This window comes from Papio anubis, chromosome 7 (assembly GCF_008728515.1).
Source record: "Papio anubis isolate 15944 chromosome 7, Panubis1.0, whole genome shotgun sequence".
In the NCBI taxonomy this organism is placed as follows: Eukaryota; Metazoa; Chordata; class Mammalia; order Primates; family Cercopithecidae; genus Papio; species Papio anubis.
Window position 1 is genome coordinate 11367922 of NC_044982.1, and position 144179 is coordinate 11512100.

The 144179-nt window shown below is 41.9% G+C and overlaps 1 protein-coding gene across 7 annotated transcripts; it reads left to right on the forward strand.

Annotated features, from left to right (window-relative positions):
• The first annotated feature begins 35281 nt into the window (after nt 1-35281).
• On the forward strand, nt 35282-106775 carry DICER1 (dicer 1, ribonuclease III). 7 transcript variants are annotated; one of them, XM_017961506.3, is made up of 31 exons: nt 35360-35497; nt 48760-48932; nt 51105-51170; nt 52076-52176; nt 58518-58659; nt 59515-59703; nt 60344-60506; nt 61393-61523; nt 62853-62987; nt 63412-63572; nt 66300-66468; nt 68372-68844; nt 75300-75432; nt 76342-76584; nt 77208-77362; nt 79757-79889; nt 80719-80794; nt 81513-81652; nt 84457-84636; nt 84866-85079; nt 85203-85356; nt 86725-86907; nt 87181-87286; nt 87717-87892; nt 88851-89625; nt 93031-93186; nt 96240-97128; nt 98810-99078; nt 101607-101769; nt 101863-101938; nt 102305-106274. In XM_017961506.3, the coding sequence occupies exons 6-31, from the start codon at nt 59560-59562 to the stop codon at nt 102468-102470; spliced, it is 5763 nt and encodes a 1920-aa protein (XP_017816995.1). In that variant the 5' UTR covers nt 35360-35497; nt 48760-48932; nt 51105-51170; nt 52076-52176; nt 58518-58659; nt 59515-59559; the 3' UTR covers nt 102471-106274. The 7 variants fall into 7 exon arrangements, with proteins under 7 accessions (XP_017816994.1, XP_003902281.1, XP_021797221.1 ...); XM_017961503.3 differs by lacking the exon at nt 58518-58659; XM_017961504.3 differs by lacking the exons at nt 35360-35497; nt 58518-58659 and adding an exon at nt 45672-46840.
• The last annotated feature ends 37404 nt before the right edge of the window (nt 106776-144179 follow it).

Here is a 144179-nt window from a genome sequence, read left to right on the forward strand (position 1 = left end):
CCTCGTCAAAGTTTGTATCTTGCCATAGTTGATGATTGGGCTGTCGGGGCTTCCTGGTCAGACCGGACCTTTGTGGGGAGATGTTCTCCCACCAAGGCTGGGAAGCAGGACACTCTTGCTGCCCCTTGGGCAGCCACCCAGAACATGGGCTTCTCCGTTTCTGTGGTTCAGCATAGTACCCCCCACCCTCTTCCCATGCAGTGCATGCCTGCTCTTTGTCAGGATGGAACAGAGGGAAGGCAGAGGCACTGGGGGCAGCCTGTGTAGTTGATCTCTGTAAGTCATAGGCTGTTCAGAAACCTCAGGAATTATGTAAGCGTTCAGTGCCTCATTTAAGAGATGAAAAACTGAAGATTAGAAAGAGGAAACGACTGGTCGCCCTGCTAGTTGATGACCTCCAGATAGCCATCTTCATTCCCAGTTAAGCCTCAGCTGCTGCAGCTAACCTCCCCAACCCCCATCGCTAGGGACTCAGAACACCATGGAGGCTCTCCAACAAAAGTCAGAATTAGCAAGTACCGATGTGTCTTACGACAATGTCAGAATCCATCATGGCTGCTTTGGCGAGGAGCTGTTCTTCCGTGGTCATGCCATTGGAAGGCAGTTGTATGACAAGAATGCTTTCACATGAGCTCCAATTTTCTTAACTCTCCAAAAGAACTTCAGAAGCCTCTGGAGTTTTGAGACATGGCCTCTCTCTCCCTTCTGCTTGGAGACACCTTCCTGGGGGATCTCCACTGCATTCCCCACCTGTATTGCTCTGTGGAGCCTTGTACCCTCAGGTCCCAGAAATGGGCTGCATGGGAGCTTCCAGTCAGCCTGGTATCTCGGGACCTTCTCAACTGGGAAATGAGACTGCACAAAACTCTGCGAGGCCCAGGTGTGTTATTTCTCTTTCCCTGACATTGCATAATCACTGCTGACACAGCATTTGGGGAAGATTTAACATCTTGGGCCAGCAATTGCCATCTGGAACTGTCCCCAAATAGGTTGTTCTGTCCCATCCAACTGGGGAGGGGGCCACCCTAATGACAAGGTCCAGGATCTGGGTTCAGTGGTGGAAGGCTGGGAGCTGGCGTGGGCGTTATCGTTCTTCTTCGCTGAAAATTGCTATGGCTCTTTTCCCCTAACAGCCAGTGTGGGAGAGCCAAACATGAGATACAAGCATCCCCTTGAGCTCCACAGATCTTGTGCCTTGCTCTCATCAGGCATTTCCTTGGAGAACAGCAGTCAGCAGCTCATGAAAGTGAGCCCGGTGCACAGACTTTGCATGGACTCTGCACAGGTTCCATTTCCATCGTGTGCAGACACCTGTATCTTTGGGCTCCACGTGAGCATCTGCCCTCTTCACTCTGATTTTTTTTTAAGAGACGGCATCTTACTCTGTCACTGAGGCTGGAGTGCAGTGGTGTGATCACAGCTCACTGCAGCCTGAAACTCCTGGGCTCAAGCAATCCTTCTGCCTCAGCCTCCCAAGTAGCTGGTACTACAGGTGCATGCCACCATGCCCACCTAATTTTTTATCTTTTATAGATACAAGTCTCTGTTGCGCAGGCTGGTCTCAAACTCCTGGCCTCAAGTGATCCTCCTGCCTTGGCCTCCCAAAATGCTGAGATTATAGGTATGAGCCACTGTGCCTGGCCTTCACGCTGATTTTTTTAAGAGCCCTACAGTCACCTTCAGATCTTGTCATTTCTCTACCATTGTGTGTGAGACGGGGCATGGAGTGAGCTTGGTCAGGTGTGGGTCAACAGCCTGGAGACTCAGAGCTGCTGGTTTCCCGAGAGCCCCCAAAAGTTATCAGAGTTTCTGAGCTGAGTGTCTGCAGTTGCCAGCCCCCACAATGCTGGGAATACTGGCTTCTTTGTGTTTAGAACTTATTCTGAGAACCTTGATGAGAACACATCAAGCAAGCAGTTCCTCCCAGCCAGGGCTGGAGCAACATGCCAAAAAACATTCTTGTCTATGAGAAAAAGACAACCAGTATTTTGTGCTGTTTGACCAAGATGTTTTTAAATATACACATGCTTCAACAATCCCTGGCCTCAGTCGCACTGCTAATTTGTTTAAATCCCTGACACTCAGATGTCAAGACTAGCTTCATCTAGCAGCGTTCTCTTTAAAGGAACCCTGTTTTTTTTTGTTTTCATTTTAATCACTGCCTTCTTCTCTGGGAGGTATTGTGGGCTGGAGAAAGAAGTCAGGTTTGGGAGTCAGACAGATTTAGATTGGAGTCCCAGCTGTCACCAGATCTCTGGGTGATCTTGGCGAAATAACTTCTGAGCTTCTGTGCATTATAGGCATTCAGCATATATTTGTTGAATCAAAAATACTTTTCTTGAAAGTTTATGAAGTTGTACAACGCCCAGCAGCCCCCTTTTCTCTATTTCCTTCCTCTCGAAGCAAGCATTGACTATACCTCTTTCCCTAACCCTCAGTTTACCATAGCTTCTTCCAACCTCTCTCTAATCCATTACCTTTTTCTGACCTACCCTGTCTCAAATCTAACTCAGGCCTTTTTGCAAGAGGAAGTTTAAGCCATTGTTTACTCATTAACTCACTTGACCCTTAGAACAATTGTGGGAGGTGTTTATTTCAGAAAGAAAGCTAAAGCACAGGACAGAAAAATAACAAGGTCATAGTGCGAACTAGTAAGTAGCAGAACCGAGAGCATAGGACTCTTATTTTCAAACATTGGTTTGCACTCTAAAATTCACTGCAGTTGCAAATTCGCAACCAAAATGGCTGCCTGGAAAGGGTCTTTTGCAATAAAATCTCAGTGTCCAACATCAAAGACAGTTCTTCAGGGTTTTCAATTAACTATACATCCTGCCCCCAGCTGCTCATCTCTGCACCTCTAACAGGTACTTCTCAGAGTAGGAAATTGGGCTTTCTCCTTCAAAAAGAAAAGTAGAGAAGGCCTGAGGACAGTGTAATTAAAATGGAGAGGTAGAGACCACGAATTGCTTGGATGAATTCATAACTGATTGGTCTCTGAGGCAGGGATTATTATTGTATTTTAAGCTTAAAAGTAGTGATTTTTGCATTGTTACAAAAACCAAAATAGCAAAATATCATTTGATACTTGTATTCTGTTTGCAACAGCTACCACTTCCTTTAGCCCCAACAAAAATCAATAGGTGCGCATTCTCTACAAGTCCATGCTGTGAGAAAGAACAGTCCCAGAATGCCAGTATCGCTAAATGTCATGCAAGGATTTAGACACTTTTTAAAAGGAAACTCTGGGAGTGCCTGTTGTCTGGAGAGTTGACATTGTCCAAAGCAGGCCAACACTGGTGTGGGTATGGAGAACCCACGTCCCAGCTCTGGCTCACCTGCAGATGCCTTGAATTTACCTCTCTGGGTTGCAAGTGGGAAGACTTCTTTTAAAAGTCCTTTCTAGGTTTCAAAATCCAAAGGTTACCAAGGTAGTTTTTATTTGTCTCAATAAGTGGCCTATTTGCTTAAAGCAAGTGTACCTCTGTATATAACCCCAAAGCTTAGGGCAGTGCTTCTTGGCTTTAGTATCTGAGAAAGGTGCCTTTGGGAAGAGTTTGGTCAAACAGAAAGTAGTCTGAATCTTAAAGGTTTGGGATGAATGTTTGAAGTAGAATCTGGGAAATCTGCTTCCTAGGGCTGTTAGAACTACATTGGTCTCCTTAAATTACGTCAGCATCTGAGGCAGTTTCCTAAGGGGATTTCTTTTCAATTCAAAAGTTCAGCTGCAGGAATAGACAGCTGTACAGGACTAGATCTTCCCATCTCTCATCTTTTCCCCTTCCCCGAGTAACGACTCAGAAAGGCTCCCGAAATTCTACTCAGAATCGGAGCCGTTCGCATTCCAACAAGGATCCCTTAAGCCAAAGGCTGGCGTGTTTGTGTAGAATGTCCCTGGGGTAGGGGCGGTAGCTGGGGGGAGGGAATGTGGTGCAAGGGACACCTGCCCTCTGCCCTTGAAATTGCACCGTAAGATGCTGCCTGTGTCACTCACAGCGGTGCTGATACTACCCGCCAAAGACAAATTGTGAACACGGAAAAATGGTCGTTCCCTGCTGTACATCCTCAGGACAAACTACTAAACTTGGAGACAGGAGATTGTTCAGACCATATTGTACTGGGTGGTGATCGGTGTTTCATTTTGGGGGAGTCTGGTCTACTGAGCAGATTTAATGTTTCCGTATTGTCATGGCAGGGCTTAATTGACTATGTCTGAAAGCTTTTACTGAGAGTTCTAAGAAAACTATTGAGGAAAATGAAATGTTATTTTGTAGTAAAAGGATTATTTTTGTCTATTTAGTATATACATAGCTGTAGCTTTGTAAAAAAAAATCTTTGAAAAAATATATGAATGTGCCGTCTTATTTATTGATTACTGTAAATTAAGATACAAATGGCTATTTGCATAATTTATACCTGTGGGAAATTAACTGGAGTATTTGTTTTTTGACTGTTTTCTATTAAGGAATATTAGGCTTGGTGCTATGATGAATGATCTTGTAAAATTATATGTATTCTTAAGAAAATTTTTGAATATAATTTCTTGAACTGACCATTTCATTGATAATACTTAATTCCGTGTGTGTTTGTGCTTTTGACAACCAGAAATTACACTATTTTTTTCAACAAATAGTCGCAACAAATAACACTTTTGCCAGGGCTGAAGCGAAGCCAGTTGGCTTTAGAGTGGTAGAGATTGTAGAGAAGGTGCCCTTTTTAAACTGCATTAATTGCCTTGAGCCTTTGTAATGCTCTGAGAAGTAGTAGTAATAGTAGTAGTAGTTGCTCTGCAGCTCTGGAGTGGGACTGCCTCGGTCTGAATCCTAGATCTGTCTTTTACTAGTTCTGGGACCTCTAGGAAGTTACCATAGTAGCCAGGGGTCCTCAGAAGACAGAGCCTGAGCCAAAGCTGATACGATGATTGCGTCATTTGAGGGCAGAGGGGATGCAACCAAGGGCAGCAGGAGTGAGATGAGGACAGAGGGAGAGCAAATAAAAAGTGGTGCCACAAATATTTGTGACACACTTACTTGGCATCAGCACTGTTCTGGTTGCTGCAAATATAATAGGAAACCAAAACAAGGTTCTTATCCCCCCCGAGCTGACCGTCTAGTGAGAAAAGGCAGACAGAAGCAAAATGGTAAAATGCATAGTATGTTGTCCGTGCTATAAGAAAAAGCAGGGAGGGAAGGTAGATTGGGGATGGACAGTGAGGTGCTGCCAGGCTCATACAGCAGCCAGGAAAGACCTCTTTGAGCAACAGACATTTGACTAAAGACCTAAAAGAGCCTCAGGGACAGATCCTTCGAATGCCTGGGGAAAGAGTTTTCTAAGCAAAGGGAGCAGCCAGTGCAAAGGCACTGAGGCAGGATCATGGCTGGAGTTTTTAAGGGACAGCAAAGAGCCTGGTTTGGTGAATGCACGGTGAGTGAGAGGAGAGAGGCCAGGTAGGGCCTTGTAGGATGTGGTAAGGACTTTGGCCTTTACCAGGAGTGAGCTGGGATCCACTGGAGAGTTTTGAGCACGTGTCAGCTTACACTTGAGCAGGCTAACCCCGGCTGCCATAATGAGAATAAACTCTAGGGAACAAGGGCGGAACACAGAGGCCAGCCGGAAGTCCATTTCAACAGTCTGGGAGAGATGACAATGGCACAGGTGGGTGCAGCGGAAGTGGGGCACAGTGATTTCATTCTGGATGTATTTTGAAAGTGGACCCTCTGGATTTGCAAATGGATTGGCTGTAGAGTGGAAGAGAAAAAGGACTGAGAAATGCTCCAAGGTTTTGGCCTGAGCATCTGGAAGAATAAAGATGCCATAGGCTGATGGGGAAATGGGGAGAAGCAGATTGTGGGGAAGACCCGGAATTCCTGAATCTGAGCATGTTAAGTTTGAGTTGCCCGTTCCTCATCTCCTTTCCTTCTCCCTGTCCAAGGGTACTCGGGCTGTGGCATTGAAGTGCCCTGAGGTGACTGTGCCTTTGTCCTCACTGGTAGGGCCCAGCCCCCATGGCCCCTTAGCTGCTCTGCTGCTATGCCATGATTGCCTGGGCTTGGGCATCTCTGACCGGTTTTGGAATCTCAGGTCCAGTGTACCATGAGGCCATTCCCATGGCATCTGTGGAGCCCCCAGACTTATCTCTCCCCGACCAGTCCCACTCTGACATGCCACCCCGAAGTGGGTCTCCCGACCATTCTCCCTGCCGTATTTGCATTTTAAATCTTTTGAATACAGATACCAGGAGGCCCTTCACAAATCTTCCTGGATGTACAGAGCCTTCACCCTGCTTGAATGGAGAAAAAGAGAAAATACGGGGAGAAAATACATCGGACGATCTGGCCACATTAAAAAGGGAATGGCAGGCTGCATGACAGGAAGATAAATCCTGCACTGAAATTGCCAAAGCCTGTAAACAGCTGAGCATAATCATATTTCAACTTGGTGGTATATTACTTTGGAGGGAGTGGTTATGCCATAAAAAGCTCAAAGTGTGAAGATGGGGTGCTATTTTGTTTCCACTAATTGCTTCCACGTTTCAGATTAATTTCAGTGACATGTGACAGCCCAAAAAAGCAATGGTTTAAATACCAATAAATTTTATTTTTATCTTAAGAGACAGACAGTCCTGCTTGGCACAGCAGCTCCCCTGTCCTCGCCACTCCCAGTGCTCTGGCTGTGCCATCCTTAGACAATCGTCCTTGTCTTTATGGTCCAAAATGGTGTCTGTACATCCAGACCACACATCCATATTCCCTGCTGCAGAATGGAAGAGAGGCAGCAGTGGGCGGCCCCTGCCTTCTCAGAGTTCCCAGAAGAACCCTCACAACACATGGGCTCTCATCTCCTTGTCCGAGCTAAGCCACTGACCACAGTTGCTATGGAGTAAGGAAATGTGTCCTTGGTCCAAACACATAGATCTTGCTTCTCTCCCATCTTCACCTTCTCCCGAGCACGTCCTTCCTCCGTTCCCAGCCTGGGCACTCCTTCAGCTCCAACCTCTGCTAAATGAAGTAGTGAGAAGGGCTGTTGGTTGGGAGCAGGCATCCAGCAGCCTTGGTGACATTTGCCTAAGTCCTGGTTGTCAGGGGTTGGGCCAGATGTGGGCAGCTTGTTCCTTATACATACCTGTATGGAAGGCCTGCAGGGGGTCCGGGGCTTAGAAATGGGAATGAGATCAAATCCATCCTCTGAGGGAGTTCACCCTGAGCAACTACCATTTCTTTTTCTTTTTTCTTTCTTTTTTTTTTTTTTTTGAGACAATGTCTCACCCTATTGCTCAGGCTGGAGTGTAATGGCATGATCATAGCTCATTGCAGCCTTCAACTCCTTAGCTCAAGGGAACCTCCTGCCTCAGCCTCCTGAGTAGCTGGGGCTACAGGTGTGCACTACCTGCCAGGCTCACAGCTACCCATTCCTGAGCACTCTCCCAGGCGCTAGGCTATGAACATACTACACTATCACAAGACTCCCACAGTGAGTTTTGTGGTGGGTGGTTGCATCCTATCCATGAGAAGATTGAGACTGGAAGGAAGGAATGAATGAAGACAGTGCAGACAGAGTTGGAATAGGAACTTGGGGCCACTGGAATCTTTCTGGCACACCATTCTCCCTTCTGTGTCCCCAGAAGTGGCCCCCAAGAGAATGTGACCTGGGCCATGGGATCTGCAGCTGCTTCTGGTGGGCAGGGCTCAGAGAGACCCACAGGGCAAAAATGACTGCCAGGGTTCCAGTCTGAGGCCCGTGTCCTGCCATGTGGAAGAAAGCTGGACAGGGGAGCTTCCTTTGCCACCCTGACTCAGGGGTTCATTCTTTTAGGACCTCTGAAAAGTCTCAACATTCCCAGCCCTCAGTTCCCTCAACACTGAATACAAATCATAACAGTCCCCCTAGGCAAAAGAACTCCATAGACATTTCTGGGAAAAAAAAAAAAATGGCAAACAGGCATATGAAAAGGTCCTCAATGTCAGTGATCATCAGAAAAATGCAAATGAAAACTACAATGAGATAACATCTCACCCCAGTTAAAATGGCTTTAATCCAAAAGACAGGCAATAAGGAACATGGGTGAGAATGCAGAGAAGAGGGAACCCTTGTATGCTGTTGGTGAGAATGTAAATTAGTATAACCACTATGGAGAATGGTTTGGAGGTTCCTCAAAAAACTAACAATAGGACCGGGCATGGTGGCTCACGCCTGTAATCCCAGCACTTTGAGAGGCCGAGGCGGGTGGATCACTTGATCCAGCCTGGCCAACGAAGACAGACAATGAAAACCTGTCTCTACTAAAAATACAAAAGTTAGCCAAGTGTGGTGGCACACACCTGTAATCCCAGCCACTCAGGAGGCTAAGGTAGGAGAATCACTTGAACCTGGGAGGCGGAGGTTACAGTGAGCCAAGATTGCGCCATTGCACTCCAGCCTAGGCAACAGAGTGAGACTGTCTCAAAAAAATTTAAAAAAATAAAAAATAAACCTAACAATAGAGCTACCATATGATCCAGCAATCCCACTCCCAAGTATATACCTAAAAGAATATAAATCAGTATACTGAAGAGATCTCTGCACTCCCATGTTTATTACAGCACTGTTCACAACAGCCAAGATTTGGAGGCAGCCTAAGTGTCCATCAACAGATGAATGGATAAAGGAAATGTGGTACATATGCACAATGTAAAACTATTCCACCATAAAAAAAGAATGAGATCCTATCATTTGCAACAACATGGATGGAATTGGAGGACATTATGTGAAATAATCCAGGCACAGAAAGACAAACTTCTCATGTTCTCACTTATTTGTGGCGGCTAAAAATCAAAACAATTGAACTCATGGAGATAAAGACCAGAAAGATGGCTACCAGAGGCTGGGAAGGGTAATAGTGGAGGGCTTGGGGATGGTTAATGGGTACAAATATATAGTTAGATAGAATGAATAAGATCTAGTATTTGATAGCACAACAGGATGACTACAATAATTTATTGTATATTTAAAAATAACTGAAAGAGTATAATTGGAAGGTTCATAACATTAAAAAAAATGCTTGAGGGGATGGATACCCCATTTACCCTGAGGTGATTATTATACATTATATGCCTGTGTCAAAATATCTCATGTACCCCATAAATATATACACTTACTAGTACCCATACACATTTTAAAAATTTAAGTAACCAAATTAAACATCTAGAGATTAAAGCTTAAAAGAAATAGTCCCCCTGCGAGGACTGAAACAAGCTACTGTCTATAAAAATACCCAATACATAGCGTAAGCACTAATGTTCATGGAATTAGAACAGCATCATCCTTTCATTCCCTCTTAAGTCCTAAAGCTCCAATTACCTTTTCTTAGAATTCCATCCCCTCCCCAATCCAATTTTCATCATTTGCAGACTTTTTTGGTGCCAGGGCCATAACCCTGGAAACGCCTGTGTAGCCTTGAATTTTCCAGACAGACAACATGTATCCACAGTGCAATCCTCCCTGGCCCAACTGCCGTAATGGGACATGAAGCCTTGGTGCAATGCATGCAGAGGGGCTGCCTGCACCCACAGAGTAAGAACCTTATGTGAAGTCATGTATCCTGCCTGGGCTAAAGATTGGCCCATTTGTGGTGACCACAGAAAAAACTAGAGGCTGAGTATAGTTGTTTGCCCAATCCTTATAGGTAAGTTGTATATTTTGGGGTGGGAGTATGGGATGGGGAAGGTTGGCTTTCAAATCACTTTGGTGCCATTTTGTGTGGAATTCTTTGCTAAAAAGTATTAGCTCAGTCCTTGGAGACTCTGGGAGGATCCCAGGTGATGCTTGCAAAGGACTCTCCATCCGAAGACAGAACTTGGCTAGGACTCTATTGGAACCATGACCATCTGGGGACAGTTTCTTAAAATAAAAAACAATTGAACTTACGGAGATAGAGAGTAGAATGATGGTTACTAGAGGTTGGGGAGATGAATGGAGGAGGGGAGGAAGTGAGGATGGTTAATGGGTACGAAAGTATAGTTAGATAGAATGGGGAAAAGTCTGATTTGGTTCAGTCCTGTCTAGCGCCTTGCCAATGCCGGATGATGCCAGCTCACTGAAGCCAGGCATTCACTGTCTGTCTAGAAAAGCTAGACTTGGTACTGTTTGTCTAGAAAATTCAAAGCCCACAAGGAGAAACTCTAAAACAGGACTCCCTAAACTATGCAATGAAGGGCTTAAAAAAAAAAAAAGTGTTTCCAATCTGTCACAGACCAACACTTGGTAAAATACAACAAAATTTACCTGAAAATTTTGAAATTAAAAAATGACATAAAAATATGAGTCCCAAATCTTTATTTTTAGGTTCAGTGTACATGAAATGATACCCTTAACGTCCCCCAAAAGGGTCTAAATGCTTGATTTCCTTTCCTTTCCATTTTTTTTTTCTTTTTTGTGACAGTCTCGCTCTGTTGCCCAGGCTGGATTGCAATGGTGCAATTACGGCTCACTGCAGGCTTGACCTCCTGGGCTCACGCCATTCTCCTGCCTCAGCCTCCCGAGTAACTGGGACTACAGGTGCTCGCCACCACGCCTGGCTAGTTTTTTGTATTTTTAGTAGAGACAGGGTTTCACCGTGTTAGCCAAGATGGTCTCAATCTCTTGCCCTAGTGATCTGCCTGCCTCAGCTTCCCAAAGTGCTGGGATTACAGGCGTGAGCCACTGCGTCCAGCCACGCCTGGCTATTTTTAAATTTTTTTTTGTAGAGACAGGGTCTCACTATGTTTGGTCTTGATCTTGTGGACTCAAGCAATCCTCCCACCTCAGCCTCCCAAAGTGCTGGGATTACAGGAGTGAGCCACCATGCCTGGCTCAGTGCCACTGCACCAATCTCAATTTTTGAACTTATCTTGTAGAAGCCCAAGGACCCACAGCAGCCCAGAGACCACACTTTAAGTGGCATTGCCTTGAACCACCTGTACTTTCTTCCTTCTAAAGGGAAAGACTAATCTTTGTTTTTTGTTTTAAGACAATCAGAATAATTGTTAATTATGTATTATGGACAAGTCACTACTTATCTAAACTTCTATCTCAGCTTATTGGTCTATTTTCTGATAATTCCCAGTTTTCTATCAAAGGATATGAGACACTTGCAAATATGTGGTCTAATTTTGTTTTGATAATATCCCTTTAAGGTTATAGAGGCATGTGATATTCCTGATTTTACTGATGGTACAACTGGACCAAGAAAGGTCATTTGACAATGATGATGGTAATGACAGTGATGACCATGGTGATGATAGTGATGATGATAGGGATGATGGCAATGATAGTGATGAAGATGGTAATGATGGAATGATGGCAGTGATGATATGATGATAATGATGGGGATGATGATAGTGATGATGGTGATGATAGTGATGACGATGGTGATGATAGTGATGATGATAGGGATGATGGCAATGATAGTGATGAAGATGGTAATGATGGAAATGATGGCAGTGATGATATGATGATAATGATGGGGATGATGATAAAGTGATGATGGTGATGATAGTGATGAGGATGGTAATGGTGTTAATGGTGATGATAGGAATGATGGTGGTGATAGTGATGATGATGGTGATGATAGTGATGATGGTGATGATGGTGGTGATGATAGTGATGATGATGGACAGAAGGAAAACATGGACATGTGTGGATGGTGGACAGGGATGATGATGGTGATGATAGTAATATGGTAATGGATGGTGGATAAAGATGGATGGACAGGGATAGTGGGGGAGGATGGACACAGGATGGTGGTGGATAGTGGATGGATAGTGGATGGTGGATGGATGGTGGTGGATAGTGGATGATGGATGGTGGATGGTGGATGGAATAGTGATGATGATGATGATGGGATAGTGATATGGTAATGATGGTGATGATGTTGGTGATGGTGATGATAGTGATAGTGATGATTGTGATCATTGTGATGGTGGTGGTGATGATAGCGATGATGATGGTGATAGTGATAGTGATGATGATTGTGATAATTGTGATGGTGGTGATGATGATAGTGATGATGATGGTGATGGTGATGATGGTGGTATTGAATATGGGGAGGAGGATGCAAAGGAAGAGGCATTCTCACTACAGCCACTCTTGAGTTGGCTAGCAACAGGCCCCTTCCCACCTCATTTGACTTACCAAATGCCCTTGAAAGTGGCTAATGATTCACAGGAACTTTATCCCAAATAGCCTTAACCAGTTCAGCTGTGAGCCTCCTTCACTGACCACAGCTCTGGCAAGCAGGCCAGTCTACCACTAGAGAAATTACTCCTGCTAGGCAAAGACACTGCCTAGGGTCTGTGGCTTCTTGGAATACAGGATATTCTTCCCAATGCCACTGTGGATGCAGGTGAATGCCTGGCTTCAGTCAGCTGGCATCTTCCAGCATCATCAAGGCACCAGACAGTACTGAACCAAATTAGGCTTCTCCCTACATTTCAAACACTTGGGAGCCCTGGACACAAATTGGTGAGGGAGGGAATCCCTAAATGTCCTCCTGTGTGCAGCATGTGGAATGAGAACCGGCACTGCACTCCAAGGACCAATGAGACAGGTGCTTTGTACCTCACACCAGGGATGGACACCCCATCACACAGATGCTATGGGAAAATAGTTGGTTTTTCTAAATCCATCAAGAAATAAATGCTCACTTTTGCTGTCTGTGTGGTACATGGGATAAAAGTCCAGGCTGCCCTCCCACTCCTGCACATTATATTATTTGTATTTTAAAGTTATTATTAACAGCCAGGTCATCCCTGGATCTGTGGGCCTGGGAGACATAGTCTCTACCTCAGTCAGGGGTGACATGCAACTGCAAGTTACAGAAACCTGACTACACTGGCTTCTCCACATAGGGCTTAATTTTCTTATTTATTTATTTGGAGACAAGGTCTCTGTTGCCAAGGCTGGAGTGAAATTGCATGATCATGGCTCACTGCAGCGTCAAGCTCCCAGGCTTAAGTGATCTTCCCACCTCAGCCTCATAAGTAGCTGGGACCACAGGCTTGGACCACCACACCCAGCTAATTTTTTTCTTTATAATTTGTAGATACAGGGTCTCACTATGTTGCCCAGGCTGGTGTTGAACTTCTGGGCTCAAGCAATCCTCCCGCCATGGCCTCCCAAAGTAATGAAAACCTCCTCCTGGCTGGGCACTGTGGCTCACACCTATAATCCCATCAGTTTAGGAGGCCAAGGAGGTAGGATCAGGGGAATGTGGGCCCCTGCCAACTTTAATTTCCTCCAACAGGTGATTGAAGGTCCTGGGGACTCGTGTCACCAGTGTCTCAAGTTCTTCTGACTTCTGTCTTCTGCTTTCCTCCTCACGTTCTCTTCTGATCCAAAGACAGCTTCCGCACCCCAGCCCCACATTCCTGTGGCAGGGAAGCTACAAGAAGAATATAAAATAGAAAGTTGGTAGATCTTCATATGAGTCCCATTGGCCAGCGCTAGAGAACAGGGTCACCCCTTGGGCCGTGAGGGACGTAGGGAAATGCAGTTCTTTAAGTTCTCCCACTAAGAAACAAAAAGGCTCTCTGTTAATAAAATGGAAGGAGAGAATGAATAGTGGAGAAGCAGATAGTAGCTCCGGTCTCTCATTCATCTTGGGAAATGGAATTACCTCATTATTTTCCTGATAGAATGACCATTTATTAAGTGTTAGAAACCAGAACATTCATCAGATCTGTGATGTTCATTTTATTCTTCAATCTTTGCGATAACCCTGAAGACAGATTACCACCCCAATTTTACAGATGAAGAAATGGAGGCTGATGAACGTCTTGTCCAAGGCTACCCGTAGGCAATAGGTTACAAGGTCTAAATTTTAACCCTGATCTCTCTGTCCCTAAAAATCTAACTTTCCACTATAACTCAACAGACATCTTGATTATCACCTCAGAGGAAGGTATCAACAAAACCAGTCAAACTTTGTAAAATATTTAAAGAGATTTATTCTAAGCCAAATAGAAATGACCTTGGCCCATGACACAGCACTTAGGAGATCCTGAGAACATGTGCCCAAGGCGGTCAGGGTGCAGCTTGGTTTTATAGACTTTAGGGAGACATGAGACTTCAATCAAATACATTTAAGTTAGCTGGGCATGGTGGCGGGCGCCTGTAATCCCAGCTACTTGGGAGGCTGAGGCAGGAGAATTGCTTGAACCCAGGAGGCAGAGGTTGCAGTGAGCTGAGATGGCGCCACTGTACTCCTGCCCGGGCAATAGAGCAATACTCCATCTCGAAAAATAAAAAATTAAACTAAACTAAAATAAACAAATATATTTAAAAAACACTTTAGTTTGATCAAGAAAGGTGGGACAACTTGAAGGTGAGGGGCTTCCAGGTTATAGGTAAATTTAAAGTTTTCCTAATTGGGAATTGGTTGAGAGAGTTATCAATAGAGACCAAAGTTTTATCATGCAGATGAAGCCTTCACGTTAGCAGGCTTCCTGGAGAATGGTTGTAAATGTTTGTTGGAGAATAGATTGAACACGTTTCCAATCAGATTTAAGGTCTGTGTTGATGTTAATGCTGGAGAAGTATAATGAGGCATGTCGGACCCCAACTTCCCCTCATGAACCAGTATTTCGGGTAAAATGTTAAGAGTGCCCTGGCCTAGGAGGAAGTCCATTCAGAGGGCAGAACTACAGAACTGTATTTCCCCACCTGCCTTGCAGCCCCAGGGTGGCCCTGTTTTCTGGCATTAACCAACAGGGCTTACATGAAAGTCTACCAGACTTTCTAATTCCTAAAGAATTTGTGTAAACCTTGGTTTACAAAGGGCTGATGCTGAGAGGTTTTCATGCTGAAAATTCTTCTTCCAAATCCAGCATCCTTTGTAATTGGATTGTGTTTCTCTGCTTTGTCTCGCGGGTGAACTCATGGATATAAACCATCTGGTATTCACACTCAGATGGCTGTCTGCTTTACTTTGGATTCTGCAGTTTTGTAGCAAAAGTTCTACAAACACAAGTGCTGGAAAGCTCACCTTTCTGTCTTTCTCGGGGTCCAGAGGGCTTGGCAGGGCTGAACGCTGCAGGCATTTTCTCATCAGATTTGGGTATTGTTCTTGAAGCGTTAGAATCTCAAATCTGGTCCTCCACCTCTTCCTGCCATTTTACAAGCAGCCCCATATCCTTTCATTTATTTAATTTTGGGGGAGGGGGAATTTATAGCATTTAATTATATAAATGGAATAAACAAACCAACCCCTGGCATTGTGATGATGGAAATGTTCTCCATTTTTATTGCATCAATGTCAATTGTGATACTGCATTGCGATACTGCACGATAGTTTTATAAAATGTTACCTTTGGGGAAAAGTGAGTAAAGGGTACACAGAGTGTCTCTGTATTATTACTTACAACTACATGTAAATTTACAATTATCTCAAAATAAAAAGTTTAACTGTGAAAGACACTGTTAAGAGATCGATGAAAAGACAGGCCACAGACTAGGAGAAGGTATTTGAGAAAAACCGGATAAAGGACTTATATCCAAAATATACAAAGAGCTCTCAAACTCAGTAGGAAAACAACAACCCAATAAAAAGCAGGAAAAAGATCTGAAGAGACACTAACAAAGATCTGCAAATGAACAATAAGGACATGAAAAGATGCCCAACATTATATATCCACAGTGACTTGTCAATTCAAAACAACAATGAGATACCACTATGCACCTAGTGGAATGGCTAAAATCCAAAACGCTGACATCACCAAATCTTGTTGGGGATGTGGAGCAACAGAAACTCTGATTTACTGCTGGTAGGAATGCAAAATAGTACAACCACTTGGAAACCAGTTTGGTAATTTCTTACAAAACTAAACATACTCACCATATGATCTCACAATCATGCTCCTGGCATTTTCCCAAATGAATTGAAAACTGATGTCCACACAAAAATGTGTACTTGAATGTTTTTAGCAGCTTTATTTAATTGCCAAATTTGAAAGCAACCAAGATGTCCTTTGATAGTTGAATAGATAAGCAAACTATGGTACACTCATGCAATAAAATATTATCAGCAATAGAAATAAATGAACTATCAGGCCATGAAAACACAGGAAGGAACCTTAAATGCATACTGCTAAATGTAAAAAGCCAGTCTGAAAAGGCTACATATTGTCTCATTCCAACTATATGATATTCTGGAAAAGGCAAAACCATGGCCAGGCGCAGTGGCTGTCACCTATAATCCCAGTGCTTTGGGAGGCCAAGGTGGGAGGATCATTTGAGCCCAGGAGTTTGAGGCTGCACGGAACTGTGATACTGCCACTGCACTCTAGCCTGGGTAACAGAGCGACACCCTATCTCTTAAAAAAATTGTTTTTAAAAAAGGAAAAGGCAATACTAAAAAAAAGGCAAGACTGAAAAAAAGGCAAGACTAAAAAAATCAGTGGTTGCCAAGGTTCACCAGGGAAGAATGAATAGGCAGAGCGTAGAGAATTTTTAGGGCAGTAAAAACTATTCTGTATGAAACTGTCATGGCAGATACATGTCATTATGCATTGTCACAACCCCTAGAACCATGCAACACCAAGATTGAATCCTAATAAAAATTACGGACTTTAGTTAATAATATCTATGGACTTTAGTTAATAACATATCAATACTGATTCATCAATTGTAACAAATGTTCCACACTAATGCTAGATGTTAGTAACAGGCGAACTGTGAGTGGGGTCGGGAAGCATATTGGAACTCTCTGTACTTTGTGCTCAATTTTTTGTAAACTGAAACTGTTCTAAAAAATGAAGTCAGGCCGGGTGCGGTGGCTCATGCCTATAATCCCAGCACTTTGGGAGGCCAAGGTGGGCAGATCACCTGAGGTCAGGAGTTCGAGACCAGCCTGGCCAACATGGTGAAACCCCATCTCTACTAAAACTACAAAACTTAGCCAGGCATGGTGGCAGGCACCTGTAATCCCAGCTACTTGGGAGGCTGAGGTAGGAGAATCGCTTGAACCTGGGAGGCGGAAGGTTGCAGTGAGCCGAGATCGCACCACTGCACTCCAGCCTGGGCTACAGAGCAAGACCTCATCTCAAAAAAAAAAAAAGTCTATTTTTTTTTCTAAGTTTAATTTCAAAGGAGAGAGACAGAGAGAGTCATGACTATAATAGGAAGTTACTACAGAGTTATCTAAAGGGTTAGAGGGGTCCAGCTTTGCCTAGTGCGAGGATATGAACAGTCAAGTTACCTAAGAGAAATTATAAATCATAAATAAATACAAGGGCTACAATGGCAACTAAAGAAATGTAAGTTACTTTACACATTTTTAAATTGACAAATTATAAAGTGAGGTACAACTTACACATGCAAAATTAGCATACAATTTCAGACACCAGCCACCTGGTGTTCACCAAGCTGTGAAGGACGCAATATGAAAATACCAACTGGTGGCATTCTACTTGATAAACTTGTCCACTTGTCAGTGCGGTGAGCAGGCGCCATGGAGGTGTTGATGCCTTTTGACCAGATCATTCTAGAAATCTAAAGATGTTTCCTGAAGACCTAATTCAATCAAAGTTTAAAATTTACTGTGGAACATTGTTCCCAAAATACGGTCTGCTGTCTCTAATACATTGATAATATTCTTTAAAGTGGATGGGAGGAGATGTTACAAAGCAAAAGAGACTTCGAAGACATAATAACCAGCCAAGTGTGGTGGCAGGCACTTGTGATCCCAGCTACTCAGGAGATTGAGATGGAAAGTTTGAGACCAGCCTGGGCAAAATAGTGAAGACCCCATTTCTAAAAAATAAAAAATAAACAACTTTAAAAGACAGAACCAAATGTAATTTATGGACTTTGGCCCCTGATTTGAATAACTATAAAAAGACATTTATTTAGACATATGGATAAATTTTAATATAGACTAGAAATTAGATGATATTAATGAATTATTAACTTTATGTGTGAAAATGGCAGATGATAAAGGAAAAAAGGGATTATCAGAGATGCATTTTGACGTATTCATGGGTAAGCTGGCATGCTAAAAATAATCCAAATTTTATGTTATGTATATTTCACAACAACTAAAGAAACCCAGGAAAAAAATATAGTGGGTGGGAAAGTGAAGATGGGGGAGAGAGGAAACAGGATTGGCAAATGTTGGTAATGGTTGAAGACTTGTGATGGATAAACTAAAGTTCATTATACCTTTTTTTTGTATACTTGAAATTTTCCATAATAAAAAGTTTAAAAATATCCTGTGATGGCAGATTACTAGTTGTATCTTGTGAACTATGCTAGATATTTAGCTCAGCCCTAGTCTCCTGCAAAGACTATTTCCCAGTGTTTCTTGCAGCTCAGTGTGGCCATGTGACTAGGTTCTGACCAATAAGATGTTGAGTGAAAATGATGTGTCCTACTCATGAATCTTGCTGTTGAAATGACTGTACACATATTCCTTTGGTCTTTGCCATTTTCCCACATCTAATCTCCCAAGGTCAGAAACACTGGGAAAGGAACTATCGAACCCTGACCTTTTTGCTGCCCCGTAATCTCAGAAACTTATTCTTTACTACATATAAATTAGACTGAGAGATATTTCATCTCTCCTGTCCTACATTAGAACCAATTTCTATGACTACATCAAGTGGTCATTCATTCAAAAGACACTCACTGAATGCCCCATGCACATGGAGACTCTCAATAGCTTATTTTATGTCTGGTAAATCAGCATGAAATCCATGAACTTCACAGCCACAAGGTGAGAGCTTCTTTAGGAATTTATTTAGCCACTTGGTCACTTAATATAGATTATGGAGAAGTGGTATTCAGTGTCTACTATGTGCCAAGCACTGTGTTGGATCTGGGGGAAACATATGAATAAGATATTGTTTCCCTCTTTTTAAAGATCTTGTAGTCTGGTGTTTAATTTATACCAAATTGAGGACAGAAATATATGTATTACTGATGGAAAAATAGCAGAGCAATACAAAACCAATGACAATTCTATTATTTCTGATTAGATGCAAAATTCTGAATCTCAACAAATTTTTACCTGCTTCCATCTAGCAAGGAAACTGAAAAGGATGAAGTAAATATTCTAAATTTTTTAACTGCCAAAACATTATAACAACAAAAATATTTTAAAGAAAAAAAATTCACTAGTAATCACTTAACATATATATATATATATACACACAATTTTAATTTTTCCATTTAATTCAATCCTTGTTTTATCTATGTATAATTTTTAGAAAGTCTAACAGAGAATAGATACAAGATTATATTCTGAGTTCGGTCCAACTGAACTGAGGGAGTCTGACTGAAGGGTCCGACTGAGGGAGCTCAGTCATAAGCATTTTTCCATATCTCTAAATAGATTGCATACATATTCTAATGGCTACAGGATGTCAAATGATTCTAATATTATATTTTACTTAGTCACTTAATATTTATTATTTCAGTTGTTTGAATATTTTACAATAAAAAAGGCTGTAACAAATGACCTCATGAATTTGACTTTTTCCTTTTACATTATTTCTTAAAAAAACAGAGCAGTTCAAAAGAAGGATTATCTTTATTTTTCCTACCAAGTTGATTTCCAAAAGACTAGCAATTATCATTACTATGAATGTTAACAGTTTCAACAGAACTTTATCAGATTTGGGCACTTACATTTTTGGTTAATTTAGAAAATATATTTTAGAAATACATTTGCAAAATAATAACCTTTTTTTTTTTTTTTTTGCCTTTTTAAAGATGACAAGTGGGAGGGTTGACCTCTCTATTTATAAGTTGGCTGCCCTTACAGGAAATATAAATGTCCTTTGCACGGTTCATCTATTGAGGTCTTGAAGATTTCATTGTATCTCTGGCTTCTAATGTCTTCAATTACTTATATCAATTGCTTTTAATAACAATACAATATTTAGGGAAACACTTTAATAACATTTTCTAGCAACTTATAGCTTACAGGAAAAAACAGGGCAAGTCTCATAGTTTTTAATATGCTTCTTCAAAAAGCATGACCTGATTAATTGCCAGAATGTTAATAATTTTGCATGATACATGAAATACAAGAGTGGACCACAGTGAAAAAGATAGCTCCATCTACTGTAAATACTTTGAATTGGATAGCTCCAGCTTTTGTCTTTACGGACTTTCATAATGAATTCAGAAGTTTTGTAAGTGATGTCATGCTCAGAGCCTTTTGCTAGACTCTGAGGGATATACATATAATTAACATGAGGATGCTGCCCTCAACAGCTCCTAGGTGAGCAGTCTGAGGGCAGCCCCTAGTCCAGGCTGACGTTTGGTGATCTGCTGACTTTATGCTGACTCAGAAAAGCCAAGGTTTTAGAGTGTAAAAGAGTTACTCTGCTTTACCTAAAACCATAATCATTGGAGTGGGATACAATTAAGCGATGAGTGGGGGAAGGACATTTGGAAAGTGTTAGAGAGATGGGCAGGAAAATGGAAACGCAGGAGAAAGGGCAAGGAGAGGCCAGTGGTGCTCCCATTTATCCCAGGCTGACCACCATTGGAAGGCAAGGAAAGGGCCTTCCGTTTCCTTGAAGGACCAGGTCATTTGTTTACAGCAGTTGTGCCTAGCACAGGCCAGATTTCATTTTCTGAACTAAGAGAACGTTCAAGGAACTTTTGTCTGGTAGATGAAATGGATACTCAAGAAAAACTATACCCTGTGATAAGTGTTAGAATAAAAGTATATGTAGTGTGCCTTGGAAGCAGAGAGAAGGAAGAAATTCTTTCTGCTGCAGGGAGTGGGGTCTGGAGCAAGTACGGTATCAGGTCACAGAAAGGGGCAACCTCCCAAAGGAGGAGACCAGTTGAGATAAACACTGAAGAATGGCAGGATTTCTAGGGCACAGAAAGAGGAAGGGCATTGTGGGCAAGGGGGAAAGCATGAACAACTGCATGGAGGTGCAAAATTTCGTCGTGTGTAGGAAATAGTACAGCCCGATGCGGCTAAATCTTAGTAAGGTGTTAGAAGGCTAACGTCTTAGCAATGCAAGAAGTTACATAAGCAGGAACCAGCATCTGAAAACTTTGAACTCGAGAGTAAAAAGTCTGCAGACACTGGGGAGCCATTGAGAGGTTTGATACAGGGCAGGGACGGGAGAGCAGTCACCTGGGGCAATAGCCTTTGCTTGCAACAAAGGAGAGGGTGGATGGTAGCAGGTTAGGACTGCAGGTTCGAGAGATGGAAAATGGAGAAACAGAGGACCAGAACCAGGCAATAACAGTACAAAGAGGAGGAAACAGAATCACAAGAGAGAGTTCAAATTCACCCATGGGATGCACCATACTGAGCCACGAACTGGACTTGGACAGCACTTTTAACCAAGATAAGAGATTCAGGAGAAGAAATGATCAAGTGATTGCGATCCATCTGTTGATACAATATATGGCACATAAAAAGTGCCCTATCTGCTGGGTGTGGTGGCATGCACCTATAGTCCCAGCTACTCAGGAGGCTGAAGCAGGAGGATTGCTTGAGTCCAGGAGTTTGAGGCTATAGTACACGATTATCATGCCTGTGAATAAGCACTGCACTCCAGCCCGGGCCACACAGTGAGACCCCATCTCTAAAGGAAAAAAAATGCTCTCTCCATGTTATTTATCATTACTGTATCACTACTATTATTTATCTCAAAAACTAAGTCATTTTTGCTGATTTTTTAAAATAGATAACCTTTAGGAAAGTTATATAACTAGATTTCTTTATATTAAGCAAACTACCAGAGATCACGAAAAAAAACTGGTTTACTGATTTTAAGATCATTAACCCTTAGAAAAAAAGCCTTTGTAACTTGTGCCTAAGATTCTCTGAGAGACTGGAGTCACAATGGAGAATAAGTCCAAATGTGTGACCCTGGGAAGCTCACAGTCCAGTGGGAGGGCAGGGGACAGAGGTAAACTAGGGGTCATAACATCCTACCCTCCCACTGGACACACCAGGGCTTATGCTCCATTATGTTCCCAGTCTCCTGGGCAGTCGTAGAGCATGACCAGTGCTCCAAAGATGTTTGTTAAAGAATGAAGGAATGAATTACTGGAACAATAATAATTAAATATTCAAAAAGAATCTTTCTTTTGAATTAAACATAATGTGTTTAATGTGACTCAGAAAGTGGCCAAATGATCCAGCCATGGGATGAGCAGAATGACTCTGACAGACACTTAGATACTAGAATCTACAATGAACAAGGGTGAGTCAGTATCCCACCCAGAGGCAGCTGAAGTGAAGCCACCGCACTCTCCCTTTCCTGAGTAGTTTTCTCAACTGTAGACTCATCAAAGAGATTTTGGTTGAAGGACAGTTTGGCTGAGTAGATGCTATAGGAAGTGTCAAAATTGAAGTTAACCTTAAAATGGTAAACATAGGTTCAAATGTTCATTCTGAAAGGTGAGCGTGAAAAGGTTATATAGGGACTGTGGGTTGAGTTTCATATTTTGCAAACCAGGAAGGCAGGCAGCCTTTCAGAAAGGGTATGAGACAATGCAAAGTCCAGGTTAGCCCGTGACCAGGTAAGGTGGAAGCTTGGTAATTACCTGCTTGCCTTGGCCAATCTTGAAAGATTAATGATAATTTACAAAGATAAAATATATCTTATAATGAACTCTTTTTCCTTATGGTTAATAGAAATAACAGGGTATCTCCTAATGTTTCGGATCATTTTGTACCTGCAGATAATCAAAGAGCAACCAAACTGATGATAAAATGTGTCCTTTACTGCATACACACAAGTTTCAAACTTTTGTGAACAACCCTCTAGTAAAAGATGTGTAAGGCAGAGATGCACAGGAAGGTTAAGTTGCAGGTAAGGTAGCACAAAAAACAAGCATTTTTAGTAGATTCGGGGTATCACCATGTTGGCCAGGCTGGTCTCGAACTCCTGACCTCAAGTGATCTGCCCACTTCGGCCTCCCAAAGTACTGGGATTGCAGGCATGAGCCACAGTGCCCGGGCAAGACTGTTAATCTTAATTATGATGAAGAAGGCCCTTGGTGAGATTTCCAAGCTCTAATGTTGTACCCTAGTTGCATCTTCTACTTTCTAGAAGATAAAGTCTTGGGGGCCTTGCAACCACAACTGTAAAAAAGGAGAGTAGGTCAGGTGCCCTGGCTCATGCCTATAATCCCAGCACTTTGGGAGGCTGAGGCAGGTGGATCACGAGGTCAGGAGATTGAGACCATCCTGGCTAACACGGTGAAACCCCATCTCTACTAAAAATACAAAAAATTAGCCGGGCGTGGTGGCAGGCACCTGTAGTCCCAGCTACTTGGGAGGCTGAGGCAGGAGAATCACTTGAACTCGGGAGGCGGAGCTTGCAGTGAGCCGAGATCGCACCACTGCACTCCAGCCTGGGCGACAGAGTGAGACTCCATCTCAGAAAAACAAAAGAGAGTAAACCATTCACACTTTTACTGCCCAAATGTCTCTGATTCAGATATTTCTCTCTCCCATTAAGACTATACTCAAAGCTGCTACTACATCTTTTGCACCAGGAGTCCCCCACTTCTAGGTCATTGACCTGTACCAGTCCATGGTCCGTTCAAAACTGAGTACAGCAGGAGCTGAGTGGCAAATGAGCAAACATTAATACCTGTATTAGTCAGGGTTCTTTAGAGGGACAGAACTAATAGGATATATATATATATATATATATACACACACTAGTATTAACACATGATTAGAAGGTCCCACAATAGGCTATCTGCAAGCTGAGGAGCAAGGAAGCCAGTCTGAGTCCCAAAGCTCAAGAACTTGGAGTCCGATGTTTGAGGGCAGGAAGCATCCTTCATGGGAGAAAGATATAAGCGGGGAGGCAAAGCCAGTCTAGCCTTCTCACGTTTTTCTGCCTGCTTTTATATTCTGGCCATGCTGGCAGCTGATTAGATGGTGCCCACCCAGATTAAGGGTGGGTCTGCCTTTCCCAGCCCACTGACTCAAATGTTAATCTCATTTGGCAACACCCTCACAGACACAACCAGGATCAATACTTTGCCTCCTTCAATCCAATCAAGTTGACATTCAGTATCAATAACATCACTCTACCTGAGCTCCACTTCCTGTCAGATCAGCAGCGGCATTAGTTCTCATAGGAGTGTGAACCCTATGGTGAACTGCACACGTGACAGATCGAGGTTGCACGCCCCTTATGAGTAATACTTCATGATCTGAGGTGGAACAGTTTCATCTGGAAACCACACTCCCCTCCCCTGTGAAAAAACTGTCTTCCACAAAGTGGTCCCTGGTGCCAAAAAGGTTGGGGATCGCTGTTTTACACTATTGCAAACACACACCTCAATTTTGTTCTCTTCTATTTTCTACAGTGGATGGAATTAACTTGCAAAAATGTAAATCTGATCATTCTACCTTTTGCTTGAACACCTTTCAATGGCTTTTCTTTTAGATGAAACAGCAAATCCTTACCATGATACGAGTTCCTTTGTGTTTTGGTGACGTTTTCCTGTCTCTCTCTTATCTCTTGCGCTGTGTTGGGTAAATACTGGACTTCTTTTTCAGTTCTTTGAATAAGTCAGACTTCCTTGCTTTTGGACTTTGGGCATGCTGTTCCTTCTACCTGGAACACTCTGTGCCCTTTACCTGGCTACTAGTACTTTAGGTCTCAGTGCTACAGGTAGATTCTTTACTTAGGAAGATCTTCCTTGACCCTATGGACTACGTTAGAGTCCCCTAATTTTGTGGCCCCATATCCATCCATGTGCATTTGCTATCATAGCAATCATCAAACTTTATTGATACTGTCATTTTGTTCCTGCTGTACTGTGAATTCTATGAACATATGGACCACATCTTATTTTTTCAACTTTGAAGCTCTAGCTCCTAAAATAATTTCTCACACAAAGGAAGTGCTCAATGAATATATATTGAACAAATCAGAAAAAATATTTTAACAGGTGACCCTCAGAATTCCCCCAGGAAAGGAACTCTCTTGGGGGAAGTATTCCCTTAAAGCTGATCAGGGTGGGTGAGGCCTTGCTAGTTTGGGATGTTAGCAGGCACTGACAACTGTCCAAGGAAGACGGCACCCCTTAGTATTTGAATGAAAAGGCTGAATTTATTGTTTGCTTAAGAAGAAGATCTGTACTTATAAGGCACAGTATGTTAGTCCATTTTGCATCGTTATAAAGAAATACCCGAGGCTGGGCAATACATAAAGGAAAGAGGTTTAATTGGCTCACAGATCTGGAGGCTGTACAAACATGGCATCAGCATCTGCTTGGCTCTGGTGAGGCCTCAGGGAGCTTTCAGCCATGGTGGGAGATGACGAGGGAGCCAGTGTATCACACAGTGACAGCAGAATAAAGAGAGGGAGAAGAGGGATGTCTTCAATTCTTTTACACAACCAGATCTCATGTGAACTAAGAACTCAGTCATCACCAAAGGGATGGTGCTAAACCGTTTGTGAAGGATCCACCTCCATGATCCAATCACCTCCTACCAGGCCCCACCTCCAACATGCAGATTACATTTCAGCATGAGATTTGGAGAGGACATACATCCAAACTATATCATTCCACCCCTGAACCCCATAGTCTCATGTCCTTCTTACATTTAAAAATACAATCATGCATTTGCAATAGCTCCCCAAAGTCTTACTTGTTCCAGCATTAACTCAAAAGTCCCTAGACCCAAGTCTCATCTGGAGAGCCATTCTTTCACCTATGAGTCTGTGAAATAAAAACCAAGTTATTTACTTCTAAGATACAATGGTGGTACCCAGATGCTGGGTAAATACTCCCATTCCAGAAAAGAGAACTCCGCTAAAAGAAAGGGGCTACAGGCCCCATGCAAGTCTAAAACCCAGCAGGGAAGTCATTAAATCTTAAAGCTTCAAAATAATCTCCTTTGACTCTGTGTCCCACATTCAGGGCACACCAGCACAAGGAGTGAGCTCCCAAGGCTTTGGGCAGTTCTACCCTGTGGCTTTGCAGGGTGCAGCCCCCATGGCTGCTCTCATGGATTGGAGTTGAGTGCCTGCAGCTTTTCCACACTGAGTTTGCAAGCTGCTGGTGGCTCTACCACTCTGGGGTCTGGAGGGCAACAGCCTACTTCCCACAGTTCCACTAGGCAGTTCCCTGGGGGGGACTCTATGTTCAGGCTCCAACCCCACATTTCCCTTTGGTGCTTCCTTATTAGAGGCTTTCCATGAGGGCTCTGGCCCTGCAGCAGGCTTTTGCCTGGGCACACCCAAGCTTTCTCATACATCTTCTGGCATCTAGGTGGAAGTTGCCAAGCCTCCTTCACTCCTGCATTCTGTCCACCTGCTGGTTTAACACCACGTGGAAGCCATCAAGGCTTATGGTGGCTTCTGCTCTCCAAAGCAATAACCCAAGCTATACCTGGAGCCCCTTGAGCTACAGCTGTAGCTTGAGTGGCCAGGATACCAGGAGTAGCGTCCTGAGGCTGTGCTGGCAGAAGTGTCTTGGGCCTGGCCCCTGAAACCATTCCTTCCTCCTAGGTCTCTGGGCATTTGAAAGGGCTGCCTCGAAGATTTTTGGAAGGCTGCCGAGGCCTTTTCCCCATTGTCTTGGATATTAGCACTTGGCTCCCTTTTATTCATGCAAATCTCTCTAGCAAGTGGTTAGATTCATCTGCTAAAAACACTTTTTCCTTCTTTACCACATGACCAGGTTGCACATTTTCCAAACTTTTACACGCTGGTTTCCTTTTAAATCTAAGTTCCAACTTAAGTCATTTCTTTGCTCCCATATCTGATAGTAGGTTGTCAGAAGCAGTCACACCACTTCTTGGATGCTTTGCTGCTTAGAAATTTCTTCTGCCAAATAACCTAAGTCACCACTCTTAATTTCCACCTTCCACAGATTCCTAGGATGTGGACACAATGCAACCAAGCTCTTTGCTAGGATGTAACATAGAACACCTTCACTCCAATTCCCAATAACTTCCTCATTTCCATCTGAGACCTCCTCAGCCTGGCCTTCACTGTCCGTATCTCTATCAGCATTTTGGTCATAACCACTTTATCAGTCTCTACGAAGTTCCAAACTTTCCCTCATCTTTCTGTCTTCTTCTGAGCCTTCCAAACTCTTCCAACCTCTGCCTGTTACCCAGCTCCAAAGGTACTTCTACAATTTCAACTGTCTTTATAGTAATGCCCACTCCTTAGTACTGATCTTTTGTATTAGTCCATTTTTGCCTTGCTAAAAAGAAATACTTGAGGCTGGGTAATTTATAAAGAAAAAGGTTGGGAGCGGGGAGGGATGGCATTGGGAGTTATACCTGATGTAAATGATGAGCTGATGGGTGCTGACGAGTTGATGGGTGCAGCACACCAACATGGCACAAGTATACATATGTAACAAACCTGCACGTTGTGCACATGTACCCTAGAACTTAAAGTATAATAAAAAAGAAGAAAAAAAAAGAAAAAGGTTTAACTGGATCACAGTTCTGCAGGGTGTACAAGCATGATGCCGGCATCTAGTGGGCTTCTGGTGAGGCCTCAGAGAGCTTTCGATCAGTGCAGAAGGTGAAGGGAAGCCAGTGTGTCACATGGTGAGAGTGGGAACAAGAGAGGGAGAAGGGGGAGGTCCCAAACTCTTTTAAACAACCAGATTTCACATGAACCAACTGAGAACTCACTCATCACCCAGGGAATGGGTAAACCATTCATGAGGAACCCACCCCCACGATCCAATCACCTCCCACCAAGCCCCACCTCCAACACTGGGAATCACATTTCAACATGAGATTGGGAGGGGACAAACATCCAAACTATATCATACAGTCTTTCTAATTAAAGCTGCTGCATAGTGTCCCATTACATGGATGCACCACAAGTTGTTTTCCATTTGCCAACTGATAGATACTGGGGTTGTTTCCAGTTTTTGGCTTCATTTCTTTTAGGTAAATGTCTAGGAGGAGGAATGCTAGGTGTGTGGTTAATATTAGTCATCAACTTGACTGGATTGGGAATGCCTAGGTGACTGGTGACACACTGTTTCTGGGTGTGTCCACAACTCATGGTGTGTCCATGAGTTGTTTCCAGAGGAGACTGGCATGTCAGTCAGTGGACTGAAAGAGAAAGACCAGCCCTCAATGTGGGTGGGCACCATCCAATCACATTAGGATGTGCCTAGAATAAAGCAGGTGGGAGAAAAGGGACATTCAGCTTGCTTGGCTTTCCTTTTGTGCTCTCTCACGCTTCTGGAGCAAGAAGACTTTTCTTCCTCTCATCCTTGGATATCAGACTCCAGGTTCTTCCACCTTTGGGCTCTGGGACTTACACTAGCAGCCTCCCAGGGGCTCTCGGACCTTCAGCCTCAGAATGGGGGCTGTAAGTGTTGGCTTCCCTGGTTCTGAGGCTTTCACACTTGGACTGAGTTACACGATTGAGGGCTTCTCTCATTTTCCAGCTTGCCTGTGGGACTTCATCTTTGTGAACATGGAACCAATTCTCCCTAATAAATTCACTTTCATACACATACAAACACACTCATATATCTATATACACATACGTATATGTATATACACAAATATTGTATATCTATGTAGACATGTATATATGTATATCCACACACGTTCATGTGTATATCCACACATACACATGTATGTGTATATCACACACGTGTCTATGTGTACATCCACGCACACATGTATATATGTATATCTACATATATACATGTACATCTACATATATGTATATACATGTAGCTCTACATCTACGTATACGTGTATACATGTAGATCTACATCTACATGCATGTGTATACATATATGTATATACATAGATGTAGATCTACGTATATGTGTGTATATATATGAGTATCAGGGTTCTCCAGAGAGACAATATACTAGGTTATATGGAAAGTATATCTTAACTTGATAAGAAACCGCCAAACTGTTTTCCACAGTGGTTATAGCATCTGCATTCCCATCAGCAACGTATGTGAGTTCCAGCTGTACTATACCCTTGTCAGCACTTGATAAGGTTGTAACCATAATTGGTCCAGTGCCCAGTGCATTCGGCAAGTCAACATGTGGAGACACCAGGCTGCAGCAGAGAGGTTTAATCATTGGGTCACAGAACAAGGAGACAGGAGGGAACCTCAAATCCATCTCCCTAAGGAGTTTGGGGTAGGGTTTTTTAGGGTTTTGGAGTGGGCCGCAGGGCAGAGATCGTTCCCTGGTTGAACAGTACAGGTTGAAGTCATAGGGCAGGAGATGAGGAAGCTGTCTTCTCATGCTGATCCTGCACTTCAAACTGCTTGTGGAATTCAGGGTCTGAAAAACATCTTAACTGATCCTTAAACAAACACCTTATGATTTTAATGTCAGAGATTCTGTCTATAGGAACAATTGGGATGAAAATCAACTGTTAAATAGTCATGATCCTAAAGCTGAAAATCCTATCGGTAGGAACAACTGGGGAGGCAACTGGTCAGTAACTAGAGTGCTGTGTGGCTTTCAGCAACTGATAAATGGGTCAAAGGGCAGCCTGATTAATGCTAATTTTTTTTTTTTTTGGTCATATGAATAAGATGATATCTACTAGATTCCTTTTTTGTAAAGTTCTTGTTTTTTAAATAAGAATTTCATGGGGAGACGCTTTGAACCTATGTAAGTATCTCATTCCTCATTCAACTTTTCCCCACTAGATTTAGCAAACATTGATTTCTTGTCTGATGATTGCCAAATGGTGATTTTCCAATTCTGTAACTAAGTACCCCCATTTTTCTAAGAGAAAGATAATTGTGTTTAAAAAAATTTTTTTTCTTGTCTCTTTTTCCCCTTTTCTCCACTTTCTACTTAGTTCCTTAGAAATGCAATTATAATCTTTACCTTCCCTTCACCAGACACTCCCTACAGGGCAAGCTTACTAACCATGTGCTTACTTAGAAGCTTCTGAGCCAGAAATCTCTCCTACCAGGACACTGCCTAGAGAGACAACAGTCAATTTACAACCTAAAGTATGCCCGCTAGGAAACTCTGTCCCACTTGGAAAGCATCTCAGACAATGGCCACTTTACAGTCTAGTTCTGCCTACAATGGTGCCAGCTCAAACACCCAGCAGATAAAGCTCCAAGGAGAGTCATATAGACCCTCACCTGCTTGCCCCCTCCCCTGCATGCCATTCATGCCAAGTCCCATCTTCAAAGCCCCTGCTTTCTGCCCCAAAAGCAAATCAGTACCCTCAAGGCAGGAACCTGCATGTTTCCCCCTATGTTAAGCTTTGGAATAAAAAGTCACTTTCTTTATAGCAGACCTCACTCTTGTTAATGGTGCTCTGCAAGCAGTGGGCTACTGAACCTATGACTGGGTTACAATTCCATTCTTTTTTCAAAATGTATTATTGAATTATATTCTAAAGAGGAGCTCTTTATTGCCATTTATTTTTTAAAGAAGTGTGGACTCATGGATTCCATTTGAACCCATGGGATATAATCTCCTGCTATTATGATTTTGATGTTCAAATTGTCCTAGATTTGGCCAACAGGAGCCTCTTCAAGCTGATTGCTTTGTCCTTTTGAACTGTCTCCACCATTTCTTGAGCATTTTCACACTTTCTAGCACAAGATGTTCCAGTCTCATACTGTACTTTGTCTGGCCCAATCCTAAAATCAGTCATTTCTCTAAAGAGCCCTGTTTCCTTTTCATGGAGAATGGTGTTTAGAGCTAGGTGTTAGGTGTTCTTTTGGCTAATGTGGTGTTGCTGCACCAAGGCCTTCCCACTGGTTAGGCCTAGGAAATATATGTACATACACTGATAGACGTGTGTGTGTGTATGTGTGTGTGTGTATATATTTGACTGTGGAAAAATTACACACCCTATTCCCTCACCCTCAACAATTAACAAGACTTCAGTGACCAAATGTCGGGGGGTGTTTCCCCACACACCAAGCAAGCAATCGATTCTGTAGCAGACACCAACTGGGTGTCCTCCAATTCCCTTCTAACCTGGAGATAGCACCAGATCCTACAGGTTGAGGCTCACTCCCCAAGACACCCCCAACAACTGCCCCACTCTGTCTCTGGATACTGACCAGTCCCAAGTCTGGGCCTCCAGAACTTCTGACAGGCTTCAAGTTGTTGTTCCCATGACCCCCTCTTGGGTTAGATTAATTTGCTAGAGCAGCTTACTGAACTCAGCGAGACAGTTATGTTTACAAAGGGTATTACAGACAATATAGAAGAAAAGATAAATAGGATGAGGTATGGGAGAAGGGGCTCAAACCTTTCATGCCTTCCCTGGGTGCACCACCCTCCCAGGAACCTCCTGGTGTTCAGCTATCTAGAAGCTCTCCAACCCTGTCCTTATGAGTTTTTATACAGGCTTCATTAGATAAGGCATGACTGATTAAACTGTTGGCCACTGGTGATAACTTAACCTTCAACCCTTCTCCTCTCCAAGAAGTTGGGGATAGGCTGAAGGTCCAACCCTCTGAGTCTGCCTTGGTCTTTCTGATGACCAACCCCATCCTAAAACTACCTAGGGGCTCCCAGCCACCAGCCAACTCACCAGCATACAAAAGACATCACTTTGGTGTTTGTAAGGAATTTAGGAGTTGTACACCAGAAAATGAGGTCAAAGACCAAATATATATTTCAGAATCTCACACACACAAAATGTATACATACACACTTTTACATTTATATTTATTTTTATATCTACATGTATTAAGAACCATGATTTTACACGAATAGCTCCAATTCCAATCCAATCACACAAACTTCTTGCTTTTCTTATCTCTGTACTTGTAACTCCCTTCTCCAACAGGGAGAAATCTGGCTCCCATGACCCTCAATATAGTTTTTCTTTGTGTAGTTCTCCTGTATGTAATCAGCTGTCTGGCCTTGCAGGGTTGCTGCCCCACCTTCCTTGTTTGGGCTTGGACTCCCCACTGAGCTGACAGCCCAGTCCAATATGGGAGTGGCTATATTCTCCCATGTAGATGGAAAAGCAGACAGAACAAGTTAGTAGAGATACATAGAAAACAATCACAGAGGAGGGGCACAGAGGAGGGCACCTTTTGGGTTCCTGGAAGCTTTCCAATGACTGGTTCTAGTTTTTGCTAAGATGTGGCTATATTCCTATTCTCGGCTTTTGTGGGAAGCACCTACATCATTATGATAAATTCTCTCTTTTTGGTTGCACTAGTTCAGGTTGGTTTCTGTTACTTGCAAACAGAGAGTCTTAAAGGTATATTTAAATCCTGGCTTGTTCTACAAAAAATAAACCAAATTGTGGAAATAATCAGGGCTAAGGGAAAATAAAAATTAGCCCATAGAAAATGCATACCACATGGTACTATACTGTTGCTTAACATGGGCTGAAATATTGGCTCTAAGATTTCTAGTGATCCAAACAAAGTGTGAAACAATATCCCTTACAAGATTTTATGTCTCTGGGTTTAAAACAAACCAGCAAGTGAAGCATGAATAGACCATTAGAACGGACACAGAGTCCAGAAGTGAACTGCTCAATAAATGACTGTGCAGCCACCTGGACAAAAAAATTAATTTGGATCCATACCTCACCCTATATATTAAATCGATTCCAAATGGATCAACATTTAATTCCAAAAGACTTAAAGTCTAAATGTCCATCAATAGAGAATTGGTAAATTATGGTATGGATATACCTGCAATAATATATTAAGGAGGTTGAAAAAAAACAGCAAGGAGCTCTGTATGTATTACTATAAACATGTCCTCTGGATACATTAAGTGAAAAACACAAGGTGGAGTAAATATGTACGGCATGCTGGCATTTTTCTAAACAAGGAACACAGAGAGTATGTCTTGGCTTGTATACACATAAACATTTTGAAGAATGAGAAGGAAACAGTGGTCACCTATTTGTGACACTAGGACAGGTGTGAGGGAGGTCTTTTTCCACTGTGTATCTTTTATAGGCTTTCTGATAAATGAACAATATGGATGTACTACTTATTTTAAAAATAAAAACTGAAATTGATAAAAATCAGATAAACCGGCCGGGCACGGTGGCTCATGCCTGTAATCCCAGCACTCTGGGAGGCCGAGGCAGGTTAGGAGTTTGGGACCAGCCTAGCCAATATGGTGAAACCCCATCTCTACTGAAAATACAAAAATTATCTGGGTGTGGGGGCATACGCCTGTAACCCAGCTACTCGGGAGGCGGAGGCAGAAGAATCGCTTAAACCCAGGAGGCAGAGGTGGCAGTGAGCCGAGATTGCGCCATTGCCCTCCAGCCTGGGCGACAAGAGCGAAACTCTGCCTCAAAAAAAAAAATAAAAATAAAAAGTCAAAAGTCAGGTAAACCTGCTGATGCAGCAAGCAGCCTGGCTAGTCTTGAGAGATTGCAAGAGGACAACCAGAGGGGCTGAAGTTGTACTAGCCCACAAATTTCCACTGCCAGTAGAGGCCAGTGCCTACCCCCACACTGAGATGCTGTCCTTCTCATAAAGAATTATCTCCAGAAAGCCTTATATGTATGACTGGGGACTTAAAGGTATGACATGCTCACAGTGCTTGACATTTAAGAAACTATTTTTTTAATACATAGGTCTGCCAGGAGTATCCTACTTCCTAATTTTGCCCATGAATATGCTATCTTCAGGTGAAACTTTAAGCCAATTCATAGTAAATATATTATCAAAATTTTAGCACAGTAATGATTGAGCACACCAGCCTCAAAGCCAGACTACCTGGGTTCAAATCTCAGTTGTTCACTTACTGGCTACTTACTTGCTGGAAGTCATTCCACTACTTCATCTGTTAAAATAGGAAGCAGGCCGGGTATGGTGGCTCACGCCCCTAATCCCAGTACTTTGGGAGGCCAAGGCACACCGATCACGAGGTCAAGAGATCCAGACCATCCTGGCTAACATGGTGAAACCCCGTCTCTACTAAAAATAACAAAAATTAGCTGGGTGTGGTGACAGGCCCCTGTAATACTAGCTACTCAGGAGCCTTACGCAGGAGAATCACTTGAACCTGGGGGGCGGAGATTGCAGTGAGCCCATTGCAGTGAGCCCAGGTCCTGCCACTGCACTCCAGCCTGGCGACAGAGCGAGACTCCGTCTCAAAAGAAAAAAAAAAAAAAAAAAAGGAAGCAGTTTCAGCACCTGTCTCACAATGTGCACACAGTTAAAGCACCTACCTTACAGGGTGCACGTGAGGATCACAGGCATGCAAGCCCTAGATCAGCCTGCCCAATGGCAATATAATGCAGGCCACAGATGACATTTAAAATTCTGTAGGACCCACACTAAAAAATAAATAAAACTGATATTTTAATATATTTTGATATATTGATCTCAATATATCAAAAAACGTTTATCACTTCAACATGTAACAATTTTTTGAACATTATTTGGTAAAGAACGCATACACCTCGATTCAGACTAGCCATACTTTAAGTGCTCAGGAGCCATGCGGGGCTGGTGGCCCCAAACTGAACAGCACAGCCCAGGCAGCACCGGCGCAGAGTAGGTTCTGCTCACGCCCATGGGCTGAAAGAAACACGGTTGCAGTTGCTGTGAGCACACCTCACCTGGAGCAAACCGGCCTATCAGGGAGTCCACTGAACAGATGTCTACATTTGGGGATAAATTAAGACAATGTTCTTTAAGCCAGTCACTTATGTAACTCCCACCGATATTTTAATTCCTAGCTACGAGATGTGGTGGGTGGTTCCGACCTATGCAAATGATCAGTGTACATACAGAGGGCCACCGTCTATTTCTCATTATCTGGGGATCCCAGTTAGGGTGGGGGGCGGAAGTGGGTGTTTGTTATTTCCCCAAATGCGAAGGCCCCTGCACCACTAACGCGGGGAAACGCAGGCGAGTGGGAAGATACTTTAAAAAGGGGAGGGAGGTGCTCAGAGAGAAGCTAGGCTCTCTGGGGAACAATTACGGCCACGTTACGGTCTGTGGGTGCCAGAAGGGGCAACAATGGAGGCAGTCGAATTCCGAGAGCTGAGATAGCCAAACTTAGCAGGCCTAGGCCCGCGGGTTTCCGAGGGCCCCAAAGACTCCCAGCCACTAGGGTCCAGTATCGGCACTGGGCCGCAAACACCGCCTCGGCCTCGGCGCGCACACCCGCTGTCTCCCTGCTCCTGAGTGGCTGGGGGGCCGGGATTAACCTTTCACCGCAGGGCCCTGTCCAATCACAGGCTCGCTCTCATGCCGCCACGGGGCGAGCGGAGCGTGGGGGCGCGGAGGGGCGGCGCGGGGCCAGTGGGATTCTCCAAGCGGCTGTGCGCCGTTGCCGCGGGCCGTGCGCAGGCTGCGGGCCAGCCGGGCGCTGCGCAGTCTCCGCAGGGGCCGGCGGGAGGGGTCGAGGCGGAGGCGCGGCGCAGGCTGCTGCAGGCCCAGGTGAATGGAGTAACCTGACAGCGGGGACGAGGCAACGGCGAGCGCGAGGAAATGGCGGCGGGGGCGGCGGCGCCGGGCGGCTCCGGGAGGCCTGGGCTGTGACGCGCGCGCCGGAGCGGGGTCCGATGGTTCTCGAAGGCCCGCGGCGCCCCGTGCTGCAGGTGAGGCGGGCTCCCGCGGAGCAGCTTTGTGTCCGGGGCCGGGAGCGGCAAGCCCAGCCGCGCTCCCGCCTCCGCGCTGAGGCCCGCGTGCCGGCCATGGGCCCGGGCCGCGCGTCCGGGCCTGGCGGGTGCTGGTGGAGGGCGCGGCCTCGCTTGCCTCGTCGTCCCGCGCAGCGCGGCCTGTGGACCCGGTGTCTGCCCACCCCGGCGCCTCACCGCGAGGCAGCCCTGGGAGACTCTCCGGACCTCCGTGGCGTGGTGGGGGACCCCGGCGCCTGCCCACTCCCCGGCCTGGCGAGGCCAGGGGGTTCTTGACAGGTCCCGTCACGCGCGCGAAAGTGGCGCAGGAACAGCGGAGGTGGAGACGCGCGCCCTGCCAGCCGGAGCACCCTGGGGCCCTCCTGTGATGGGGCCGCTGCGCCGCGCTCGGAGGGGACGAAGTCGGGCTCTAGGTCCCTCCCGGGAGGGTCCTGTGTGATTACTGTCAGGGGACCAGATCGGAGCCCGGAGGGGGGGCGGGGGCGGGCGGGGCCGAGGCCATTCTTTTTCCTCTGCCCTCATATGTTTTTGTGCCAAAATGCCCAGACCCTGCGGAGGAGCCTTTCTTCAGGGATTTTGATTTTGGGGAAATCAGAGTATGTTTTAAGTTAGCACATCAGATTTATGTAGATTGTCCAGAAAAGCTGAGTCGCCCTGATGGCTCTGCCTGGGGGTCAGAGCTAGCAAACCACTGAGTGTGTCCTTAGAATCCTGAAGATCTGTGGAAACGTGGAGATGAGTGGAGGGTCCTTGGTGTGTAGTGTTCACTCAGTGCTTTTGTGGAGAGAGTTGTGGTTAAAGGGACACGTTACTGGTCTACACGATAAGTAAGTGTTCTTAGGGCTTTCAGATTTTAAAAACATTCATCTGATGAACGAGGATCACTTGGACGTCTATGCTTCTGTCTTCGAATATTCTGAATCTTTACAATCCTGATTGTCAGGTGTCTTCTTGGTGCTTGTTTTGAGTCAGTGGAAAAGGACTCAGGTTACGAGTTAAGTAACTCGGAAAATATTGTTAAAAATGTGCTTTTAAAACAGGTTAGCTATATTGAAAATGTATTGGTGTAAGCGTTAAGTTTTCTAAATAAAAATATACATCCTCACCAAAAAACTCAGTTTACTAAAAGATGGGTTCGGGATAAGCCAGGTCCTAAAGAATAGTAATTTTCGATATTATTGATATCTTTGGGAATTAGGTTCTGGAATAGCCAGTTTATTTTGCAAAGTCTACTTTAAAGCTACCTGTGGCACCTGTGTATTATATGTAATATGTGCTATATACATTCAAAACTTCATTTTAGGGCATATTCCATAAAACTCAATAGATTAAAAAAACAAAAAACTAAAGATTGCTTTTAACATGGTCACTGTAAACATTGATCATGGTAACATATGTTTATAGATTTACTCATGGCACCAAAATGCTGTTTTAAGAAAAGAACAGTTAGTCCATTTTTATGTGGGGAGAAAAGACATTTTCCTACAATCCTTTTTAGTGAGGGCCTGCTTTACTTTTTGTGCTTCCATCTCATGTTTGAAGGGTGAGCCCTGACTGCTGTATTTTGCCGGTGGCTCAGTGTGTGAGTTGGGTAACAGGGTGGTTTTGCTATTATTGAGCTTTATTGTCTTGGTTTTAGAAGACATTTTCTTTTGATGTGGCTCATGATTCTTATTTGACAGTGATTTGGTGGTGTCACATAGTGGGTTGTACAGTACTTGTAGTGCTACCTTCTATAGAGGGTGACTTGTGGCGTTGCGATGTTTTATTCTCTACCACTATCTGACATGTGAGGAGCTTGTTTCATTTGAGAAGGTAGGTATTTCGTAGACATTCTCTCACTTGCGACCCTACCATGTCGTGGTCACATTTCCACTTGCTCATGGCAAAGGAGATAAGGGAAACATGTTATTGAGTGCTTCCTTGTTATGTGCCAAGATGTTTCAGGTTCTACATACATTCTCTTCTAATCCTTACTGTGACCCTGCGATCAACTCAATATTGCCCTTGTTTTACAGGCAAGGAAACTAAAAGTCCCTGATTATTACTCCAAGTTAGGAATTTCGAAGTGGCAGAGCCGAGATCGAATCCTGGTTTGGTTTCAGAATCTTTGCAGGCACGCTCTTTGTATTGCATTACTGTTCCGAGTGGATTTCAGGGCTGCATCGCGTGTAGTGACTCCTCAGTTAAGACTTGTAAAATGAAGCTGTGTCTAGCCTTAAATGTTCAGGTGAATGAATGGTTATTTGAATATTTCAGATAGTTGTTCTTTTTTTTATTTGGCATGGTAAAATATACATAACGTTGAACCATTTTAAGTGTACAGCTAGCTGGCATACAGTACATTCACATTATTTTTAGTCATTACCAGCATCCATCTCCATACTTTTTCGTCTTTCCCAACTCAAACTGTTCTCATTAGCACTAACTCCTCTTTCCATCCTACCTTCAATGCCAGGGAACTACCATTCTATGTCCTGTCTCTGACTACTCGAGAAACCTCAAATAAGTGGAATCATACAGTATTTGTTCTTTTGTGTCTGGCTTTTTTCACCCAGCATAGTGTCTCCCCGGCTCATCTGTGATGATTTAGATGTCAGAATTCCCTTCCTTGGAAAAGCTGAATGGTATTTCATTTTATGAATATACTGCATCTTGTTTATCCATTCATCTGTCCTTGGCCACCTGGGTGGCTTCCATCTTTTGGCTACTGTGAGTAATGGTGCTGTGAACATAGGTATACAAATAACTCATTGGAGTCCATGCTTTCCCTTCTTTTAGACATAACCTCAAAGTGGTCACATTGTTTCTTGATCATCAAAACACTAGACTAGACTCAGAATTTATTGCAGTATTAGTTTTCTCAGGGTTCCTTCAAACTGATAATTTCCTACAAAAAACGTCTCTCTGTCAGTAAAATCTAATCTCTCTGAAGCCCAAGATTTACTCCTTTTTATGATCTTAGTTCCTATCATAGTGTCTGGCAAGTAGGTATTCAAAAAACTGATCAAACGTGGAATGATGTGCTTTATTGAATGCCAGAGGAAGATATTGGTGAGATCTTTGTTTAATTTGTATAAAGAGAAAGTTGGAGCCAAGTGACTTGTTTTGTTTACCTTTTGCTGTGCTTTTTGGACATTCAAGAGCTTTGTTCATCCCAAAAGCCCAATGTATGTATTATACTAGCTCTTATTCACAGGTTTCTTTGCAATTTACCACTTGCCAAATGACTGTAGTCTTCTGAGGCAGCATTATTTTCTTGGTATTCCACCTCCTTACCCTGTGGGGATTGGGTCTTTTGATTTTTTGATGGCTAGTTTTCAGTTCTTCCAAATTTCTGCTAAGACTCTAGTATTAGTACATTTATTTAATAGTTTATGATGTCTATTTTGAGAAAGGATTTGAAATGGTCTTATAATAGGAAAGTATTAGAGTACTATGAAAATGGTAAAGGTTAGTAGTATAGGATATAGAGCAGAGAATCAGATGAATGATTGGGGCAAGGAAAGGTGAGTGCCTGCATGTAACTCACGTTGATTAATGAAAGGAAGCATACCAATTAGGAGAAGCAGATTTTTCTCTTGTATGAAGAGTAATCAATCTTTTGAATTATTACATTAAATAGCATTAGCAATATATGGAGAAAATGTTTTACATTTTACAAATGATAGAGAAACATTTTTTCACATGCCATTTTAGAGAAACTGGATAAAAGCCTCAGGCATAATAGAAAAGCTTTAATAATACAGGTGTTCACTGTTCCAATGGTTTGATTCATTAATTTCTTTCAGGTGGTGTCCCTCAGCTATCAGTTGTCTCATTCAGGCTGTTGACAGATGCTGAATAACAATCCATTCAGGAATAAGCTCTCTGGACAACAAAACACCCAGTCTTTTTTTTTTTTTTTTTTTTTTGAGACGGGGTCTCGCTGCATTGCCTAGGCTGGAGTGCAGTGGTGTGATCTCAGCTCACTGCAAGCTCCGCCTTCTGGGTTCATGCCATTCTCCTGCCTCAGCCTCCGGAGTAGCTGGGACTACAGGTGCCCACCACCATGCCTGGCTAATTTTTTGTGTTTTTGGTAGAGATGGGGTTTCACCGTGTTTAGCCAGGGTGGTCTTCATCTCCTGACCTCGTGATCTGCCCATCTTGGTCCCCCAAAGTGCTGGGATTATAGGCGTGAGCCACCGCACCTGGCCCTTTCACCCAGTTTTTAGGAACATGTGTTGATCTAAAAAGTAAGACTGCTTGTATTGTGGTGTATACTTGATGAACTCACACAGAAAGAAAAACATTTCTGAGATGTAGCTGGTGAAATTGACATTTTCAGTTACGTAATAAAGCCTTTGTTAAAATAATTCTGAGTACAAAATGGCTTTCTCATCTAAAATTGTCAGTGAATTGTTGGTACTCCTTTAACACGCAGTGACCGCAATATACACTTTAAATAAGTGACTGAGAAGATGCCACAAAACATTGTCTGAGGATGTCAGCAAGACTGTTACTAGAAGTAAGACGTGACAGGCTTAAGTTTGGCCTTAGAGTTTTTTTTTTTTTTTTTTGAGGCTTATAATAGCATTACATGTTCTTGACTGTGTTAAGGTTTATAGAATAGTAAGGATTAGATTCTTCATGCATATTCATTACCAGACATGGTGCTTGGCATATAGGAGACACTCAGATTTGTTAAGTGAATAAGTGAATTTATAATACTTTTTGAAATATTTAGAAGCTAACACAGTTTTGTGGAGAATATTGCTTGCATATTAAGGCTTTTAAAAAGATTATTACTGTTATGTTTTTGGACAAATCATGCTGCTTGGTCCTTTTTGCTTTGTGAGGTACGTATGATTGTGTGCACAGAAACGTTGCAGACTGAGGGAAGTGTTAAGAATCATAGGAGAAAATAGCTGTCAAAATTGGGAGTTTTACTGTATTGCAGACTTTCTCGTTGTTGGCACAGACTACCTCTGTTGTGCTTGTTCTTTCTTTGACAGCTCAATGTATGCAATAAAGCAGGGATTTTAACAACACATTTGAACAATTCTTGAGGATTAGAAAATGAGGTCAGTTAACCAGTTCAGAATTAAAAAAAAAAAACAAACCGTACTTAGAGAACTTGAATAATGAGAGAAGACTTTTAGTTTAAAAACTGATCTATGACATGATGTAGGAAGGTTCTTTGATTAAGCAGTTAGATAAATGACCCGTTTGAAGGGAAAAAGAGAGGTAGTAGTCGTATTTAGTCCTCTGAGATATTTCGAGATTGCAGGATTTCTGTCTTTCCTCTTTTGGTAACATCCTGGGAGGTGAGATTAACATGATGAACGCACAGCCTGTCCTCCTCTTATGCATCCTGCTGCCCAGCCATCGCTGTCAGTTGCTCTGATTCATGGTATTTTAAGCTCTTTCCACTTTGCAAAGTTTAATATTAGTGTTTTATCATAACTTTGTAGGGATACTTAAGAGCAAGTGTTTGGTGTCAGAGAGACCAGGGTTCAAATCCTGATTCTTCAACTTTATAATCAAGGAGCACTGGGCATATGGCACGTCTCTTTATTTATTTATTTTTTTTTTGAGAGGGAGTCTCGCGCTGTCGCCCAGGCTGGAGTGCAGTGGCCAGATCTCAGCTCACTGCAAGCTCCGCCTCCCGGGTTTGCGCCATTCTCTTGCCTCAGCCTCCCGAGTAGCTGGGACTACAGGCGCCCGCCACCTCGCCTGGCTATTTTTTTTTGTATTTTTTTAGTAGAGACGGGGTTTCACTGTGTTAGCCAGGATGTTCTCGATCTCCTGACCTCGTGATCCGCCCGTCTCGGCCTCCCGAAGTGCTGGGATTACAGGCTTGAGCCACCGTGCCCGGCAGTGTTTGCCTCTTGAGGTTTTGAGGAAAAAAAAGGAGTTTCTTAAACTCTCATGATACACGACTAGCATTTGATAAAATTTAGGTGATATTTTTCTTTTAAGTGTGTGTATTAGAGAAAATTTTAACATGCAATAGTCTTAATGTGATTAGATTATATTGTGAGCCCCCAAATTATTAATATTGAAATGTGTGGTCTAGTAATACAATGGAGGATGAAGGAAAAGAGGGCCTGAGAACAATATTTTACAGACAAGTTTTCAAGGAGGATTATCTATACTGGTTCAGCTATCTTAGTTGGTCTCTGTAGTAGTGATACCAAATGTAATAGTGCCTTAAATGTCTCTAACTTTCCATAAATAACACATTCTTCGTCTGCTATGCATGAATTAACACATCATCTTTGAAACCATACTTCAATTCAGCATATAAAGCCAAGTGTTTTGTAAAAGAAACCTCAGGTTAGGTTTTATGTTTCCTTATGATTAGATTCAGGTTTTGGCACTGGGCACAGTGACTCACTCCTGTAGTCTCAGCACTTTGGGAGGCCAAGGCAGGAGGATCTCTAGAACCTAGGAGTTTGAGGTAGCAGTGAGCTATGATCGTGCCACTGCACTCCAGTCTGGGCAACAGAGTGAGACTCTGTTTCCCTCTTTCCCTCAGCAAAAATAGATTCAAGTTTTGTACTTTTAGTAGGAAAACTACATGAGGTAGGTGTTGTCAGTTTGTCCCAGTATTGGTGATCTTAGCTTTGTCACTTGGATTAAAGGGGTATCTATCAGGTTTTTCCACTGATAAAAATACCAGTTTTCATTTGTAATTAGTAGGTAATCTGCAGAAAAGCTTTCAGACTATGTAAATATTCTTTAGCAACTTTCACCCAGTGGTTTTAGCATCCATTAATGATTATTGCTTCAGTTACTAATGCGATGGTTAAAAATGGACTTTTCTGTCATTCCTTCTACATTTATTAGTTGACATTCAATAGAGTTTCACCTGAATTTTAAACCTAACAAAATACAGTTTCTTTTTGTGTTGTTGTTGAGGCTGAGTCTTGCTCTGTCTCTCAGGCTGGAGGGCAGTGGCGTGATTGCACCTTACTGCAACCTCTGGCTCCTGGGTTCGAGCGATTCTCCTGCATCAGCCTCCTGAGTAGCTGGGACTACAGGTGCAAGCCACTACACCGGCTAATTTTTGTATATTTTTTAGTAGAGACGGGGTTTCATCATGTTGGCTAGGCTGATCTCGAACTCCTGACCTCAAGTGATTCAGCTGTCTCGGCCTCCCAAAGTGCTGGGATTACAGGCATGAGCCACTGTGCCCAGCCTACAAAATACAGTTTCTAAAATGAGAAACTAAAGTTGAGAAATAATATCTTGAGTTTTTGGGTTTTCCCAGTTAACACCTGCAACTTTAAAAACTTTAAAATTGTTTCTGAAACATCTTCAAGGTTAGAGTCAGATTAGTGTGCATTAATATGGAAGAGAATTTTATAGTGGTTGGAAGTGACCTAAGAAAACTAGGATGGGTATAGTCAGATAATATCGAAATTATCATTGTACTAACTGGTACCTCTCTAGATTTGACAGTTTCTAGTTAGCCTTGAATTACTCTTTTGGGCTTGGGTGCCAAGGTCGAGGATATTAAGCTTGTTAAAATAATTTGGGTTGTTTAAAGTCTTTTAACTATAGAAAGTATCTAATTTGAGTGTTATATTTGACTTATAAAAAGCTGCTTTAATTCAATAGTTGTTAAGGTTAGATCAATAAAGCTTATTCTCAACTTTGAATTAATTAATAAAAAATTATTCATGGATACTTTCTTACATTCCAAACTATCTAGTCATTACAAATTTATAATAAGATGAAAATCAAACAAATCATAAACTATGTAATAGGAATGTAAGTATAGTATGAGATTATCTTTCAAAGATCTTAATACTCTTGAGGGAAATGGCAATAACAGCTGATACATGGGGCAGTAATATAATTAAGCCCATGATGATTTGGGTGGTATAGATAGCCCACGTGTGCTAAATGAGAGGGGAGGAAACTAAAGTGATAGAGGTTTTTAGGGAAAGTTGAGGGATGGGGTTTGTGAGAGGTGGCGAACTCTGTTGGTACACACTTGTTTTGGTGTTACTGGAAAGGCAGATAACATGAAATGTTGCACAGAAGCTATGATGATGTACTGCGTCACACTCTTGCCTGGACCTTTTAATATGTTTGCTTTCCTGTCTCAATAAACATCCATCTTAACTCTTATATTCATTTTGTCTCTGGATTGACCTCCCTTTAGTATTTAAGTATTCACGTTACGTATCTTAAAACAGCTTGACATAGAGAAAATTGTGGCTCCTTTTTCCCAGTGGATGCTCTTTCTTGGTGTAAAGGCAGAGGATAGTCATGAATTGAATAAAATTCTAGCACTCATTGCACAGCTTTAAGAGTAAAGTATGTGCCTGTAGTCCCAGCTACTCAGGAAGCTGAGATGGCAGGATCACTTGAGCCCAGGAGTTCGAGGCTGTAATGTGCTATGATGGTGCCTGTGAACAGCCACGGCACTCCAGCCTGGGCAACGCAGTGAGACCCTGTCTCTAAAAAAAAAAAAAAGTAAAGTACAGAAACTTGGAATCAAATATCAATCTTAAAACTCACCTTGAAAACTAGTGATGTGTTAAGTATTTATGTCTCTTGAAACAAAACTGTAGGGCAAATGTCATTATAGGTAACTGGAGGGGATGGGTGTGTATCTGCTGTTTTGATGTGTTGAAATGTCATCTTTCTGAGAAGTACTTCAAGCAGCAAGCGGACCTTTGGTTTACAGCCTAGAGACGCTTCTTATATGGAGTTCTTTGATGGGTGGAATTTGTTAAGACGGTATTTGACCTGTGTTCAGCTTCAATTTTGGACAAATCTAATTTTAGGCATGATTATGTTGAAATTTAAACATAATATATTTATGTTACAGATTTAGAGAAACCCAGAAGTTTATTTGGTTCAGATAGAGTAATGCATGAAAAGAAGGCCAATGAATTTGTGGTTTAAATTACAGATACTACGATACTGTAAAATATATATTTCGTCTGTCCTCTACCCTGTTCTTAGGCATACAAGGCCTGAAATCTTCAGAATCTCCGAAGTGATGTCTTTTTGTATGCTAATGTTTGACCTGTGGCTGATAGCTCCTGGTAGCTTCAAAATCCCAGGGGCTGGTTACTGGAAAGACTAAGACATGATTAGAGGTTTGGACTCAGACCCACCCTCCAACTTCTGGTGGAGAAGAGGGGTTGAAGGTTAATCATGCTCAGGTAATGAGTCTCGATAAAAACCCTAAAGGACAGAGTTTGGAGAGCTTCTGGAGAGTTGAACACATGGAGGTTCCTGGAGGGCAGTTTGCTCTGGGAGGGCTTGGAAGCTCTATACCCCTTCCCTATACCTCACCCTGTGCATGTCTTCATCTGGATCTTTGTAATATCCTTTACCTAATTAATTAATTTATTTTTATTGAGATGGAGTCTCGCTGTGTTGACCAGGCTGGTCTCGAACTCTTGGCCTCAAGCGATTCTCCCATCTTAGGCTTCCAAAGTGCTGGGATTACAAGCGTGTGCCGCTGCACCCAGCCTGTAATATCCTTTATAATAAACTGGTAAACATAAGTAAGTTTTTCCCCTAGGACTATGAGCTGGTCTAGCAAGTTAAATTCTAGGAGGGCATTGTGGGAACCCCAGTTAATTGATTGGTCGGGAGCACTGGCAAAAAATAATCTGAGATTTGCAATTGACATGGAAGGGTGGGGGAAGTCTTGAGGACTGGAGCCCTCAACCTGTGGGATCTGATGCTATCTCCAGGTAGATAATGTTGGAATTCAATTATTAGTAGAAGACACCCAGCTGGTGTCTGCTGCAGAATTGATTGCTTGCTTGTTGTTGGGGAGAAACCCCACACATATGGTCACAGAAATTTTATGTGTTGTGTGAGAACAGAGGAAAAACAGTTGGTGTGAGTTTTTTCCCACTCAGATACTCAGGTAAATGTTACCACATTTTGTGCCTTAAGGGGGGAGGTTTTTACTCCATTCATTCATTCATTCATTCATTCTTGAGACAGGGTCTTACTCTGGAGTGCAGTGGTGTGATCATGGCTCACTGCAGCCTCCCCGGCTCAGGCGATTCCCCCACCTCAGCCTCCTGAGTAGTTGAGACTACAGGCAGACACCACCACACCTGGCTAATTTTTATATTTTTAGTAGAGATGGGGTTTTGCTATGTTTCCCAGGCTGGTCTCAGAATTCCTGGGCTCAAGTTATTTGCCCACCTTGGCCTCCCAAAGTGCTGAGTTTATGGGTGTGAACCACTGCACACGGCTGGGAGGATGTTTTCATTACCTAAAACAGAATTGTATATCTCTAGCTTATCATCACACAAGTCATCCACAGTTTGAAAGTTTGTTTTCCAATTCCCAATTCTGCATGTTCAAATTGTAGGAAATTTAAAATGCTGAAAAGTTTAAAGGAAAAAATAAATTACTCATCCAAGTAATTCATCATTAATTTTTGGGTAAACTAACTTTCTCTCGCCTCTCCTTCCTGTCTTCCTTTTCTTTCTTATCCTCCCTCACTCCCTCCCTTTTTCCTTTCCTTTAGTTTTTAACTAAGACATAATCATAGTCTTACTGTAAATAAAAATGTTCTGCTTTTTCATTTAAAGCCATTGACACAGGATTTTTCTCAGTCACTTTACCAGCCGGAGACCTTTGGCTGGTGACACCCCCGTCCAGGCCTTGCTTGGCCACGCTACCCTCCCACTTGGCCTGCCTGGGCCACACCTGGCTTGCGCCCTGGCTCAGCTAGTGGCTAGGCCAGTCATGCCCCAGCCTACCTGTGTTACAGCTCATACCCACGTTTGGCGGTTCCTGAGTTCTTGTCCTGCATCCAGGAAGAATGAGGATATGCTGACAACTGAAGGGTGAAGAAGGCAGACATAAATTTTATTGAGCAATGAAACAGTTCTCAGCAGAAAGGGGATGTGGGGGTGGTTCTCCACCTGAAGTTGTGTAGTTTCTCCCGCAGTGTGGCTGGGTCCTGGGCTTTTATAGTCTCAGAATAGGGGAGTGCGTGCTGATTGGTTTGTGAGTATGCAAAAAAAGTTAAATGCACCACTTGAAGGTGGGCATGACAGTGTAAAAAAACCAATTAGGGAAATGTAGGTGTATGTAAGATAGGTGAAGGGTGAGGATCAGTCAGAGGAAAGTGTGCCAAATGGGAAGACAGGTTCTCAATCCGGTCTCTGGATTTATCTGAGACTTGTTGTTCTCTTGAAAAACAAACAAAAAATATTGTGTGTCTTGACCTTCAGGCTTTAAACTGTCTTTGATTTGAAGGTGGGAGTTCACCGGGGACCCACCGCTGTCTGCCTAGGCATTTGTCTGCCTGCTGCTGCTCTCACCGTAAGCATTTTTGTTCATTATAAACGTACCATTTTAAATGGCTGAATTGAATTTCACCCTGTAAGATGAACCAGGGTTTACCAAACCATTCCCTCATTCATTGTTAGACACATAGATTGGTGGTGGGGAGTGTTTCTTAGCTCTTATAAATGGTAATGATGAAGGGAGCATTTCTATATGAAGTTTTTTTTTGTATGTGGTAATGACTAGGTTAATGTGCAGCGAATTTTAAGAATGACAGAAATGTAAAGTTCATACTCATAGTGTTAGGGTAAACTAAAAAATTACTTTTTAAAAAGACAGATGACAATTAAAAGTAAAAATATAAATAATTCTCTGTGTTTTGTATTTAAATATGTAAAGATACCAGTGTTTAAATTCTTGAAATTATTATTTGTTTTTTTCTCTTTATTCTCTTAATCCTTGGTTTGACCTTAATCTTTTCATAGTCTATATTCACTAAATAGTAGTTGATAAAGCCTTGAAATAGTTGTTTTATATACTGCGGATATGTTGGATATTTTCTTTTGATTTCTTTTTTATATTTTCAAAACATCCATGATTGTTACTATTTCTTGTTTCTCTGTGGAACATTTTATTGCCTGAGAAACAATTCAGTGAAATAATGTTTTCAGTGATGTCTGTCCGCCCAGTAAATAGCACACAGTATTTTTTTTTGTTTTTCAAGAGAACTAGTGAATACAAAATGTTTAAATTTACTTTACGTTATATACCATATTTTGTGATTTAATTGTGTTGATTTTCATCTTAATATAAATTCATAATGGCTAGCTTGTTTGGAATGTAGGGGAGGAAAACTTTTCCTCCACCCACTTAGGCTCTATTGCTGGGATCTGTGAATTAAACTAACAAAAGACATTAACAGGAGAAGAGGTCTATAGCTTGTATTGACGTTAAGATTTTTGTGTGCACAGGGGCTCAAAGAAAAGAAGTAAAATCCCAAAGAAACACTTAGATTTAGAGGCTCATGTACCGTCTTAACAAAGAGTGATAAATGGTGAAAGGACAAAGGAGGGGAAGTTTGGATTTCTAGGGTTGGTAAACTGTGGGAAGGTGATTAGACGGTGTACGGAAGAAACCAGTGGTCGAAAAGGGTTATTTATTAAGGTTTGTTTATGCACATTCATCTTGGTGCCATCTCTCTGTGCTGTGGTGAGGATTGTTCTTGTTTTCTTCCTGGTGTAGAAGAAGGGGGAGTTTATGCCTTACTTTTAAGTAGAAAGAGGGAAGGTGTAGAAATTTTCCTGAATCTGTTGGTTCTTAATTGCCTTCAGCTCAAAATAATCAATATACCAAAGTGGCATAGTTGGGGGTAGCATCTCCTGATCCCCCCTATTCAGGAGTTTGTGGTTTTTCAGGTTAATCTGGCTATAAATTCTGTATAAAATCTTCTATGCATTATATGAGAATGCATTTTCTATGCCAAATCTTAGGGTTAATGAAACACTTTAGGTTTTCTTTAAGAGTTTCATAAAATTTTGAGAGTTTAATAATTATGCTTTAAAAAATGGATTCTAGGTAGAGGTACTATGGATTTTGTATGTTCCAAGCATTTTATTTTCTCTCTACCTAGTTTAAGATATTGGCAGCCAGGCAGGCAGCTGATTGCTCCCAGCCTGTAATCCCAGCAGCACTTTGGGAGGCCGTGGCGGATCTAAAGGTCAGGAGAATGCGAGACCACGGTGAAACCCCATCTCTACTAAAATACAAAAAAATTAGCGGTTGGCAGAGCCCTGTAGTCCTTCCGGGAGGCTATGAGGCAGGAGAATGCGTGAACTTGGGCCGGAGCACAGTGAAAGACGAGATCAGCGCCGCACTCCAACCTAGGCGACAGAAGCGAGACTTCTGTCTCAAAAGATGTGTAATCCTCGTAATAGTCAGGTGTTTCTGTTTTACAGGCAAGGAAACAATGTTAGCGAGGTAGTGGAGTCTGGATTTAAACCTTGGTATTCTGACACTGAACTGCTTGCTGGCATTAAGATAATTTTTAAAAGAAAGATACGTACAAAGGAAAAAAAAAAGAGGCTGCTTCCTGTATCCCCAGTTGCCTTACTCAGTGCCTCCTGCATAGGTGGGTATACATGAGAACGGAGTGATAGTGTATAGATGTCACTGAAAACTCAGAATCAGTGTTTTGTGGCAAATATGTACATTGAATACATGTTTATATGTATACGTAAGTATATATACAAATATAATATAAATGTGTATATTAGTATTAAGAGGCAAGAGCATCAATTTGCTCATTAAGTTAGCTAAAAACATCTGAGACTTTTTCTCTTCTGGAACTTAGAAAAGGGAAGCAGGTAGGAGTTGTTTTCAGACAACTTGGATTCTATGTGTGGATTCATTTTCAGTGTGGCTGTTTGCCCACTTTCATTTTCATTTTTAAAAACTCCTCCAGGTAGTTGGGCAACATATTTTAGGGCTTCTCCAGTATTTAAGTTCTAAGAAATGGAATTTTATTATTTGGTATGAATACTATTTGAGAACTAGGCTATATTTAAAAAATAAAAAAGCTGGCCAGGCATGGTGACTGACGCCTGTAATCCCAGCACTTTGTGAGGCTGAGGCATGCAGATCGCGAGGTCAGGAGATCGAGACCATCCTGGCTAACATGGTGAAACCCCGTCTCTACTAAAAATACAAAAAATTAGCTGGGCGAGGTGGCGGGTGCCTCTAAGTCCCAGCTACTTGCGAGGCTGAGGCAGGAGAATGGTGTGAACCCGGGAGGTGGAGCTTGCAGTGAGCAGAGATTGCACCACTGCACTCCAGCCTGGGCGACAGAGTGAGACTCTATCTCAAAAAAAATGAATAAATAAATAAATAAAAATAAAATAAAAAATAAAAAAATTAAAATGCTAATATTAGGGGAAATACAATTAAAACTGAAATCTTCCAACCCAGAAAATTGCTCCACAAAGGTAGAAAAGAAAGAAAATAATGTTATTATCGAATGAACATTAAATCAGACTACTGTGCACATCACAGGCAGTCACTAAAGGGTTGGCAAAGACAGAAAGAAATCTTGCTGTTTTATATAACTAAATGGTTGCAATCCATTACATCCATATTTTCAAGATAAAATTGCTAATTTTTTTCACATTTTTATGACTAGAGGTAGGTTTTACACTTTGGAGTCAGGTGACAAATTAGGCCCATCTCCTCCTAGGAAACCAGGAGATTGAGTGTTATTTCCCTTGGTGATTACATTTCAGAGATGGCTTTCAGGTCCTTAGGAAACAGCCAAGTTAAAAGACTGGAGACTTAAATGCATATACATTGAAAGGGAGGGAGAAATAAATTCTGGAAAAGAAAAGGGGAAAGGGACCTCCTCCCTTTCCTTTGAATTAGCAGTATAAAATAAGTTGTTATTGTACTTGACATTCTACCTTTCTAATGTATGTATGGAATTGTCAATGGAAATAACTTGAATAACTTAGCAATAATTTTGTAATAGTTGAGTTACATTGAATTTTAAAGGATTATCAACTTAGTAATTTGATTATGGCATTTCTAGGAATGAGGTGAGTCTGAATTGGAAATCATCTCTAGAGGGTGACACAGGAGGACATGTTGGTGTGCATGGTGTTTGCATCCTGCTAGGTGGCGGTATAGAATGAAATTAAAAATTAAATGAAGTCTGAGGTAGCCTTAGAAAATAGAACCTTGGCTGGTTGCAGTGGCTCACACCTGTAATCTGCAGTGTTCAGTACAGCATGTTACTGTATTGAGTACTGTAGGCAGTTGTAACACAGTGGTATTTGGGTAATCTTACGGTACTACAGCACTTTGGGAGGCCGAGGTGGGAGGATCACTTGAGCCCAGGAGTTTGAGACCAACCTGGGAAACATGGGATACCTAGCTCTACAAAATAGAAGAAGAAAAATGAAAACACAAGCACTGACATATTGGGAGGTAGGAAGATACACTCATATACAGCATGATACTGATTTATCATAGTGTTTAAGTATTTTTAAAGCCAAGTATTACTGAGGGAAAAGGTAATTTAATGCCAAGAGTTCTCTCTTCTGTCTAATTGAATTGTACTAACAAGTTTTTTTTCCTGTCTGTATTAGAACATAATATCCCAATTTTAAAGGGCAGTTCTTTTAGACATGCATTGTCTTATTGCCCAATAGATAAATAATTTTATGAGGGATCTTAAAAAGTAGAACATTTCTTAAAGTTGGTTTTAAAAAATGAGTTGTCTCTTCTAAAATTTCTCTCTGATTGTTTTTAGGTTACCTAGGGTATGAATTAATACAGACTTGGAAACTCTGAAAGAACTTAGAATCAGCATTTTGAGGTAAATATGTATATGCTAAAGTAGTGATAAGGTTGCCCCAGTGGGCTTTGTTGACTTCTTAGCAAAACAAATTTGTGTATGAAATGAGAAATTTAACCTCCATGAGAATGTCTTTTAGAGGACTGGAAGTAGTAAAAAGAGGCCACTGCGGATTTGTTTTTCCTGAGCTTATGGTAGTGGAGGCATTGCAGAAGGCTCAGACCTGAGAGCAAACCAAGTCTGGTGTCAAATCTAACAAAATCAGTATTTGTTGATCAAATTAAACTTTTTATATCTACATTTTATGCTTTCTAGTTTTCGATTTATGTCTTTTAGAGAGCCACCCCAAATTTAAATTTCTGCCCAACATTAGCATTCTTAACAGTGTTCTTGAATTTTTTTATTCATAAATGAATTCTATAAAAATGTATAGTGTAGATGTAACTGCTCTTCGAGTTTATATTTTTAATCTCATTTTGGGAAATTGGAATTGCTGATGAATTTCATACCTGTGTTAAAGAGTTACTACTGGGTTATTTGGATTTCTCAGCCAAGTACCTCCTCTGGTGACCTTCTTTATTTCTTTTGTATATGTGAATTTAGGAAATAGCAGCTAATTTTTTTCATTTTTCTATAAAGTACTATCTTTAGACTTTATTTACGAAATCTTTTTTTGAACTTTGCTTTAGCATTGTATTTCTCCCAGATCTCTGGGAATTAGGCATGCTATTGTAGCTTATTCTCTTGTTCTTTGTTTTAGGGTAAGCCTTGGTATCCTAAAATAATCTAAATGCCTTTTGTTTAAAATTTAATTCAAAATAATGGCCTTTTATTCAACTCTTCATATCAATAGGGCTGTCTTATAGATGTGTTTCTGTTCAGTTTACAGAAATCTTAAACTTGGCTATTTTTGCATTTATTTTTAGAGCAGAAGCTTGGGCATGCTGTGATTTTCCAATAAACTGCTATCACAATGTCAAAATGCAGTTCAGACAACAGCAACACAGAGATCTCAAACATTAAAACGGTAAATCTGTGATTCATCATGTGGAAAGAGGGAGAGAGTTTATTCTTGTCTTTCTTGTCTTTTGCTAAGTTACAGTCATGTATTGCTTAATGACTGGATATCTTCTGAGAAATGCATTGTTAGGTGATTTTGTCATTGTGTGAACATCATAGAGTGTACTTAATTAACATAAACCTACAGTATAGCCATTATACACCTAGGCTATATGGTATGACCTGTTTTCCTAGGCTGCTAACCTATACAACGTGTTACTGTATTGAGTACTGTAGGCAATTGTAACACAGTGGTATTTGTATATCTAAACATACCTAAGCATAGAAAAAGTACAGTAAAAATACAGTATCATAATCTTGTGGGACCACAGTCTTATACGGGGTCAGTCTCTAAAACATTGTTATTGGGTGCATGACTGTATTTCTAAGTGCATAATATGTGGAAACTGTGAAACAACCTCATTAGTTTCATGAGGGTAAGTTATTTGACCAGAAATTTAAAATTTGTAGTTGAAAAACAGTCATGTGGAGTTATTTTGGCTCTGCGAAAGCAGTTAATGGTAGCCAGTTTATCTGTGAAACTAGAACCTTTACCTGCCAGCAGGGATTCAGATCTTTTCATTAAGGCCAAGTTTAAAAAATCTGTTTAAACATGCCAAGACAGTAAAAATTGGCAACATGATAGGTTTTCCTGTTTTTATATTACAGATTACCTATTGGATTTTTTAGTCTTGGATTTGTTTTCCCTAAATAGAAAGGGCGTTACTGGGGCCAGTTGTTGTCCACTAAATGAATGAAAATTAATTTAAACATTGTAACCTTATGGAAAATGTAATTGGAAGGGTTAAATTGTTGTTCTTTATGTCCTTGTACATCCTCTCTCCTGCACTCATCTCTCAGGGCTGGTCCGAGTGGGATAGATGTGTGTTTCCAAACCGAATAGAAATATATCTTGATTCTGTTCTGTATATTGTTTTGTGGACATTCATGAGTCTCTAATTCAGTTTGTCAAATATTTACTTAAATGTATATACAAAATATTGTAGCAGGAAATTTAAGAGGTGCAAAGAATAAGACTCACGTCTTGTTCTTAAGGAGCTGTGCTCCAGTAAAAGAATAATGTGTATGTTGTGTATGTGTGTCTGTGAATAGATGTAAAAATCTGTGATAGAAATTATGAAAGGCAAATAGAAGCTGTTTGAGGTTTTAGTGTCACTCAGGTGGACATTGTTTTCATTCTAACAACCTGCAGTTTTGTTTACCATGTCCTGGATGTGGTTCTGTACAGTGGGTAATACAGGTAAGGGTAAGATATGCAACTCCTGTATCCAAGGAAATTCTAGTCTAATTGGTCATATTTTAGTGAGAAAAGAGTTAAGAGAAATTATCTAAATAAGAATTCATATAAAATTACAGAAGTACATTTTATCGATTAAGACTATACCCCAAGTCTCTGTAGTATAACTGCTAGGATCACTTGGATTGAGCACATAGGATTGAAATACAGGATTAAACACTTAGAGTTGGTCAGTCAGGGAGGATGCATAATATGCTGTAGGATTTCAGCCAACAGGGATTACTCTTCTGTTGTGGAAGTTGCTGGTGAATGGTGGTGAGGCAGCAGTAGGATAGCATTCTAAGCCCGGTCAACAATCTGAACGTAAGGTTACAGGTGGCAGGGGTCAGGCAGTCATGAGTAGGGGACGGCACTTTTCAGAGTGCATTTGGGACTAGATATCACAGAGAGTAGTGCTTTGCTTAATTTCGTTTTTAAATATCAACTTTTTAATGAATTCCCTTCCAATAGTTTGTATTATTTTCTTACACATGGTTTTTTGTGAAAACTGATAGAAACCTTACTCTTTTCAGATATTTTTGGTTACAGATGTTATTTCTGTATTTCTTTATTGTTTGATATTTATTTTTACCATGTAATGTATCTATTTTCTCTTTACTTAGAGTCTAAATAATGATAAATGTATACCTTTCATTTCTCTGATTTTTTTTCACTTTTATTCTCAGATTGATTCTTAGAAACCAGCTACTTATCATTTTTTCTAAACCCTGTGAAAGTTGTGGGGTGGGGTGGGGCATTTATGAGAAATGTTGTGTTTGCTAAGAAAAAAAAAAATCTCTGTCTTTTGAAATGCCAGGAACAGAGCCTGGACACTGAGTGAATTTGCAGCTTCTCCTTTGCCAAGCTCTTTACCTGCTGGTTTGTAGAAACAGGATTGACATACTTGAGTGAAGTTGGTGTCTTGAGGTGAAACCAGGCATGAGGAACCTTGGAGGTCCAGAGCTTATTTTCCAGATAGAATTTGTTGGTCTTGGGCCAGCTTCCCTGCCCTGCCTGTTTTCTCCTTTGTGATTTTATGAAAGCGAAGGAGGAAACAGGCAGGCCAGGGAAGCGCTCTCTACCTCCCTCCCTCTCTTGTGCAGAGGGAGAACTGTTCAGATTTTTCCTCAATTTGTTTCTGAAACAAGCAGCTTTGCAGTTTCAAAAATAATTTACTGATAGCAGAAAGTGAAAAAAATACTCCTAAGGACAAGTAAGGTGAAAATTTTCAAAGTCTTAGAAGCTTCTTGGTAGAGCTCATCCCTGGTTTCTTGGTGTCTAAAGACCCTTGACTTTTACCTTACAAACAAAGCTTTTGACCTTGCTTGGGATCTGGCTGCAGTACTTGTTCATTATCTCAATATTTGTGGCCTGATGGCTTTCTGCTTTGGTCCCTGACTTTTTCCCTTTCCCTTTTCCTTCCCTTTCCCTTCCCCTTTTCCTTCCCCTTCTCCACTCCCTTCCCCTTTTTCTTTCCCTTTCCCCTTTCCTTCCCCTTTTCCTTCCCCATCCGCATTCCCTTCCGCTTCTTCTTTCACTTTCCCCTTTCCTTCCCCTTTTCCTTCCCCATCCCCATTCTCTTCCCCTTTTTCCTTTCCGCTTCCCCTTTTTCCGTCCCCTTCCCCATTTCCTTCCCCTTTTTCTTTTTCTTTTCCCTTTCCCTTCCCCTTCCCATTTTCCTTTTTCTTTCCCCTTTCCCTTCACCTTCTTCCACTTTCCTTTCCCCTTCCCCTTCCTCTTTCCCTTTTCTTTCCTTTTCTCCTTTCCCTTCCTTTCCCTTTTTCCTTCCTTCCTTCCTTCTTTCCCTTCTTTCCTTTTTTTTCTTTCTGTTCATATCTGTTCTTTGCTTTCCTCTTCTCTTTTCTACCTATACCTTTTATTGGAAGTGATAATAGTGATTTAGAGAGTGTCATTTGGTTTGCTTTTATCCCAGAATATTCAACTCAAGCTAGCTTGGACAGTTAAGGAATTTGTTGGCTCAGTTAATTGGAAAGTCCCTTGTTAGGCTGGGCTTTGAGGTTGGTTGATCCAGCAGTTTATTGATGTCATCAGTGACCCAGGTTCTTTATTTTTGCCGTCTGCAGTACTGGTTTCATCCTAAGGCTGGGTGTTTTCATGGGTCTGCGTAGTGTAATTGCAGCAGCAAATGGGGCTAATAATTTCATGAGTCATCTTTAGAGGGAAAGAAAGAGAACTGCTTCTCTTCAACTATCAAATGAAAGTTCTAAATTTTTTGCTGTTGGATGAGCATGAACCAATTCCTCTGGCCAAGAGTAAGTTGTGTGCCCATCAGCTTAGGTTTGGGTGACTGGCAGATGGCAGAAAGTAAGAAACTAGAGACTAGGCAGCATAGCGAGACCCTGTCTCTACAAAAAATTAAAAAATTAGCCAGTTGTGGTGATGCACACCTGTGGTCCCAGCTACGTGTGAGGTTGAAGCTGCAGTGAACCATCGTTGCACCACTGTACTCAGCCTGAGTGATGAGTGAGTCTCAGTCTTGGTGAAAAAAAAAAAAGAAAAAAAGAAACTGGATCCTTGAAGACTTCAGTGAGCCACTGTTTGATTGAGACCAAGCAGAGTTGAGCATGGCTATTACCTGTAGAGGAAATGGAGTATTTGAGAACTAGCCAGAATCACCTGTCCTTGTGCTTTTGAATACATAAAGGAATGAAGTATTTATTTATATTTGAGCAGAAAATGAAAAAGATTTATATTGGAAGAATAGGACAAAAATATGTACTGTACCCATTTTACCCCCTTGCTTTATCAGCTCTGTGTGTGTGTGCACGCGTGTGTGTGTATCTACGTGTAGATTCTTTTCTGTACCATTTGAGAATAAGTTACATGTATCATAGGTCTTTACCCCTAAGTACTTCAGTGTATGTTTCCTAACAATAGGGGTATTGTCTTACATAGCCACAGTGAGTTATATCAACTTCAGGGAATTTTAACATTGCTGTTACCTCATTTTAAAAATGGATTCAATAATGTCCTTTATGAATGAGATCACTATTTATGTTCTTTGCAACATTATTCATAATAGCCAAAATATTGAAACAATATAAGTGTCCATCCACAGATGAATGGGTAAAGAAATTGGAATATACAAACACACATGGAGGAATATTATTCAGCGCTAAAAAGAAGGAAATCCTGCCATCTGCAATAATGCAGATGAACCTGGAGGACATAATACTAAGGATAATAAGCTAGGCACAGAAAACCAGATACTGCATGATGTCACATGGGAATTGACAAAAGTAGAATTCTTACAAGCAGAGTAAAAGAGAAGAGGTAGAATATGGGGAAAATGGGTAGATGTTGGTGAAAGGGTACAGAGTTTCAGTTACATGGAATGAGTAAGTTCTAGAGATCCAGCATACAGCATGGGATCAATAGTGGATAACAGTGTATGGAATACTTGAATTTGCTGAGAGAATAGATCTGAATAATTCTCACTACACCAAAAAATTGTAGCTATGTGAAGAGATGGATATGTTAGTTAGCTTGACTATAGTTTACTGCATATATGTGTGTCAAAACATCACAACGGTATACCTCCAATATTTTCCATTTTCCATTTCTGGCGTTTTTCTCCTTCAGATAGGATCCAGTCTAAGTTCAGGTATTCAGGTATTACATGTAGTTGTCATGTTTCTTTATAGTCTCTCTGTCTTTTAGATTCAGAGGGTATGTGTGTGTTTTTTTATTACACGGGTATATTGCATACTGGTGGGAATTGGACTTCTAGTGTACACGTTACCCAAATAGTGAACATTGTACCCAATGGATAGTTTTTCAGCCGTGTGCCCCTTTATCACCTTCCTCCCTTTGGAGTTCCTGCTGTCTGTTATTTCCATCTTTATGTCCATGTGTATCCATATAGTCTTGTTAATCTGGAACATTTTCGTAGTTTGTCTTTGTATTTTATGGCATTGATGTTTTTGAAGAATACCCTCCCCAGCTTTAAAACATAAAACATTCCTAATTTATTTTTAGACTATTTTTCTACAGTTATTTATTGTTATTACTAATGATATCTATATGAGAAGAAATGGTGACAGTTGTAGGGAGGAGGGAGTGCTGCCGGTTCCTGGACATACCTGGTTTGTGGAAGTAGGAGAAGATGTGTTGGGTATTTACATCACGGCCCTCTTTTCTCCTTTGTTTTATATTTTCATCCACCATCAGGACTTAGACTTGTTTCTTGGTACCTTTTACTGTGTCTTTAATAAGTCTAGGATTAGCATTTGGGTTGGGTGAAAGTGAAGGGTCAGGTTTAAAGTCCTAGACAGTATGCAGTCTGTAGTCATGAAGGAGAATTGTAGAGGTATCACGAGAGTGGATTCCAGGTGGGAAGGTCAGGGATGGGACCCGCAGGTCTTAGCCTTGGGCCTTCAGAGTGGCCTCTTGATCTCAGACATTTTTGTAAAATAGACTTCCATATAGGGTTCTTGGCAGTTGTATTAAGAAAAAAGTTTAACTGATGAGCCTGCAAGTCCTGAGTTCTTGCTGAATTTGGGAAAGTGGGTACTAGGCTTGGGTACTAGGGTGAAAGAAATGGCTCTTGGGGCTTTGATTCAGCAGAGATTTAGCAGATTATTTTTCATGAAGAACATAGTTTTCTTTGATCCAGGGAAATTATGGGTTAATATTATCTCATAAAGTACTCTGTGGTGCTTTGCTTGTTCCCTTCTGGAAAGATGATGAGCATGATTGTGCTGTTAGGCCCACAGATGTGCTGTCTTACTGGGCTCTCAGCTCCTGCAGTGGGGTGCCCCTGCACTGCTTACTTGAGAGAATAGTTTATGGTCGCTGAATGTTGAATTCTTGTCAACAGAACTAATTTCTCAAATTAGAATTCAGTATTGTGCTTCTGTATAAGAGACCCCACACTTGAGACTTCTTGTTGAAATAGTTGCAACAGCTTAAGTTGTGTGTTCTACTTAACACGTCCGGAGATTCAAAAGTTTTGGTTGTTAAGTAACAAAGAACTGAATTCTCTCTTCCAGTTTCATAGAGTAATAGCAATGAACACTCCAAAGCAGTGCAAGAGAGGAAATTTCCTTCTGTGGGGCGAGGAAGTCCTGCTGACAGTAAAGCCAGTGGTAGGCTTTCACACAGATATTTGAATCCCTGACCCTCTGTTTGAAGGTTAGGAATTTTAAAGATTCAGTTTTTATCATTTTACATAGTCAAATTTATCTGTGGGAAAAACTATATGAAATATAGAAAATGCTTAGATACCATGAAAAAATTTTTATTTCACAGAGTGGTGTCATTTGTTTTAATTTATCTAGGATATGTATAATTTTAAAGATATATATTTAAATAGTTGGTCAGTTGTTCATTTATAATAGGTTGTCAATTGAGAAAAAGGCCTTCTGTGTTCATGGGCTATTGATAAAGTGACAATTTAGCAGGTGTCTAAATCTTTCCTCGTGCAGGCACGTGCTAAGTGCCTTCCATACATTATTTTATCAATAACGTCATAGAATATACAAAAATGTTCAAAATATATTTATATATTTACATATTTTATATATGTACATGTATTTAACAAGGCATCATACTTTACATATTTTAAAGGTTTATAATGGACATTGTTCTATGTCAGGAAATATAGATATGTGTTATAATTTTAATGGATTCAAAGTATTCAATTATAGAGTCATACCATAATTTATGTAGCTTATTTTTTACTAGTAGATTTTAAAGTTATTTCTTATTTTTAAGTAATAATGCAACAATAAATATTCATGTACATCTCTTTGTGCAGTTGCCTGATTCATTCTTTAAGACAAGTTTCTAGATGTAGAATCACTGGGTAAGGTACAGAATGCTTGACTCCTAAAATGATCCTCTTAGATCAAGAAAAAGTTAAAACAATTATAGGAAGAATTTGAATGACTCGTAGGAATGATATTCTGATGTTTCTCCTGTTTCTGTGCTTTCTTTTGTTTTTAACCCTGCATGGTTGTGTAATGGTATTCTTTTTCCCTTTTGTAGTAAGCTGTGCTAGAACAAAAATGCAATGAAAGAAACACTGGATGAATGAAAAGCCCTGCTTTGCAACCCCTCAGCATGGCAGGCCTGCAGCTCATGACCCCTGCTTCCTCACCAATGGGTCCTTTCTTTGGACTGCCATGGCAACAAGAAGCAATTCATGATAACATTTATACGCCAAGAAAATATCAGGTACTAATGCGAACACTAATACTGGAGCATTCTTCACTAAAATGGAATAAATTAGCATATAGTTGACACAACTTATATAAAACTCATTTACCCTTTCAAGCCTCCCACTTCTGATTAATTTTCTCATTCAAAATACTTTTATTCTTAATAGTCCTTTTCTTTTCTAACATCTGCTGGGTAATTGGATTTGATAGTTGTATTTGTGAAGTTTCTTTTTTCCCCCTCTGAAAACCTCACTGTTCTTTAATATTCACTTGGATGTGTCTGTCCTAGTGAGCTGGGTAGAAACCTAGATTAGTTGGCAAATGTCCAGCCATGAACTGGCAGAACCACGATTACTCTAAGTTTAGTTATTCATGTTATTCTAGAGAATTATTCTGTGTATACAAAAATAATGCTTAAAGAAAGGGTAAATACCATTTCAACACATATTTACACAATACAGCATATATAGCAGCAGGCATTTTATTCCTCTTGAGTTATTCTTGTATAAAGACGTAGACTGTGGGGTTTTTTTCGTAAATTTATTGGAGGAAGATTTTAGAGAATAGTGAAATTTCCTGATTTAAAATAAAATCCAATTTTATAAATTTTGTACTTAGGTAAGAAGTGCATAACTGTTTTTTCACCATGTTTCTAGGTCGAACTGCTCGAAGCAGCTCTGGATCATAATACCATCGTCTGTTTAAACACTGGCTCAGGGAAGACATTTATTGCAGTACTACTCACTAAAGAGCTGTCCTATCAGATCAGGGGAGACTTCAACAGAAATGGAAAAAGGACGGTGTTCTTGGTCAACTCTGGTAATAAAAAATTATTTCATCAAGTTGTGCAGGGGAAATTGGATGGGATTTTATGTTTAAACAGATTTTCTTTGTGTTTCTTAAGTTAAATTATTGAAGAAAGTTTGACAGATAATGTACTCATTTAATCTCTTCTGGCAGAAATTGTTTTGTCCTATGTCTTTTTGGTGTTTCTCTTAAATGTTCTGGTTCTGTATTTCGTTTGAATGGATTGCTTTTGGAACATAAACATTGGAACATATGTACATTAGAACATAATCTAAGTTGTTACATTTATTTTTGCTCTTGATGTTTTAGCTTCACCAAGTATGTCAAAAGGTGCTTAATTATGGATAGTTAACTTTTGTACTTACGATTTTGCTATGTCAGTTGTATTAATAGAAAGAAAGTTACATGCTGCTTAGAAATTAGATATTCAGTTAAGAGTTTAAAATACTAATTTTTATATGCTTGGATTATATATAAAAATAAAAAATATAAAATGTGAACCTAAGCTGGTAGGGTCCTAATATATTCATGTGACTGCTCTTTTTTTTAGATTGTCTCAGTATAACGATGTGCTTTAAATACATGTTAGACTGTCTTGTTTCCATCTGGTTTTATTGAAGAAAACAGGAGGGTGGCTTAGAGGAAATCAACTGTGAAGAAGAAAGGTGGTATAGGGTTCTCTGAAGCAAGTGACAAAAAGTGAGGTGGCAAGTCTAGTAGGTGCCATTTTTTTGGAGGATAACCTTGGAACTGTGGTTTTAAAGAGGCTATTAAAAACATTGTTGGTTAGGTCTAATATAATAATAAGGATTTCTGTAGACTGTTAATCATTAGTAGTCCAGAGAGCCAAGTAGACAAGATTTCTCGTATTTACATGGAGTGTTATATTTGTAATTAGCAAACCAGGTTGCTCAACAAGTGTCAGCTGTCAGAACTCATTCAGATCTCAAGGTTGGGGAATACTCAAACCTAGAAGTAAATGCATCTTGGACAAAAGAGAGATGGAACCAAGAGTTTACTAAGCACCAGGTAAGACTTGTAGAGAAATTTCACTTTATAAATCCCTACAAGTTCTTGACTTGGTTTGTAAGATTATCTGTAGCCTTGGTTGTCTAATTTAGATTTGAAAACTAATTTCCTGTACTTAATCAACCTAGAAACTAGTCCTGATGTACTCTATCTTACTTTAAGTCTTACCTTAAAACCAAATAAAGGCTGGGCACGGTGGCTGCCACCTGTAATCCCAGTACTTTGGGAGGCTGAGGTGGGCGGATCACCAGAGATGAGGAGTTCAAGACGAGCCTAAGCAATATGGTGAAACCCCGTCTCTACTAAAAATACAAAAATTAGCTGGGCGTGGTGGTGTGCACCAGTAGTCCCAGCTACTCAGGAGGCTGAGACAGGAGAATTGCTTGAACCTGGAAGGTGGAGTTTGCAGTGAGCTGAGATCACGCCATGCACTCCAGCCCAGGTGACAGCGAGACTCTGTCTCAAAACAAACAAACAAACAAACAAAACTAATAAATTACTAATTTTTATTGCTCTTAACTTTGTAGAAAAGAAATAGCTTTCAGTATGATCTGCTTGCTTGAAAAACACAAATTCCTATGACCTATTTCCAACTTGCTGATAATGCGCTTTCAAAAAATTTACTCTTGAGTTAAATGGCTTGAAACTGGAGAAGTTTGTTGCTTGAGGTGTTTAGGTCTTTGACAGAAACTCCCTCTAACTGAATGTTTGCGTGTGGCCAGCGTGTGCTGGAGACTCCTCTAACTTACATGTTTCCATGTAGCCAGCATGTACTGGGGCTTTTGGTGTATTAGTCATTGGGGGATACACAGTGGTTAAGAGGCACTTCCTCACTGAACTGAAACAGCCCAGCCTACTAGTGTGCTTCACATATTGGGATAAGTCCTCATTAATAAAGCACTTAAATATCCACATAATGATAGGCTACAAAAATAACATTTAGTCTGGGTTTTCTTTCAGAAAACCATGTCAGTTCAACAGAAAAAAAAATAAAAAGTGTGAATTGTTTTGTGATTTGCCTAAATTGACATATCTCATCAGTCATAATATGGCTGTGGGGATCTAAGAACCTGAAGTAAATTTGGATTTGTCATCAAGACATACTTTCCATTATCAAGATATTTTTTCTCTACTCTTTTCCCATGTTTTCCTGATTTCCTTCTTAGTACTGATATAAACAATTATATATATTTAGTATATTAGTTTTAATTTTGACTAATGAATTCCTTAATTCTCACCTATGATACAATGGCTCTATGATCTGATTTTATGTAAGTATATCCAGGCAGTGAATGCCATGTTTGTTTATTGATGTTGATTTTATTTTAGGTTCTTATTATGACTTGCTATGTCGCCTTGAATGTTTTGAAAAATGGTTACTTATCACTGTCAGACATTAACCTTTTGGTGTTTGATGAGTGTCATCTTGCAATCCTAGACCACCCCTATCGAGAAATTATGAAGGTAAGTTTTAGACCTAAGTCTTAGTAATTCTTTTTAAACTATTTAGTATAGGCAGATTTTTTTCTTTTTAGATTTCAAAAGCAATAATATTATCAATATTGGGAGTTTGGCTCCAGCGTATGAATGAATGAATATTAAATTAATGTTCATTTAAATCTAAAATAAACTTTAACATCATAATAGTAAATTCTATATGATTTTCATAGTGTATCTAATTGAGCCTTTTTGAAAAACAGATCTTTTAAACAAACTACAGTAATACTATGAGTAATTTTATGTTGTTCTTGGTATAGTGGCATTTCCACCAAACAAGTTCTTTTTTAGTATTTGTGAGTGATTTTGATATGTTTCAATATGGTGATGTCTCTCTTGTTGTGGCCTTGCAAAATGAAGTCTTTACTGTCAGTATCTTTCATTACATTAGCTCTGTGAAAATTGTCCAGCATGTCCTCGCATTTTGGGACTAACTGCTTCCATTTTAAATGGGAAATGTGATCCAGAGGAATTGGAAGAAAAGATTCAGAAACTAGAGAAAATTCTTAAGAGTAATGCTGAAACTGCAACGGACCTGGTGGTCTTAGACAGGTATGCACTTCCAATTGACACGGCTTTAATGAGATTAGTTGAAAAAATATTAAGTCTTTGGTGTTTTTTGTAGTACCTTGCAGATAGTACCTATTTAAGTGAACAAATGGCAGTAAAAAGGAATGGGCAAGAGTAAGAATTCTCTATAAGTATTGTTACCTGTGAGTTCAAGAATCTAACCTTGCTTCCACAGAGAGTAGCAGACAGGCATTTCTGCCTTAAGAGATTATGCGTCGGCTGTTCTTATTTGCTGATGTTGCCAAGGACTGGGAACTTTGACAGTAAATTTATATTTTTTTCTGTCAATACGTGTGCTTTGTTGTTCTGTCCTAAATGTCTTACATGATGCTTTCAAAGAACATTAATTTATTTAGATAATTCAGCAGTATACTTTAAAACATTTGGAAATACCCCATTGTTTTCAAAATGGGTTGTGGATTACAGAGAAAGTTGCTGTTTGTTTTTCTAGGTTTGACTCTTTTTGAGGGTGTTTTTTGAGTTTCATTGAAATTTTGAGTTTCATTGAAAAGCGCACGCGCGCGCGCACACACACACACAACCTTCATAACTGAAGTTGGTGGAACGGAGCCTTTACAAATTAGGAAAATGGCTTTTCAAATGTAACGAATTTGATTTATGTCAAAATGGCCTTCCGTTCTTACTAGATGTAGTCTTAAATAAGGCTAAAGATTACCTAGTGGTAGTTCTCAGGACAGTTACAAAAAATAGAGAAGACTGATTTCTCAAGTTGTGGAGTTGAGTCAGACGTGGGTTTGAATACTAGCTCCGCTAATTGTAAGCTGTGTGACCTTGAGTGAGTCACTTATTTCCTTGAACTTGTAAAATGGCATTGACAGTGGTTTCATGGGATTCTTTGATGATCGATTCCATTAACACATAGAAAAATCTTGCAGTGTGCCTGGCATTTAGTAAGTATTTAAGAAAAGTTTTCTTTGGGGAGTGAGAAGGAAAAGTAACATTTGGAATCCCATCAAACTTAGGTATCCAAATGCCATATGAAATGCAAATCTTGTGACCTCTAGAACCGGCTGTGTCTGACTTCCTTGAGCCAACACTGATGGAGAAGTAGAAGGCTGTGCTTGTGCTTTTGTCTGCCTGAGTTAGAGTGCTTCACTTGTATTGCCTAAAGGTTTTCTGAGAAGTAGAAGTAGTAGAGCATTTAAGTAAGACTGATAAGCAATCTATTGATAAGCATTACCTAATTCTCCAAATAATGACTCTTTGGTTGAGTATAAATTCTGTTTTGGGTAAATAAGAACTATAGTATACATGTCTGTGCTAGATTTATTTTTCTTATTACAGTTATCATACGTGTTTTTAGGGCATTATGTGCCATTCTGGTTGTCATTTTTTATGAAAGACCCAAGGAATGATATTAGAAATGAATGAAAGTTGGGGGAGTTTTCCTTATGAGGATTTAAAAATACGTTAAAAGCGATATTTGCAAATACTAAAAATTTCACACAGATATGGAAATGGATAAATTGAATGATAAAACTCCCCGTGATCTGTCTTGTCATTCTTCTTTCCGCCTCTGAGAAGTGATTGGGTTTCATGAGTATTTTGAACACCTGTGTTCCTCATTCTGGCAGATGCCTAAGGGGGCAAAAGATGGAAGTTTAAACCTAAAAAAACAAAAGAAAGCAAACTGTAATAATAATGAAATCTGTTGGCAAATTTATTTGAATATCAGCCCCATGTAGTCATTCCTTGAGACCTAACAGGCAAACATAGTACAGATTGAGCATCCCTAATCTGAAAACGTGAAATTCAGAATGCTCCAAAATCTGAAACCTTTTGAGCGCTGGCGTGATGCCACAAGTGGAACATTTCGTATCTGACCTTGTGATGAATTGAAGCCAAAATGCGGCCAAAACCTGTTTCATTCACAATATTATTTTAAAATAATGTATAAAATTACCTTCAAGCTATAAGGTATATATGAAACATAAATGAATTTCGTGTTTAGACTTGGGTCCCATCCTCAAGATACTTCATTATTTATATGCAGATATTCCAAAATCTGAAAAATATTGGAAATCCAAAACAGTTCAGGTCCCAAGCCTTTCAGATAAGGGCACTCAACCTGTGCAGATAAACGTGAGTACCACTTTAGGAAGGCGTGTTGTGAGGCTGCCTTTTATATTGATTAGATATACAGACTGAAACTAGGAAGCTTCTTTTTGGAGTTAGGCATATAAATGGAGCATAATGCTGTAGTGAGTTTTTTTAGAAATGAAACAAAAGGTGTTCAGGGAGGCAGTAGGGTTTGGCTGAAAGAGCCCTCAGAGGAAGGCAGTCCTGAGTTTTGTTTAGACAGAATCATGTAATGTCTGAACCTTCATTTCCTTCATCATCCTCACTGTGTGTGGATTAAGTCAGAAAGTATGTAAATTCCCAGCATAATGCTTTGGAATGCAGTGGATGCTCATTTGTATTCTTTTCTTTCCCCTCTTCTCCCCTTGCCTTTTGAAAACATCTTTTAAACAATACTTGACTGGTTTATAAAATATATTATTTACTGTTGAGAAATACAGTAATATAGAAAAATAATAATTAAACACACCTAAAATCTCACCCCAGTGCCAACATTCTGCCTTTTTTTTTTTTTTTTTGGTATCTATTCCCCTTTTCTTTGCTTTTTGAAAAATTTAAGTTGCATTCTCACTACTGCAGTATTGATACCTTTTGTTTCTTACGTTAAAGGTATACTTCTCAGCCATGTGAGATTGTGGTGGATTGTGGACCATTTACTGACAGAAGTGGGCTTTATGAAAGACTGCTGATGGAATTAGAAGAAGCACTTAATTTTATCAATGATTGTAATATATCTGTACATTCAAAAGAAAGAGATTCTACTTTAATTTCAAAACAGGTAAGCATATACTAAGTAGGTATAGTGATTGTATTTTGAAAGCTTTATTTTTAATATTGAAATGAAAATATGCTTCTAATGAGGCTCTTTTTTTACATTTTAGTTTAAGGTCTTAATCTTTTTATCTCCTTAGACATTTTTCATTGAACATACCATATTAGGTTGAGTTCATTGTTACCCAATGCACATTTGTATTAAGTGTAGACTTCCCCTATCTGAACTAGCATTCATGTCATGGTTATTTAAGTATAAGGAGTGAGTCCAATTTTTGTTTCTTTTTGGTCAGATGAGTTAGTTCCTGCTCAAACCCTTGAACTAAACAAATTCTTCCACAGTTTCCTAGTGTGTGTAACTGGATATGAGCCTATTGTCTCTGAGTGATAATGCTTTGAAAAGAGATCCCTTAGGACAGTGATCCTTCCATTGTGGGCCCCACATCCTCATCAGCAGCATCTGGGTGGGGTCCTCAGGACTGAATTTTACGGTTTGCAGAGTCTTCAGTTTGGAATTTCGACAAGCCCTGCAGTAATCTGATTCATTAAAGCTTGAGAACCACTGTCCTAGAACTTTGCAGCCATTTGTGAATGTTAACACTGTATTAAATATGGGTCTTAGTTTCTCTCCTAATGATTTTTTTTTCTGGAGCAGCAGTGCCCACATTTTTCTCAACCTTTGAATTCTTTCTTCCTTTCCTTTTCCCTTCCCTTTTCTTTCCTCTTTTCTTTCTTCCTTTCCTGTCTTTTTTTCCTCTCGCTCTCTTCCTGTCCTCTCCTCTCTTCTTTCTGTACCTCCCATCCCTCCCCCTCCTCCCCCACTCCTTCCCCTCCTCCCCGCCCTCCCCTCCCTGTCCCCCCCTCCCCTCCCTGTCCCCCCCACTCCCCGTACTCTCCCTCCCCCTACTCTCCATCCCCCTACTCTCCCTCGCCCTTCTCCCTCCTCCTCCCCCTTCTCCCTCCTCTTCCTCCTCCTCCCTCTCTTCCTCTCCTCTCCTCCTCCCCCCTTCCACCTCTCCCTCCCTGCTGTCCCTCTCCCTCTCTCCCTCTCCCTCTCTCCCTCTCCCTCTCCCTCGATTCCTCAGTTACACCCTGGCCGTGGATTAACTTTCAGCTCTCAGAGTTGTAAGACACAGCACTCTGGGAGGGTCCAGGATCAGAGTCTGAATTTAGCTGAGATGTTAACGTTGAGGAGCCCTGACCTTGTGATGGTATTTTCATTGAAATCGGGTAACAGGGGCTTTTGGAGAACTGTGACAGAGTGTGTGGAGGCTGCCCTAGTGCAGCTGTCCTATCTCCTCCTTCACTTCCAACTAATAAAGGCCTTTACTACTGTTAAGAAAGAAAGAGAGAGAGAGAGAGAAAGAAAGAAAGAAATTATAATAGAGACAGCTGTGCAGTGTTTTTACAATTTCACCGTGGCATCCAGAGGTGCTGACTGTAGATCGACCAAAATTCATCCGCAGTTTCTAGTCAGTGTAGTGGAAAACATATAATACTGGGGGATATTGTACATAGACAAAGTTCAAGGAAAACTGTATTGCTCTTCCTTGATGCCTAAAGTTAAATTACTGTGCTACATATATGCAATTTGGCAGGAAGTAAATGACTCAGGTATAGTTCTAACTAATTACAGATCTAAAAATAGGCTTCATTAACCTCATACAATTGCATCTTTTAATTTGTGTTTGGTTATTTTATTGAAAAAAGGAGATGGTTCTAGGCATATACATATGAAATGAGCTCAAAAAGACTATTGGCCTCTCCCCCCACCTTCAAGGACTTAACCTAAGGCTGAGTTACATTTAAGGAGTCATTTGAGAACAACTGAAATCCCAGTTAAACCCCATATGAAAATGCTACATTATTATTGTTTGGCATTAGGTTTTTTCTTTTCTTTTTTTTTGTAGATACTATCAGACTGTCGTGCCGTATTGGTAGTTCTGGGACCCTGGTGTGCAGATAAAGTGGCTGGAATGATGGTAAGAGAACTACAGAAATACATCAAACATGAGCAAGAGGAGCTGCACAGGAAATTTTTATTGTTTACAGACACTTTCCTAAGGAAAATACATGCACTATGTGAAGAGCACTTCTCACCTGCCTCACTTGACCTGAAATTTGTAACTCCTAAAGTAATCAAACTGCTTGAAATCTTACGCAAATATAAACCATATGAGCGACAGCAGTTTGAAAGTGTTGAGTGGTATAATAATAGGAATCAGGATAATTATGTGTCATGGAGTGATTCTGAGGATGATGATGAGGATGAAGAAATTGAAGAAAAAGAGAAGCCAGAGACAAATTTTCCTTCTCCTTTTACCAACATTTTATGTGGAATTATTTTTGTGGAAAGAAGATACACAGCAGTTGTCTTAAACAGGTAAATCTCTAAGTTGACTCCTTTCACATGAGAACAGGGAGGCGTCCTGTGTTGTGATGTGATGCGCTGCAGCAGCTGTGAGAGCTAGCATGAGGGTTATGTAAGTGTCCTTGACTTGGCGCCATCATTGCTGATATGTCATGCTGTCCTGGGATTGACAGAGAGGATGTTTTCCCAGAAGGCTGCTTTTCACATGGCTGATACTTTTTTTTCTTAAAGGATGCTAATCCATTCTAATCTACCTAAAATAGAGGACAATTATGGTCTTTAAAAAAATCAGTGTGCATTTAAGTAAAGCATTGTTTTATATTCAGTTTTAGATTCAATTTAGGTATTTATTAATCCTTAACTGTGTGTTAGACATTGTGTTAAGCATTTCACACCAAGTGTTCCCCTCAGGTAGTCTTAGGATAAATTTTATCTGGGTATTGTGACTAATTTTTTAATGTTGATTTTTTTTCTCTTAAAAATATTGATTCAACTTTTCAAGGCCAGGTTGGGCATGATGGGTTGTGCCTGTAATTCCAGCACTTTGTGAGCCTGAGGCAGGTAGATTGTTTGAGTTCACAAGGGGCAACATGGCGAAACCCTGTCTCTAGAAAAATTACAAAAATTAGCCGGTGGTGGTGTATGCCTGTAGTCCCAGCTACTCGGGAGGCTGTGGTGGGAGGATGGGTTGAGTCTGGGAGGCAGAGGTTGCAGTGAGCTGAGATGGCACCACAGCACTCCAGCCTGGGCAACAGAGCCAGACCTTGTCTCAAAAAATAAAGTTTTCAAGGCCACAGTGAAGAAAGTTTAGAACAATTGAATTTATTTTGGGTTGGTTCATAGACTGCATATTAAAATTTTGTGAATCAAAAGAGAATAAGAATGTTAGGGAAAGTTCTAAGATTATTAGCAAAGGTGATAATGAATCCAAATTTTAGGCTGTGGATTCCTGCTCTTTCTCCCTTCTTCAATGAAAGATTTTTTTCTAATTTGGAACCAGCCAGGGAGCTGTACTTCAGATTTCTGTCAGATGGTCACTTAATGTATGGTCCTTTTGGTTTGTGGATACTCTTTTTTTTTTTTCTGCCAAAAACGTCCTTATTTTGTACTTAAATCAATTTACTTTTCTATGAGGTCCATTAATTGGCCACAGTTGATCCCTAACTTTTCTGCAAGTAGTGATCTCGTAGGAAAAACTAAGCTTTGTTTCCTAAAGTAATTTGGGATTTTTTTTCTTTTTCTTTTTCTTTTTCTTTTTCTTTGCGTGTGTGTGTGTGTGTGTGTGTGTGTGTGTGTGTGTGTGTGTATGTGCGCGCGCGCGCTTGTGCTTGCGCTTAACTGCTTCTGAATGTTTAGGGGTTTTAAAAACTTTTTTGAATAACGAGAAATTGGACTCGAGGGTAGTCATCTGGCAGTTTTTAGTCTGGTAATTTTCATAGTCATTGAGCCTGATCCTTCTGATGAATACAAAGGAAAATAACTTTAGGGACCAAATTACATTTAAATCAGAAGTTGTAGTTGGAAGGGGACCTCACTGACTGTATAATCCAACCCACTTATTTTTGTAAAAATGAGAAAGAGTCTCAGGAGAGAGAGAGAGATTTGCTATAAGTTAAATTGCTAGTCAATGGCAGAGACAATTCTAGAATCCTAATATCCTGACTCCTAGTTTCCAGTTCTTTCTATCATAGTAATGCCCCTGGGCGTCACAGAACACTAGAAACCAGTGCTTTACAACAGGAAGATTGCCAGGAGACGGACCTGGGAGAGCGTGACTAAGGAGGGATTATTTCTTAGAGCAGGGTAAAGCATTTTGGGAGTCAAAAAAGTTTAATGCTGGCGCAGTTCTAAGCCTAGTTATGGACATACTCCCCGTCTCCATTTAGGATTGTATAAGGATTAAATAAATTTTCTGGGGCTTGGAGAGAAGAAATGGGGGTGTATTTTCCACCTTCCCCCTGTTTTCTACATGTATTTTTATGTAAAGATGTGCCAGTTTTTATTGCAGGAATATTAGCCTGAAAAGGTTTATCCAGAATCAGTCAAGTTACTTCTTATTGACTTTAAGGATCAGATTAATTGTGATCAACTTTCATAAAATGTGACTGGAATTTAGTGCTATATGATGAATCAAGAGTGGTCTGAGGGTTGACTTTATGAGCAGCTAATTAAATATACAATAGACGTCTTGTTCCAGTAAGCTTTTTAATAAGCTTAGAAAAACTTCCTGAAATCCAGATTCTTTCCTTCCATCAGTTTAATGGGAGGAAAAACCCTTCTTTAGTGAATAGTTTCATGGGCATATAAGCTATTATAATGTACATGCAGTTTTCTGCTCTCCTAATTAAAAAAATAAATCACAGCCACTTCTATGTGTAGTGTAGGTATGTGCACAGTCTTATGTTTATGGGTTTCTTTGTACCTTATATTTACATAGGGGTTTGTAAGTTACTTTTACATATATTTAAGACGTATTCACAACACTCCATGGGGGAGGAAAGTAGATGTTCTTTCCATATTACACATGAAGAAAACAAGCATCAGTGTGTGACCGTCCCCAAATTACACACATATCAAGTGGCAGAAAATGGCTTCCAGTCTCAAGTCTAGTATTCTTTTCACCGTGGAATATACTAGTATTGTGTGATATTGGCATTGGACAAACGTGGGTTCACATCCTGTCTCTACCCCCCCCCCCTTTTTTCCTAATAACTTTATTTTGGAAGAATTTTAGATTTACAGAAAAGTTGGGAAAATGATACAGAGAGTTCTCATATGCCCCTCACTTAGTTTCCCCATTGATGTTATCTCCTGTCACTGTCACAACTAAGAAAACTTAACATTGACCCCTTACTATTAACTCCAGACTTTATTTGGATTTTGACAGTTTTTCTACTAATGTCCTCTTTTTTAAAAAAAAATTTTTATTTTTTTCTAACCACTAGACAGTATGGAATAATGTCTTCTTTAATCCAAGGTGTCATATCATATTTAGTTGTCAGTATCTGCCCAGTTTCCTCTGGTCTGTCACAGTTTTCACAGTTTCTGTCTTGTTTTTGATGACCTCGACAGTCTTCAGGAGTACTGGTCAGGTATTCGGTGAATGCCCCTCCATTTGGGTTTTTCTTATGTTCTTGAAGTTGGACTGGGGTGATCGGATATGGAAGAATACCATGGAGGTGACCTGCCCTTCTAGTCACTTTATATCAGGGGCTGTCATGGTATCAACCACGAAACATCACTCATCAATGGATTGTGACAGTGTTTGTCTGCTTTCTCTACTGTAAAGTTACACTTTTTCCCTTTTCTTACTCTATTTGGAAGGAAGTCTCCAAGTCTAGCCCATCCTGGTATGGAGGGATTAATCTCCACTTGCTGGAGAGGAGTGTATCTATATGTATTTAATGGAATTCTTCTGTAAGGAAAACTTGTCTAGTTTATCCTATTTATGTAACTGTCTACTTATATTTATTAATTGAATCATATATTTCAATTGGTGGTTTCATGTTTATTTTATAATTTGGGCCATAATCCAATACTGTGTTATTTATTTGTTACTCAAATTGTTCCAGCGGTGGCCACTGGGAGCTCTTTGAGGATAGCTCCCATGTTCCTTTGGCATACCTTCATCCTTTTGTTTTTGAGCACTTTCTTTGTGATACCACGGGGTGCTCTGGGCTCTTGTATTTCTCCCTGCCTGGCCCTAGAATCAGCCATTTTGCCAAGGAGACTCGGTTTCTTTTCTACCCACTTTTTGGATGTATATTTTGTGAAAGTTATTTACCTTTTAAGTCTCAGTATGTTCATTCGTAAAATGGAAATAATACCTCCCTCTTTTACTGGCTGGTTTGTAAGAGACTTTGTATTAAAAATGGCAGTTTTATCACCTGGCACACAGTAGGTGCTAATTCTTCAGCTGCTTATGCATGCATATAGGGGGTGCAGTATCAGTATGCTATTATGTAACTGTCAGTGATCTTTTTTTAGTGAGATCATAGAGGAATTATATTTGGTTTTCTCACATTGACAAGAAAGTATAAGGTGTAAGGGACACTGTTAAAGGAATTGTTGATAATGTATTTCAAGAACCTGGCAGAAATTTCAAATGATGGGTTTATATCTTTGAATTTCTTTTCCTCCTATGGTTGTCAGCATTAGTTAGCATGTTTATTCAGATCACAATTTTCTGTAATACATCTGCTAGTTTTTTGAAACTACCATACATATTTCCTATTTTTGGTTATGTTATTTTCAGTCTAATTGGGGAGGCAATGTACATATACACACAAAGTGTAGGCTATGGACTGGTGCCAGACTTTACCTCTGTCATGAGTTAAGTACAGATTGAGAAGAAGCATTTATAAACTCTTAGAGCAGTTTGACAGTAATTTTATACCTGCTGAATACAATAAAATTGATGCTTGAATTTTAATGCTTTTTAAGTTTCATTTTCTTAGTCGTTCACTTTTATGAAATTCTACAAAACTGTTTGTCTCTGATGGATTGGAAATTTAAGAAGAAAACCTGGTTCTCTGCTGCAGATCGTTTCAGAAACACTGTGCATTAGGGAAGAGTATACTTGATCAAACAGCTTGCTGGTGAACAGCTTGTATAAACTCAGTGTAAAAACCAAAAGAAACAAATAATACTTTGTCTTATGTTTTCTGTGGTGTTGCGAGCTCTTTAAGCAGTTTGCACTGTCCACTGTCCTCTGGGAGTTCACATGTGACTGCCTGGCTTTGTTTTCCCTGAAGCCTGTAACTTTGTCGTGGGTACTGGTTACGCATGGCCGAGATTCACCAAGTAGAGAAATATATTTTTCTCTCTAAGCATTATTAGCATAGGTATATCCCATGTAATTATTGCTTACAAGAGATTTTATTTACTGTGCTTGTTGTCTCTTCTGTTCTCTGTGGTTTTGATGTGGGTTTCATTAAGGAAAAATGAATTGACTGTTGTTGCCTCTATTTCCTAGCTAATTGAAGTCTGCCAAATGGATAATTTATAATTTTGGCAAAGTAAAATACATTCTTTGCCTAATTAACAGTAACTTAAAATACATTCTAAATCTCCATTATATTCAAATTGATGCTTATTTATATAAAACTTGAAAGTATGTATTATTTCTAAGGTGATTTATTTTGTATTGTAGACTTTTGGGCATGCTATTTGTTTGCATGTAACACTGCTTTCTGTTACATCTTAAGTTTATTAAAATAATTGAACACACCTTGGAACATAATAAGGCAGCCTCTGATTCTGAGTATTTAAGTACTTGAACTGTAGAACTTGAACTACAAGCTGTAGTTTGTAGACTCCCAAACTAACCTAGACACGCAAGTGTTGTGCTGATTGGGATCAAGAGAGATTCTGGATGGCCACTTCCAGCTCTTTAATATTAGTCTGTTTCGTGTATTTTTTTTAAAGAATGATTCAACTTAAAAATGCGATTTTCTATTTGGAATTTATACTATGTAGTATGACTTCAGAGAAACCATGTGGAATCGCTTATATCAGGTGTGGAACCATTTATCCCGTGTGCTGAGTTTTTGAATGTGAATATTTCCAAAATAGCTGTAATGGCAGCACTAACTGTTAACCTTCTGCACCCGTGTAATGTGATCCCGTCCTGTAGCTCTTTGCCATTTCTTAGCTAGAAGGCCAGCTTTCAGTCACAGGCACTCTGGGTTAATACAGAGGAGCAGGCAGGAAGAGAGAGCTCAGGAATCTCCTCTTTCATGACAGGGAAGGGTGGGGGATGCCTTGCCATTTCTGTGCCCCATCCTATGCTGTGCAGAATTTTGCTCAGTGGCCTGGGGACCACAAAGCATCAGGAATTGAGAGGATACAACATTTCTTTCCCATGGGCTCTTCTTCTAATGATATCAGGTGGTGGGATAAGAGGAAAAGAAATTGCAGCTGGAACTCTTTTGTTACATTTGTGGGGGGTGAAGGTTTCCTTTGGTGTTGGGCTCACTGGTCCTTTCTGTATAAGCACAGCAGGGCCTGTTGCTGAAGCTGTGCATGGTCTAGAGAAGGGTGTTGAGTTGGGAGAGGAGCGAGTGGAACTGGTAGAGGGATGAGTCGAGCTTTTTTCATTGGACGTCCTGTTCCGAGGCCAAGATCTATGAGGATGAATGTTTCTCTCTGACTAGCTCAGTCTCATCCTGGGCCACATTTCTATTAAGTCACCATTGCCAAATCAGCTGTTGGAGGTAATGTGACCATTTCATTTGTCAGTACAAACCAATCTTGTATTTGGCATTGTAAGTACTTGGTCAACAGATCTATGTGGTGAAGAGTGACAGTGATTTCTGTTTAAGCAAGTTGGGAAAAAAGGACCAAGACCGTTTTGTTAGGTATGTTGACAAAAAATACATGTACTTCCATTTTAAAGGAGACTTTAAAAACAAAAGTTTATTTTCTCTCAGCAACGTTTAACTTCCAAATGTGTGTACTTTTTTTAGATTGATAAAGGAAGCTGGCAAACAAGATCCTGAGCTGGCTTATATCAGTAGCAATTTTATAACTGGACATGGCATTGGGAAGAATCAGCCTCGCAACAAGCAGATGGAAGCAGAATTCAGAAAACAGGAAGAGGTAACTTAAAATAAGTGTACAATAACAGTTTTCAGGACATATACAGACACAGTGCCCATAGGGTCTCCCTTTTTTCAGAGTTCCCCAGAATTATTATTATTTTTTGTATTATGGAATACTTCTTCATATATTAGAGCAGCTGTCCACATGAGGTAGCTGTATAGTGATTTATGTGCTCAGAATTAGAATAGCTATCTGGCAAACCAAATTTGTGTCTTAATTGCCATCAACCAACTTATTTTCTGTGATTGGATTGATGTCACACAACTGCATTTCATGGAAAGACAAAGCATGTATGACCTTAACTCTTGTACATTCCATATGACTATGAATTAACAAACTGAAATCTTTTCCTAGAAAGTGTTTTCTTTTTTTCATTTAAAGGCCTATTTTGTTTGAATTCTTAAAAAAAACAGCACTATATTTTGTAGATTTTTAGCTTAAATGTTGTTGTGCTTTTTAAGGTCTTAATACAGGAAACAGCATTGTAAAGATGCTAAAACCTGATACCATGTTCTGGCTTGTACACAAAAACCTATTTAAAGTTTATTATTTAACTTAAAATTAGCAGAATAATTCCTGTTGAAGGCCTTTTCTACATTGTAGCTGTTTGATAATCTCCAAGTTTGGAGAGTCCAGGAGCCAGTCTAATAGATCTAACTGTCTGAAAACTAGCTTATATTACCATTTAATTTATCCTGAATTCGTTAAATCAGCTTCTTTGTCCATGTTTCCATGCATCCTGAGTTTTCAGTGATACCGTCATCTTCTTTAGCCTGGCCTTAAGGATTTAGAATGCCCAAGAGCATGTGTGTCAGAAATAACAGTTGTCATTTACTTTTAGTGTGTTTTTTTTTTGTTTTGGAAATTTTCTTAGAAGTGCTTTTCTTGGTGGATTTTTTTTTTCAGGTACTTAGGAAATTTCGAGCACATGAGACCAACCTGCTTATTGCAACAAGTATTGTAGAAGAGGGTGTTGATATACCAAAATGCAACTTGGTGGTTCGTTTTGATTTGCCCACAGAATATCGATCCTATGTTCAATCTAAAGGAAGAGCAAGGGCACCCATCTCTAATTATATAATGTTAGCAGATACAGACAAAATGAAAAGTTTTGAAGAAGACCTTAAAACCTACAAAGCTATTGAAAAGGTAAGATCAACAGATTAATATATGCTGGCAGATTGGGAAAAAAAATTAATATGGTTTATTTGTTATTCTTTGTATCCATAGAAACAGATAATGAGTTTTATCTACAGGCAATACTCTCAAAAGAGATGTACCCTGTGTACATTGTAAGGAAGTTGAGAATGATTACAAAGACCCAGCAGTGTTATACAAAGTGTTTGAAAGGGCACAATAAGATAACAGTGAAAATGGTCATCACATATGTTATTGGGGATGAATGTCTGGGAAATTGCATTGTAAATATGGACAGTAATTGTTGACTGCTTATGTTATTGAGTGATTGGAAAATGATGACATGGTAGTTACATTCAGAAAGACTGACAGTCATGTGTACGTGTGTGTGTGTGTGTGTGTGTGTATGTAGGCACGGTACAGTATAGACTTTGTACCATATGGGGAGGTTCTCCATATTATTGGAACTGGGAGGCATTTATTGGAAGAAGGTGTCTGCAGCAGGTGACTTTGGAGTATTGAAGTATGTTTAGGAGAGAGATATTTTCAAGAGAGTTTTTTTCTGTAGGTACAGAGGCAGACAGCATGCGGCAAAGATGTGTTTTCATCATAAGTTCTGTTTTTCAAATGTTCAGATCTTGAGAAACAAGTGTTCCAAGTCGGTTGATACTGGTGAGACTGACATTGATCCTGTCGTGGATGATGATGACGTTTTCCCACCATATGTGTTGAGGCCTGACGATGGTGGTCCACGAGTCACAATCAACACGGCCATTGGACACATCAATAGGTATGGCATCATATCATTTGTGTGGGAAACCTGGGAATGTTGCACAGTTTAAGTCTAAACCTGTACATTTTGTATTGTTTACATTTTGCGGTTACCAGTCTTCTCTTAGACGGGCCATATTTTCGATAAAGAAAAGTTACTTTTTTCATTTTTTTTTAATCAAAAGGCAAAAACAGTATTGTGCAGCAATAAAAGTTCAGTATTCCTTGGCAAGGCTAACATGATGAAGGCATTTTAAATTAGGTTTAATTTAATTTTATAATTCTCACCAATCTTTTTCTAAATCCTGAAATTTTTTGTTTTGTGCCATAACCATTGGGTAATGTTGAATTTTCCCCTAGCAATAAAGTAACATTGTATTTTTGGGTACATTGTAATTTACTTTGTCCAGAACTGATAAAATTTCTAGGAGCCAAGAAGAGCAGATTCTTTGCTGGATTATATATCAGGATAATTTCTATTCAGAGACGAAATAAAAGAGCAAGTATAAGATTTTCTTTGTAACCTTTTATTTTGAAACAATTTCAAACTTTAAAGTGTTGCAAGAATACTAGAATTCGCATATGCCCTTCACCTAGACACCAAGAGAGACTCATTCAGTTTCATGAGAATGTTCTTTGTAGCCAAAGAATCCACCTTAGTGTCAGGAGTTGTCCTCATGCCCTGTTGTCACATCTTCCTAAATCTCCTTCAATCTGGAACCGTTCTTTAGTTTCTCCTTGACTTTAATGACCTTGAAACTTTGGAAGATGATAGGCCGTCATTTTGTAGTCTGACTCTCAGTCTGGGTTTGTCTGATATTTTCTCATGATGAGACCCAGGTTACACGTTTTTGGGCAGCACGTCACTGAAATGATGGTGTCTTCTCCTCATCCCAGCTTACCAAGTTGCACACCATGTTGATTTGTGTCCTTTCCGGTGGTAACTTAGATCACTTGAGTGACGTCTGCCAGTTTTCTCTACTGTAAAGTTCCCTTTCACCTCTTTTATTATTAGTAAATATTTCATGGGGAGATACGTTGTATAAAAATGTATTCCTCTTCCAAGTTTGATTCATTAGTGTAAGCATTCTTTGATATTTCTGGCCCAAATTGATTATTACTATGATGGCTACTAACTCCATTATTTCTGTATTTATTAGTTGGCATTCTACCATCCATTTCTTCTCTCCATTTATTCATTCTTATATTATCATTTTTTAATGTCAACATGAACTTATGGACTCCTGTTTTATTTAATGGGTTATAATCTGTCATTATCATTTACTGTTTGTTTTGATGTTAAAATTGTTTCATATTTGGCCAGTGGGAACCCCTTAAAGCTAGTTTCTGTGTCTTTTTAACATCTCACTATTATTCGTTGAACACTTCCTTGTTTTATGGCACAAGACATTCTAGACTGCCCTAGCCTTGATGTTGGCAATTTCCTCAAATTTAGTGGAGAATGAGTTGTGGTTAGAAACCAAGAACTGGATACTAAATTTATTCATTGCTACTGGGGTGTTGCTGCTGCCAGGCTTTTGAGTGGACAGAGCTAGAATGTTTGTTTGTTCATGTTTACATCTGTATTTGTTTCAGTGTCTATCTGTTGATACCTGCATTTTCAGTGTGACGCTAGAGGTTTCATTCTAGATTTCCTCTTTTCTGTCTTTGTACCTCCTTTCTCTAAAGAAGTTTGGCTCCCATTGTATTGAAAATAATTAGTGTTCAGTCTTCCTGTATGTAGCTAGTCTTCCTGCTCTGTAGGACTGCCCCTGTGGTCAGGTGCCCTTGCTGCACAGGTCACAACCTCACAGGGCTGCTGCCCATGCCAGCACCCTCCTGATGTGAGTCCTGTCCCAGCATCCCTTTCTGGGCTAGCTTTCTGCCCTGCTCCAACCTTCCCTAGTGCTCTTGCTCAGTGAGCTGCTAGTTCTGCTGTCCTTTTTGTGTCAGCACTGGGTTGTCCCGCCCTCTTCTGATGCCTTCCTTGCACGTGTGCTGGTAGTTGGTGGCAGATATAAGATGATTAAGGAGAAAACGTTGGCAGTGTGTTTTCTTACTGGATTCTGAACAATACTTTGTGCTCTATTATGGTAACACTCAACACATGTGGCTATCAAAATTCAATTTAAAATAAAATAAAAAATGGAGTTTCATAGTTGTACTTGTCACATTTCAAGTGCTTACCAGCCACTGCCCTGCTGGGCATCGAAGATATGGAACATCTTTGCAGAGTTCTGTTAGACAACACTGTTCTGTCTTGTTCAAAGTTTGAAGCAGTAAAGTTTAAATGCCACATATAAATACAAAATCAGTAGAGTGGAAGAGGCACATGACAAATCAAACTTGAGGTTGTAAATATCAACATTTTCTCAGTTGTATATTCAGCCTCAGACTTTCTTTTTCTTCACAGATACTGTGCTAGATTACCAAGTGATCCGTTTACTCATCTAGCTCCTAAATGCAGAACCCGAGAGTTGCCTGATGGTACATTTTATTCAACTCTTTACCTGCCAATTAACTCACCTCTTCGAGCCTCCATTGTTGTAAGTTTAGAAAAAGAAATGATTGTTATATTTTAAAATATGTCATTAGTGGATTTTTTTTCAGCTTTTCTAAGACTTGCAATTTATAGGGGAATTTGATTTTAAAATCTGCTTTCATGAGCAGGAGCCTTGTGTTGACAAACCAAAAATAAAAATAAAAACAAATTTACTTCAAAAGTAGATTTATAGATCACTTTTGTAGTCATCTACATGTTCATATTTGTAATAGACTATCTAATTTACAGATACTTAGAACCGGACTAGGTGATCTCTGAAGTTTCTTCTAAGGTGTTACTAACATGCACATTTTTGACAGTCATTCAACTGTGGCTTAGACACTTAGAGTGATATAAAATGTATTATGCGTTGTCCTAGTTATTTTGTTGGTGACTCAAAAATCTGCTTTTTGTAATACTGTTCTTGGTCCCAGTACTGATTTCCAAATATTCCAAGATGACTAATTTCTATTGCACATAAAAAGCTGCTCAGTACTATTAATGTTACAGCTGTGTTTTGATAAATCTTTTTGTTACATATTTATTGATTAGTAAAAATAAGATACTTTAAAATCTTACTGAAATTTAAATTCATCAAAATTGTAAAATCTTAATTATGACTTAGTTTTTACTGGGCAGGACTTCTAAAGATGAACATTTCAAATATGGAGATTAGAATTTTTAAAAACTTGCTGGAATTTTTAAAAATAAAGAATTTTGTTTTGGCAAATTGAACTTTAAAGATGTTGGGGCAGTGGTTTCATAGGTGTTTCATGTGCTAGAGGTAATATAGCAATGTGCATATACAATGGAAAGGTTTTTGTTATTTTCAGGGTCCACCAATGAGCTGTGTACGATTGGCTGAAAGAGTTGTAGCTCTCATTTGCTGTGAGAAACTGCACAAAATTGGTAAGGATGTTTGAAAAGCATATACAAATAAAAATAAATTGCAACCATTGTAAGAAAAAAAGCATATAGAGGACTTTATAGATCTCTAAGGATTTTGTAGAGCTATTCACTTGCTGCTCTTAGTGTGCTTTGGTGAATATAAATATAAGTGTTAGTAACTTGAAGATCCTACAGTGTTGTGGGAGCTCTTTGTTTTCCATAGCTTAACTGTAAACAACTGTCATTTATTTGCTCTCTTTAATGACTCCTTTTAAATACATAAAGGTGTTTTTGTAATTGTTGAATCATGCACCATGAACACTTGTGTTTTAATATATGAGTCTCTCAAGTTAGTCTATACTAGTACAGAAATCAATCCTTTTTTAAAAATGGACTCAGTTTCTTTTTTTTTTTTCCCTCAATCCTGCTCCTTCTGTGTAAGTGAACCCATTTTCCATGGCCATTTTATTTAGCATTGATATGTGCTGATGTCATGTTTAGATGTTTTTGTTTCTGAGCCTTAGAACAGAATTTGCAGTCCTACTCATATTGGTACATATGGATGCCAAAATAGACTTTGCCTGAGGTGTGAATCTGATTACATTTACATTGTGAAAGGCAAAGGTGCTTTAGTTTCCATTACTTTTCCAGGTCCTTCTAACATAGTTCTATTCTAGATTCTTTACTGATTAAATAGTTAAAATCTGGATTGTGTTAATTCTCTCTTTAAATTTCTTAGGGGAACTGGATGACCATTTGATGCCAGTTGGGAAAGAGACTGTTAAATATGAAGAAGAGCTTGATTTGCATGATGAAGAAGAGACCAGTGTTCCAGGAAGGCCAGGTTCCACGAAACGAAGGCAGTGCTACCCAAAAGCAGTTAGTATTGGTTAGAACAGAGTAAAAATCTAGCATTTCTGACTTCGTTTTCTGCTACATCACATCTCAGCTCCTCTGCTTGGCTGACTTCCCACACCCTTGCAGTTTGGCCCACTCTGGATCTCAGCTCCTTTCTCCAATTCACAGCTTCTCTCAGATCAGCGTCTTTCCTTCCTTATGTAGACTGTGTGCTCTTCCACTTCAGAGGTTGCTTTTATTTTTCTTCTCAAAAGGATTCTTGGACCCATCTCTCATACTCTATCCAGAATGAGGTTATTTAATTTAAATAGACATTCTTTGTTTCATTCATTTTAGTGGTGTGATTCTTGTTTTACTTATGATTTGGGGCTAAGACAGAAGAGGATTTGTATGATAAAATAAGCAAGTGAAAAGATGCCCTCTCAAGATGACAGGTACACTGGAAGGTAGAAGCACAAATATCTGTCAAGAGTTAGGATGTGGGCCATTGGGAATCAAAATAAGTTATTTCCATGGGCTGTTTCCAGCTCAATCTGTGGGCATCCTAGCAGAGCTCACCCATGAAAGCATCTCTAAATCTGACTTCTAGTAATAGACATACTTGGCTGAAGTATTTATTTTAAAAATATTTGTTAATATTTTTACCTCATAAGAACCCCAAGCAAAAGCAGAATTTTGCTATGTGTAGTAGTCCCGCTTACCCTTGGAGGGTATGTTCCAAGACCCGCACTACTAAATGCAGTGGAAACTGCAGATAGTACCGATCCTCCAACAGCTCAACGTTGTTTCATTAGAACGTCGACGAAGAAAAAAAATTCATTCCCAGCCAGGGCCACTGTCTCTGTGTGGAGTTGGCACGTTCTCCTCGTGTCTGCTTACTCTGGTTTCCTGCTACATCCCAAAGCTGTGCACATCAGGTGAACTGACATGTCTGCGCTGCCCCACTGTGAGTGAGCACGGGGATGCGTGTGCATGTGCCCTGCCACAGAGTGGTGTCCTCTCCGGGATGGGTTCCCGCACGGGGCCCTGAGCTGCCAGGATAGACTCTGGAACCCTTGGCCCTGAACTGGAATAAGTGGGTGAATAATCATCTTCCTTGTTTTTATTCATCTTTCTTAATTATATCTATAGCTCACATTTCTTTTAATGCTTAACATTAAAAGTGTTTTTTTAATTTAGAAATTTGGTGATGTTTCTGTGATCAGAAATATGCTGGAGGAATTTAACTGGTTTATGTCAATTAGCCTGTGGGAAAATTGGTTTCTTTCTACCAATTGGTTGTTTCCCTTAGCCAGTTTCTAAGAACCTGCCACAGACATTAAGCGAGGACTTATAGCATATATTATGCTTTTAAAAATACGTTTGTACATATTTATGATAGTTTAAGATATAAATTAGGCACAGTAATAACAAAATAGAACAATTGTAACCATATACTATAATAAAAGTTACGTGAATGTGGTCTCTCTCAAAATACTGTACTGTACACACCTGTTACTGGACCGTGACTGACCTCAGGTACTAAAGCCATGGGGGCTGCAGATAAGCAGGGACTGCTGTGCTTGTATCTCAGCTTAAATATGTGGTTCTTCGGTTTTACTTATGCAGTTTTACCGAGTTTTTACTTTATACAATTTTGCATCCAGCTTAGCATTTTCAGGATTCAGAATCATGTTAGTTTTTTAAAAATCATGAAAATTACCCATCTTCCCAAAATGCATGTTTCCCTCATACCAAATTTTCACATGAGACTAGTTTCATGTGATAAAGTCGTTAATGATAAGTGTTTCGAAAAGCATAGTATTGGCTGGGTGTGGTGGCTCACACTTGTGATCCCAGCATTTTGGGAGTCTGAGGCAGGAGGATCACTTGAGGTCAGGAATCCGAGACCAGCCTGGTCAACATGGTGAGACCTTGTCTCTACAAAAAAAGAAAAGCATATCACTGCTTGGCATCCTGTTTAATTAATAGATACATTCTTTATTTTCTGATTCTCTGTTAAATATAACGGTCTCTTTTACCAGCATTTTTGTACCTTTTAACTACAGATGCAGTTCTTTTTCATTGAACCTCAGGAACTGCAAGACCATAATCTGAAGGATTGTGTTAATATTGAAAGCCTAGCAGCAATCTCCATTTAATTATGGTTCACTCACATAATGAGGTAGCCATTGCCAATGATGATATTGGTTCATATTGACTCTGACAGATATTCTCTTTATAGTAATGGGATAAAAATCAGGCTATCTCACAGACACACACATGCCCTAATATATACTAGTGTTATGTGATTTTATTTGTATCGAAAAATATAAATGTATATATGTTTCTTTACATTTATACATTAAAAAGAGTCTAGGAAATTATACAGTATATCAAAATGTTAATAAAGGTTGTCTTTGAGTGATAGGATTATATGTAATTTTTTAAAAATTTGCCTAACTTTATTTTCTGGTACTCTACAGTTAGTACTTAAAAAGCCCAAGGAAGAGATGAGTTTTCTTGTCAAAAGAAATAGATCAAATGAATAGTATTTTTAAAAAGGCCCTGCAGTGTTGAATTGTTTTATATATAATTTTGGTATTAGGTATATAGTCAACAGTGCATTATAGTGTATGTGAACTTGGGCCACTATCAGCAGCCCTGGCCTGAGATCCACTGACTTACCCCGCAGGGTTAAGTAATTAAGAGGTGTCATGCCTTGGGTATTTTCTTAGCTTTTTCTCACCAGCTTTTAGTAAAGCCAAAATTAGTTTTCTTGCTGACATCTGGAAAAGAGGCTAATATACTTGAGCATGACACTTAATTTTCCTTTCCACCTCTAGATTCCAGAGTGTTTGAGGGATAGTTATCCCAAACCTGATCAGCCCTGTTACCTGTATGTGATAGGAATGGTTTTAACTACACCTTTACCTGATGAACTCAATTTTAGAAGGCGGAAACTCTACCCTCCTGAAGATACCACAAGATGCTTTGGAATACTGACAGCCAAACCCATACCTCAGGTAGATATTTCATAATGACTACTTATGTCAAAAACATCTTGCTTAGGAAAAGAAAAAAGAAAAAACTAGTAGAAAGTACCTTTTGTTACCTCAGTATGTTTAATATTTAAAGATGAAGGTGCCTCTTCTGTTTCTGCACTGGAAAGCATCATTTCTCTTCTGAAGTTAACTGTAATGGAATAAAATACCTGTTAATTTTGAGGGGTGCTTTATGTTTCCTTTTGCTAAGATTCCACACTTTCCTGTGTACACACGCTCTGGAGAGGTTACCATATCCATTGAGTTGAAGAAGTCTGGTTTCATGTTGTCTCTACAAATGCTTGAGTTGATTACAAGACTTCACCAGTATATATTCTCACATATTCTTCGGCTTGAAAAACCTGCACTAGAATTTAAACCTACAGACGCTGATTCAGCATACTGTGTTCTACCTCTTAATGTTGGTAAGAAAAAAATCTCTTACTTTGATGACTCTAAATTAGATACATATACGGATATACAGCTTAGGTATGAAACTTATCTGTATCTTGTTTTAACAAGCTAAAGAATCGTTTTTCTCTTCTAAGTTAATGACTCCAGCACTTTGGATATTGACTTTAAATTCATGGAAGATATTGAGAAGTCTGAAGCTCGCATAGGCATTCCCAGTACAAAATATACAAAAGAAACACCCTTTGTTTTTAAATTAGAAGATTACCAAGATGCAGTTATCATTCCAAGGTAGGTATTTAAATGGAAAGAAAAATGATGGTGATACTTTGTTTTAAAAGTTGCACTAGGTCGGGCTCAGTGGCTCATGCCTGCAATTACAGCACTTTGGGAGGCTAGGGCGGGTGGATTATGAGGTCAGGAGATCGAGACCATCCTGGCCAGCATGGTGAAGCCTCATCTCAACTAAAAATACAAAAAATTAGCCAGACGTGGCGGTGCATGCCTGTAGTCCCAGTTACTCGGGAGGCTTGAGGCAGGGCAATCACTTCAAGCTGGGAGGTGGAGATTGCAGCAAGGGGAGATCGTGCCACTGCACTCCAAGACACAGCAAGACTCTCTCTCAAAAAAAAACCACTTATTCACGTGGGAATATAAGTGGGCTGTGACTTTAGCATTGTAATTACTAATAGGAAATATATTAGTTCGTCAGGCATGGTGATGCATGCTGTAATCATAGCTACTCGGAGATGAGGTGGGAGGATTGCTTCAGTCCAGGATTTGTAGGCTGTGCAGTAAGCTGTGATCACACCACTGCACTCCAGCCTGGTCAACAGATCGGGGGAAGAAAAAAAAAGAAAAGAAAATATAGGTAATTTCTTAAGGTTGACCTGTTCTCTCCAGTTTACTTGCTTACAAAATAAAACCTAAAACATTATAGATAAGGAATTTTCCTTTGTAAAGGGTCAGATAATTTAATGTTGGTAGGCTTTCTTTTTAAAATCTCCATCCTTTTAGTCTCCAAAGTCTTATAGAATTTGATTATAATGATTTCATTTCTTAAAATTTTTATAAGGAATATTAAGCTCTATGAAAATAGTAAATCCAGAATGATTTTCTTTTCTATAAAAATTTAGGGAATGGAGTTTTGGGGCAATAAAATATAGACAGTTTTCAAATAATTATAGTACTAGTTATAATTCATCTTTGATTTTTTTTTCCTTTTTGCACCTCAAAACCATATTTTAGTTATCAGGACTATCGTAGTCATAGATGATGCAGTAATACGTTTTATATGACAAGTATCTTTAATGTTTAGCATTAGTAATATGTAAAGTATTTATTTGCATAGTGTACATTTTTTACACTGTTTATATTGATAAAATAGATATGTAAAGGTACCATTTAGCTTCATGTGTTATCAAAATGTAGATATTTAGAACAAGAATAATAATAAAGTAGGACAATAATGTGTCTGTTTTTACTTAATAAAAATACAGTTGTTATATACTTGAAATATATTTGGAATAAAAATTTTTGTTACTTATTTTTAATCTTTTGAATTCTTAATCATAATTTCCTTACTAAAAACAGTTGTGTTTTGAGAACAGTTGATTTAAACCAAAAAGCAACTGATTGTTTTTTGTTTTTCTTTTTTAGATATCGCAATTTTGATCAGCCTCATCGATTTTATGTAGCTGATGTGTACACTGATCTTACCCCACTCAGTAAATTTCCTTCCCCTGAGTATGAAACTTTTGCAGAGTATTATAAAACAAAGTATAACCTTGACCTAACCAATCTCAACCAGCCGCTGCTGGATGTGGACCATACATCTTCAAGGTAAGAAGCTTCAGAGATGACAGTTGGAATTGCACTTGAGGCATTCTTACCAGACATCACTAGACATGCAGAGGTTCACTGTCTGCCTGCCCACTTGTGGACTCTCTGAAATCAGGAGATGCTTTGCACACAAACTTGCCCAAGGGGTAGCCCAGGAGGCTGCAATTTAAATGAGCTCTTCAGATGATTTTCGAGCACAGTGAAGTTGGAGAACCACTATGAATATGTGTGCATTTTTGTGTGTTTGATAAAATTGTTTTGGAATTCTTACAGACTTAATCTTTTGACACCTCGACATTTGAATCAGAAGGGGAAAGCTCTTCCTTTAAGCAGTGCTGAGAAGAGGAAAGCCAAATGGGAAAGTCTGCAGAATAAACAGGTAATGATAGTTCATTGTACTAGCATAACTTAGTGTTTGTTTGGGTATTAAAGATTATTAAAGATAAGTTTGAATTTTATCTTATCAAGTTTAATGCATGATTCGTTGATTTTTTTAGAAGTTACCTAATCCTCAGATTTTGTTTTGTTTTAATCAGTCTTATTGTTGAATGTTATTTGAATGTTCTTTTTGGTAAGTATTGAGAGTTTTGTTTTTATACTTAGCCCATTAATATATCACAAAATCATTCTCATAAATCCTGTGATAAATCCCGTTTGGGCTTAGGGATTATTTTTACAAATATTTTTTAAAATTAAGTTTTACTAGCATTTATGATTTTCTTTATCCATTAGTGAAATTGGTCTTTTTTTTTAAATTCTTTTGTGTGTGCGCTTTGTATTTATCTGTCCGTTTTTCCCCTTACTTGAAGATACTGGTTCCAGAACTCTGTGCTATACATCCGATTCCAGCATCACTGTGGAGAAAAGCAGTTTGTCTCCCCAGCATCCTTTATCGCCTTCACTGCCTTTTGACTGCAGAGGAGCTGAGAGCCCAGACTGCCAGCGATGCTGGCGTGGGAGTCAGATCACTTCCTGCGGATTTTAGGTATGCCTGTGCAGTCGGCCAGAAAGAACACAGATCATGAGATCCTGGTTGCAGAAGAACAGAATTCAGTTAAAATTGTATATAACATAATTCTTAGTAGAAAGAAAATATAGATGTCGTTTGTTCTTGTCAAGTCTCAGAGGGAGATGAGAATCTGAGGTCAGAAATAACCATTACTACTTAAGCCGTTAACAGTTGGAGTGAGAATGAATTTGTTTTTTGTTACTGCATCAGCATTTTCAATCTGTTTTTTGTTTTAAAAATCCAAACATATGTTAAAAACAATAACCTTAGAATGTTCTTTGTCTTCATTGTTTTCTTCCCATTGGTAAAATCTCTGCATTCTAAAAAAACTATTGGCTTAAGCACTCACATTAATTTTGGTTATCCAATTGGCAATATCACGACTGTTTTAGGGACTGAAGGAATTTTAAAATATAATAGGAATAACCACAGTATTTATTGAGTAGTTACTACAGTGCCAAACACTAGCTTAAATGCTGTACCCTGTGTCAATTAGCTCATTTAATCATTAAGACAGTGCTGTGAGATAGGAATTGTTAGCCCTGTTCTCAGGTGCAGAAGCTGAGGCACAGAGAGTTTATGTAAGTTGCCCAAAGTTACTCAGTGGGTTAACCAGAGTGCCTGGGATTCCAACCCATGAAGCTAGGCCCCAGGTCCTGCAGGATGCCTGCAAGCTTCATGACATTCTTAACTACCACACCTAGAGTCTAGGGCCGGGGATTAAAGCAGTAGAGAAAACCATGTCCCACTTTATAATTTACATTGTGCAGAATTCCAAATAATGTTAAATTCTGGCTTGGAAACTTACTTCTCTTCTAAAGTTTAGGAGTACATTTTTGGGATCTTTGTTTTTGTTTTTAAATTCAAATTGCTGTTGCTGTCAGCCTAGCTGTCTCAAAGAATCTGATATAAAGTTATAAAAATGTCTTTGCAGATACCCTAACTTAGACTTCGGGTGGAAAAAATCTATCGACAGCAAATCTTTCATCTCAATTTCTAACTCCTCTTCAGCGGAAAATGATAATTACTGTAAGCACAGCACAATTGTCCCTGAAAATGCTGCACATCAAGGTGCTAATAGAACCTCCTCTCTAGAAAATCATGACCAAATGTCTGTGAACTGCAGAACGTTGCTCAGCGAGTCCCCTGGTAAGCTCCATGTTGAAGTTTCAGCAGATCTTACAGCAATTAATGGTCTTTCTTACAATCAAAATCTCGCCAATGGCAGTTATGACTTAGCTAACAGAGACTTTTGCCAAGGAAATCAGCTGAATTACTACAAGCAGGAAATACCCGTGCAACCAACTACCTCATATTCCATTCAGAATTTATACAATTATGAGAACCAGCCCAGCGATGAATGTACTCTCCTGAGTAATAAATACCTTGATGGAAATGCTAACAAATCTACCTCAGATGGAAGTCCCATGATGGCCGTAATGCCTGGTACGACAGACGCTATTCAAGTGCTCAAGGGCAGGATGGATTCTGAGCAGAGCCCTTCTATTGGGTACTCCTCAAGGACTCTTGGCCCCAATCCTGGACTTATTCTTCAGGCTTTGACTTTGTCAAACGCTAGTGATGGATTTAACCTGGAGCGGCTTGAAATGCTTGGCGACTCCTTTTTAAAGCATGCCATCACCACGTATCTGTTTTGCACTTACCCTGATGCTCATGAGGGCCGCCTTTCATATATGAGAAGCAAAAAGGTAAGAGGTGATTTTTTTATTTTGAGCGGTTAATTATTCAGTGTGCCTGAAAGTGGTTTGCAGTGTTGGATAATCTCAGAGGATGAGAACGTATCATGCTCAGAAATTGCTGCACTGGCTGAGCACAGCTGCTCCCTTGTTCTAGCAGGGCCAGCGAAAGCCTGTGGCAGAACCACCTGGCAGTAGATGACTATTGCTTTACATCGACCCCACACTCAAGTTTTGGGGCTTGGCTGATCTCCATGTGTCTTACTTTTTGATTGAAATTCAGTTCAAAGGAAACTATGCAGGAGTGTACACCTCTTGATCCTGATTTGAAGAAATGTGCATTGTAGTCAGTCAAGGAGCTTCTGCTTTGTTGAATTAAACGTTTATTTGAGAGGGTACATCTTGGCTTACAAGGCGTATAGACAGGAGTAAGACGCAAGTCTTGTGGAGGGGCTCATCTCCGAAGTTTTGGAGAGTGGAGGGGAGAGAGTAGCAACAGGCTTCACAGAGCTTGACTGCCGTCCAGTGTGAAGAGGGTGACACCGGAGTTGTGAGTAATAAACGCTCCATAGCTCCGAGGAAGAGCGGTCTCTTAAGCTCAGCATGGACTAAGAGTTAAGAAAAGGATTGAAGGTAAGATATTCAAGTTATGGTGGGAAAAAATGGAAAAAGAAGTGTCACCAGGCAACATGAGCCTCCTGGACAAGTACCTTAGAGAGCTGCCGATCACTTGCAGCACTTAGAAGGAAGGAAGGAGCATCACTGTTGAATCAAGGATGGCATCAATGGAGGAGGCAAGTTGACAGTGCATAAGTAAAGTGAACAGATGGCAGAGCATGTCAGTGTCAGGGAAGCAGCCGTGGCAGCAGTTGGAAGTGTGGAAATACCTGAGAAAAGGCTTGAAAAGGCAGGTATGGTGAAGCTGTGTCGTGGAAGGCCTTGAATGCTGGGCTGAGGAGTTTGCACGTGTTTTGAGTGTTGTAGGCACTGTTGAAGGAATTTGGAGCAAGGAACTATTAATAAAGTGGTAGTTTAAAATGATTAATCTGGTAGCAGAATGTAGTGTGAGTTGAAAAGCAAATCCAAACCAATAGCAGAAGCAGAAAATGTTATAGAACTAGAGTTCTGGTAGAGAGGAAGGGGCTGAGGTGAGTGAGAAGAAATAATTTTAGCTAACAGTTTAAAAGTGCTTACTCTGCACTACTCTAAAAGGTAATCGTATACACATACACGTACACACACATGTACACACACACACATATATACATATATATAAGCCTAATTTAATTTTTACAATTCTGAGAGGTGGAAACTTTAATTTTCCCCATTTTATAGGTGAAGATAGGCTAGAGAAGTTAGCTTGTCCAAGGTCACTTGGCAAGCAAGTGGCAGAGCTTGGGTTGAATCCAGACAGCCTGGCTTTGGAGACCTTGCTCTTCCCCATCACACTAGCCGCTTGGGATAGAACTATCGCAACAGGCAGCACACCAAGCATTTCCCCGGTGTTCACTCGTTTACTCTTCTCTAAGCCTCTGGGAAGGAGCCGACACATCCCTGTTTTGCAGATGAGGGGACTCACACTTAGTCGAATGGGCTCCTGTCAGGTCACCTAACTGTTCATCCAGGAGAGTCGGGAGTGTGTCCGAGGTCTCCCAGGATGACCTTGAGGTGGACTGGAGGCACAGTCGTAACAACCATGTAAACTGGCAACTTGGGGGCGGGGGCAGTGGCAGTAGCAGGGAGGTAGGGAGAAATGTGGGAAGTCAAGGTTAGAGTTGAGGTTTTAGACCTCATGGAATATGAAGTGGAAATGTTCAGATAATTGAGGCTGTAGGATTCAGATATGGTTTTATAGAGTAGTTGCCATATGGAGGCTCTGAGAACGGATGAGATTTCCGAGAGGTGGTTGCAGGAAGAAAGTATCAGAGGCTTCGACAGGTGTGGCATAGGCAGTAGGATAGGATACTCTGTTAGATAAGATAAGACAGAGGTGGCTTTCTATTACAAAACTTGTCCATTTGTCTGCTCAGAAACCTTCAACTTATTTCTGCAGAAAGAATGATCACTCCCTCAGCCTGCTGTTCAGGCCCTTTCAGCCCTGATGCGTTTTGGATCCTAACCAGGTGGAAGCCCCTTGCAGCTCATTGGACAGACTCCATGCTCAGACCCCCAGCCTTCGGGCCCTTGCTCTGTCCTTCCTTCTGCAGAGTGCTCGCCCCCGTCTCTATGTGTCCAGAATTTTGCCCCATATCTGAGACCTTACGTAACTCTTTCTTCTTCATCCCGCCCACCGTTTCTGTCAACTTGGAATGTGATTTCCCTCCCGTGGGTCCACGTTGCACTTTATCCTCTTCTTGGCACTTGTGATGCTTTGTTCTCTTAGCTTGGAAAGGGAAGCTGGCAGTTACTTCAGCCTGCTACGTTTCAGGCAGAGAGGGAGAGTACTTTTGGCCATAGTGGTCACACGTGCACTGCTTTTCCCTGCCAGCCTGTGTGTCACGAGGACTGCCCCTCTGTCCTGCTGCCGTGATTCCCTCAGGGTTGCCCAGTCGAGTGCCTCTCACTTGGGGGGTGTCTATTAAACAATAGTTGAGTTACATGGGAAGAGGGCTAATGAAGTACTTAATGAACCCAGCTTTATGAAAATGAAAATGGGATTGACAATTCTAGACCCTAGTTTCCAAGTAATAACTTGACAGAAATGCAATGATGTGAGCAAATTAGGAAGGAGATAGAGGCATTAGGAAAAACAGACCAGAGTAGAGGATAGACAGTAAAGCTGTTCCATTAATATAAATAAACAAACCTTTTGGTTCATTTTTTTAAAAGCTGAATACAAGTGTCTTGAAATGCCTGTAAAACAAAGGAGTAATATTTGAGAGAGCATTACAGTTGAAATCCCATTTGTGGCTTCCGTTCTAGGAATGTAACATAGTTTCAGTTTTGTTTGGTGCCAGTTTTCACTTTGCAACTAGAGCTGATGGCATCCTCCCCCCATTTCATTGAAAATATTGTGACATCTTGACTTTTTATATGGGTTCTTTTCTACTTTGGTAATTCCAATTAGCAGTTTGCATTTTATATCATCAGGTTGTATTTTCAAGGCTTTGATATTGTCTGAATTGTTTCTTCTCAGTCATTCATAAAGAATTTGCATAGCTGTATACATTATTTTTTCTGCTCTGCATCTTATATTCAGAAATACTTGCACCAAAAAAGTATAGAATATGTGGGAATTTAATATTCTTTTTATAACATGAATGGGTAGGAAAACTGTAGAGCCCTTATACTTAATTGATGACCATATAATTAATTTATTAATTTGAGGAACATTTAACTGAGGATATGTTAATATGCCTTGAATGAATTCCAGCAGTGGTCATTTATGGATAAATATCCTAATATTTTCTGCTAAAGGTCAGCAACTGTAATCTGTATCGCCTTGGAAAAAAGAAGGGACTGCCCAGCCGCATGGTGGTGTCAATATTTGATCCCCCTGTAAACTGGCTTCCTCCTGGTTATGTAGTAAATCAAGACAAAAGCAACACAGATAAATGGGAAAAAGATGAAATGGTAAGTTTGTGTGTGTGTGTGTGTGTGTGTGTAACTGGAGGGATTTACTTTTTGGTGAGCCAAAGGATTTTGTTTTATTAATTTTTTGTTTCATTTTCTTGGTGTGTTTATAATAGAGTAGATGTTTGATATATTTAATTAATTCCTTTAAATACACTGTCTTTTCACTGAATTCAGAAATAGTGTTATAATTTTGATGGAGGCAAATTTCTATTTTTATTCTTTTCCAAAGGCATAGAGTATGTGATGTTTTGACTTTGAGTTTTGCTCTTTAAAAAAAAAATTTCACTTTGCTGTTATTATAATTTATCCTAGATCCTTAGCTCTGTTCAGTGATATGACTTTTCAGTGACCTGTGATCTCCAGTCTTGTCTGTGAAATAATTAATTTCAATAAAATCTTGCTTTTGTAGCTCAGGGTTTTCTCAGTCAGGACTCCTGTGAACTTAAAAAAAATATATATCATCCATAAAGATTGTTTTTTTCTGGAAATAATTTAAATCTTGCCAGTGTCTTAAGAAGACTCCACATATCAGCAACAGCTGCTTCATTTTGTCTTGTCTTGAAGGCCACCAGAGGGCACTTGGGAGGGCCTCCGAGCTGCAGGAATCAGTGCGGTGGTGGTTGACTGGGGGAGTTCTAGTGCCTCTTCCACAGTGAAAGGCAATGCTTCAGACAGTTTCATTTCCTGGAGATTTATTTTGCATTAAAGATAAATTGGCTCATTGTTACTTCATTTTTACTTCAGGCCAACAATGATAATGCCATTTTTTTCTTTCACAGGTTATATTTTTAAATATACATTTTCTTCATGTCTTCTTTCTGATACGTGTATCTTATATATCTGCCTTTAAGTATTTCCAGGTAGCATGTTCTGTGACACTATTCAGATTTTTTATCTATTTATTGAGGATGTTTTTAACTCATGAAGTATTTGTCTTATTACAGAATTAGAACTTATTTGGAAAGCGTTAAGGGAATATTTTAATGCAAGTTAGGTCCAAACAATTATTTGTTACTAATTTAGAAATATGTAGAACCTTAGAGGAAAACACATAGATTTTGAACTTTAGAAATGGCATTGTATTTCTACGAATAACATTCCAATAACAGTCATCTTCTTTTATTAATACCGTTTCATAATGTATTTGGCTCTTTTTAAAAACTTGTAGCATAAAGGTGACATTGCCATGTCATACTGATTTTTTTTTTAAGATACAACACAAAGTTCAATTTATTTTTCTTAATGTTTATGATGACACTTTGGTTATTGGAATTCATTAGAAATACTGTTCAGATTTTTATTTAGTAACTTATTTTTATTGAAATATAGGCCCTTGCATTATGTTGAAAAGATACTCTGTGGTTTTGGCTGGTTGCATTGCCGTTCTCCCTACCTTGCTCTGGCCCTTCAGCAAATGGGCTTAAGTGAAAACCTTTGCATGCTAAAACGCCTCTTGATAGAAGAAAGTATCAAAGTTGACTTGAATGATACAGGAAAGGATTTCATGTGGCTGTTTTTTCTTAAAAGGCTTGAAGTGCTCTTGAAAAACATTTTATGAGGTAGAACCCCACTCTTTTGTAGATGAAGAATCTGAAACCCAGAGGCACTAAAAGGCTTTGCCCAGGATCACACAGTTGGTGATAAAAGTCAGCCCTTTGTGATTTTTGTGCTCTGCCACTTTTGGCTTATGGTAGCACCTTTCTAAAGATACAGAAAGTTTTTTTCAATTAAAAAAAAATGTATGATTTTTTAAAAATTGCAGTTTGGCCCTTTTTTTCTTAAGGACCAAACAGTAATCTAAAACATCTTCATAATGCCTTGGAAAGTATAAGGTTTTTAGCAGGAAATGTTCCTTGAGGTCTGCAACTATAGTTGCTTTTGGTGTTCTTCCTTATTCTTGAAAAGATGTTTTTTTCTTAATTAAAACAGTGAAAAGATAGTTATAGATATAGCCCGGCTTACTGCTATTTATTTTCAGACAAATATAGTGTTTATATCTTGAGTCTAGTTTAAAATGAAATATTTGTAGTATTTAAAAAAATGCCTGAAGGTTACAACATTTTTTGGTCAGAACACTCTGGAAAGTTGTTACAGTCAACATTGATGCACACCCTTCGCCTTCCCCCCTCACAAGTAAAGTTTTTTGGTTCTTTAAAAACTTGCATAACAGAAATTTGGCATCTTTCTAGGATTGCAAAAAAGTTACATCATTACTGAAATCTAGCCCATTATTAAGGTTGTCACTCACAAATAAGCTTTTGCCAAATAAATTGGAATTAGCAAAGATCTTTTGACAGAAATTGGATTGTTGTGTTTCATGTTAGTCTAAATTTTCTTCCATTTTTGTCAGTTATGCTATAATCTGTTCCCCTGATTACTGTAGCTCAGAGTGGAGGGGAAAAGCATAATTTCTCAAATTCATAGCTTAGTGCAGTGACCACTTTTATTTTTTAAGCAAAGCAGTATAGTTTTTTGTGGCAAGTATACTTTGAAGTGGAAATAGGGACAAAAACTTTATTATAAAATCCTATTGTACATTTTAAAAATTGATTTTATCTGTTTTTATATTATATGCTTAATTGCAAAGGTAATGCTTTTCTATATCTGGAATTTCATTTTATTAATTTGAAAATCAAATTACCACATTTTCAAATTTTGTCAGCAAAATTGAAGATCTGTGTGATCAGCATATGAGTGCTTTCATTGTGTGTCCTACCGGAGTTAGACTTCTTAGTTGAAGTTTTGCATTGTGGACATTAATTTTAACTTGATATCCATGTTCAAAATCCTTAACTTAAAGCTTCATACTGGATAAAGGTCATTTTATAACTTAGAAAACGAACATTCAAAGAACATGTTTTACTTTGTTTATATGATTAAATAACTTATTTTATGTTAATTGAAAACAAATGGCCATGATTTTAAAGTTGCCTTTTAGTATTTGTGGTTGTCATTTGAAATTATCCATAACCCTTGCTTTTATTGAGTTTCAAACCCTTTTAAAAACAGCAGCTATGTCTCCCCTCCTTCCCCATTCCCCCTCGTTTCAGACAAAAGACTGCATGCTGGCGAATGGTAAACTGGATGAGGACTACGAGGAGGACGATGAGGAGGAAGAGAGCCTGATGTGGAGGGCTCCAAAGGAAGAGGCTGACTATGAAGATGATTTCCTGGAGTATGATCAGGAACATATCAGATTTATAGATAATATGTTAATGGGGTCAGGAGCTTTTGTAAAGAAAATCTCTCTTTCTCCTTTTTCAACCACTGATTCTGCATATGAATGGAAAATGCCCAAAAAATCCTCCTTAGGTAGTATGCCATTTTCATCAGATTTTGAGGATTTTGACTACAGCTCTTGGGATGCAATGTGCTATCTGGATCCTAGCAAAGCTGTTGAAGAAGATGACTTTGTGGTGGGGTTCTGGAATCCATCAGAAGAAAACTGTGGTGTTGACACGGGAAAGCAGTCCATTTCTTACGACTTGCACACTGAGCAGTGTATTGCTGACAAAAGCATAGCGGACTGTGTGGAAGCCCTGCTGGGCTGCTATTTAACCAGCTGTGGGGAGAGGGCTGCTCAGCTTTTCCTCTGTTCACTGGGGCTGAAGGTGCTCCCGGTAATTAAAAGGACTGATCGGGAAAAGGCCCTGTGCCCTACTCGGGAGAATTTCAACAGCCAACAAAAGAACCTTTCAGTGAGCTGTGCTGCTGCTTCTGTGGCCAGTTCACGCTCTTCTGTATTGAAAGACTTGGAATATGGTTGTTTGAAGATTCCACCAAGATGTATGTTTGATCATCCAGATGCAGATAAAACACTGAATCACCTTATATCGGGGTTTGAAAATTTTGAAAAGAAAATCAACTACAGATTCAAGAATAAGGCTTACCTTCTCCAGGCTTTTACACATGCCTCCTACCACTACAATACTATCACTGGTAAGGAGCCCACAACCAAACTGCCTTTCTGGGAAAATGAGACTTTGTGTTTATCACATTGTGTTGGCCTTGTAAAAGGTGATCTATGCATGTACAGTGTTTGTGGTTAATATTCAAGGGATGGGGCGGGGAACAAAAGGAAAAGAAAGAGTTCTTTTCTTTATTATTTGGGGAGCACGTATTGCTTTATAACTTTGGTTGTTGGGAGTATGGCTATCATATTATACCCTCATCGGTGTCATTTTATATGCTGCCTAATTAGAGAAATTTGAACCTTAGTATTTTGATGTGGTTTCCCCATTTTATCCTCCCCAGGTATCTTTCTCTTGCCCATTCAGTGCTGCTTTTGGTTTTTGATTTAGTTGTATATTCTGGATGTATTTCCACAGCCTTTTATTGTTCTTCTTGGACAAAAAGACTCCTCCTTTAGGGTCTTTTTAAAGATGGATAGAATAAAAGATTAACAGCAATGATTTCACAAGAAGGTTGCGTGGCCCTTGCTGTGACTCTGCTGTCATCTTCTACTTCTCACTGTGCTCTGTATTTTCCCCCTCTTTAATAGGCTGTCAACCCATTAGATTAGAAGGGAGAACAAGCCCCTCACACCCAAATCAGCTTCAGGTTGTGAAACACAGCTGAAGTTTACATTTCGATTTCTGTATTGGAGGTATAAGTGCCTGAATTCAGAATACCAAAGCAAAATATAAAATTTGTAGTTTGTATAATAAAAACAGTGTAGGTTAAGGTGATCAGCAAAATGTAAAAACCAAAAAGTGAAAAACTATCTGACTCTGGACTAGAAAGACTGATGAAACTAAAGCCTAATTTTCATTATGGAGGAAAAATGATACATGGCTTTCAACTACATTCTGCTGGAAGTTCCGAGACCTGGGTTCTCTCCTAGCACAGTCCCTGCTTCTTAACTTCTTGCTTATTCTGGGACAAGTCACCATCGGTCCCTGCCTCAGTTTCCTCAGGTGGATGTATTATTTTAATCACTGTGAGAAAATAGAGATGTTGATTTAACATGGATCAGTTTCACAAAATGACAACCAGTTTACCTGCCTTTGCTTCCTTTCACAGCTCTTCTTTCTCAATCTCTTGGTTTGTGGTAAATTCATTTCTATAATAGCTCAAGTTAAGAAGAGAGTCTTCTTTTCCTGTCATCCTGTGTAACAAAAATAACGCAGGAATAGCGAGGAATGGTATCACTTATGCACACATTCCAGAGTGTGAATGAGACTTTAGCGATAGCAGTGCAGTGTAGCCACATGGAGAGGTGTGTGCGGCCCTGGTTTCACTTAAGTGATGATGTGTGAGGGCGACTCGAGAGGAAGGCCCCAGCACCTACCTGCCCAGACAGCACAGTGCCAGAGAAAAGCATTCAGTGATCATGATAGCGCCTGTGAGGTTTTGGTTTTTCGTTCTTAACAAGCATTTAGTCTTTTGACCACTTGAAGATTTTATGACCCCAATTTATATAAGAAATGTACTTAATTTGCCATTAAAATTTAGTTTCCGGAGGCCTTTTAGTATGATATGTCAAATTTCCTTATTGAAGAATATATGTGTGAAAATGATTTAAATACAAATCTTCTTGGGATTTGGGGATCAGTTGCCTATGTGGGGATAGTATAAATGCTTCTGCACAAGCTTACGGTTCCACTTTGGATCCCCTCAGATTGTTACCAGCGCTTAGAATTCCTAGGAGATGCGATTTTGGACTACCTCATAACCAAGCACCTTTATGAAGACCCGCGGCAGCACTCCCCCGGGGTCCTGACGGACCTGCGGTCTGCCCTGGTCAACAACACCATCTTTGCATCGCTGGCTGTAAAGTACGACTACCACAAATACTTCAAAGCTGTCTCTCCTGAGCTCTTCCACGTCATCGATGACTTTGTGCAGTTTCAGCTTGAGAAGAATGAAATGCAAGGAATGGATTCTGAGGTTAGTGCTGTTCAGAACGATGTTGAAAAAAGCGATCTGACTAGGGGTCTCAGTAATTTCAGAGTTCTGACTGCGTAGTGGTCAAAAGGGACAGCGAGAGGTCAGGGGTGTGGGACCCAGTGTGCTGTGTTCTCTGGGAGCACTGAGTGAACTGCAGTTTGCAGGTAGGCCTCTTAAACTTGTCTGCCCCCATTGTGGACTGTGTGGTCATTCATGTGAAGAGAAGGAGCCAGGCCTTTCAGTTATGTGCCCTTCCCACACCTTCATGAAGGCTTCCAGCATTGAGGCGTGACGAAGAAGTGGCCACCACTGCCGGACCCCAGGGCAGGTTTAGCTTTAGTAAAAGCCCAGTGTAGTTTATTCTTACTTTTTAAAATGGATCAGAAATATTTGCTGATATCTCAGGGAAGCATCGTAAATATACATTCTGCTTCTACTTGAAGTGGGAAAATCTAGTTTAAAAAACAAACTTCTAAATTTTTGACCATTGGAATTTGGGAGGCTTCTGTTGTAAGTTCAGCCAAAGGCTCTCTGGTGACGGAGCTAATTCTAATGTGTTTGTGAGCTATTTTGAATTTTTGTAGGAAAGGATATTGCTTAGATCTTTCCAGTCTCTTACATTCATCTGCATACCTGTATCCCCCAGAGAGACTCTCATTTCCTCTTCTTCCAATTTCATTTCCTTTGATTTTCTTATTTTTGTAGATTTTCCTATAAGGAGTCAAGAAATACAGCCTTAACACTAGTAGCTGTTTTAGTTGTCCTTGCTTTAATTTGTACCTTCCCCTTTTTAATTGCACAAAGCCTTTGTTGGGGAGTAGTGAATTTCTCTTTCTATGAGAAAAATTAAGAGTAGGTTTGAAGTCTAGCCACAGAGCCAAGTTCATGTCCTGCCAGCTGCCCAGATGTGCACCAGAGGAGTCAGAAGGCCCTGCTCTTACTTCACCGCGCCTCTGTGCTCTTGTCCAAGATGAATAGTCTGAGCTGGAGCGCGGCAGGCCGTGAGGCGAGAAGGTGGGACCAGCTCGTAGACTTCTAAGTGTTATCTAGTCTCATTCTTTAGAAATAGCTAAGCTTGAAATTTGAGGAATTAGCTAAAATTAGATGTAAGCTGTCTTTGGATGCCAGTGGGGCATATTGGTTTTGTTAGTTTTTGTTCATTCTTTTCCTTCCCTTTGTTTATATAAACATATGTATAGAAGTTACATGAACTGATTGGAAATGTCGTGGTCTGGCATTTCTAACTTACTATTTGATCTTAAGAAAGTCTCTTTACCTCTCTGGGCCTCCGTTTCCTCAGCTGTAAAAAGAGAGAATTAAACTTGGTAAGTTTTAAAATTCCTTTCTATCAAAACCATAATATGTGAACAATAAGTCTGCTTTTTAAGTAATCAGCAGTATAAATGTATTTTATAGAACTTTGTATGGCTAAACAACCTATTAGAAATTAGTATTTTCCCACTTTTTCTTTATTTCTTTCACAAATGATTTGTGTTGATTTTAGAAAAGTTAGTACAAGTAAATAAAAAGAAAATTAGTTAAATTTGCCTGATTATGCTACCTCAGAAATAACCAATATTAACATTTTGGGATGAATTGTAGATGTATATAGATAAAAACATATCTAAAATGGAAAATGGAATTCTGTTATCTATAGGATACTGTAACCTGTTCTTTTCACGTGTAATATGTTGTGGCTGACTTTCCCTGTATTGATTGGTATCATGATACTCAGGAGCCACATGCTAGTCAACACGTGGCTGATTTATTTAAATGGTTCTTTATGGCTGAGTAGTTAAGTAGTTTTTGGTTAGGATGTTTAATAACCGTGAATGTGATAAGTACGCTTATGTACTTAGTTACCTCCTTAAAATAAGTTCTTAGAGATACAATTGCTGCATCAAAGAATTGTGAACTTTTCAAAGGCTTTTGATATAGACGTATGATTTTATTTTATTAATTTGCATACCTGCTATGTCAGATACTCCGTTATAGTGAACACATATCTAGTGGCTTAATGAAGAGGGAACTTGGAGGAAAAAAATCTTTCAAGTAGAATTTCCCTGTTTCCCTACAATAGCGATTTCTGCTCCCCAAAGCAGCATACACCCGTGCCAGCACCAGACCAATTAGTACTACTGAATGCTTGCCAAGCAGCTAGGGGGTAGAACTGTTTTAAAGTACAATTCTTTGATTATGAGTGAATTTGAATTTTTTTCATACTTTTATTGACTATTTCTAATTCTCTGTTAAAGTTGTTCAAATTTAGAAGTAATCTTTTTTCTTTGCTGGGTATAGAATAATAAATGGGTTGGGGATTTTTTTCTTTTTTTCTTGAGAAGTTTGAAAATTTTTTTTAAAAGATAACATTTGTTTTACTATTACAATATAGTAGGCATACCATAAGTGGTATTTCCCCCCTTATTAAAGAAGTCACAAAAGTCATATATCCAAGAAAAGAAACTACATCTGTGGACTGCCTGTAAAATGGCCTTTTTGCTTATAAGTCACTTTTCTCTCTGTAATAGCTTAGGAGATCCGAGGAGGATGAAGAGAAAGAAGAGGATATTGAAGTTCCAAAGGCCATGGGGGATATTTTTGAGTCGCTTGCTGGTGCCATTTACATGGATAGTGGGATGTCACTGGAGACGGTCTGGCAGGTGTACTACCCCATGATGCGGCCACTCATAGGTATTGTTGGCTCCCTTTAGAAAGAAAAAAACCCACAACATTAGAAACAACTTCAAAGATATTATTCATATTATTCTTTCATTTTGATTGCAGAAAAGTTTTCTGCAAATGTACCCCGTTCCCCTGTGCGAGAATTGCTTGAAATGGAACCAGAAACTGCCAAATTTAGGTAAGCAAAAAATGTACATGGAAAAAAATTAACTTAAAACATCAAGGGAAAAAGTTCACAAAGATATTGTAAACTAATGATTCTGAAAAATATTTACACTGCGGCATGCTGTTGTCAGATTTCTATTTGTAATCTGATTGACTTCTCTTTTTTCTTTCTGTTTTTCTGAAATAATGCTGTAATAAAGACTAGATGGCAGCCCTGTCTGTCGGGGGTATGCAATTGCAGTAAGTCGTAACGCGTGTTTCCTTTGTGTGGTGTCAGCTTCTACATGGGACTCCTGGCCTGAGAGTGCACACTAAATGCTGATTGACAGTGATAATAAATACTCTGACTTCTAATTCAAGCTGTTTGGATTTTTTACAGCCCGGCTGAGAGAACTTATGACGGGAAGGTCAGAGTCACCGTGGAAGTAGTAGGAAAGGGGAAATTTAAAGGTGTTGGTCGAAGTTACAGGATTGCCAAATCTGCAGCAGCAAGAAGAGCCCTCCGAAGCCTCAAAGCTAATCAACCTCAGGTTCCCAATAGCTGAAACCCCTTTTTAAAATTCAAAACAAAAAACAAAAAAATTAAGGGGAAAATTATTTAAATCGGAAAGGATGACTTAAAGTTGATATTGAGTGGAATGAATTGAAGGCAGAATTTAAAGTTTGTTTGGTAACAAGATAGATAACAGAATAAAACATTTAACATATGTATAAAATTTTGGAACTAATTGTAGTTTTAGTTTTTTGCGCAAACACAATCTTGTCTTCTTTCCTCACTTCTGCTTTGTTTAAATCACAAGAGTGCTTTAATGATGACTTTTAGCAAGTGTTCAAAGTAATTGACAGGTTTTTTTGTTTTTTTTTTTTTTTTTGAGTTTTATTTATGTCAGCTTTGCTTAGTGTTAGAAGGCCATGGAGCTTCAACTTAACTCCAGCAGTCCTAGGATGATGTGGATTCTTCTCCATCTCTCCGTGTGTGCAGTAGTGCCAGTCCTGCAGTAGTTAATAAGCTGAATAGAATGATAAGGTTTTCGAGAGGAGAAGTGCACCAGTGTTGTCTTTTCTTTCCATGTTATACTGTATAAGGTGATGTTCCTGGTCGCTGCCTGTTCCTGGTCGTTGCACCTGATAGTAAGGGACAGATTTTTAATGAACATTGGCTGGCATGTTGGTGAATCACATTTTAGTTTTCCAATGCCACATAGTCTTGGATAAAAAAGGTTCTTGCCTTAAAAGTAAAACCTTCATGGATATTCTTTAATCTCTGATCTTTTTGGAACAAACTGTTTTACATTCCCTTCATTTTATTATGCATTAGACGTTGAGACAGCGTGATACTTACAACTCACTAGTATAGTTGTAACTTATTATAGGATCATCCTAAAATTTCTGTCATACGTATACTGAAGACATTTTAAAAACCAGAATATGTAGTCTACGGATATTTTTTATCATAAAAATGATCTTTGGCTAAACACCCCATTTTACTAAAGACCTCCTGCTAGGTAGTTCCACTGATGGAAATGTTTATGGCAAATAATTTTGCCTTCTAGGCTATTGCTCTAACAAAATAAACCTTAGACATATCACACCTAAAATATGCTGCAGATTTTATAATTGATTGGTTACTTATTTAAAGAAGCAAAACACAGAGCACCTTTACCCTTAGTCTCCTCACATAAATTTCTTACTGTACTTTTCATAATGTTGCATGCATATTTCACCTACCAAAGCTGTGCTGTTAATGCCATGAAAGTTTAACGTATGCGATAAACTGCCGTAATTTTGATACATCTGTGATTTAGGTCATTAATTTAGATAAACTAGCTCATTATTTCCATCTTTGGAAAACGAAAAAAAAACTTTTAGGCATTTGCCTAAGTTTCTTTAATTAGACTTGTAGGCACTCTTCACTTAAATACCTCAGTTCTTCTTTTCTTTTGCATGCATTTTTCCCCTGTTTGGTGCTATGTTTATGTATTATGCTTGAAATTTTAATTTTTTTTTTTTTTTTTGCACTGTAACTATAATACCTCTTAATTTACCTTTTTAAAAGCTGTGGGTCAGTCTTGCACTCCCATCAACATACCAGTAGAGGTTTGCTGCAATTTGCCCTGTTAATTATGCTTGAAGTTTAAGAAAGCTGAGCAGAGGTGTCTCGTATTTCCCAGCACATGATTCTGAAGTTGATGCTTCATGGAATGCTGCATTTATGTGTAAGTGACATTTGAATACTGTCCTTCCTGCTTTATCTGCATCATCCACCCACAGAGAAATGCCTCTGTGCGAGTGCACCCACAGAAAACTGTCAGCTCTGCTTTCTAAGGAACCCTGAGTGAGGGGGATATTAAGCTTCTCCGGTGTTTTTTGTTATCTCCAATCTTAAACTTAAATTGAGATCTAAATTATTAAATGAGTTTTTGAGCAAATTAGTTTAGGTGACTTGTTTTAAAACTATTTCATTCTGATTTGGAACCTTAAGATGTCTATTTGATTTTTATAAAAACCTTAATGTAAGATATGGCCAGTTAAAACAAAGCAATTCTTGAATTATATAACTGTAAAAGTGCAGTTAACAAGTAAGGCTGGATGTGAATTTTATTGTGAGGGTGATTTGTGATCAAGTTTAATCACAAATCTCTTAATATTTATAAACTACCTGATGCCAGGAGCTTAGGGCTTTGCATTGTGTCTAATACATTGATTCCAATGTTACGGGATTCTCTTGATTCCTGGCACCAAAATCAGATTGTTTTCACAGTTACGATTCCCAGTGGGAGAAAAATGCCTCAATATATTTGTAACCTTAAGAAGAGTATTCTTTTTGTTAATACTAAGATGTTCAGACTTAGACATGATTAGGTCATACATTCTCAGGGGTTCAAATTTCCTTCTACCATTCAAAATGTTTTATCAACAGCAAACTTCAGCTATTTCACTTTTTGTTGGAGAAAAATAGTGGATTTTAATTTGACTCACAGTTTGAAGCATTCTATGATCCCCTGGTTACTAAGTTAAAAAATAAAAAAGTACGAGTTAGACATATGAAATGGTTATGAACGCTTTTGTGCTGCTGATTTTTAATGCTGTAAAGTTTTCCTCTGTTTAGCTTGTTGACATGTTTTGCATCTGTCAATTAAGAAAAAAAAAATCACTCTATGTTGCCCCACTTTAGAACCCTATGTGCCACCCTTCTGTTCCCGTGATTGCAATGTGAGACCGAATGTAATATGGAAAACCTACCAGTGGGGTGTGGTTGTGCTCTGAGCACATGTGTAAAGGACTGGGGAGGCGTATCTTGAAAAAGCAACTGCAGAAATTCTGTATGATGATTGTGTGCAAGTTAGTTGACATGAACCTTCATTTGTAAATTTTTTAAAATTTCTTTTATAATATACTTTCCGCAGTCCTAACTATGCTGCGTTTTATAATAGCTTTTTCCCTTCTGTTCTGTTCATGTAGCACAGATAAGCATTGCACTTGGTACCATGCTTTACCTCATTTCAGGAAAATATGCTTAACAGAGAGGAAAAAAATGTGGTTTGGCCTTGCTGCTGTTTTGATTTATGGAATTTGAAAATGATAATTATAATGCCTGCAATGTGTCATATACTCGCACAACTTAAATAGGTCATTTTTGTCTGTGGCATTTTTACTGTTTGTGAAAGTATGAAAAAGATTTGTTAACTGAACTCTTATGTTTTTAAAATGTTTGTTATATTTGTTTTCTTTTTTCTTTTATATTACGTGAGGTGATGAAATGTAGAATGACCTCTAACACTCCTGTAATTGTCTTTTAAAATACTGATATTTTTATTTGTTAATAATACTTTGCCCTCAGAAAGATTCTAATACCCTGCCCTGACAACACGAGACTTGAGGCTCTTTGGTTCATGAGTCCAGGTGTTCCCCTGGCAGTCGGTGCCTTCAGTCGCTCCCTGGAGGCAGGTGGGGACTGCAGAGGGTCACTGGAATCCAGACTGAGCGCAGTTGATGCACAAGGCCCTGTTGATTTAAAGTATTGGATCTTGTTCTGTTAGGGTGTCTAATCCCTTTACACAAGATTTAAGCCACCAAACTGAGACCTTGATACCGTTTTTTAACTGCATCTGAAATTCTGTTAAGAGTCCTTAACCCATTTGCATTATCTGCGGAAGAGAAACTCCTGTCATGTATAATTCTTACCTATATGGTTGTTTTAATTACATTTGAATAATTATATTTTTCCAACCACTGATTACGTTTCAGGAATTTAATTATTTCCAGATGAATTTCTTTATTTTATATTGTACATGGAAAGTTTTAAAGATATGTTTAAGACCAAGACTATTAAAATGATTTTTAAAGTTGTTGGAGACGCCAATAGCAATATCTAGGAAATTTGCATTGAGACCATTGTATTTTCCACTAGCAGTGAAAATGATTTTTCACAACTAACTTGTAAATATATTTTAATCATTACTTGTTTTTTTTTTCTAGTCCATTTTTATTTGGACATCAACCACAGACAATTTAAATTTTATAGATGCACTAAGAATTCACTGCAGCAGCAGGTTACATAGCAAAAATGCAAAGGTGAACAGGAAGTAAATTTCTGGCTTTTCTGCTGTAAATAGTGAAGGAAAATTACTAAATTCAAGTAAAACTAATGCATATAATTTGATTGACAATAAAATATTTACCATCACATGCTGCAGCTGTTTTTTAAGGAACATGATGTCATTCATTCATACAGTAATCATGCTGCAGAAATTTGCAGTCTGCACCTTATGGATCACAATTACCTTTAGTTGTTTTTTTTTGTAATAATTGTAGCCGAGTAAATCTCCAATAAAGTTATCGTCTGTTCACTTTGTGTCCTTGCATCTTTTTTCAATTCAAGTGGGTAATGACATTTAAATAGTGGGAGCCGAAACGATCTTTATAATGTTTTCATTCCATGGTGAATCATATGAAAATGCATATTTAATATAAAATTTTGTTTACCAAGTTCTGCTGCATGTCCACCTGCAGAATTATATAGTAATAGAATTATATAGTGACAACTGTCTTTTTTGAAGACTTAATTCCAATCTGCTTTTTGGAAATTTTGTCACATTGATTGATGCATTCTAGGTCTTGGATTATTTAGTTGATATGTTTGACACATTCTTTAGGTGAACTTGGCTTTTCTAAAATCAGGTGGACAGAATGTTCAGCTTCCAGATTTTTAGGACACATTTCCAATATTGTTGATTAAGAAATAATTTTAGCCTTTTGACCCAATTTTTTTTTGTAACTCAGTAAACCAAGCACTAATACTAATCATGTGGTTGTAGGAACAAGATGGTAAGAAGTTTTTTAGAATGAGAAAACCTTTGTAAGTTTGAATTAGTCCCTTCCTTTCCTCTCTCTCTGACTGCCCTAAACTAGAGGAGGAAAAAGTATCTGTATTTTAATCCTGAGGAATTTGGGTAAGTGCTACATGCTTGTGTGTGTTGGTGTTACTGCCCTGAATTCTCTAGAGAGTTCAGGCCAAGCCTCAGGGCCACAGGTCCTTCCTGCCACCATTGACCCTACCCTCCAAGACAAGCAACTGCTCATGTCTGCAGCTGTCATGGCTAGCAAGAAAGAACACAGCCAGGCTGAATGTATCATTTTGCAGATTGCGATGTGGGTGAAAAGAATCCAGATGGGATTGAATTTTTGTGTGTGTGCAGATCCGTGAGCACATGTATGTTTTAGATGGAATGGTAAATGCTGGGTCCCAGCCAGCTCACGTCTGTGCCCCTTGCAAAGATGCAAGGAGCAGAGAGATGTGCAGGTCGGGAGAGAGTGCTTTCTAACCAGTCTGCAAGGCAGTTTATGAACAACCCTTAGAGGGTTTTTTGGTGTGTATGTGGTAAAATACACATAAAGTTTACCATCTTAACCATTTTTAAGTGTACAGTTTAATGGCATAAAGTACATTCACGGTGTTTTGCTGTCCTCACCACCCTTCATCTCTAGAACTTTTTCTTTTTTTTTTTTTTTTTTTTGAGACGGAGTCTCGCTCTGTCACCCAGGCTGGAGTGCAGTGGCACAGTCTCAGCTCACTGCAAGCTCCGCCTCCCGGGTTCAAGGGATTCACCTGCCTCAGCCTCCCGAGTAGCTGGAACTACAGGCGCCCGCCACCACGCCCGGCTCATTTTTTGTATTTTTAGTAGAGAAGGGGTTTCACCATGTTAGCCAGCATAGTCTTGATCTCCTGACCTCGTGATCTGCCTGCCTCAGCCTCCCAAAGTGCTGGGATTATAGGTGTGAGCCACCGCACCTGGCCCACCTCCAGAACATTTTCTTTATCCCAAATTAAAACTCTACCCATTAAACACTAATACCCCTTTCCCTCCAAATCCCTGGCAACCTCATTCTACTCTCTCTGAATTTAATTTTTCCAAGTAGCTCATGTAAGTGGAATCTGGCAATGTTTGCCCTTTTGTGTCTGACTTCACTTAGCATAAGGTCTTCATGGTTCAGCCATACCATGGCACGTGTCAGAATTTGCTTTTTAAGGTGAATAATATCCCATTATTTGCATAGACCACATTTTGTTGATTCGTCTGCCAGTGGACATTTGGGGTTGCTTCTACCTTTCGGCTGTTGTGAACAGTGCTGCTGTAAACATTAGTGTAGACATAGCTGTTTGGGTCACTGCTTTCAGTTCTTTAGAGTATATACCCCAGAAGTAGAATTGCTGGATCATATGGTAATTCTGCTTAATTTTTAACATATTGTTTTCTATAGTGACTGCACTATTTTACTTCCCCACCAGTAGTGCACCAAGTTCCAGTTTCTTCACATCCTCACCAATAGTAGTTTTATGTGTTTTTGATAAGAGCCATCCTAATGGATGTAAAGTGGTATCTTATTGTGGTTTTGATTTACATTTCCCTAATGATTAGGGATGTTGAGCATCTTTTAATGGCTTATTGGCCATTTGTCTCTTTGGAAAATTACCTATTCAAGTCCTTTTTACCCATTCTTGAATTGGGTTTTTTTGTTGTTGAGTTTTAGAAGTTCTGTGTATATTCTGGGTAAGAGTTTTATAGTTGTAGCTCTTACATTGGGTCTTTGATCCATTTTGAGTTAGCTTTTCGTACAGATGCTTCTCTATTCATGATGGAGTTATGTCCCAGTAAACCTATCGTAAATTGAAAATATCTTAAGTGAAAAATGGATTTGGCCGGGCGCAGTGGCTCACACCTATAATCTCAGCACTTTGGAGGCCAAGGTGGGTGGATTGCTTGAGCTCAGGAGTTTGGACCAACCTGGGCAGCATGGCAAAAGCTCATCTCTACTAAAAATACAATTAGCTGGGTGTGGTGGCACACGCCTTTAGTCCCAGCTAATCAGGAGGCTGAGGTGGGAGATCACCTGAGCCTGGGGAGGTCAAGGCTGGGGTGAGCCATGATCATGCTACTGTACTCTAACCTGGGCAACAGAGTGAGACCCTGTTTCAAAAATTGTAACAAACCTTCACGTTGTGCACATGTACCCTAGAACTTAAAGTATTAAAAAACACACACACACAAAGTTATTCAATCCACCCGACCTACTGAACATCATAGTTTTGCCTAGCCTATGTAAATATGCTCAGAACACACATTAGCCTACACCTGGGCAAACACAAAGCCTGTTTTATTTTTTTGAGATGGAGTCTTGCTCTGTCATCAGGCTGGAGTGCAGTGGTGCGATCTTGGCTCACTGCAACCTCCACCTCCTGGGTTCAAGCGATACTCCTGCCTCAGCCTCCCGAGTAGCTGGGACTACAGGCGCCCACCACCACGCCCGGCTATTTTTTGTATTATTGGTAGAGACGGGGTTTACTATGTTGGCCAGGATGGGCCTTGATCTCTTGACCTCAAGATCCGCCTGCCTCAGCCTCCCAAAGTGCTGGGATTACAGGTGTGAGCCACTGCGGGTGGTGTTGGGGGGACCGGCCGGGTCCTCAAAGTGTGGTTTCTACTGGATGCATATCACTTCTGCACCATCAGAAAGTCAAGTCATTAAGCTGAACCATTGTGCATTGGGGACTCACTCTCTGTGGTATAAGGTAATGGTCCAGCCTCATTCTTTTGCATGTGAAAGTCCAGTTTCTCCAGCACCATTTGTTGAACGCTCACACTTCTCTAGTGCTCTCCTATTGAAATGGTGCTCTGCAAACAGTCCCTCCACCCATCTCAGCTGCCCAAATGAAAAGCTTACCAAGGGTCATCCTTGGTTCCTGTCCTTCCCTCGTGTCTTGCATCCTATCAGTCGTCTGTCAGCAAATTCTGCTGATTTGGCCTCCTAGATAAAGCATAACCCCCTTTCCACTGCCAGCACCCTGATCGAACAACCATTGCTTTTACCTGGACTATGTCACAGTCTCCTAACGGGTCTTCCTGCTTCCACCCTTTTCCCCTCTGATCTATTTTCCACATTGTAGCCAGAATAATCTAGTTAAAATAGAAATCAAAATAGATCTAAACTCCTCCCATGGCCTACAAAGCCTATGTGATCTGGCCCCTCCATGACTGAGTCCTCTCAGTGTGCTTTAGTCATGAGGGTCTTGCTGGTTTCACTGAGCACTAAGCCCATCCTAGTACAGAGTTCATGGGAGGCTCTGGGGTCAGACTTCCTGTGTGTGAAGCCTTCTCTGTCACTTGACTGTGTGACCTTGGACAAAACGCTTTGTCTCTGTGCACTCCTCTACAATAGTGATGATAGTAATAACTGGAACCCAGAGGGTGGTCATGAGGATTAAGTGAAAGGATAGAGGGAAGGTGTTTGGTGCAGAGCTGGCATGCAGAAAACACGCATCTTTTTTTTTTTTTTTTTTTTTTTGAGATGGTGTCTCGCTCTGTCGCCCAGGCTGGAGTGCAGTGGCCGGATCTCGGCTCACTGCAAGCTCTGCCTCCCGGGTTTACGCCATTCTCCTGCCTCAGCCTCCCAAGTAGCTGGGACTACAGGCGCCCGCCACCTCGCCTGGCTAGTTTTTTTGTATTTTTTCTTTTAGTAGAGACGGGGTTTCACCATGTTAGCCAGGATGGTCTTGATCTCCTGACCTCGTGATCCGCCCGTCTCGGCCTCCCAAAGTGCTGGGATTACAGGCTTGAGCCCCCGCACCCGGCCAACACGCATCTTTAATTCAAATGTGTTAGCATGGTTGGCTCCTATCATTCAGGGTCCCATTCAGCTACGGCTCAGAGGACAGCCCTTATTAACATAAGGTAGCCCCCCATAACTATCATGGATTTAACATTGCACTCTATCACCTTGTCTCTAGCTATCCCCCACACGATACTAGCAAGGATGCTCCATGAGGGTAGGACCTCGTCCTGCTTCCTGCCATAGGTAGTACTGAGCACACAGCCCAAATTTGACAAAATGAATATATGGTTAGTTATCTAACCCGTGGCTGAACCAAACTTAAAGAACATTGTATCACCACAGGACCAAAAATGATTTTTTATTTTGCGTCTCTCACCCTAAAGCCAACCATTTTCAGAAGTTAGCTTTGGAGGTCTGCAGTCACCTTCAGGGTGCTGGGTGGAGAGGAGCCAGGAGCAACATAGACACGTGTGTGGACATTATCCCTTCACACATTTACTCAAAACCTCTGCTGAGCTCTGTGCCCCTGCCGGATTCATACCTCCCTGACCTTGCTTGTAGGCCCCCACAGTTTGGATTAGGCATTCACACTTACTCATCCTGACCTTTGGGCCTGAGCTCTCAAAGCTCCAGGTTATCTGCACGTTCTCCCCAACTTTGGAAATTGATCACAACCTAGTGCCACTGTAGTCAGTCACCTCGCCCTTCCCTGGATCAGGGACAGAGGGTCTGGAGAACTTTATAGTTCAATCTCAATAGTATAGGTAGTAAGCTTTTAATTTTTTTTTTTAATTTAATTTTTTTTTGAGGCAGGGTCTCACTTTATCACCCAGACTGGAGTGCAGTGGCACGAACATGGCTCACTGCAACCTGAACGTCCTGGCTCAAGTGAACTACCTCAGCCCTCCACGTAGCTGGGACTACAGGTGTGCACCACGACACACAGCTAATTTTTGTAGTATTTGTAGAGACAGGGTTTTACTAAGTCGTCCAGGCTGGTCTCGAACTCCTGGAGTTAAGCCATCTGCCCACCTTGGCCTCCCAAAGTGCTGGGATTACAGGAGTAAGCTTTTTTTTAAAGAATATTTTCCCTATAGGAACTACAACCACAGGGTTAAAATAAAAACACCTAAAAATGTACAAAAAGCTCTACCATGAAAGTATTTCTCTTTATGTAGTACTTTTCCCCAAAGGCAACCAACATTACTTAGTTTCTTTGAGTATTTTTTTCAGACGTTTTACACAAATAAGTGACTGGCTATGTCCCTACTGCATTTACATGGTAGCACACTCAGTGCGCTTCTATTGCTTTTTTAGCTAACATATTTGAGAATATTCCATATCAAATGTCTAGGATTTTTTTCTTTATAATTGAGGTTAAAACATATAGTAATATACATAAAGTGCACTAATCTTAATACATGTAGCTCAGTGACTTTTTACATGTGTATATGTGTCTGTGGACACACACTTGTAAAGCCAACTGTTTCTTTGTAACATTCACATACTATTTCGTTGTATGGAGGTTCCCTCATTGATTTAGCTTATTCTCTGCTAGATATTTGTAATGTTCTCACAGTAATTTGTTAGGAACAAAGGTGTAGCTAGTACCCTCACACATACTTCCTTGTGCATATGGAGGAACACCATGTATCTTGGGCACTAATTCAGGTTCCTAATCCTGAAGTCCAAAACACACTGAAAATCAAGTTTCCAGAGCTTACTTGGCAGCGACACCTGACCTAGACTGAGTTGAGCCTATGTATAGTCTCTATCCCATTTAGCGTGGCTAATCATAGGTTTGGCAACAGCAATATTAGCATGTCTCCTTACTGGTCCTGCTGCAGACGCTGCTGGGGCTGTCACATAATAGAGAGCTGACACACTGAATTACTTTTCTAAAATTCAGAAAATTCTGAATTGCCAAACACATTGGTCTTGAGGCAAAGATTTCATATAGGGACTTGCAGCCCACCTAAGATCTGTCAAACACGTAATAAGTGCCATGTCTGTGCTCAATGTTTTATCAGTTTTATGCCATTTACTCCTCAAAGCAATTATGAAAATGGTTGTTTTTGGAGGAATGTGGCTTGTAGAGATTCTGATTGAGTACTAGAGTCGGGTCACCTGGTTTCCAGCACTGTGGGATTTGGGCAAGTTACTTAACCTACTTTAGTCTCATAACCTTGCCTTTGCTATGAGGAGCCAAGAGTCATTTGGATTAAGTGAGAGTTCACGTAAAACACTGGGCGCAGTGTCCTGACAGTTGTCCATGACAAGCGCTAGTGGTCACTACAGTCCTCGCTTTAGAGATGGGCAAAATGAGGTATGGAAAAGTGAAGTAGTTTGCCTGAGATCCCAGTAAGAGGGCTGTGCCTTGAACCCATGTCCACCCAAAACAGAAGCATTTGAAACATCATCCAAGAATTTCCCAGTTTATGTGGGTCTTTTGAAAGAAAGGTGGTGGAATTAAAATATGTCTGCACGTAGATCTTTCATGTTAAGAAGAAAACCAGATGGTGACTCCTCTAGCCAACATAGGCACCAGTTGCAGGCCTTCTTTGTTTTGTATGTGACCCTAGTATCATTTCTGTTTTTCAAAGGAGGAAAAGGTTCATCACACTCTTCCTCACTGGAGGAGAACTGAAGGTGGGACCTACGCTTACTCTGTTCCCTATGTCCCCTTAGCCTGAACTGTTAGTGACTCACCCAATGGTCATTTCAAGGCTGTGTGCACCAGTCCTGGTAAGATAAGCCATGGGCACGTCACTTTAAATAATGCTCTGCCAAACCCCACTTGCCAAAGCAAGTGTTGGCTTTAACCTCTTTGCTTTTTTCCGTCCTGTTTTTGCAGTCCCTTTTTTTGAAGAAAAAACAGCGCTCCTTTACCTCAGTAAAACCACTCCTGTTATGCTGTAGAGCATCACGGTAGCAGGATGGAAAAAAGGGGGAGGTTTATCCAGTCGTGCCGTCAGGAGACAAAGTGACTTTAGGAAGCTAGTGGTCTCTTCCACTCAGTAAGTGATGTTGAGGCTTCAAGTCCAAAGTGTGTGTTCTGTACTAGTTTTGTGTGTCCAGGTGTCGACCCCTGACAGTTGCAGAGAATGTAATTCGCGAAGTTCTCCTCCCCAGAGGAGTTGCACCCCACCCTCTCAGGGCAATGGGCATTGTCTTCCTAATGACTCCACATCTGCACCTCTCTCTGTGTGCTGTGGACTCCGCCTGAGACACTCCCTTCCCTCCCCCTCCCACCGCCTTTCCTCATCCAGTCCTGCCCATCCTCCCACACCTTGCCTCACCCTCAGCCTGAGCCTGTCCTCTGGTCCCTGCTACAGTCCCTGGCCCTTCTCACAACACATCTCGCCCTGTTGACACCATATCTTCACATGTCTGGGAGCCACTGAAATACAAGGGTCGTGCCAGTCACCACTGCACCCAAATGCTGCTCCACTGCAGAAGAACCTCAGTCAGTGTGGATCTCAGAGCACTGGCTTGTGCGTTATCATGCGCTGACATGTTGGAGGGCAGGGGGCAACCAGGGGAGTAGAGAGGATGGGGACATTTTCTGTTTTTTGTTTTTTGGTTTCTTTTAATAATGTTTGCAGCAAGGGGCGTGGGACCTGGGGCCCTTCTGAATGTTGGTGTGTGGTGGTCCCTCATGCAGGGCAGTGTGGCAGGGGGCAGGGGGATCTCCTGGTTAGTCTGACACAGTAAACTGGGACATGTAATATCAAGAGGGCTTGGTGGAGAAAGGTCCAGAAAAGCCCATGCTTTTCCTAAAGATTTGGTTTGAACGGACACTACGAATCCCGTAGCTGACCTTTTCTCTTTGTGCTTTGACTGCTAGGTAACTCAGTTCACCTGTTCACATTCTTCTGGAACAATGAGTAACGTGGCGTTCCTGGCTTCGTTACAGACAATTACGTCCTACTGGGGAAGATAGGCCACAAGTCCACCTATAATTATCAATATGGTTTGGCTGTGTGTCCCCACCCAAATCTCATCTGGAATTGTAATCCCCATAATGCCCACATGTCGAGGGAGGGACCAGGTAGGAGGTGATTGGATCATGGGGGTGTTTTCCCCCATGCTGTTCTCGTGATGGTGAGTTCTCACGAGATCTGATTATTTTATAAAAATAGGCAGTTTTCCCTGCTCTTGCTCACACTCCTCTCTCCCGCCATCATGTGAAGAAGGTCCTTGCTTCCCCTTTGACTTCTGCCATGATTGTAAGTTTCCTGAGGCCTCCCCAGCCATGTGGAACTGTGAGTCAATTAAACGTCTTTCTTTTATATGCAGTCTTGGGTATTTCTTTATAGCAGTGTGAAAACAGACTAATACAGTTATCCTATGGGAATAAAATCCAGTGTTTTTAGTAGTAGTACTCTCTCATTTTCCCCTTGCCCCATTCCCCTAACTGTCCATGCTGTCCTGTTACGGCATCTGTGCTGTTATGGTGGTTGTGTTGTTGCCATCCCAATCCTCTTGGGAATGAGGTGTGCTATGACCAAACACACTGATATTCATTGGTTCAGTTTATGAGGCAGTGACTAAGTATTGGGCATGAAGTGGACCTAGGGGAGCCAGGTGGTTCGTAAGGAGGCAGAAAGCACTCTATGATCACAGCTTTGAACTCTGCAGCTCCCTGTGCTGCCAGATCCCAGTGGACCGACCTGTTAGAGGGGAACAGCTCCGGTTCACACACTGTTCTGTGAAGAGAAGCAAAATGACAGCCCGCCAGCTCTCATGCAACAGGGGGCATTGTGCTCTTAGATTTCTCCCATTGAGAGCACAGGCTCAAGTGTGGGCAGACAGTGGGACGTAAGTGGCTTTTATGGGAAAGTGTTTGAGCTTTAAGTTTTCTTAAGAGCCTTAAGGCCCACTTTGGGTTTTGTTTGGTGGTTTTTTTTTTAAAAAAACTTCTATTTACCTTTTTGGAATAAAGGGCTGAATCAGTCCTCCCAAAAAGCCAGAATTCCAACTTGAGGTTATGTTTATAAATAGAAAATCTAGGTTTTCCAGAACTGAAGCTTGCTAAAGCCAATTTTGTTGACAAAGGGGAAGCACTGGCAACTCATGGTCTAAGCATTTCTAGGCATCTGGAACTCCTGCATCCCAGGACACTCTGACTTAACCCTCCTGTACCAAAGACACTGAAAGGAGCATCAGCTGGTGCCTGGGACCCTGCACCGGGGGTAGCCCTGGAACTCACTCCCCAGTCAAGTCATTCGCCTCTTGTAGCCTCCATCTCCTTCCTCATCTAGGAAATGGAGTTGGCCCCTAAGATCCACTAACAGAGTATAATACTCAAAGCCACAAAAATTCAATTTGTGAATGCAGAAGTATGAGAGATTTGGGCCAGACATGGTGGCTCACACCTGTCATCCCAGCACTTTGGGAGGCCGAGGTAGGAGGATCACTTGAGTTCAGGAGTTTGAGACCAACCTGGTCAACATGGTGAAACGCTGTCTCTACAAAAATTAGCTGAGTGTGATGGTGAGCGCCTGTAGTCCCAGCTATTCAGGAAGCTGAGGTGGGAGGATTGCTTGAGCCCAGGAGGCAGAGGTTGCTGTGAGCCAAGATCGCCCCACTACACTCCAGCCTGGGGGACAGAGCCAGACTCAAGAAAAAATTAAAAAAGTAAGGGAGATTTGAATCATGTCTGGTTAAGACTATGTTCCTATAAGCTGGGGTTATGATCTTGCTGTTTTGCTGAACATATTTCTTCATTCATTCATTCACAAATAGCAACTCAGCATCCTCGATGATCAGGCACTGCAGAGTCAATGGGATTTAGTGCAATGGACATGTCTGTCACATGCATAGAAGCTTACATCCTGGGGATCAGGGGGAGTGGAATGGGAAGACAGATCTTAAGGAAACCTGCTAGTTTTGGAGAATATTTGCCTTAAAGACAATAAGATAGGATGATATGACTGAGTGACAGGCATAGCCAGTGTAAATAATGATGATAAATAACAATGATTAAGTGCTCAGTGTTCTAAATACTTTTCTCTGTTTTGTATAAGAGTAGGTATCACTGTTATTCCCATTCTTCAGATTAGTAAAGACATGCAAGGATGTTAAACATATCCCTGAAAATGAATCATGAACCTCATTATATTCAGGACCCAAATTATGATGGGGAACATTGTGTATAACCATATAATTTTAATCCAATGTCCCTTCTAATAAGGACTGACCAGGGTACACAGAAGAAGGTCGGAAGGTGAAGGGAACATTCACAGCTGGGGGTGATACTTGAGCTGGGTTTTGAGGGATGGGTAGGAGTTCTCCTTATGGTGTCTCACCATAGTAGTTGTTGGTTCATGGTGCCATGGAAATTGGTGGTCTCTTCAATAGACCAAATTATACTTTAAATGATGGGTCCAGAGATGCTCCTAAGATGTTGATCATGTAATTTGCCTATATCATAAAGACCTGAATACTTTTGATGAATTATTTAAGATATGTGATCACTATAAATCTTCAAAATTTACTCACACATTTCAACCCAAAGTTACAATCTCAACATGCATAATGACATCCTGCAAACATTCTGAGGACTGGCTCGGCATTTCAGGCTCTGTGTTTCTGGGTTGTAGTTTTAAACCTGTATTGCTCCCTGTGATCTAGATCTTGGTACCATTTCTGCACTCGGTAAAGCAGCGGCTGCCTTCTGTCTCAGCCCTGCCTACCCTTCCTTGATAGGTGAGTTAATCCTCTAATGTGGCGGTGGCTGCCTTACAGTGAAGTATTTGATTACCTCGTTATGAATTACGGTGAAGTGCCCTGGTGAAGGGTCGAAGGTATTTGAGATCCTTTGGGATCGAATGTGAGATATTACTAAAACGAGACTCCATTTTATAGGTGATAAATCTTGATATTGTAAGTTTAATACAGTTTGATGGTTGTAAATCCAGTGAATCTACTGCAGGAATTTGCTGTGCATTGCATTTATGAAATATTTAGTCAGGTGTTTCTAAAGGTACGGCTTTTCTCATAAGGTACTAACGTTTATGGGCTTAACAAGAAAGTTTCATACTGGTGTCAGATATGCTGCTGTTCAAGGCCCTTGGAAAAGAAAAACTATCGTAGTTTCTTTTTGTGTGTGTTATAAGAAAGCTCTTTGATAACACTGAGATTCATGGCCAAATCAAGAAGTAGATTTTTGTATATATGAGAATATATTTTAGGATAAGAAAATAGTAGGATAGAAGCAAATTTAAAGTGAGCTTTATTGCATGTGTAGACTGGAAATACCAGAAAGGAGTTCACAAAGGGGGTTGGAATGGCCACGGCGTGGATGTTAAGGCAAGTGTACTTGATTGGTGGTCACATGTGTACTTGCTTTCTCTTGCTGTGTAACAAATTGCCACAAATTTAAAAGCTCAAAACACATTCATTATGTCACATTCTCTGTGGGTCATGAGTCTGGGCACAGCTGAGCTGGAGTCTTCCGCTTGGGATCTCACCAGGTTGCAATCAAGGTATTGCTGGGGCTGAGGTCTCCTCTGGGCCCGAGATCCTTCCAAGCTCAGGTTGTTCTTGGTAGAAACCATTTCCTTGTAAACGCAGAACTCCTGGAATCTTGCTTCTTCAAGACCAGCAGGAGAGCTGTCCTCTCACTTTAAATTTCCCTTTTCAGGGAAGGCCTGGATTCTCTGTCTTTTTTTTGTTGTTGAGATGGAGTCTTGCTATGTCACCCAGGCTAGAGTGCACTGGCACGATCTCAGCTCACTGCAAGCTCTGCCTCCTGGGTTCCCGCCATTCTCCTGCCTCAGCCTTCAGAGTAGCTGGGATTACAGGCGCCCGCCACCACGCCCGGCTAGTTTTTTGTATTTTTTAGTAGAGACGGGGTTTCACTGTGTTAGATAGGATGGTCTCGATCTCCTGACCTCGTGATCTGCCCGTCTCGGCCTCCCAAAGTGCTGGGATTACCGGCGTGAGCCACCGCACCCGGCCTGGATTCTCTTTTAAAAGACTCACCTGATTCGGTCAGGCCTACTTAGGCAAATCTCCATTTTGATTAACTCCAACTCAACTGATTAGGGATCTTAATTACATCTGCAAAATTCTACCACCTTTGCCTTATAAGGTAACCTTACAATAGCAGGGACATCTCATATTCCCAAGTCCCGCCTGCACTCAAAGGGTGGACATGCAATGCATGCCTATCAGGGAGCAGGAATCTCGGGCCAGTTTAGATTCTGCCTGCCATGCTACAAATGTGACCTCAAACTCTTCGAGCTCTATTTTTGATGGCTGTCCAATGGGCATGGTAGTTCTTACCTGTCTTGGAGGGATGTCATCAGCTGCAATGAGATGACGTATTAGAAATCTGGGAGTAAGCTGAGAAGCCCCTGGTGCAGGCAGGAAGTACCTGGATAAAAGAGTAAGATGTAGGGTTGTTGCTAAGACTACATTTCTGCTTCAGCCCAAAGATACCACTGCATACACTGGGTGGATATAACAAGGAAGGCACCATGGACAAATATTCAATTCTTTCCTTTGATCAAAGAGTAGAGTGAGTAGGCACTGAACCTGCTTCTAGTTCACTCTTCATGACAGTTGCCTTTCCAGATTCCCGTATTCTCAACAATGGCACAGATGTCTTTTTTGGATTAGAAATGGAAGCATTGCTCCATCATTGACGCCTTAGTTTCGTTCCCAAATATTTCTCAAGATCAGAAAGAGGATAATACTTTGATAATACTCAGAGTCATGGCCAAATCAAGAAGTAGATTTTTGTATATGTGAGGATATATTTTGGGATAAGAAACTAGTAGGATAGAAGGAAATTTAAAGTGAGCTTATATTGGATGCGTAGACTGTAAATATCAGAAAGGAGGTCAACAATCCCATGCCTGACCACGCAAATGCCCTTCAGTGGAACCATGTTTTCCTCTGCTTCCTACCTACCCTGTGCTTCCCTGTACCTGCCTCCCCCAAATATTCCCCACGGATCACTTTCCATTTCGCAATTAATGTAGAACCCAATTGGAGACAGGTAGGGAAAGACAATTTTTTAAACAGATGCTGTGGGTCGCTGGGAAGTTATTGGTCAAATAATATTTGGAGGACAGATAACTGCTTTTGCCATTGTAACCCAAGGTGCACGCAGCACAGCCATAATTACAAATGCAGGGAAATGGAGGGAAAATCCATCTTATTTAAAAGTGTTTTAGTGTCAGCAAACACGTTGAGATGCCATTAAGAAAGTTTTTGTTAAGGACACGTTCGACTTGAGGTTTTTAATTTGTTTGAAGTAGTTTGCTAAAACAGAATTATATTGGAGTTTACATAAAAGTAGAGAATGACATGAAAAGTTTTAACTTAAGCAGCAAAATATAAAGGCTAATCTTATTTAAAAGTAATATGTATGTCTTGATTGAGTGCCCAGATACGTTCAACTGGGACTTTTTAGTGGAATCGGGTCTAAGCTGTTACACTGAGTTATACCGGGAAGGTTTTCCTGAGCTTATATAGCCAGACCTGAAATACTCTTGTGGCTGCATTTAATAAAGAAACGAAAGTCTTGAGTAAGGGGATATGATTTTTTATGACAGAAGGAATGCAAATAACTTTTAGTCTCATTGCCTTGACCGGGTTTGGTTTGATTTGATGGAGTTTAATAATGACTTATAACCTGTGCTGACAATATGCAGGCCCGCACAACGTCATTTAACTCATTTATTCTGCTTGCTGTAAAAACAAAGAGATGGCAAATAAATATATGGAACGTTCATTGTTTGTCAGAGGGCCCAAGCCAAGAGTTTTCAGTGACCTTTTAAAATATGGTCCCAGGCTAGTACTAAAATGTCTGTCACTCAGCACACACACTTGCACGCTCTGGCCTTTTAACCCATGCATCTTGTGTTTTTCTCTTTCAAATGGGTGTATGAATTTCCAATCAGCTGCAGCGATTTAGGCTTTTGCATTGGAGGATTACTGTAAATTGCAGCCTGACAATTACAATACGCAGGGCACTGGCGAGTTATTAATGGGTTCGCCTACTGATGGCTTTTCAGCGCAACCTCAGACCCGCTGAGCCGCGGTCTAATTGGATCCAGGGGTGGAGGCCCCTGCGGATGAGGATGGGGAGCGGGGCTCCCCGGGGCCCCGCCTCCAGCAGAGGAAGATATCAATTGATTATGGATGGCTCCTGTCCCCCATGTCGGATCTCTAATTCACCTCCTCCTTAATGACTTGTATTGGCTTAAGGGGCTCCGCATTATTTGACAGCGTCAAGCTCTGCTGACAAAGACCAGCAGGTGACTTTAATTGAGGACTTCTATTGCTAGAGATTTTATGCAAGACAGAGCAACAGTTCAACAGACACAAAAGAGGCCTGTTAAAAAAAAAAATTCCGCGGCACTGCTGGGAGCAGACCTGGAGCGAGCTACTTTACTTTCGTTTAGTTTACAGTATTTTTTTTTTTACCCCTTCAGTGGTGGCATCAAGAGGGAGACCCCCTCTCCAACTCCCCTACCCCTGGAAATTCTGCAGCCGTCTCTCCTCTCTCGGGTTTCAATATTTATCTTTAGGGATGAATTATGTCCAGGCATAAATTATGTTTGACACATCTTGATGCTGGGGGAAGAAATTAAATTTTTCACTGCTCTGAAAAACATTCCGCAGAACATATCACGCTCAGAGTGCATCCTGAAAAAACCAAGCGTGCTGTTTAGTTTTACAAAATTAAACGGACAGCCTGTCTGAAGCGTCGGAAGGGTTGGAGGATAATGATCAGTGAGTGAATGAAAGGAAAAAAAAAATGAAGGCTGATGGAATCGCAGACTTGGAGCCCCCAGATGAAGGAGGACTGAGCTGGGTCCAGCGAGAAAGCCCCCTCTGTGAGGGGAGGTTAGAAAGCTCTGCAGAGGCGACGTTGTCGTTTGCGGGGGTGGCTGAGCCAGCTGAGGTATGTGCGGTCCAGAAGGCTGGGCAGCCAGAGTCTGTCTAGGGCCGCGCAGGACTGGATCCACCTCCTTGGCACTATATATGGGCAGTCCACCTTGATCTAAGGCCTGGGACGCTATGTCCTTTTTAACCTCAAGCCCACACTTTTACCTCACCCAACTTCTTACCATTACCCAAATATGCCAAGTATTTTTGTGCCTGCAATCTTTGCTCATGCTACTTTCTCTATCTGAATTTTCCTTCTCTCTCCCTCCTTTGTCTTCAAAACTCCTATTTGCCCCTCAAGACACAGTTTGGTCACCTCCTCCAGGAAGCTTTCCAGCTTTTCCCTCCCCATTCCCCGGACATTATGAACACAGCCCACACTCTCATCCACTGAACTGTACTGCCTGCCCCAGAGGGGTGAGGAAGCACTTGAATATCCAGAATGACCAACCAGAACACAGTTTGCACCCCGTGGAAGGTACTAAAGGTGTCCCAAAGTTTGAGAGGAGGGAGTGATGGTTTCTGGAGGAGGTGGTGGGGTAGAATCAGGAGGGCACCTTGGAAGGCAGATGGTCCCTCAGGCTGGGCAGGACTTTGGGGCCTTGGTGGGGGCAGGGGGTGCTCCAGGCAGAGTTCAGACTCAGGAAGTCGACTGGGTGCCAGTGCCAGATGGTTTAAGGCTGGGAATGTTGCCCAGAAGGACTGCTGATTTGAACTAATGATGCAATTGGGAAACCCGGGGTCTGATCAACTCAATAGCCTAGCTTAGTCTATATGTTATGAACAGGTTGGCAGATGTCCCAAAATGAGCTAGTCCATACATTGTTATAGCTTCAACCTCTCTGCCCCTGGTCTGCAGAAATGCCTTCTCCTCCACCTGGCTAACCCTGTCCAGCTCTCAAGACAGTGCCTCCTCTGGGAAGCCTTCCTGGATTCCTTACATTGGTCGACCTGGTCATTCCTCAGTGCACCTGTCACATGTTATCAGCCTTACTCTTTACATCCCTGGCGCCCCATGATAAGCCACTTGGGGGCAGATTCTGTGTCTGTGGGTTCTCTATTGCCCAGGATGGCCACAGTCTGCTACAGAATTAATAAGAAAGCAAAATGGAGATGCTGGTTCCAAATAATTCTCTTTGTCTTCAACTTTGGGAAGCCGGGTTGCTTTGATTTGTTTTTTAAAAAAATTACAACTTGGCATTGTATACAGGTATCAAAATATCACAGGTACCCTCAAAATATATACAACTATTATGTGTCAGTAAAAACTTAAAAGTTGGAGCCGTTTCATGACTGTCTGTCGGGATCTTGTATAAGGTGTCTGGGCATGCTAGGGAAGATGGTCTTTGACTTTGGGGCACCTTCGGCGCACTGGGCTCTGTGTGGGGGTTGGTGGTTCCTGCCGCAGGGGGGACCCAGTTCAGCCAAGGACGTGGTGTACCCAGGCACACAGAGAGTGATACAATGGGAGAAACCCGCACCCAGGGCAGAGGCGAGGGCTTTCCGAAGGGTTTGACAAAGCAAAAGACGTGGGGCTCATATCAGAGAAACCAGAGCAGCCCCCAAATCTGAAGGGAACGGTTGGGGATGGGAGAGTGGGCTGGATGGAGATGGGGCTCCTGGGTCACTTCTGAGAGGAAGGAAAAGGTGAGGACTCCGTTCTGTCCCCCAGGGGGCTGGGACAATCTGAACTCCTGCTGTGCAAGGACCATTCTCAAGACACCGCCTCCCTCAGCATCTAGTCCAGAGCCTGAAACAGGAGATTTTCCACACGTGATTTATGGAATGAATAAACGAATGAGTGTGGAACCTGTCGTGTGGATTCTGAAGCCACATCTCCAGCCTGGCCTTTAAGCCTGGTCTTCCCAAGGCCTATCCAGCTCTTCCCTGAGCCCAGTGCCTGCAAGGGGCTCCCATTATTTCTACCACTTTTCCTGTTCGACTGGCGGTCCTGCTTTTCTCCATCTCTAGAAACCTCAGGCCACCTTCCCTGTCTGCCTTAGCCGTGGCTCTCCCCATGTCCCTCCACCGCCATGGCCTGGGTTCTGCCCTGCCTCTGACGACCTGGACCTCTGTTTCAGCTCCCAAGAGGTCACCCCATCCTCAGCTCTCCTCTCCTCCCAACCCTGTCTCATGCAGCTGCCAGAAGTTTTGCACAAAAAACACAGCTCAGATTATGCCAAATCCCCCGTCGTTTGATGGCACCTCCCCTTCCTCTGTGGCCCCCGCCCCTCTGCCTGCCTCTTTGCTCAGTTCCTCAGCTAGTCCCCACAGCTGTCACCCTGCTCCATCCTTTCTCCTTCAGCCATCTCTTCCCCAGACTCTACCCACACTGCACGTGGACCGCACAGCACTGGGCACCTCCGTTTGCTGCAGGACGTGGGCGAGCTACTTACACAGGGACTCTCAGTTCCTGTGTGGCTATGATGAGTGGGCTGGTTGGAGTGAATGGTCCGAGCTCTGCATAACGGAGACACGCAGAGCTCTGCAGTCAGGCAGGGCTGACTGGAGTCCCCACTGTGCCACTTCTCACCTCCAAGGTGGCCACAGCCACAGCAGCACTGGCCTGAGCTCTCAGCAGTGCACGCAGGGCAGGTGAAATAGACAAATCTGTCATTCTCTCGAATTCTGCATCTCATAGGTGATTATCTACCCTCCTGCCAGCTGTCCCGCAATCCCCAAGTGAGGGAAAGGGGTGCTGCTCTTGGCTGTGCCCTTATTTATTTTAGGGCTTCCTTGGATTCATTTTTCCCAAATGTCTTAGCCCTCGGGAGCCATGAACACCAACCAGAGCTGCCCAGAACTGCCAGGCCAGACTGGGAGATGATTGCTTGGCCGAGGCACAGCCAGGTCAGTTATTCCATGACTGAGCAGGCCTCTGGATGTCATCCTGGCTTTGGCCTGTCCTCAGGAAGGGCTTCATTAGGGGAAGGCGGTCTGGCCAGGTTGTCAGGTTTGCTCTGCCGGGCATAACTCAGGCCTTGGCTGAGTCACCGCCCTAGACTCAGAGGGGCCCTTGGGCATCTTGAAGTCATCTGTGTCCCTTTGCTCGTCATCCTGGGGAGGGAATGGGAGAGAAGGGCAGGGGAGAGAAGCCAGCCTTCCTTGCTGCTCGGAAGCTCATGGAGGAGGGCTTTTGAACTTCAAGCTCCTTTCAAAGACACAGCTGTGATAGATGGACATTTTCTGGCCAAATGCAGCAGAAGTTGATCCTGCATTTCGCAGTGTCAGGCTGCAAAGAGTCAGGCTGGAAGCATGGAGAACAGGAAGAGGATGTGGTGGGGAAATTGGGTGGGAGGAAGAGAGGCTGGGGATTTAGTGGGGCAGAAGCTCACCCAGGAGGGTATGTGCCTGGAGGGTGGCACTGTCAGTGTGTCTGTCCCTACTGATGTCAGGCACAGGTGCATCCCATGCATGAGCCGGGCTGGCCCCACCCAACAAGACTCCAGTGAGAGGTGCCCAAGAAAAGAAATGACCTGGCAGGAGAGCTGGCAGCTGAAGCCGCAATCTCTCAGAGGGGTGTGGAGATGCAGCTCAGCCCCAGGCTGAACACGTTTTGGGGCCTGGGGACTGTGATGAGTGTTTCTTCTGCCCTCCTTAGGGGATGCCTGACTTGGGGCCTCCACCCTCCCCCTCATGCTGCTGGAATTGTGGAATGTCAGAGCTATACAGGGCTTTCAGATCCTCCAGCACCAACCTTCCCACCCTTCTCCAGACCATTCTCTAAATGAGGAGACTGAGGGAAGTGAGCAGAGAGGGCAAGTGGCTCAGCTCCTGAGCCCCGCCTGCCTGACGGTGGAGACAAAGGAGCAGCTTGCCTGGGAGTCTTGTACTTCATTCCACACACCTCTGTCGTCCTGTCTGCTGTTTTCCCTCATCTTCCGTGCTTTACATTTTTCTCCTCTGGAATCCTTCTGTTTCAGTCACACCCTAAGCAAAAGGAAGAAGTAAGGACAGAGGGGATTTTCAAAAGCAGTGTGTACACAAGCGAACTAAATGGGAAGTGGGCGGGAGAATTGCAGGGAAGACCTTAGATGGTAGGGCCATCTCCTGTGTGGAGAGGGGAGAAGGAAGAAGAGGTGATGTGAGGGTGGGGACCTGCAATGGTTGCAGGAGCTGAGATGGTGAGGAGGAGCCTAAGGAAGGAGTCTGGAGATCCAAGATCTTGTGGTGGCTGAGACACTTTAAATTTGGGGGGAATAATGTTGGATATAAATAAATAAATGATGATAATAATGACGGTCATAATGAAATGATGATGGGATGGTGATGGTGATAATGATGGTGATGATGATGATGGTGATGGTGATAATGGTGTTGATGATAGTGGTGATGGTGATGATGATGATGATGATGGTGATGGTGATAATGGTGTTGATGATAGTGGTGATGGTGATGGTGATAATGGTGATCATAATGGTTGGTTGTGATGATGGTGATTGTGGTGATGATGGTGATGATAATGGTGGTGATGGTGATGGTAGTGGTGATGGTGATGGTGATGATAGGGTGGTGGTGATGACGTGAGTGATAGTGATAATGGCCATTGTGATGGTGATTATGCTGGTGGTGATGGTGATGGTGACGTTGATGGTGGTGGTGGTAATGGTAATGGTGATTGTGATGGTAATGATGGCGATGGTGGTGATGGTGATGATAGGGTGGTGGTGGTGGTGATGATGGTGAAAATGAGTATGATGGTGGTGATGGTAATGATGATACGATGATGATAACAATAATGGTGGTGACAATGATGATGGTGGTGATGATAATGATCATATTAACTGTAACATTGGATAAGTTCTTTATCTTCATGGACCTTGGTTTCTGCATTTATAAGACGAAGAGGTGGAACTTTAGCTTCCTTCTCCTTCTGAGATTCTGTGATTCTAAGAAAGGATCAAAAGGATGTAGAAAAAATCTTTTAGAAAAGAAACAAAAAGGATTGAGGGAAAACAGGCAAGTTGGGACCAGACAGGAGCAGAGGGGAAAAGTCTGTCCAGTCCCAAGACAAAAGAGCCCTCCTCTAAAGCCTCTCTCTTGTCCCTGGGCTGGGAAGCCTGCCCCTGCATTGCTGGGAAATGAGAGGAAGAGGCGTTTGAAGTGGGTTAACGGCAAGGGCCATGCCTGTGCTGACAGCACCTGATTTCCCAGCCCATGGAATCCTCACCTGCTAATTACATCTACCAGGCCTACCTCCATTGGGAATTCAGCTCCACAAAATCACCTCCCCACCTCCTAAAGGGTCTGGAGCAAATCATTAAAATATCAGGTTTCCAGCCCCTGGGGGATGAGTAGGTGCTAAAAAGAGGCCAAGCTGGATTTGTCAAAAACCAATCAGCTCTCACACGCAAATATCCCACTTGGTCCATGCAACTAGCCTGCTGTTTAGGAGTGTGAGAGGTGGTGGGAGGGGGTGCAGAGCAGGGCTCTGGGAAAGTGCTTAACCCCAGAGCACCAATTAGTTGCCCTATTTGGCCCCCAGGGCCAGACAGAGATGCAGGGAGCCCAGGAAGGGCCCAACAGTTATGCAGGATTAAGGCCAGATAAATTACTTAGTGAAGCACCTACAAGTTCAGCTCTCCACCCAGCCGCTGCAGTTGCTGCTGACTTGGGTTTTCAGTTCATAGCATGGAATCATTGTTGCTTGCCTCTTATAACCATCAAACGGGCCTGTACTTACGGTAGAACTTGGAAGCAGCAAAGCGCTAAGAAAATGCAATTCATCCATGTATTTCTTCAACCAAGAAAGTTTTTTAAAATTATTTTTATTTTATTTTATTTTATTTTTGAGACAAGGTCTGGCTCTGTTGCCCAAGCTGAAGTGCAGTGCTGTGATCACAGCTCACCGCAACCTGTCCCCCCTGGGATCAAGCAATCCTCCCACCTCAGCCTCCCGAGTAGGTGAGGCCAGAGATGCATGCCAACATGACTGGCTAAGTTTTTTGTTTGTTTGTTTGTTTTGTTTTTGTATTTTTGGTAGAGATGAGGTTTCATCTTGTTGCCCAGGCTGGTCTTGAACTTCTAGAGCTCAAGCAATCCACCTACCTCAGCCTCCCAAAGTGGTGGGATTACAGGTGTGAGCCACTGCACCTGGCCAAATAAGTCTTTTTAGAGCAACCACTGTGTGCTGGCCCCAGGGAGGCTCCAGGAGCCTAACGCTCTGCTCTTGGCGGCCACATCCTCCTTCCTTTGGGTTCTCCCTGGGCCTCAGGACCCCAGCATAGGCTCACACATGGAGATATCCTCTGCCTGGCCCTGGATGAGGAGGCTCCCCAGGCTCTGTCCTGGGCATTCCTCTCCTCCCCTCTCCTCCCCTTCTTCTCTCTGGGTGACATCTTCTACTCCTATGACCTTAATTATTCCAGTGGATCCTCAGATATAAGCTTCTAAGACAGAGAAATTTTTTCTCATTTCCAGACCCCTATGTCTGTCCTGGACATCTCCCCATGGAGTCCTCCAACATCAATTCATTGAGAACTGATGGCCTTGCAGCCCCTCCAGAGCCATGCCTCCTCCTCCTGCTTCCTGGAGTAAAGGGCCCCACCATCTTCCCAGTTGCCCAAGCTGGATACTGGGAGTCATGCCTGTCACCTTACTCATCATTTCCTTACTCCCTACCCAAGGATCCCCAGGCCTGGCCAATTCCTCCTCCATCACAGGCCTTGGTCTGGCCCTCGTCTTCCTCAGCCCAGCCAGAACTCACTCCCAGAGAGCTGCCTCTCTCCCTAGATTATGAAGCTGAGTCCTGCCGCTCTCCTGTGCCTGCTCAGTCTGTTCAGTCCTTTCCTGTGAAGGGAGGACCCTAGAGGGGTCTTTCTAAGACTTAAGTCAGCTTTCACTACTCCTCCCTCCCAGGAGACCTCTGATCTCACGGGGCTATTTCCCTGAACAGGATTCTAGGGGAGCCACTCAACAGCCTGGGTTCCATGGAGTCTTTGCTGCTAAAGGGCCATTGTCTGGGAGTTTCACCTCCTTACCAGTGTGAGCAAATTACTGAACACTCTAGGCCTCAGTTTTCTTACCTGTGAAATGGGAATAATGCATGCCTAGTGCACAAGATGGACTGAGGGTTCAAATGAGATAAGGTACATCCAGTTTTTCCACACTGGGTCATGGCTTTCTCAGGTGTGTTTGTGTCCAGCAAGCATGCCAGGGAGGACAGGAGATGCAGGGCAAGCATAGCCACTTTCTATGATATCAGCTTTCCTCCTTTCTTGGTGGGGAGTGGGAGACCAATATATTTTTATATTACACCCAGCATGGGGATGTGATGGAATCAAATGCAAATTTTGCGTCCATGTAAAAGACAAGCATGAGTCTAGCAGACGTTCTTGGTACCCTGTCCAGATCTCCTTACTCTGAACACTTTGGGGCTCACCACCCAGCTTCCAAACTTGGCAGCATCCTTTCTGTGTTTGAGGGCTTTCTTTGCTGCAGAAGCCCACTCTGCTCACCTCCATGCTGGCCAGGGAGGCTGGGAGATGAACAACCTCTGGCAGCAGCCTTCACCCACTGAGTGTTGGGAGTTGGGTGTATCAATACCTCAACTCCCTTGCTCGTAGGCTCGGGTGCATGGAGAACTCTGACTTGTGAGTGTTTCATTGACTGGAGCTCCCCAGCACAATTGGATGTCACTTGTCCACAGAGGTAATGACAGCATAGTGGCTGTGACTTCCTGGCTGCTTTGCCTTCTTTTTCTCACTTTTCCACTCCTCTACTGGTATTTCCTGGAATCCTGCCTCCCCCACACATAAAATATCTGCACTGCATTCTGGTCTAAGAGTCTGCATTTGGGAGAATACCACTGAGACGTAAGCCATCTAGCAACAGAAGCAATAGAAAAACAACCATAACAACACAAATAGCTGCCGATCAGCACGGGAATCGTTTTTCATGCGTTGTCTTCACTTCACTCTCTCATTCTCCTATGCATAGGTGCTGTTTATAGATGAGGAAGCTGAGGCTTAGGAAGGTTAAGCAACTTGCCTGAGGCCTCACAGTGAGAGAGTGCAGTCTGGGGTTCCTGCTCCTAGAGGAGCCTAGAACCTGTGCTTGAACCTCTAGCAAATGGCCACTTTGATCAGTGCACTTTGGTGGAACCTTCCAGAAGCATGATGCTGGGGAAAGCAGTGGGTGGACTGTAACCTAGGAGGTCTCCATGCTGATGCTGGGCTGACCAGGTGGCTGATGAGAAGTCTTATGTGTCCAGAAAATATCTAAGCCATTCCTCCCATCTCACCACTCTTTTAGAAACTCTGCTTTTTGACTGGGCTCACACCTGTAATCCCAGCATTTTGGGAGGCTGAGGAGGGTGGATCACCTGAGATCAGGAGTTTGAGACCATCTTGGCCAACACGGCAAAACCCCGTCTCTACTGAAAATACAAAAAATTAGCTGGGCGTGGTGGCAGGTGCCTGTAATCCCAGGTACTCAGGAGGCTGAGGCAGGATAATCACCTGAACCCAGGAGGCGGAGGTTGCAGTGAGCTGAGATCGTGCCATTGCACTGCAGCCTGGGCAACGAGAACGAAACTCCATCTCAAAAAAACAAAAACAAAAACAAAAACAAAAGAAAAGAAAAGAAACTCTGCTTTTAAAACTGAGCTCTTGCTTTGCCACTTGATAAAGATCCACGTCAGTGCCTGGTGATAAGGAAACAGCAGCAGAGGGGCAAAGTTGAGCAGAGCTGGTTTTCAGGCCCAAGGAACCTGGGGAAGGGTACCTGGCACATGCCCACCAAGAAGCAGGTACCAAACCCAGCCCAGAAGGCTATGTCGGCCCCATGATGCAATTTTTACTGGAAAAATCGGCCCCAGATGCGATTTTTACTGGAAAGCTTGACATCCAGATTTTTCATATGGAATTTCCCCATTTTAAAATACTGGCTTCTGTTTTAAAAGCATTCAAAACCCACCCTTTGGTAGCCCAACTAACCCCATCTGGGGTCTGAATTTGTCACACAGGTGGCCATCTTATGACCCGGGCTGTAAAGGGATATCAGCCTGATGCGACACAGGATAAATTAGCCATCTGTCTTTTTGATAGGGAAACTGAGGTCCCATGACTTCCATTATGGCAAACAGAAGGGCTGGTTTCCAGGCCCAGGCCACCTGAGGGGATGAAAATCTTCTCACTGAACCATCCCATTACAGGCCTGAACTGGACCTCTTTGTACAACATGGGAAACTGAGGCTGGCAAGGGAGGGATGCTGAGTTCCCACCCTCCAGGCAGCATCTCAGCCAGAAGAGGAACGTGCCCCTCCCAGCCTTCCTCAGATGCACCCCCACATCCCCACGGCTGGTTTGGCCCTGGCGAGGTGCTGGGAGGGATCCTGGTTTGGGCTGTTGCCATGGGAACCCTCCTCGTGGGCCTCTGTGGGTGGCTCTGCCCTTTGGTTTGTTTTCAGGGTCTGAGGCTGTGGAGTTTGCTGACAATTGCCAAAGCCTCGAGTGAGTGGTGAGTCACCAGACTTCAGAAGGGCTGTAAGTGTTTATTTAAAATCTTACAAACAGTTTATAGCCAATGGGCCAGAGTTTACAGGCAAGGAGTTCACTACTGGATGGCCCTGAGAGGTGGCGCAGATGTCGAGGGCCGGCGGGCGACGTGCTTGTGAGTGCGCCGCCTGGCTGAGCAGTGTGGGAGGCTCCTGGCCCCTCCTTGCTTTGGGTTCCTCCATTGTTGTAGGTTGGTGGTGTCCCCCCGAAAGATATGATGAAGTCCTGGCCCCAGGTACCTGTGAATGTGGCCACATTTGGAAATAGGGCCATTGCAGATGTAGTCAAGCTAAGATGAGGTCATGGTGGGTTAAGGTGGGCCCTAAACCCAGTGTCTGGTGTTGCCATGAGAGGCCGTATGAAGACACAGAGGCACACAGAGAGGAGAGGCCATGGGGCGATGGAGACAGAGACTGGAGCGAGGCTGCCATTGGCCAATAATTGCCATGGATTGCCAGGAGCTGGAAGAAGCAAGGAAAGAGTCTTTCTCCAGCCTCCCGAGGCAGCATGATTCTGGACTTCTAGCCTCTGGAATTGTGAGAGTAAATTTCTATTGTTTTAAGCCTCTCATTTTGTGTTTTGGTTGGTTGTTTGTTTACATAGAAGCTCTAGGGAACGAATGTCCTCCACCTCCAAGGCCTCTGCTAGGATCTGTTCTTGGAGCGCCTCCCACCCAGGGCTCTCCTGTTCCAGACCCTCATGTGCATCGTGCCACTTGGGCCTGTCTGCCTGGTTGCCCCTCAGAGTCCTCCAGCTGAACTTCACTGTAGCAGGGCCCAGGAACTCCTTTAGGGTGGCCTTGAAGGCCTCGGGAGTCTTAATGTCTACAAACCCTGGGGCCCTGGAGCAGGTGGGCAGGAGACATGGTCACAAGCAGGCCAGTGACAACCTCATGGGACTCCTAGAGACAGCTGAGGACAGGATTGAGAGAGAGAAGCAGAGCTCCTGCCTTTGAGGGTTGGATGGGCTGGGGGAAAGCTGCTTGGCGGTACTGACTACACTCCTGGTTCTACCATGGGTTAGAAACTTGCCATGGTCTCCGACTTGGTCGAGGGGAAGCATTTGCATAACCCCTTGCTACTCAAAGTGTGGTCTAGGATTAACAGCCTCAGCTGTTAGACGGCAGCTTTTAGGGCCCACCCCAGACCTACATAATGAGAGCCTACATTTTACCAAGATGCCCAGGTGACTTGCATTCACGTTCCATTGGAGAAGAGCTGGCTGGGAGGGGGAAGGGAGCAAGGGATCTGGACTCCCTTCTCCAACACTCCTGGGCTTAGCCCGGATTTCAACAGGGGCTAGGGTGACCACACCAAGCAGGTTCTGCAAGTGCTAGTGTTCTGTGTTGATAACAGAAGAGGACATTTTGGACTTTAGAGGTCCCCAAACATCCTCACTCAGATGTTCCATGTGGAAGTTTGGGTATCATCCTGAATCACTCTCTGGGCCCTCCACCCCTGCCTGGGCACCAAATCCCAGGGGATTGCCCCTGCTAGTGAGAAGAGAACAGCATGGGGTGGTGGCAGGAGGATGGAAAAACCCAAACAGCAGCTAAAACAATAACTGGGGAAAGAAACCACGGCATATCAGAAAACCCAAAATAAAGGAGAGAAAACAGCCCAAATCCCAGTAAGAGTGACACATCCGTGACTCTCCCGGGCAAACCCAAATAAGGGAGAAAGGCAGCAGTAACTGGGAACTGGGGGTCCCTGAAATCCCCTCCTTATCCAGAATACCGAATGATGATCTAATGATGATTATCCACCTTTTGTTTTTTGAGACAGAGTTTCACTCTTGTCACCCAGACTAGAGTGCAATGGCACGATCTCGGTTCCCTGCAACCTCTGCCTCCTGGGTTCGATCAATTCTCCTGCTTCAACCTACCGAATAATTGGGGTTACAGGTGCCCACCACCACAACTGGCTATATTTTGTATTTTTAGTAGAAGCAGGGTTTCGCCATGTTGGCCAGGCTGGTCTTGAACTCTTGACCTCAGGTGATCCACCTCCCAAAGTGCTGGGATTACGGGCATGAGCCACCACCCGTGGCCCATTATCTGCCTTTAATCAAAGAATCAACCACAAAATAGGAATCAGCACTGGGTGATCACAGGAGAAGTGCAAAAATATCAGGCAGCAATTTCACAGAACAGCAAGAAAGGAGCTGTTAAAATTAGCTACAAGGACAGGGAGGAACCTGGGCTGATAAGACCCCAACAAACAGGAGTGTGCTGAGCTGGGTGAGACCGGCTGAGTCTCAACCGAGCCCCACCCCAAACCTAATGCTCATTACCATCCACCTGCCTCCCCCAGCACCCTGACAGATCCCAGCAAGCCCATATTTAGTATAAAAATGGATGGCATCTCAATTCTAAGAAACCTCTGTTTTTTTCTTATAGAAAACCTCGTGATGATTCTACTCCCTAATTAGAAGAGCCTATACAATTGGAAACCCCAACTCCTTTCTGCCTGATGAGGTCTCATGAGTACGTTAGCACTTCTCTCTTATGTGTGTACTTTTGCTTTGCAAGAAAAGCTTCTTGCCTGTCCCTTCATTCTGATTCATCCCTGAATTCTTTCTCGTGACAATGTTAAGAACATGGTCACCAGCTGGGGTTGGAGTGTCTCACCAGCGTCTAGAGACTGTCTTAAGCCCTCTGGCAACAGGAGGATGGCTGAAACCCAGTCTCTCTCCAGCTCATGCTCACACCCTCCTCCCTCTTGCCTGGATGACTCTTATCGGTTCTGAAATTCTGCTGCCTGCTTCCTCTAAGCCACTCTCTACCTGGAGGCCAGAATGAGGTGGTAAGACCTCTAATTCTCACCAAACCGGGCTCCTGCCTAAACCTCAGAGCCCTCTGCGCCTGTCCCCACCACTCACACAAGGACCCAGATCCTTACTGAGGCCTCCGGGCCTGGCCTGAGTGGGTCTAGCCTCATCTCGAGTTTCTCTGCACCAGCCCTGTGCCCCAGACCACAGCTTCTTCTTGTCCATCCATGCCTCTGCTCAGCATCTTTGACATGCAGCTTCCTCTGCTTGTGCGCTTTCCCCAGTCCCCCTCCTGCCATCTGGTTGATGCTGCCTCATCCTTGAAATGCCTGCTCCTCCTGGAGGTCTCCCTGCACCAGCGGACGAGGCCAGGCCTCCCCGATACGTACATCCGTGCATCCCCTGATTTTTCCTCTTGGTGCTGCTCACAGCAGTGACCGTGAGTTTGACACTGTGCGCTTGTTGGGAACTCCCTGCCCACCTCCCAACATCACAGGCCAGGAAGGCAGGGGCCAGTCTTGTCTTTCTCACCAGGTCCCAGCGCTTAGCACACTTGCTACTACATCGGTCTGTTAATGAGAAAGAAAGGTAGCAGGATTGACGTTTTGTACAAAAGGGGAACTCTTGCCTGTTTTTTGCTTGTTCATTTGTTTTTTAATTCTGGGTCTATCCACCTGGATCCAGCCCAGTGGGTTGCACGAGTGGCCTTGGGCCGGGCCCGGTTTTCTCTCCAAGATGACCTTCTGGGTCCCTCCAAATGTACACACCTGGAGGCACATGAGAGACGCCTGTGGCTGGGAAGAAGTGAGGGCCGTGGTTTCTATGGCTGCCTCTGCCGTGTGCGGACCTCGCTGAGCATCTCAGGAGGTCAAACAGTGAGCGGCAGAGCTTCTGGTAGGACTCTTGAGGTGAATGACCTAATGGCAGAGACTTGCCAGGAACCAGCTGAAGACGACCCAAGACCTTGCCTTCTAATCTCTTCCCGGCTGGACTGGCCTCCTCTCCTGTCCCCTCCCTCTCCCTCCACCGTCCCCACCGGGGTCAGGAAGGTTTTGCTACAACACCCGCCAGAACATGTCAGTGCCTGCACCGAGTTCCTTCTGTGGAGCCCCACGAGTGTGCTGAGTGAATCAACAAATGAATAAATGACTGAGCTACGAACGAATCTATCTAGTCATTCAGTCAGTCTGGAAGTAAAGGGGCAAAAGGCGTGACTTCAAAACGCTGATCAAGACAACAACAAAAGAAATGTCGCGTTGCCTTCTTGCCACGGCGTAATTCACGGCTGTGAAGCAGGCACTTCTGTCATCCTTGTTTATTTTATTGTCATCATTTGTATGGAGGCCTGGTTTACAATTATTAAAGAGCACGGATCTCCGGGGGTGCAGCCGGCTGAATTTTTGCCTATGTAGACCCCAGATTACCATCCCCGACACCATAAGATTTCTTGTGCATCCTTTTAGCCCCTAGCCCACCCCAGAGGCAATCCCTGTTCTGGCCTTCACCACCCCAGGAGTTTTGTCTGCTCTTGAACTTCACATGGACGTGCCCAGAGAGTGCTTCTCTGCCTGGCAACCTTCCCTCCACGTGATGTGTGTGAGAGTCAGCCAGGCTGGAGTGTGTGTGCTCGTAGTCGGTTCCTGTTTGTTGCTGCGTAGTATTCCGTTGCATGGAACTGTCACCTTAGAGGGGATGACTGTGGATTTCAGACACCCTTCATGGCCTGTCCATGGCTGCACGCTTACTAAATGATGATGCTGGGAACACTGCTTTTTGTCAAGACTTCTGCCTGTTCTTTAATTTTCCTACTATCTCTCTGGACAAAGTCAGCTGATTGGAAAACAGGGCACAGGCTTTTCAGCCACAGAGGGAAGGAAGGAAGCTGGAGGCTCCAGCCCCCGTGCACCATGGCCTGGGCATGCCAGGTAACCGCCCCAAACCACATTTTTCTCTGGTAAAAAGGGATGGCACTGGCTTCCTCAGACAATTAGCGTGCGCTCAGTAAATTATATTAGACATACTAACAAATGTGCCCACAAAGTCTTGCCGTGTGATTTGAGTCGGTCGCCTTTCCACCCTGGGTTTTGTCACCTGCTCTGAGAAATGAAAGGTGGATGAGGGCCCGGGGGCGCTGGCGGCTCTCCAGGCTGCCAGGCTCTGCGCTCAGTGGCCTCCCAGGCGACGCCAGGAGGTTATTTAGTCTGCCAGGTCAGGTGACCTGGTCTGAGGTTCTGCTGCCCTGATGGGTGGGGCGGAGGGGGGTATACTGGGGACTGGCGAGTGGCACATTTGTTTGATTTGAGTCCATCCCCTAGTGTCCACAAATTCACCTTTGTTTATTTTCCTGAGAAGCTAAACAAGCCAGTGAGACTGAGCAGTTCCAAGCCAGACATGCGTTTCCACTGTAAAAATATTTTTGCGGGTCAGAAAATTGCACCAAAATGTTTTCACAGGCAAAATGCTGCTGTGTGCCGCTCAGGCCTGTGGCTGACTGATTGCTAGAGATGGGCGCTGAACACACGCACCCTGGGAACACGTTTCAACAACACCAATAACAACAAGCAATGTAGGAAGCACTTACTCTGTGCCAGGCAGTTGCCAGTCCCTTCCCTCCCCTTCCCTCCCCTCCCCTCCCCTCCTCTCCCCTTCCCTTCCTTTCCTTTCCTTTCTTCTTTCCTTTCTTCTCCTTTTCTTTTCTTCGAGATAGAGTCTCACTTTGTTGCCCAGGCTGGACTGCAATGGTGTGATCTTGGCTCACTGCAACCTCTGCCTCCCGGGTTCAAGCAATTCTCCTGCCTCAGCCTCCTGAGTAGCTGGGATTACAGGTGCCTGCCACCATGCCATACTAATTTTTGTATTTTTAGTAGAGACAGGGTTTCACCATGTTGGCCAGGCTGGTCTTGAACTCCTGACCTTATGTAATTTGCCTGCCTTGGCCTCCCAAAGTGCTGGGATTACAGGCGTGAGCCACCGCACCAGGTCACCAGTATGTTCTTTACTTGTGTGATCAGTTTTCACCCTCACCCCTCCCTGTGTGGTCACTGTGATTGTCATCTGTTCTGCTTTGCAGATGAAAGTAATGAGGTCCAGAGAGGTTAAGTGATTCCTCCAAGGTCAAACAGCCTGTAAGGAGCAGAGCCAGGGTTAGAAACCAGGTCTGTCTGACGTCAGAGCCTGGGCTCGTACCTATCATGGCGCATCTTTGAGGCCCTAACTAAATGCTGGGATCAGCCATGGGGCTCTGCCATGAAGCCTTTCTGTGTCATTTCAGGTATACAGGAGTGATAGCGCTCGGATGGGCCATGGAGGTGGCCTCCCATCACCTGCTTCTTGTACAGACTCCGAGGAGATTAGTGACATGGCCATCCTCACATTCAGTGGGCCGTGGTCTCCATGGCTGTCCTTGTCACCTTGCTCTGTGAGGTTAGATATTTTGTATAATGCAGCTCCCATGGCATAGTTGCATGGCTGAAGCCCTTGGCGTGCACATTCATACACAAACCATCACAGAATAGATGGCAGACCCATATAGACCCATATAGAACTGGAGCCCACATCATAGAACACAGCCCTCTGAACGGGGATTTGGGGACTTACAGTGTCATCGCGTTCTCTGGCCATTATTTTACACTCACATTCAGCTATGTACAATCAGCGAAAAATGAGATTAAAAGCCAATTTAAATACTGTAGGGGATTCCTCTCTCCCTCTCTGCAGGCACCGGGGGTGATGCCTAGGGCCGAGTGGGAAACAGCAGCCGAGAGGCCACTGTCCCTCTCACAGACCTCGGTCTCAGGAACTTCCTGAAGCGACAGCCCCACGGACTCCTGGGATTATACACATCTTTTCACTAAAGGCAGCTTCAAATGCCAGCTGGTCCCCAGCCTGGGGCTCCAGTGGAGAAGTGTGATTGGTTGGGAGGTAAGAGCTGGGCTTGCTGGGAGGCATCTGTGAGCCTCAGTCTTGGAGGAGATACCCCATGGGGTGCGGAGGTGGAGGGTGAATACATTGGATCCAGTGACCTGACGCGGTCTCTAGCCTGGGAGGATAGATCCGCTGGGTAGGTTTGTCTCTCATCCTTCTCCCTGAGGGCAGGGCCCTGGTGACACTTCTTAGTGTCCCTGGACCTGGCACAGAGGAGCCCTGACATGTGCTTTGTGACAGATGACATGGAGTTAGGGTCCTGCCGCCTTCAGAGTGAGGGAGTCACTCCTCTGTCTGTGGAGAAGCGTTCCTGGGGTCACTGACCAACCATGCCTGAAGCTGGGGCTCTAGCAAAGGTGGGACAGGGCAGGACAGTCCTAGGGCCTGCCCAAGGGACAGCTCATGGCCGGGACAATGACCGCCAAGCCCCCTACACACTCAGGGGCTCAGTATGAGCCCTCAGGAATGAAGAAGCGAGCTCAGCCTGTCCAGGCCCTGGCCTGGGATGACCCGGGTCTGTGTCAGGCATCCATGTGGCCGCTCGGCCGGCGCAGTCCCTGCAAGTATCATCAGGAGGCCAAGAAGCAAACCCCACATCTTTCTCTTTTTGTCTGTGTATGGCTAGAATGCACACAGTGCCTGACTCGGGGGAGGTGTCTGTAAACAATTTTTGAACAAACTTATATAATATTTAGAACTATATTCATGCATCTAATAATTACATTTTGGTAACAACATACTGAATATATGACAGTGATCTCCTGAGGTTATCATGGAGCTGAAAACTTCCTATGGCCTAGTGACGTTGTAACACGAAGCATTACTCACAAGTCTGTGGTGATGCTGGTGTCAGCAGACCTCCTGGGTTTTATACCAGTGGTATAAAAGTCTAGCACGTGTGATTATGGACTGTATATACTTGATAATGATAATAAACGACTATGCTACTGGTTTATATGTTTACTACACTATAATTTTTATTCTTATTTTAGAGTATACTCTTTTTTTTTTTTTTGAGATGAAGTTTCGTTCTTGTCACCCAGGCTGGAGTGCAGTGATGGGATCTTGGCTCACTGCAACCTCTGCCTCCTGGGTTCAAGTGATTCTCCTGCCTCAGCCTCCAGAGTAGCTGGGATTTGCAGGCATGAGCCACCACACCTGGCTAATTTTTTGTACTTTTAGTAGAGATGGGGTTTCACCATGTCTCGAACTCCTGACTTTGGGTGATCCACCCACCTTGGCCTCCCAGAGTGCTGGGATTACAGGTGTGAGCCATCATGCCTGGCCTTAGGGTGTACTCCTTCTACTTATTAAAAAAGTTAACTGTAAATCAGCCTCAGGCAGGTCTTCAGGAGGTACCCAGAAGAAAGCATTGTTATCAGAGGAGAGGACAGCTCCATGCATCTTACTGTCCCTGAAAACCTTCCAGTGGAACAAGATGTGGAGGTGGAAGGCAGTGACACTGGTGGTCCTGACCCTGTGTAGGCCTAGGCTAATGTGTGTGTTTGTGTCTTAGTTTTTAACTTTGTGTTAAAAAGTTTAAAAAGTAAAAAATATATATATTAGAATTTTTACAAATATAAAAAAGCTTATGGAATAAGGATATAAAGAAAGAAAATATTTTTTACAGTTGTACAATGTGTTTGTGTTTTCAGCTAAGTACTGTTATAAAAGAGTAAAGAAGTTTTAAAAAAGTAGAAGTTTATAAAGTAAAAATGTTACAGTACACTAAGATTAATAGAGTATTGAAGAAAGGAAAACATTTTTGATATATTTAGTGTAATGTGAGTGTCCAGTGTTGATAAAGCCTACAGCAGTGAGTAGTAAGTAAGTCCTAGGCCTTCCCATTCACTCGCCACTCACTCACTCACGGACTCAGCGAGAGCAACGTCCAGTCCTGCAAGCTCCATTTCTGGTAAGTGCCCTAGACAGGTAGACCATTTTCTATCTTTTAGACTATATTTTTACTGTACCTTTTCTATGTTTCGAGATAGAGACATAAATACTTACCATTGCATTACTATCACCTACAATGTGTAGCATGGCAGCATGTTGCAGAATGCGATAGGCTAGACTGTAGAGCCTAGGCGTACAGTCAGCTACGTAGAGTGTAAGTACTCTCTATGATGTTCACACAACAATGGAATTGCCTCATAATGAATTTCTCAGGGTGTAGCCCCATTGTTAAGTGATGTGTGACTGCTTTTGGTCCAGGAGGGAGGTCCTCCAAGAGGTCCAGCCCTTATGTCACCATGGAGACAAAAAAGGGTTTTACACACCCCACATGTTCTTCATACATCGGGAGAGATGCTGATCCTGGCCTGTGTGCTTGTGTGTATGTGTGGGTGTACATGTGTGTGCCTGCGTGCCTGTGTGGTGAGGGCTAGGGGAAAGTAGCCCCCAGGGGGCTGTGCTGGTGGCCATGTGGACCATGTGGGTAGGTGCCGGGAAGGGGTGTCTTAAACACATGGGGTAGAAACACAAACACTTCCCCAGGGCTGGGCTGAATCAGAAGCCCGTGGCGGGTGTATGGGAGAGTGAGTAGAGAGGGTACGCTGCAGCCAGCCTGCTTCCGAGGAGGAGGAGGGCGGGGGATGGAGCTCAAGAATCAGCCACAGGTGACAGATGCAGAGAGGACCAGCAGCTGAGAGGCAGGGCCTGGGGGTTGGCAGGCAGCCTAAGGGGCACGATGCTGTCGAGTGTCGTCTGCTGGTCTCCCCCGTGTGCCAGCAACTCTGCTGAGTAATAAAGGGCACCGTCCTATTTGATCCTCGGCCCAGCCTCAAGGTGGGGGACTCTTAGTCCCATTGTCAGTGGAGGGCACAGTGAAGACATGAGGTGACTTGTCCAAGGTTCCCTAGGGCTGGCCAGGGGTGGAGCCCTGTGTTTGTGAGGATCCCAGGAGCTGCTTGTCGGATGAGTGTTTTACCTTCTGTGACGGTTAATCTCATGTGTCAGCTTAAACGGGCCACAGTGCCCAGATAGGGATATGGTCAAATATTAATCTAAAGGTTTCTGTGGGGGTGTTTTTGAATGGCATTGACATTTAAACGGGTGGACCTTAAATAAAGCAGCCCATACTCCATCCCATGCGTGGGCCTCATCCAGTTGGTTGCTGGACCGAATGGGACAGAAAACAGACCTCTGAGCAAGAGGGGGTTCTGCAGCCCGTGGCCTTGAGCTGGGTCTTGAACACCAGCTCTTCCTGGGTCTCAGGATGCCAGTCTACACTGCAGATTTTGGATTTGCCAGTTTCCATAATCATGTGAGCCAATTTCTTAGAATAAATCTCTTTAGACACACACACACACACACACCCCTCCTATTGGTTCTGTTCTCTGCTCTCTGGAGACCCCTGACTAATGCGGCTTCTCAGGAGTGAATGTCAGTAGGAAGCACCCAGGATTGTGCAGCTTGAGGCTGACTCAAATCGACCCCTCTGGGCAAGCAGTGTAACCTAGGAGGGGCTCGGTGAGGGAGCTGGGAGGGGTGAAATGGACTCCAGTGAAGGTAGGAGCAGAACGGCAAAACAGGGCGGTGTCAATGGGACAGGACACCTACAAGCAGGCCACTTCTGCCACGTTCTTGTTTGGGACCATGGCCAAGCCTTTTCTCTGCTATGTGCCTTAGTTTCCCTCTGGGCAGGTCCCTCCCTGTGCCAGGTGGTCTTTGGGGCCCTCCCTGCCTTGGCTATTCAGTGACCTCCAGAAGAAAGAAGGGGAAATGAGAGCCCAGCGATGGCCCACGTTGTCCTGCCACCAGCCCCTTCTGCACGTAACTGCTGGTGGCTCACCTCTCATTCCTTCAGCTGTGGAGGTGCAGAGACAGAGCCAGGCAGGAGAGCTGGGTTCAAGTCTTGCTCCACCATGAACTAGTTATGTGGCTGTGGGCAAACCAGTTTCAACTCAGCTTCCATTTCCCCTATCCACAGAATGGGGGTGGTGATGCTGGTTTGCTTCTTCTGGGAGTTAAATGGTTGAAAATGTGAGCCTGGTACTTAATACATTGTGGTATTTTTAATGCACACCAGTGCTGTCTTTCTTGATGAGCTCTTGCAATAGGCAGACGTGAAGTATATGACGTTGCCTTTATTTTAAGGGGCTCACAAGCTCCAGCTCCTCATGGCCACCCCATGAGAGGCCCCGTTTGGAATGGAGTCACTACCGAGTGAGTGTAGTAGAGCAGGTGTGGGGACCCTGCTGTGGGCTGGGATATTGCTGTCCTTTGTAACCTCAGCCTTCCTTCACCAGATGTTTCCTGGTGTCCTGAGCTTTGTGCTGGAAATTGAGAGCCTGTGGTATTAGGGAGAAAATGCACCCAACAGGCTACAGCCCAGTAGGTGAATGCTCTACCAGAGGTATTAGTGGGGAGCATAGAACAGAGGAGGAAGAAAAAACTGTCACTCTTTTCTCCTGCCTGCAAACCTATGGAAAATGAGAAGAAGGAAGTTCTTGGGCAAACAGTAATTCTGTAATACAGAGAAATGAACACCAGTGCAGCTCCAAGAAGGGCTTTTTGTCTGCCAGTTCTCTCCAGTTACCACAGGCTGCCTTGGAATGGGATGAGCTCCATGTCACTGATTTTCATCCATCCATCTGCCCCATCTACCTTTTCTTTCTTCCTTCCTTCCCTCCTTCCCTCCCTCCCTCTCTCCTTCCCTCCCTCCTTCCCTCCTCCTTCCCTCCTTCTCTCCTTCCTTCCTTCTCTCCCTTCTTCCTTCCTTCCTTCTCTCCCTTCTTCCTTCCATCCATTTTTTTCCATGCATTTATCTGTTTTCACCCATCCATCTGTCCATCATACTTTCTTCCTTCCTTTATTCCATCCTCCCTTCCATCTATCCTTCCATCCATCCATCCATCCATTTTTCTTCCTTCCTTCCCTTTTCCTTCCTTCCTTCCCTTTTCCTTCCCTCCTTCCTTCCTTCCCTTCTTCCTTCCTTTTATTTTTCCACCTATCTATTCATTTTCTATCCGCCCATCCATCTATTCATCATCTTTTCTTTCTTCCTTTGATTTATCCTTCCATCCATACACTCATTTTTCTTTCATCTATTCATCCATTTACCCATCCATTTTTCCATCCATCCATCCATCCATCCATCCATCCATTTTATTTTACTTTCACCAATATATCCTTCTACATCCTTATCCATCCATCTATGCAACCCAATCTATATCAGGCTGTTTACTGGAATCCTAGAACTCAAAAGATGAGATGCCTTCTAGGGCATCCCGGAGCAGTGGGGGAAGCTCAGCTGTTGAACCTGAGGACAGATGGACCCTCTGCTGGGCAGAACCCCAAGGGAGTTCCTGTGTGGATTATGTGGGACAAGGCAATCCTGAAGTGCCTTCTAACTCAAACATTTTCTGGTTCAGGAACCACAGGAATGACTTTTTTCAGGTCTTAACCTCAACCACTGATCACTCAAAATGCACATCTGTCTTTTCAACCACATCTATGTGTATATGTCCCCCTGTGCCAGCCAGAGCTGGGGACTCAGTGGAAAGAAGACAGACCACATCTTGTTCCCACAGAGCTTACATACTTGTGGGGAAGACAGAATATCGGCAAATAAGTATATGTCAGACAATGATAAATCCCATGCAGAAAAATACAGCCATGGAAGAGGATGGAGAGATAGAGGGAGCTGCACATGGAGGATTGGGTTGTAATTTAGGTGGTGTGGTCAGGGAGGAACTCTCTAAAGGGCTTTTTGGCACACTCCTGCAGGCAAATAGTTTCTGGGGCAAGTGTGCAGAGGGACAGTAAGGAAAAGGCCCTCAGGGCGGAGCATGTTTGGCATGTTCCGGAAAGAACTAGAAGGCCAGTGTGAGGAGAGGTGGGTTTTTGAGGAGTGAATGGCAGGAGAGGTCACAGCTCTCAGGGGTTAGAGCACCAGGGGTGTTTAGGTTACCAGGACCTCCATTGGGACCAGACCTGATTTGCATTTTAAAAGGAGCATGCAGGCAGCTGAGTGGTGAAGACATTGCAGAGGGGTGGAAGTGGAAGCAGAGTCCATGGAAAGGATGTGACAGCCCAGGAGAA

What these genes read in the sequence shown, in the direction of transcription:
- DICER1 (XM_017961505.3), top strand. Translation starts at nt 59,560, where the DNA reads ATGAAAAGCCCTGCTTTGCAACCCCTCAGCATGGCAGGCCTGCAGCTC. An exon ending in GCCATTGGACACATCAATAG is followed by an intron (nt 77,363 to 79,756) that starts GTATGGCATCAT and finishes TTTTCTTCACAG; the next exon opens with ATACTGTGCTAGATTACCAA. An exon ending in AATGGGAAAAAGATGAAATG is followed by an intron (nt 93,187 to 96,239) that starts GTAAGTTTGTGT and finishes CCCTCGTTTCAG; the next exon opens with ACAAAAGACTGCATGCTGGC.